The sequence below is a fragment of the Argentina silus genome, assembly GCF_951799395.1.
Source record: "Argentina silus genome assembly, chromosome: 1".
In the NCBI taxonomy this organism is placed as follows: Eukaryota; Metazoa; Chordata; class Actinopteri; order Argentiniformes; family Argentinidae; genus Argentina; species Argentina silus.
Window position 1 is genome coordinate 36,838,460 of NC_139655.1, and position 121,192 is coordinate 36,959,651.

Here is a 121,192-nt window from a genome sequence, read left to right on the forward strand (position 1 = left end):
AGTTTAATTTTTAACTCCTTGTAAAACCAGTGGGACACTTTTTGTAAAACTTTTTGCAGTTACAAAAAGCTTAATAGTAAACGATAATAGGTATCAGAAAGCTTTTTACAAGGTTGATAATTTTTTGGCACATATTTTTATTTTTATTTTTTGGCACAGTTTTCAGCACATTTTACATTTGGATTGGTGTAAGAGCTTGAAAGGTGTCAGAGCAGTGGTGGTTAAAAAAATTGCGGCTTTGGGTTTCCATAGACCTCCATGTTAAAATGTGCACTTTCAAGTCAGAATAGTTGTGTAAAAGATGTTTGGAGTCTGTCGCTTAAAAGGTGTATGAACAGCAGTGTTCCAAACATTTCATATTTTAGTCACCATAGACCTCTTTGTAAAAGGTATACTTCTCTGTACATTATAAAGTTGAAATGGTATGTTTTGCAGAAGTAAACCCACTAATAAAAGAAAAAAGATAATTTTCTGAATTTTCTTTGGCCATCCTCCAGTTTAAAGATGGAGGTATAATTAGTGGGCTTGCTTCAGCTTGCTTTGTTCTTGCTCATACTTCTTCTTATTCTCTTTCTTCAGATTTTTTTACACCACTACTCTTCCTACAGCTTTTAAACAATTCACACCAATCCAACCTTAAAACGTGCAGAGACTTCTAACTTGTGTTGTTTGTATTCGACTTTTTGAAACTCATGATACTTTTTCAACTATTCAAACTATGCACATTTTAACATGGAGGTCTATGGAAACTGAAAGATGCAATTTTTGGACCACCACTGCCCTTTCACCTTTCAGGCTCTTAAAACAATTCAAGTGTAAAATGTGCCAACAACTCCAAATTATCAACCCTGATAAAAGCTCTCTGATATCTATTAAACGTTTTAAACTATTAAGCTTTTTGTAACTCCAAAACTCTCATCTGGTTAATGTGGTGCAATGTTGATTCAGGCCAACAATCTGTGAACTCCTTTGTTACTGCAACTGCCATGGAATATTAAGGACCCTTAAATAAAAACAGCATGAGACCTGCAGAACTCATTCTTAGAATGATTACACAACAATGCACTCTCTTGGCAACCAGTCCTACCCCAGTAAAACCACTTTACACTCTCTCTCTCTAACCTAAATGATCACCTAACCTTCTCTCATCTCTCTGGCTATCCTGACTTTCCTACTCTCACTTTCTTTCAACTACCCAGCTCATCCTTTCTTCAATCAATCAATCAATCAATCAATCAATCAATCAATCAATCTTCCATCCTTCTCTCATATATCTGTCTATATGCTACCCTCTGACCATATTTTATTCATTGGTCCATCCTACTATCTCACTTTCTTTAAACTACCCAGCTCATCTATCTATCTGTTGTCCACAGTTAAACATCTTTAAACTTTTCCCACTCCCTAAATAAGCAAGCCCACAATGTTTGTTCAGGAACTTATTTTTCTAGTTGCTAATTGTTTACCTCGCTTGAGTGTTGAGTGTATGATTGTAATACTCCTTAGTTACTAATGTAATATCAATCAATGTATTGCCTCATTAAACCACACAATCCTTAGTTTCAAGCTTACAAATTTTTGCAAAATAAGCTTATGCTCAAGGGCAGTGGGAGATTTGCCCCTTTTGGACAATGAGATATTTCTGTACATTATTTTTTACTGTAAAGGGGACCCAATTTGGCTGAAGAAAATCCTCCATAATGTAGCCTAACTTCAAAGTAACTGGAGGCTAATGGTTAATTTGTTTTATTTTTTGTTTATTATTTTCACAGGATGTTTTAAAGATTGGCTGTGGAGGAGAGATGCAACTGAGAGTAAAGTCCAAGTGACGGTGGACAATGGAAAATGGACATACATAGCAGACAAAATAATGGGTATTATAAACAATAACAATCATCAACAATCATTTAGATTTACTAAAATACTATACTGTCATATCATTTTATTAATTGTCTTTACCCTTAATGTATGGAATATTCAAATAAAATATGTTTTGAAACATTTAATGTTAGAATTGAATTGATTTAGTAAGATGTTCATTTGATCAAGTTATTAAATAAGGCTATTTATAAGGATACCCACTAAATTAAATTATGTTAGCTGAGAATCATACACATTGCATGTCTTATCAAGCTAGTGTGTTTAAGTTTCTAGTCTGGTAGGAATTTGTAAACATAGTTTCAATGATTCTATATTATGGGATGTTATGTGTGTGTGTGTGTGTGTGTGTGTGTGTGTGTGTGTGTGTGTGTGTGTGTGTGTGTGTGTGTGTGTGTGTGTGTGTGTGTGTGTGTGTTTGGTTGAAATAGTGGTTTAAACAGCTTGGTAAAAGACCAGGTTGTATGGGGGGATCATAGATGGGGGGGTACAATAGGTTCTAGTCAAACCACCAAGACCACCAGTTTAAGATGGTAAGCAGCAAGACCAGCATGCTTCTTGCTAATGACCAGCTTACGTTGTGTAATGTACCGTCATTATTGCACTGCATCCTAATGCCTTCTGCGTATACGTAGCAATTTGTCATAATGTAATCTAAAAAGTTAGATATTCAAGTTTATAGTTTAATTGTTGGGGGGAACTAATTTTGGCACAAACATTTAGGCTACTTCCTCGTTTGATTGACAACATGGACACGAGCAAAAGTGACATGACTAACTCTTTGAATACCGATAAAATAACCTCTTGTTCACATGTAAACAGGGACAAGTAGCGAGAGCAACTTTGTACTTCCGTGTTGTCCCTCAATGTACAGTAAAGCAGCCCTAACAGGAAGCCGTAATCTTTAGGGGTTAATCCAGTTTACAGGTATTTAACATTAAAGCCTTCGTATGTTATATTGTATCTGTGTTGTACAACATACGCTAGAATGTATACATGTTGGTCACACGCCAACGTAGCGAATCAGTTATTTGACAGTGTTAGGTTCTTACGAATGTGCCAGATTTGAGATCATATGGTTAACACGGTTTGGAGTATTTCGAGTAGCCTACACATTGCATTGACCCAACCTGAATTATGTTGTTTAAGCGATCGGTTTAACTCTTATTTGTATTCATCATTTAATGTTACAGTGTCCTTGGTCGACCTTTTTCAATGTCATATGATGAAGTGAAGGAGCGGCGATTTCGGAGAATACGGACGCTAAAAGCCAGCAAACTACAGTAAATAATCAATCGCAGCTCACGTCAGAGGAACTGCGGTACATTAGCCGAAGAATGCCAGCGGGTAAGCGATGTGATTGTTTCTGAAGAATGTAAATTCAAAGGTTGTGATACCAAAGATACAACAAAGATAGATCGAAGAGGGGCTTGGTCAACAGTTGAATTCACAACCAGTCAGTACGATTAAAAGGTCTCAAACAGCATATCTTCGAGAGAAACATATGGCACCACCAGCAATTTTATAACCAATTGAAAAGACATGCATAGTGGCTGCACGACGAAATCGCTCTGTTGATGTACGTCGTGTGAATGCGACATTGTCACAATACAAAAACTGCACACGCTGTTACCACTTCGATTATGACAGGTAGCATTCTACAATTGGTATTGCATTTACTTGAAATAATCTTTGTTTCAAAATGATGGTATTAGAATGACCTGGCAGCAGGTGCAGGTTTTGGACTATGGGCAAACCGAACACCATAACAAAACTGGTAGGCTTATTGACAGGCGCACACACAAAGTTCTTGCGGTTCTTGGCAGTAGAGATTAAACTGTGGTTGCTCTTTGAATTGTCCTCAGTGAAAACAGAGGTTAAGCTATGATGGCGTTACTTTAATGCCACACATCACACGAACAACGATGATTAAATTCGTGAATTTTCTAACTAACTGTAGACGTTTATCATTCGTAAGAGAAAAACAATGTATGCATGTCTGTAGACATTCACCTGCACAAGCACAACATGCATGCACAAATAATAGGCTACATATTTGGAAACGCGAATAGCCTGCTTTGTGTGTGTGCATCTTTGATTTCGTCAAAGTAACCAAAAGCAAACCATCTTTTGAACAATTGTGACAACCAGAATTGATTATAATTGCACAAAGGTAATTGATATCATACTAGTATTGAATAATTTGAAAGGTACATCTTTTTTTCCCCCCAACTTTTAAATTAGTGATATATATGGATATAACTTGCCTTATGAGATTAGTTAAACTGTCTCACCACAGAATCCAAAATTGTTTTAGATATTTCTTTACCTGTTGTAAACAAGCAATGTATCGCTTTATCATTTTTATCTCAAGGATCTGGTTAATCCTTGTATCCATAGCTCCGTCGATGAATTTGAGAATCGTAACATTGCTTCAGCCCCATCCCTGGCCGCTTTGTTTCTCTTTGAATGCCAGATTGCCCCTTTAATCGCTATAGACATTTAGAATGGATTAAAACCTGGCCCATTTATGATGTATGTCTGATGATGATTTATGGTCGCACATGACATTTCTCAGTGTAGCAAGTAGGCAGTACCTCTCATTAACTAGCACAGGCATGTCAGTCTGTCTGTCTGCCTGCCTTTCTGTAAACTTGTGCAGACCTATTGTAACCTCATTCTTATTTGCCACAGGCAGTTCCTTGTCACAGGGATGCCCAAATTACCATTGCTAGGTCAATGCAATAGAGGAAGATAGTAGGTTACAGTAGTCTGTACTTACCCAGTACTATGAAACTATGTTGTAACAAGTGGTATTCTGATATTTACCTAGATATATTCAACACAGTTAGTAATAACTACCTGGTATTAAATGTCACATAGTGATGCGTGTTTCAGTGAATCTGACAGAAAGATTAATATGCAATTAAGTAATAACAGTTTTACCCAATATGTTTAAGTAAATACCTGCTTAATACCAGGGTGTAAGATAAAGGGTTACCCACTTGTCATGCTCTGTTTAGGCCTGGTTCCCTATGGTGTGGTCTGGAGGCTCTCATTAATGCTTGAAGTGTTAACCACCATCAATTAAGTAATTATGTAGGACAACACCGTCCGCCAAGGCTTGACTGGAGCAGGAGGCGATTCTTTCTAAAGCCTCAGCAGATGTTTGGCAATTTGTGCAGTGCTGTCTCTGTTGTTTGTGCTTTTTTATTGCTTCCCCCATGTATCGTTCAGTTAAGGGCTCTACATGTTCCTCAGCTTCCAAACAGTAATTGATTTCCAGGCAAATGCTATGTTTACACTAAAGATTCATAGACTTGACATTTGATTGTTTTCTAACATCTGTTTTTATCCGTCATAAAGTTTATTTGAATTGTGTGCCAAGATAGCAAATGTGTTCTGCAAGCAAAGCAAAATTCACAAATTAATTGAGGTCCAGTTCCAATGCCTTTGAGGTACATTTTTGAACATTCATCCAAATGGATGTCTTAGGCAGAGCAAACAGTGCCCCAAACATGTTGGGAAATAAGCCAGATGTGCTGGTGCTCTCCTGAAGAGTGGTGCGTATCCCTATGCAGTAAAATAGAGGCAGATGCTGTTGCTGCTTGTAATAATGCTGCAATAATGCTGCGTTCACTGGCAACACAATCTCTAGAGACACATTGTTCTTGGTCATTCTACACACAGGGACAAGTGTTTATGAAACCAGTGCAAACAGGGTTACCTTTTGTGTCAGTAGTAACTTTTGTGTTTGTGTGTACACCTACCGTAAACAGAATACAGAATGCAAATTCAAAGGAGCTGTGGAGGGATGAGAGAGGCAGACCGATGTGATCCTGCCATAGAAAGCATCTGACGCTGCGTCCTCTCTTATCTCATTTGACCCTGCCTTACTTTGAGATGGTAATTGTGTCAAACTCAATCAAACACATTAAACAGGCAACGTTGGTATTGGGCTGCAGCATTGTTTTGATCTTCTATTGAGTAATTGCATGTTTGTGGTGGCACATGTGCTTTCAGGATGGTGCAAGCTGTAATTTGTATGCATCGTGGAAGACGCTGTGTGTTCCGCAAAGGAGGATTTGGCCTAAATATAACTTCAAAGAAAACGTGCTGTTCCATCTCCTCCTTGCATCTTTTCGGAATAGCCTTTTATCTGTGTTGGTTTTCATTCTCTCCCCTTGGTGAAATTGTCTGTTTATAGGGATTTGGCACTTTTAGTAGGCCTAGTTTTCAATATGTTTTTGTATGAGGCTGAGTACTTCAAATTAGTATTTCAAAAGTGTTGAAGTGTTAAGCTGCAGCAAAAGCATAATATAACAAGCTGCTGCAAATACTGCATTTCCCTTATACTTGACAGATTGCACTGATGAGGGATGGTAGTTGATGTCCAGGGGTACAGGGATGATGTGGTGACAGTATAGCACTGTTTATGTGTCTTCAGTCCATCATCAGAAAGCTGGATCACGAGATTAGCCAGCTAACATGGAAAATCAGATAGTGTAGCTTATATCGCTTGATTTTCTAGTGGAACTTGAATATGAACTTCAGCATCAGATGTTTGTGAGTATTACGATGCACAGCTTTTGTATTTAACACATGATGCTAAACGGATGGTTCATAATTTTGACACTTACATTTGTTTTGAGATATATCTTCCATGTTGACAATTGACCCAAATAAGTGCTTACAGTTATTATTTAGTTAATATTCCATGGCAAAAACCGCCCACTAATACTTTAAAACTGGTTATGCTTATTGGGTAAATGACTAATTTTGTTGGAATTACATTAGCTAAATTTGTATTTTCGTGGTTAGACGTGGGTTTGATGAAAGACTTGACATCCTGTAAGTGCATTTTGTATGTTTAGTTCTAATTTCTACATAGTTTTTAACATCTTTAGCAACAGTTTTCTTACTCCTTGCCGACCTCTTTTTGACTTGTAAGCAAGCTACATCAACCCCTCCATGCTCTGTCATAATGCACATCCAACTTTCTCTGTCTCACTCCTCTTGCGTGTAAATCTATCTGTCTGAGAAATTTATAGTAAATTGTAGTTATTGGGGTACACATAATAGTGCATTTTTCAGCAGCCTCTGCATGGTCCTAAAGCCAGCTGACATCCAACACTGATTAAAAACTGTGTATCTACAGTTGCAGTACCAGTTTGGTGTGTGTTCTGTTGCCATGGGGGTTCACTCCTCCTCGTCTACTTAGCATTACTAGACTGAACCAGACAGAGAAACTTGCTGATCATGTGGACACAGCTGTGACTCATTGGCTCTCTAAGGGTGTGGTTGCTGCTTGATTAGTCACCATACTGTTGGCTTCCATAATACCAGAGATGTCCATTTGGCATCCTTTTCCGTCTGTGGAAAAATAAGGACTATTCTCAATGCTGGGAAAAAATAGTATTTTTTTTTTTTACTAATATCAACACATTGTCCAAAACGTGTGCTAAACTTATGTAATGTACAGGGGCTTATGGTATTTTCGCCGCAAGAGCGGAGCTTGTTAGGACAATCAAAAAAAAAAAGGTGCAGTTTGACCTCTGCCCTTGTGAATAATTGCTGAATAAATAAATGAATTAATGAATAAAAACATTTGTGACACATTTAAAATATCTTTCCCATTTACTTGCACTTTGTTGTGCAGCTACTTTCACAAATGTATATTAGGAGGGAGGGAGTCAGATTTTACACAGAAAACGTACCAAATGAAAATATGATCCTATGTAATTCTTATTTTGGCTCCATACTCCAAAGATTTGGATTTGAAATAAAACAATTACTATGAGGTTACAGTATAGCTGTGGTATTGGTTTCTGTAAATCTTACCAGCCACTTTGGCAGGTAGCCAACAAAGCTATGTGAATATTATGCTTCAATTTAAAAACGAAACTAGTGCGATCTGCAATTATGGTCACCATTGATTGATCATTTGTGACAACACTCTTGCTGCTCCTGCTTCCTCCAGCTGACTGTAACGTAAATGTAATCTCATTCACGCTTCTCCTGACTTTCAAACAAACCTCTGAGTCCATGAGCTTACTTAGTTACAACAACGTCTTTGGTTACAACCTAAAATAAAGCATTACTGTAAAATTCAAGTATATGCGACAGCACGAGATAGCAACCATAAAAAACATGCAAGAGAAAATATTTAGCAGTATTTTGACAGGGATAGACACAAAACCTAAAGCCTACTACAGGACGTTCGTTCTGTGCAGGGAGTAATTTTCAATTATTATTCAGTGTTTTTTGAGATTTGTGCCTTAATGTTGGTTTAAAAAAATGTGGCTGGTAAAAAAATCTTGAGCGGCTGTTGAATTTTCTCATCCACTAGAAACCTTGGCTGGTCGACCAAAAAGTAAATGTTATGCCCTGAAAACACTGCAATCAGTCAATCACACAATCAGCATCCTCACCAAGCACCGCATCAACACCCTCATCTCATGCTCCAATAAATGGAGACTTCATTGTTGTTGAGTACAGTGGGGAAAGCAAAGCCAGGAAATCACACAAATATGTCGAGCAAGTAACTCCCATTGAGAATAATGACATACATGTTGCACACTTCTACAAAAAGGACATTCACATTTGTATTAAGAGTGCACTGACACATGGTGGGGTTTCCCTAAGACAGATTTTTAGGCACATCCTTCCCACACATGTTAGGGTCATTCTGTTACAGAGCTTTGAAACTGCACAATTCTTTAAGTAAATCTTCCACAGTATATCCTTCAGTGTATCATTGTCGTGCCTCTAGAGGAGAGATGTTGAAAAAGAGTATCGAATGATCCCAAGGACTCTCCAATTAGTCAGGCTGCTGAAATAGGCTAAGGACAGTATCCCACACACACCACCTCCTGCATCACAAATGGGGCATAGCTGATGGAAATAAACCTGGAAACCACATTTTCCACGACCCCAATCCTGGTCCCACTCAGTCTGTATATCTGAGTAATTACACTTCAATCAGTATGATTAAAACACCTACAAATCACAGCATTCAGGTGCACTCAGGTTACAAAACCTGCCACAGAATTTGCTCATTATTAAAATGCATTCACTGTAATGAGTCAGCCCAACAGCTTGTGTGTGTGTGTGTGTGTGTGTGTGTGTGTGTGTGTGTGTGTGTGTGTGTGTGTGCGCGCGCACACATGTGCGCGTGTGTTAAACATTGCACATTTCCACTGTTGTCCATGAGGGAATCAGGAGTATCATAGCCATCCAGGCTAGGCTTAACTTGCCCGGGTTTATTGCTGCAGTGTTGCTACCTGCACTGTTCAGTTCTGCTGTGTGTGAGGAGAACAGAAGCACTGCAAGGTCATAGACGAGACTCAGGGAGTGAGAGGGAGAGAAAGAGCCGGAGGCGTAGGTACACCTGCCAGGGCCCTCTGTAAAACATTCCCAGCCTCAAGCCTCTCGCACCAGCCAACCAGATGGATTCAGAGAACAACGACTCTGGTAGGGTGACTTTTTGAATTTGTGCCTGTGCCTGCGGGGGTGCGTGTCTGTGTGACGCTGTGTGCGTGCGTGTATGTGCGTGCATGCGCCTGTGAGAGAGAGAGGGAGTATGATGAAGTGGAAGTGAGTGGGGTGAGCTCTGGTTTGTGTGGGTCTTTGTATAGAAGGTAGTGCAGTGTCTGTGAAAAAACGACCTGTGTTGATCTACGGTTGAATTTGTAAGCCCACCTTATCTCCCCATACCTAACCCCTAGTTGTCCCCTATCAATTGCCCCCCCACCCCCACCTCTGTGATTTTGTTTGACACCAGGTGTGCCTTTCCTTTTGATTGCATCTGTGTGATTGGCTGCTGTGTTGCTGCATTAAAACTGCACTAAAGCAGGAGGTCATCTGCTGTCTTTCATACTCCATTAATCCCTCCACCTCCTTTCTGTGCCACACGCAAGCGCGCACACACACACACACACACACACACACACACACACACCACATCAGCAGCCAGACACAAACTTAATTTCTCACCTTGATAAAGAATATTCTCGTTTCCCACTCCCCAATGGCTCTCGAAGTCAACCAAGTGACCCCTGGCTTATTTGACATATGATGAGCACAATGCAGAGGTTCCACAATCCTTTTCTTTTTTTCTTTTTATGAGGTAGCATAAATGAGCAGTCTTTTAATCACTGCTTTTTAATCATGAATATTTGAAATCATAGTTTAGGGGGAGATGGCTGCTGGTCAGGAATCAATAAGGCCTGCACTGTAGGGGAGCCAACGCAGCACTTTGTTATGAAGGGCAGTTTATGACTGTGGACATACTGAGTGATCGGTTTGCATAATTCACAGCGTTGGGTAATGAAGGACCTGCCATATCTTTGATTGTGGAGGCTCTTTGAATGATTATGAAAAGTTAGCATGGTGAAGGAATTCAGTTGTGAACCTTTCAGCAGTTCTTAATCATGATTGGCTAAGCCACAGTCACACACAGTGGTTGTTTGGTTAGGTTTTTTTTTAATATTGTGTTTTTACTATTAGATAGACAACATAAAAGGATGGACAGGACAGAGAGGTGGAGGATGTTTTAGCAGTGGTTTAACTTGGATTCGATCCATCTCTAACACTCAGTTTTACGCTAAACCAATCCCGCAAACCACATGTCAGCTGAGTTTGTTGCAAAGATGGCCACTAGACTGGATGCAGGCTCTACCCATAACAATAAACCTTCTAACCTCCCTTAAACATAGCCATGCCCACACCCTCACTGACTGGATGTCCTGCGCACAGATCCAACCAGATAAGGACCCCAATATGATAAGCTTGTTCATACAGTATACACTCACCGAGCACTTTATTAAGAACACTATACTGATACTATACGGAACGTGTAAGCAAGTCCACACCCTTCAACTTTTTGCACGATGACCCTACGTCTTCGCCCATGCTATTGTTTACAAACTGATGTGCACACATTGCAAGTAATGAAAACATGGAATTAGCTGAAGAAGTTCAAAACAACAATACAGTGCCAGCATTTCACCGGTGAGCGGTGTGCATTCAATAATCTATTGAAAAAAACCTGGTTGAAATCTCCACCTCCATTTGAAGCACTCGTCTTTATTTGTCGGTAGAATCTCTGTGCCGCTGGTGAAATTCAGCGGATGCACCGTGTTCCATTAGCACTTTTTGATGGGCGCGATGTGCCATCAGACTTTTTTTTAAATGACTAGCTGACTAAACAAAGTCAGCCTTAATGTGTCAGCACTACAGTAAGTATGCCTTCTGTATAGACCTCTGACTATAGAATGGATTTGCGAATTAATGTTGATTAGAAATGTAAGCCTGTAGAAGTAGGCTAACCCCAGGTACTGGCCCTAGCGGCAGCCCAGAGTCGTGGTCTATGTCTGTGACAGTACTGTTGTTGAATCAGTGAATAAGGACATCTGTTTCTCTTGAAATCAGGGTTGCCTCCCATGGAAAGGCTGATAGTCAAGTGAGGCCAGCTGACACTTCTAAAGTTAGTGGAAAGGAGAGAAACACAAGGATCTGCCTGACCATAAATTGACTTTAAAACCAACTGATTTGTTTTTGTGCATGTGTGTGAAAAAACCTAGAAACCATTAAGGAACCTTAATGATACTGCTCAGATGCATTACATTTTATTCTGCATCCATTTCACCTCCATAATGCTGTTGTCATTTATTTTTCTTTAGCTGACAACCATGTTTGTTGTTGTGAATGCTTGACCCCAAGTTGAGATGTGCTGTTTGTCTGAGGGGTCATGCACAGTACTCTCTATCAGATTATTTCAGAGAGCAAACATGAAACAATTCTTTAAAATCCAAAATGCTGTCTATTATTTATTTTTCAGGGAAAACCAAAAAGGTTTCAAGCAAAAGTGTTGGGCATTAGTTGGGATTTACTGATGCATTGAAGTTGTCATTCTGATCTTTTATGGATTCCATGTCATGTAAAGACCCGTTGCAGTCAAAATCAAACATTTTAAGCTAAAAATAGATGTTGTGGTCCAATTGTGGTATTTTATTAAAAAAAAAACTTATACTTAGCCAAAAAGTGGAAAGTTCTTGACTGGTCAAGTCAATCTTCAGATTTAAATCGAAATGAACATACATTTAATTTCCTATGATAAGATTTTAGGCAAAAAGACATCAAAACAACAACTGAAGATGGCTGCAGTACAGGCCTGGCAGAGCCTGGTGTCTAGTGGGGTCAATGGGTCACAGACTTCAGGCAGTTATTGCATGCAACGCATTGTCCACCAAATACTAAACGTGAGTACTTAATTTGGACATTATATGAATCTGTCTCATTACTTTTGGAGCCCTGACATAGGGGGACTATACCCTTAAATAAAAGCTGACAATCTCTACTACTTCATAGTAATTGTTTCAAATCCAAACTTTTGGAGTATAGAGCCAAAAGAAAAGAAATGCTTCACTGTTCCATTATTTATGCAGGACACTGTATTAGCATGATTGATGTGCAATTACATGTGAATAGAAGCCAGCGCGTACCCATCCTCTGAAAAAAGTGAGACATACCGTACCTTACAGTACCCTTCATCACATCGTATGTAGAAACACAGATTTATTGTTTTACTCTGTCTATTTAGACCTTGTTTTTAATGAGCATCCTATGATATCTTTTCCTGTGTGTGTATGTAGGCTACGGTATGTGTATCTGTGCATTAATGCCAGTGATGTTGTTAACAGTACTGAAAGTGGGCAGTCAATGTGTAATGATGGATGAGGCAAACAATTTGCTCTCCCGTGTGTGTGTCTGTCTGGCGGGTTTATTAAAAAACAGTTACTGCGCTCAGCATTGTCCATGAAACCATACAGTTATACTACGGCTGCAAAGGCAGAAATGGACAACTTCTTCACATCAATTTCCCTGGCAAACAAGTTGACTGCAAAAACAGAACCGGGAGCTTTCTGACCTCGGTCAAGAATTCGCAGCACAGGGGTGTGGGTAGTGAAGAATGAAGCAACCCTCAACCTGTAATGTGCTCCACATTTGACCGTGAGTTGAAATACGTTGGTTAATATGTTTTATTCAATATGTAGCTCTTTTAAAATACAAAATGTGTTATTCTAATGAAGTCCTAACTAGTCAATCAATGATTGCACTGTTTCAACAAATGGACGTCTCCGGACCTCATTCTGGGTACTTTAGTTAGTAATGACGGCCCTGGACTTCTAGTGTTAAAAGGTACCATCCCTTTGCTGGTAATGGGGTTTGACAGATAAGTGTGTCTTGTTTTGTTGCACAGCACTTCCCCTGCTTTGCACAGTACAGTAGTTTGTTAGTCTCTCCTTTTTTACCAAGACTCCCAAGGGATTCAGGGATCCTGTTGATTAAACTGAGAGTGCATGTGCCTATGTGATCGATGCCTTTTTTGGGCTCTTTAGGAATTCATATTTGGAGATGGAACGTGAGGGATTGAGAGAGGCTATAATGCGTTCATTTGTCACCAGACTGTCTTCCACACCTCCCTCCATCCCTCTTTCTGCTCCCTGATCTCTCCCTTGAGGTGCCTGTAATTCTGTCCGAGATGGATGGGGCCACGCTGCAATCATTCCCTGCCACGTTGATGGATATTCCCGGGTCGGCCTTTAGAGTTGTTTTGCGTGCTGTTCTGCTCTAGCTAACTGTCTGTGCTAAAGTGATAAAACAGGCTGAGAAAAGGTTTTGTGTTTAGCATACGTCAAATGGTACTCATTTAAAACCATATATAGATAATGAACTAACTATTAACAATTTATTAATCCAACAATTAATGTTTATTAATTAAACAGTATTAAATGCTAAGTTACTGTATTTACAAACATTAATATATGATTTACAGATGACTAACATTTATAAATAATTCCTAATTCGTAACATTGTTATCACACCTTTACTCAAGTGTTTCTCATGTGTTACAAATTATTTGTATAATAATAATGTTATTAATCATGTGTAAAGCAGTACCTAATCTAAAGTGGCAACAACTCATCCTTAACAAACGTTTATAAAGTATTATAAGCCATGCAGACCTTGATACATGATATTTTACTCTCAGCATGACTTCAATGAAGTTCATTATTTATAAATAGTTAAAAAATGGCTTAAAATAACCTTCTTATAAGTGGTACTTACATACTAAAGCAGAGGGCTATACTGCAGATCAAGCTTTACAAATTCAAGATTCTCCAAAGTTAGTGGGCTTGAGTTATCATGAAGTTCAGGTTTAGGCTTCCTCAATGTCACAAACATTCAGCACCTGCGATTCGCGCAGTTTGGTGTTGTTTGTGCCGACATGAATGACAACTGTGTGTGCATCAGACAGCTGTTTCAGAACTATAGGGATCTGATGATCAATGTCCCAAACACAAGCTCCAGGGAAGCAGGTGGTTCTGGCTCCAGTGACTGCCCCATCTCTAACCATGGAACTTCCAATTACGACCACCTCCGGGGATCGGGAAGGAGATATCCTCCCGAGACCAGGCCTCTCTGCGGGGCCCAAGCCCAAGGTTGGCTGAGACCCATTGGAGCATGATGGACCATCAGCGATTATTGAAGCTGCTGCTGGAGCTGGAACATCATTCACCAGGGGAGGGAGCTGTGAGGTCCCTCTGGGGCAGGAACGTCCTGTTTGACAACCTGACTGACAGCCTGACTGGATCCTCCCGAACTGGCACTGGGAACTTCGACCATGTGACCATTTGGATGTCGAGCAAGTAGACTTTCCTAGTGCATGGAAAGCACCCACAGCGCTTTGCTCTGGATCAGCCATGGAGGTAGAGTACAGGGTTGTTAGCTGTCTCTCTCGGTTATTTCTTCATGGAGGTGTAAAATGTTGGCTTGGAGCTGTGAGATCTGTTCACATTTACCGCACACAAACGTTTGCCCATTAGGGATCTTGTCTTCCTCGAATTTCACTACCATGAGCATTTTACGGTGACTTTTAACTTTCATTTGACACCCACTTTTATAGGCTCTGATGAATTTCACATTTTGGTCCTCATGGGTCATTTTACAAGGAACTGCCTTTAATTATCCATCTTCTGAAAAAAACAAAGGTTGTTCTCTGTTGTGTTTGCCACAGTTTTTATTCTTCTAAAGTCAATATTAAAGGTGCAATATGTAGCTTTTTCCCCTTGGAAATGTCACTAAATAACCATGCTGAATCATTACTTATGATGCATTGGCAGTCTGTGATAGTCTGTGCACCTGCCAAGACCCAGCCCTTCTGTTTAAATTAGCTTTTCCAAAATGTCGGGACATTTCTGGGCATCTACCACTTGCTGTGGATGTGTAACCTGTGACTTGTAAGTGTGTGGCTAATATGTCTACCTACTCTACTGCCTGGGAGCCGCAAGCATGTGTTAGTGCCGGAAGCCTTTGTGTGCAAATAACTTTGTAACATGGATTCTGATGATTTTTCCTAGTAAACGTCCTGTTTGACATTACAGCCTTGTCTAAGTTTTGTTTGGGGAATGAGGGGATTTGTTTGAAACTTCAGGTATAGCAAATGTGAGTGTATCTGCTCTTCTATGTTCATGTTTCTGCAAACGTTTCCAAACTAAATAACAACTGCATTTAAACCACACATAGTTTGCTAGTTTCAAGGTCATGTAAGTAAGACATTTGCTGGATAAAAACGTGAAAATTATTGACAGATTCATTGTTTCAGTTAGAAGTAGTTTGCATTGAGCAAGGGAAAAGAGAGAGGAGGATCCTTTTTACAGCTTTCCACAAACATTTCCAAACTAAATAACGACTGCATTTCAACCATGCATTTCACAGATCCTTTGCTAGTTTCAAGGTTGTGTAACTAAGACATTAGCTGTGTCAAGTCATTGTTTCAGTTAGAAGTAGTTTACATTGAGCAAGGGGAGGGAGAGAGCAGGAGGCACTATTCTGAATTGTCATTGCAATTCCCATTGCAGTGAATCGAGGGCGCAATCCTACATATGGTGCCTTTAATGTCAACAAGTGTTATGACTGTTATGATTGTTATGATTCCTGTTGGTGTTTAGTATCTGCCTATGTGAATTCTGTCATCGAGCTGCAGTTTCTCTTTGCGCTTCTGTTCTGCTCTTTTTCCATCTGGGAAATGTGACCCCGGGGATTTCAGCAGAATCGGTTTACATGCCCACATTGTCCGCCTACCATGAATATTTAAATGAGAGAACAGCAAGCTCCCCCACCTACGTAACTTAACCATGGACTACTGTATTATGCCAGAGCATCTCAACTCCGTTTGGAAAATAACACATTAATCACAATGTTCTTGAAGATTGCCTCAGGTTAACTTATTATAAAACAATGCCACACGGAAAAGATGTGCTTCAAAAGAAATCTCTCCAGACTCCAATATCCTGTCATATCTCAAATACAGATTAGATGAAAAATTATAATGTGTGGAAATGTTGATGAAAAATGGTCTGCTTCTGCTCAATGTAATACATTAGCACTGTGTCAGATGGCTGTATTGTATTGCTGGCTAGAGGATTGAGTAATGTAATGATGATCTCAGGACAGGACGGAGACAGACAAGATGAAGACAGAGATGAGTTGTGCTCCGTAATAATATTATTATAATAATAAAAAATACAGAATACGCCTTCGCCCTAGAAACCAACACACACACACACACACACACACACACACACACACACACCATGCAGTGAACCAATCACAAGAGGGCAGGCATGGAGCCTAGGGTGTAAGACCAGGATTAGACTATCTGATGGAAGCGGACATTTCAAGGAGCTTTCGGATCCATATTCAAGCAGACTGTGATCTTCTCTTTTCCTAAAATGTTCCTCAGAGATTAACCCTCCAATTTAGAGCTAAACTTGGCTAAAATTACACCAGAGAAAAAAGCAAGTCTTTGGCAATATACATTTCGATATTTATATATTTTTGGTTCTACCGGGACGCGAATGTATGGGTTATCATCTATTTTTGTGTGTGGCCTTCAAGGTTCACAAACAGGGTGGCCGTAAAGCAGTCATCTGGAAGATGAGGAATGTGTTGTGTTATGCAGTCAGACTGTCCTGTCCCTTATCTGAATGATAAATCATGTAGTTTTAGCCTGCTAGACTGCACTGGCATTTAGCACAAGAAACAAGTCATTGCATCAGTCTAGGTGTTTTAATCAGTTAAATTTAATGTCCAGTGCCCTGCATAATTAGGACAGTGAAGCATTTTTTTTGGTTCTTTTGGCTCTATATTCCATTGCATTTGAAATCAAACAATTACTATGAGGTTAAAGTATAGATTGTGAGCTTTTTTAAGGTATTTGTGTAAATATTGGTTTCACCATTTAGAAACAGCAACGCTTCTTATACATAGCCCCCCTATTTCATGGCACCAAAAGTATTGGGACAATTGGCTTGACAGGTGTTTCTGGTTAGTCAGGTGTATTCCGTCACATCATTTGTTCATGCAGCAAGACAATGACCTCAAACATACTGCCATAGCAACTAGGAAGTTTTCAGGGCCAAAAAGTGAAAAGTTCTCAACTTTTCTTAACTAGTCAATCTCCAGATTTAAATCTAATTTAACATGCATTTAATTTGCTGAAGATGAGACTTGAGGCAAAATGACCTCCAAAACAAACAATTGAAAATATCTGCAGTAGAGGCCTGGTAGAGCATCACCAGAGAAGATACCCAGCGCCTGGTGGGGTCAATGGTTCACAGACTTCAGGCAGTTATTGCATGCAAAGGATTTTCATTATATGGATCTGTCCAAATACCTTTGGTGCCATGAAATAGCTGACAATCTATACTTTAAAGTAGCAGTCCAGCCAACTCCAATTGCTCTGATTTCAGCTACACACTATCCCTAGATAACAACAAACTGCTATGTGATATTATTTATTGTAAAAGTTGTGACAATACAATACAAAACTGCTTTATCTTATGCCTATATTTATCCAGAAAACAGAGCATGCCGACTGGCTGGGCGGGCATTTTAAATGTATCTCACATGTAGTTTACAAGTAGTTAGTGTACCAAAATCATGTTGATCCAACTGGAGTAAATCCTAGTTCTTCTGTAGAAAACCGAAATCAACAATGTTAATGTTAATGAGTGAAGACGATGTGACGTCAGGTTGCAAAAAAAAACAGACACACATATATCAGTGACGGATGTGAGGTGTGGGTTGGTGGTCTCAACGTAGAATCATCAAGGGCAATGTCTTCTGTCCAGAAAACAGCCCTCGCAGTGTGCAAAAAGGCCATATTATTCTTAGTACTTGTGTCTGAATGATCTCCAAAGTTACGGTACAAATACTGTACATTTCACAAGGATGGCATTGGAACTCAATAACCATCTGTCACAGTTTAGAAAACAGAAATCTCTGCCTATTTTTTACTCAAAGGGAAACCTTGCTCATAGCAGAAATTAGATGAAAGTATGTTTTATATTTTCTTGTTTAAAAGTAAGGTCTAGCGGTGGAATGATGTTTTTTTTGCACAATGTTGACACAAAATAATATTACATTGCAATGGCACCATAATGATAATGCGAATAAACATGGTGTTGCTTATTGAACAGATTGTCGTTATCAAACTGTAAAAACATACATGCAACAGTGAGCTGGGATTCTAGAACTCCACAGTGCATGTACAATACTCATCCCCTTTGGGCTTTCCAGGTCTCTCTCTAGGTTGTATCACCTTATCCTCTCGATTGCCATCCAATGAGGCAGAGTAACCTGACCCGGGCAGACAGGCACAGATAACGGCCCAATGGCATCTCCCCTTCTCTCCGTCAGACTGGCTGATAATCACAGGTGTTGACAGACAGGCAACTCAGCAGTCAGCCCAATTGGCCAAGCTCCCCCTTTGTCAGAGCTAGAAGGTTCCTCTTATAAACCGATGTTGGGAAGAGCAGGTAGAGACCTGCTTGTTTTGGAGTGTGTGAGGTGATAAGTAGCTCGCTCGTCAGACACATTGGACCAGATTGAAGTTCTTATGTCTAGGATGAGAGAAACAGTCATTTAAATTGTAGGGGTCTTCCAGATTCTACTTGGACTATTGACCTGAGAAGATTAGCTCTGATGAGGTGGAATAGTAACTAAGTTCGATGAACTCTGAAGATGTGTTGAAAGGAACTAACTTCATATAGCCAGCAGATTTTTTTTTTTAAGTGATAGAAAATGCACCTCTTTGAGTTTGTTGGACTCTAAAGTTCTTGGTGGGGCCATACCTTGTGAGGACCAGTGTCTTGTGAGGACCAATGAACTCTCCTTGTGGGTCCTTTAGAAGGGGCACCATGAGGAGATACATGCAGGTACCTCGCACCGAAGCTGATGGAGCGTTCAACTACAGCAGAGCCTGGGATAGACGATCCTTCCTGAGTCTTGGTAGGTTTGACGTCCAGATAAAAAAAGAATAAGAGCATATCCACATCCAATAGGCAGCTTCAGGCAGATGCTGGAGTTCTGGAGTCATAGAAAAAGAGGATTGTGCACACTGTAGTTTAAGTGTGTTTATTGACAAGACAACGTCTCTCAACCCTTTTGGTTTAACGTGCAGGTCATGGTCTATCTGAGGTCTTAGGTTTAATGCATTAAATTAGATAATTGTGGACCAGTATAGGTGTAATGTGTAAATTATGTACAACAGAATGTTGAAAGCAGTGTACGTCCTTCATGATCAGTCATGTACTACATATTGGGCTCTATTTTATCACCCCAAACACAATTGTTGATCTAAATGCTACAACATGTAGCTATCGCTCAGGGGACATTTCAGAAATAATTGAGCAAGTTTGGTGGTGTTATCAGTCTGTGAATATGCCAGTGGCTTTAGATTAATATATGAATGAGAAGTGTGTCAAGGGCTTGACCCCTCACTAACCAATCAAAACTTCCATTTCTTGTGGTTTTTCTTCAATTTGCATTAACGGCGGTAAGACACAAAGGGTTGAGTGATTGCACATCACATTTCCTGCCCTGTAATAACATCAGACAAGCTGCTTAGTTGATAAACTGCTTCAAATATTCTCCAAGCTGCCTTGTAGGTACAGCATTTTTATATTCACAGAATGTTTCCCTTCCTTGGCGAATAATGCAGACAAGCAAAAATGAGCTGGGCACGCAAGTTATTAGGAAAATGTCTGAATGCAGCACAATTAGCAACAACTTGACTATGAGGTGAAATGTCGCCTAAAATGGGCTTGAGTTTACTAAGTGAAACTGTGGGTAAATGCCGACCAGCTCCGATGACGGCTCTCAGCTCTGCCTGGCTCTCATTTTGACCCACAGTGCGCTGGCTCCGGCCCAACCCCTGCCTGTAACATTGAAGGGATAGTCGGTTAATTGTGCTTTATCTTCTCCCACCATTGCACCCTGATGGTTGTTTTTAATGTGGTACATACGGCTGTTGAATTTTATCACCGCATCTCAAAGCTTGCAACGAGACTCGTCTTTTTGGCCAAAATGGTCCCATACCGAGCTACATTTTGCACATTTAATTTTCTCTAAGATGAAAGCCGATTAAGCAAATGTCTGGCCCAGATGTGGTGGTGTAAATCAATAACATGGCACCCTTATGTGTCAAAAGTCCCGGGTTCAAAATTAAACGTTTTCTATAACCACAAAAACACATATCAGCCAATGTCAATAATTTATTTTCATAATTTACAGTGCCTGGAGATGTATCCTTTTATGTATCCTCACATTTAATTAGCAAGAATCTCCCTTTCAGGACCTGCACAAAAACCGAACAGATTGATTGAGTGACTGTTTTGCAAGGGTGCTACCACATTGAGATTCAGTGGCGCTAAATACTGTAGTTTTACTCCAGCTTTCATAAGAATGTGGTGGTGTGCTGTATTACAATGACCCAGCAAACAACACAAAGATCTTTATTTATCATGTTGTAATGGTATGTGGATTTTACTGTTTAAATTAATCAGTTGCAAGGAATCTTTGTTATTGCACTTATCAGGATTTATTGAAAATAGTTTCCCTGCTCAACATTAATTCATTTTTATCCCTCATTGGTTTTTAAGTGGGTTGTTTGTGTATGAATATAATGAGGTTGAAAATTAACTCTGTTGTCATAGGATTGATCTTTACAACTTTGTACTGCACACTGATTTATTTGTTGTCCTCTCATGCCCTCCTGAAGAATATATATTTACTGTCACAAGGTCTAGGTTGTGTTGGCAATTGAACTTGTAAGATACCATCCACAGGGGCATTTCACTTGAGTTAAATTGGTGGTGGTGTTTGTAGTACTGCACTACATCATGTCTATATTTGTCTACTTATGACTTTTGTGTCCTGCGTAAGTAATGGGACAATGAAACATGTTTTCTCTATTTGCTCTACACTCAAACATGAGATTGAAGTAGATTCTCAGCTTTTATTTGATGGTATTTGTGTACATATTGGTTTCACAATTTAGAAATTACAGCACTTTCTATGCATAGGGGGACTATTTCCTGAAGTCTGCGACACATTGACCCCACAGGATGCTGGGTATCTTCTCTGGTGATGCTCTGCAGCCATCTCCAGTTGTTTGTTTGGAGGATGTTTTGCCTTAAGTCTCCAAATAAAATGCATGTTCAATAGGAAATCTGGAGATTGACTTGGCCAGTCAACAACTTTCCACTTTTTGGCCCTGAAAAACTCTCTAGTTGCTATGGCAATATATTTTGGGTCCTTGTCTTGCACTATGATGAAGAGCTGTCCAATTAGTTTGGAGGCATTTACTTGGGCTGAGATGTTTCTGTACACTTCAGAATATATCCTGTCCAAGTCCTTTTTCCAGAACTCTGCTGCCTCTTTTAAGTAACATGGCCATTCTGATTTTGTTGCCAACTAGTGATTTGCACCTTGCTGTGTCGCCTCTGTAGATGAAGTCTTCTGCGGATGGTAGTCTCTCTCTCTGACACAATCACACTTACCTCCTGTGGAGTGTTCCTGATCTGTGTGACAGTTGTTTTGGGGCTTTTCTTAATCATAGTTATTCTTCGGTCATCCACTGTAGAAGTCTTCCTTAGCCAACCAGGCAGTTGACAATTTCTGCTCACCAGTGCTTTCTTTTTTTTTCTCTTTTTGGAGTGTAGAGCCAAATAAGAAACAATGATTTACTGTCACATTACTTACGCATGCCACTGTATTCAAGGAATGTACATACCTCATCCTTTTTACATGTAACAAATTATACTCCCCTGGAGTAAGCTGCATTGTTCGAGACTTGGGCTATGCATTTGGCATTATGATCTTAAATGCATTCTAATGTAATGAAATCACATTCACTGTTTGATGATGTTACTCTGATGTCAATTTTAAGTCTTGTCAACCATGTTGTCAGATCACAACATGACGAATAAATAAATCCTGCACCTCTTTCTTGCTTTGTGTAAAGGTACACCATGTTGTGGAATGGATAGGTAGTGGCATTCTTGCTGCTTACATTTCAGTCATTTCCTGTCCTTGTGCTAGTTAACTATGCAGACCTAATGTTGGCACAGTCCATTCCAGGGTTGTTAATGTTGCCTAGTTAACTATGCAGAACTATTGACCAGATGCAGCACAGTCCATAGCTGGGTTTGTACTATTACCTACTGGTGTCCTTTACCCGATCCTGGTTCAGTGCTTTTTTGCAATCAGTAGGCTATCCATTTGGACAATTAAAAGAGCACTGAACACTCATTCACAGTTTTATATTAAAATGTGTATTTTTCAAGTCCCAAGAGAGTCCCAAGAAGAATACTTTCCCCCAACTTTGTCTCTTTCAGAAGTAAAAGTTCCCTTGAACATTGAATAATATATCTAAGGGGAAAACTAAAATGTTTGGATGGTTAGTGGTGTTCTGATTAGACAAATTGGTCATTCATCAGGACAGGCTCAATAACAATAGCCACACACTGTAACACTGTACAGCCAAACTCAGCATAGGGCAAACATTTTATGAAAAAATAAATATTCAAAATAAAGTCACCCCTGTCCAGTTCTCTATGAAGTTTTCCAAATTACCCAAACCCTTTTTACGGGTCTCTATCCCTGATGTACTTCCAACGCACCAGGGGATACAGTAAATCACTCCCGCCTAATCCTGCAGGACTGGACCATTTGGCAATGGCACGGAAATTAGTTTTGCAGATCAGAGTCCCCTTAATCCATTTTAATTTACACACACACACGCTGTTTTGACTGGCCAAACCTTTGCTCTGTTGTCAGTGTGCATTAGGCATCAAGCGCTCTGTCCATGAGTCTTGCGAGTGTGTAATATAAATAGGCAAGATGAAGCATGACGTCCATCTAATGATTCCACCCCTGCCCCAGTCATACCCCCCATGATGCTTTTCAGTTTTTTCTCCACTATTAATTTGAATTGGCTCCAGCGCTGACTTTGACTGATTGGTTTAATAGAATCATGAAAATGGGAATGGCTGTTTCAGAAATGTATTTACTGAAGACTATTACTCTAGTATACTGTATATAGTATAGTATACACTTGTTTATGTCTGTATACAATGACAATTGGTTGGCAAGCAACACCTTTATTTTATCGTTACACCTTAATTATTATATTAGTTATAAAGATGTTGTTGTGCAAACTACACATTCTGTCTTGCTCAAAGGTCCTAGGCCAATTGACTTCAGTGATAATTTTCTAGGAGGATCTCATTCTTTCTGTGTATCATGCCTATTTTTGGTTGTCTGGTATTGCATACACATTGAGAGCCCCATCCCCCGGGAGGACAAATGCTCTGTGGAATGTCTTGAGGAGTGTCAGAGCTGTGATGTCATCAATAGGAGTGATGCAATGAATGGTGGTTGAGTCTCCTTGACAACGGCTCCTAATTTAAATACTGTGGTTGTAAAGTTATATAAAAAGCAGAGGTCAGGGAATAGCTTGTTCTCTTTTTGTCCTGTTGTGAGGTTCTCATCATTTTGTGACTAGCATTGTTTTGAATGACCTGTGGTCTCTCTCTCTTTCTCTACTCTCTCTCTATTAGAATGTACAATTTTTCTATGAAAATGTAATAGTTGTATTACGGTATTATTAAAGCCTCATTTGATTAATTCTATTTGACCTTTCTTACACTAAATCAGCACAAACTCAACAATTCTTTGCACATAGTGATAATCTCATCCAATGTAATTATCAATATTAGATTTGCTTTGCTATGAACAAAATATAGCCAAACGTGTCTTTGTGTGTAAACTGATATTATTATAAAATTCTCTACAGAGGTGTCAATGAAATCAAGGAAGCCATTATTAGGCTGAAAAAATGAATACACAGCCAAAGCCTTAGGGTTGCCAAAATCAATAGTTTGGAACATCATTAAAAAGAGCTATTGGGATCGTAGGCCAAGGAAGATTTCTACAGTGGATGACCTAAGAATGCTCACCATAAATTAGAAAAAAAAGATCAGCAATACTCCATAGGTAGGTGTGAATGTGTCAGAGACTACCATCCGCAGAATTCGTCACCAGCCAAACAGAGACTTCACTGCAAGGTGCAAACCACTAGTTATCCTCACAAAGGATGGTCAGGTTAGTTTGCTAAAAAGTACCTAAAAAGCCTGTAGAGGTCTGGAAAAGGGGCTTGTGGACAGATACAATGAATATTATCATGTACCAGAGTTATTGCAAAAGGAAAGTTTGGAGAAAAGATTTCCAGCATACAGCATTGACATGCATAGCTGCCACTAGAGCTGGCTAACTAACTTAGTCTTAATTGATGATGGAACTGCTGACAGCAGCAGCAGAATGTATTTTGAAGTGTACTGAAACATCTTGTCTGCTCGAATACAAGCAAATGCCTCCAAATTCATTGGATGGCACTTCATCATACAGTAAGACAATGACCTAAAACATACTGCCATAGTAAGTATGGAGTTTTTCAGGGCCTAATAGTGGAAATTTCTTCACTGGCCAAGTAAATCTTCAGATTTAAATCCAGTTGAAAGTGCATTTCATTTTCTGATGATAAGATCATAGGTAAAAAAAACTAACAACTGAAGATGGCTGCAGTACAGTCCTGGCAGAGCATCACCAGAGAAGATACCCAGCGTCTGGTGGGGTCAATGGGTCGCAGACTTCAGGCAGTTATTGCATGCAAAGGATTGTCGACCAAATGCTAAAGATCAGTGCTTAATTTGGACATTATATGAATCTGTCCCATTACTTTTGTTCTGAAATAGGGGGACTATGTATAAAACGTGTGCCCTTAAATAACCTTGATTAAAAGCTGACAATCTATACTTTAACCTCATAGTAATTGTTTGATTTAAAATGCAAAAGTTTTGAGTATAGAGCCAAAAGAATAAAACATGCTTTAATGTCCCATTACTTACACAGGACACTGCAACTCCCAACAGCCATCTCACAACACTCCAATGTGCAAATAACATTTAATTAAATGTGATGTTCTACACACTACGTAGTTACGTTTCCATCTACATATAAACTATGTATAAACTGTTTTAATTGCTGTTAATTACATCTGTTATGAAAGGGTGTGGCAGCAATTCATATAACTTTGTTTCTACCAATTTCCACTTGACCAGGTTCTATTATAAAAAGAAATGTCTCCTTGAGAATCTAAACTTATTCTAATCCCAAAACAAATCTATTTAGTCCTTCATTTTTTTTTACTCCAAGCTGGCACAGTAAAACATACTATATGCCCCCAAAACGTTGTGTATGAAATGAACTCCATTAAGCCGTGCTAATTACACTAACACATATTCACAGGCTCCCCGGCTTCCTCTGTGGCAGGTAATTGCTGGTTCCATAATGAAAGCCTTAAAGCCAGGGCCTAGAAAAGTTTCCCGCTGACAGGCTTTTGATATGAGTGTTAGTGAAGTTTATTAATCTTCTATCAAGCTGTGTGTGTGTAGAGAAAATAACTTTGGACCTTACTTTACCTGTACTGTATCTGTTCTCACTCTAGTATACCAGGAATGCCCCCTCAGGTGTCTGAGAAGGGGCATCTGGGAAATGGAGTTCTTGCCCTTTCTCAAGTTCATTTATAAGTTTGAAGAATGGCCATTTGTCAAATGTCCTGTTTGAAATAATATGATGGATTGTGTTTAATATTGCACCTTTCAACAGATTTTAAAGTGCTGTATTTGGAGATGGTTGTTTTCAAACTAGCTTTGCATTTGTCTTACTTTTCCCTCTTTTTTTATATGCTGATATTGGTCTAATTATGACCCATCTTGGAGTAGCAGAGCCCTTTTACCTCTCAGTATGAGGGTTAGCTCAGTTTTGAATTCATGTTGCTAACTTGTGTGGCCTCAGTACTGACATCATGTGCTTACTCTCTAGTTCTGTTATGAGCTTGCATGTTCTGGCATTTATGCATTATGAAAGGCATTTATGCATGTTGGTTATTGAACCAAACATTCTTTTATAATTTATGCATATTGCAATTATCACAATGCAGTTTGGGTGAAATAGCCAGCACTATGACTGTATTGTACACGTGGTTTATAGAAAGTGTGTGATTCTTAGTCACTATTTGTTGAAGACCATTATTATTGAACTTGGGCTGCAGAATGGAGTTTTTTTTAGCTAATGCTAAAGATTTTTTCCAAATGTATGTATTGTTGGAGGACTGACTTCCTCTGACCTTTGCTCTGGTCCGCTGACCCGTAAAACAGCCTGACTGGCATTTCACTGAGGAGGGACTCATGGCTCCAGATATGGCCATGAATGTGAATTTAACACATGTAGACCTGCACACACGCACATGCACACCCACACACACACACACACACACACACACACGCACACGCACACACGCACACGCACACGCACACGCACACACACACACACACACTGAGACATACCACTCATACCAGTCACTGTGCTTTACTGTTTTCAGTTTTTCTACATCATCTAAGCATGTATATTTAAACCAAAAGGAGGGCAATACTTTTTAGGGTCTCATCCCTAAAAATTCATACGTTGACCTTTATGCCCCCTGATGAGTCTCCAGTCATCAGATGAGTCACCAGTTCATGTTGATTGATGAACTGCTGTTGATAAAACAAATGCATGTTGAAGGAGCCATGTAGTCAAAACCCTATTTTCCTGTGTTTTTTATGGTATTTGCACACTATGAGGTTGAAGTAACACTGTGAAATTGTGAAAAGTATGATGACCGTTCCAGTTTGAAACGTTTTTATAGCTTGTTCTCCTTGGGTGTGGTATTGGCTCCTCACTCTCCCTCACTTGAGGATGTTATTTTAATACACCAATGAAAATGCACTAACACACCCACACCAGCAGACCATGAATTTCAATGACAGGTGGAGGTGAGGGGAAAACAATAATTACAAATATGTATTGACGACTTTTCTCACAATCCTACTCTAAACTTGTTCTGTTCTACTTTTGAGCTTTAATTGGATCAAGGTCCAATTCAAGCGCTTTGATGGGAAATTGCTCAAAACTCTTGCTTAAACAATCAAGGCAAAATATAATAAGGATATTAGTAATGTGTGGGAATTCATTTGAAAAATAATGGGGCAATCTGGAATCCAAAGCAGTAACCCTGCCAATTTTGGGGCGTAAACAGCTGAGGGTTGGGGCTGGAGAAATGTAACCACTCTCAAATTCATAGACAGAGCTATGGAGGCAAGGACTCTATCATAATGATAGTTTTAACCATGTTTTGAAGCTATACAGTCTTTTGTTTATAATTATATTGATAACAAACAATGGTTTAAAACAAGCTTATGTTTTGTGTACTGATGGGGTAAGACAATTGAGCTAAGCTCAAGAGGCATTTATAGGTTATATTCTTCAAGAATCAATGGCTATACAGTATATCAATAATTTAAAAGTAAATAAAAAAAAGTAAAAAGAAATGTACAGTTAGGTCCGGAAATATTTGGACAGTGACACAATTTTCATAATTTTGGCTCTGTACGCCACCATAATGGATCGATCAATCGAGATGCAATTGAAGTACACAGTCCCCCATTTTCAGGGGCTCAAATGTAATTGGATAAATTAACATAATCACAAATAAAATGTTCATTTTTAATACTTTGTCGATAATCCTTTGCAGGCAATGACTGCCGGAAGTCTGGAACCCATAGACAACACCAAATGCTGGGTTTCCTCCTTTGTGATGCTTTGCCAGGCCTTTACTGCAGCTGTCTTCAGTTGTTGTTTGTTGTGGGTCTCTCTGCCTTTAGTTTTGTCTTCAGCAAGTGAAATGCATGCTCGATCGGGTTGGGATCAGGTGATTGATTGGCCATTGCAGAATATTCCACTTCTTTGTCTTAAAAAACTCCTGGGTTGCTTTCACAGTATGTTTTGGGTCATTGTCCAACTGTACTCTGAAGCGCTGTCCAATCAACTTTGCTGAATTTGGCTGAATCTGAGCAGACAGTGTATCCCTAAACACTTCAGAATTCAGCCGGCTGCTTCTGTCTTCTGTCATCATCAATAAACACTAGTGACCCAGTGCCATTGGAAGCCATCACACATGCTCATGCCATCACACTGCCTCCACCGTGTTTTATAGATGATGTGGTATGCTTCGGATCATGAGCAGTTCCAAGCCTTCTCCGTACTTTTTTCTTCCCTTCATTCTGGTACAGGTTGATCTTAGTTTCATCTGTCCAAAGTATGCTGTTCCAGAACAGGGCTGGCTTTTTTTAGATGTATTTTGACAAAGTCTAATCTGGCCTTTCTATTCTTGAGGCTTATGAATGGTTTGCACCTTGTGGTGAACCCTCTGTATTTGCTCTTGTGAAGTCTTCTCTTTATGGTAGACTTGGATAATGATATGCCTACCTCCTGGAGAGTGTTCTTCACTTGGCTGGATGTTGTGAAGGGGTTTTTCTTTACCATGTGAAGGATCCTGTGATCATCCACCCCACCACTGTTGTCTTCTGTCGACGTCCAGGCCTTTTTGTGTTGCTGAGCTCACCAGTGCGTTATTTTTTCCTCAGAATGTACCAAACTGTTGATTTGGCCACTCCTAATGTTGCCGCTATGTCTCTGATGGATTTTTGTTTGTTTTTGCAGCCTAAGGATGGCCTGTTTCACTTGCATTGAGAGCTCCTTTGACCGCATGTTGTGCGTTCACAGCAACAGCTTCCAAATGAAAATGCCACACTTGGAATCAACTCAGACCTTTTACCTGCTTAATTGATAAAGAAATGACAAAGGAATAGCCCACACCTGTCCATGAAACAGCTTTTGAGTCAATTGTCCAATTACTTTTGGTCCCTTGAAAGAGAGGGGGCTACATATAAAAGAGCACAAACTAAAATAATAAAAAATAATAACAAAAATTGTGTCAGAGTCCAAATATATATGGACCTAACTGTATGTACCAATCCCAAATTGCCCCTTTTGAAGATTGTTTCTCGATCTGATCCTCTGGTTTTGTAATCATGGTCTTCTGATGTGTTTTTATCACCTGTATGAGCACAGCCTTATCAGCTTCTTGATGTTTTGTTTACCAGGTGTGTGTGGATGCTGTGGGCCACTCAGGCCCAGGTACAAGCGCTTGGTGGACAATATCTTCCCAGAGGACCCCAAAGTGAGTATGGCCACTGTTACAGAATACATTTGCCAAGATAGGGACATCTTCTTTTTCTTAGCTTATGTATATATTTGTCTATTGTTATGGTCACTTATTCAACATTTCATTCCCACTATAACTATAATTTGTTTCATGTCCTCAAAGTAAAAATCTAAGGCTGCCAAATATAATTTTCGCTCTAAATGTGTTGAAGCCATAATGTTGTAGTTCGGGGATGACACGGGGATACATTTTACTCACTCTAATTTATTCAGCATTATTTGGTTCATCTTTTGAATCCCTCGCACTAGATTTGTCCTCTTAACAGTCTCAAAGACCGTTAAAGACCGCCTAACAACATTTTCACTGCACACATATTGAAGCTGTCATTTTGTAATCCGTGAACAGCAGATAGGAGCCTCCAATGTTTACATTTAACTCACCCTAGTTATTCAGAATGGTATGGTACATGGTTTCAGATTGCGTAGTACCAACAATACAAGGTGACCGTCACAGACCCTTGTTTGATTACCATCAGTTACCAGCCGTCTTGGGTCGGTCGACGCTAAAACAATGTCATTATTCCCATCAAATCTATTCATCTCAAAACTGACCTACAGCCCGAAACAATGTGGTGATGTATGATGATGATCATTATCACTATCATGAGTTGACAGACCATTATCAACAGCTACAGAGCCATTGCCCTAACAGCAACAGTTTCCATACAGATACAGTAACAAGGTGTTTATGAAGCAGCTGTCACTTGCAGTAATAGCACAAAGATGATTGCATGCATCCAGGCCTATTGTCATCCCGGCAACACCATTATGATAAAAGACCTGCCTCACATTCAGATACTATAATTGGACATCCGTAGCCACATAAAGCACTCTGGTTTGACAAACCTATTGTATTAAATGTGATAATCTTTGATAACCTGGACATGACAACTCATTAACTCCAATTTGGATTTTTGACCCCCATTAATTAAAAAGCAGTGGGTCTCATTCATCAACATGTTCTTAAATAATGCCCAAATTTGTTCTTTGTTCTCATAAGCAAAACTGAAGTGTGGTTCATGAAACGTGCGGAGACCCAATTTTGTTCTTGCCCGTGTGTATGATGATACATGCCAAGTCTATTTAAATTTAAAATGTGTATGTGCATGCAGGTAGTTGTCACTTAGCATAAGTAAACGCCCCTAATATCTCATATAAGGACATTTCCAAGTTTAATCAGTCCCACACTGTCTGCCTTGGCAGGCAAAAATGGCTCGAGCCACTCGCCACTCTCAGCAAACGTATCACTGCCGTGTCTGAAGATGCGCTCTCTAGCCATGGAGCACATGGCCACAACCTCTAACAACACCAGAAATGTCTACATCTACATTACTACATCTTCAATTTTGTGGATTGTCGTTGGCATACGTACAGTGCCCTGCATAAGCAATGGGACAGTGAAGCATTTTTTCATCTTTTGGCTCTACACCAAAGAGGAGTCAATGAAAGTCAAGGAAGCCATTATTAGGCTGAAAAATCCCCGCAGAGAAACATAGCCAATACCTTAGGCTTGCCAAAAGCAACAATTTGGAACATCGTTAAAAAGCAAAAAAAAAAGCACTGGTGAGCTCAGCAATTGCAAACAGGCTTTTGGGGTGTAGAGCTAAAAGAATACAAAATGTTTCACTGTCTCATTACTTACTCATTACACAGGGCACTGCAACTCCCAACAGCCATCTCACAACATTGGACTGTATATATAGGCTATTATATGATGATTTGCTCCAATCAATTAAGTAAGGATGTTTACAGTTAAATTCTGACATGTTATTGCAATTGTTCATCAGTATTGATACATCCTATGTTGTGAACTCAAATAAATCAATGCATGAATCAAAGTTGTTGAAATTACAAATTACTTATTATTTATTAGCCTATAACCTTTGACTGTACATTCTGCTAAGGATGCCCATCAACAGATATTTATGTGTTAATGTGATGTAATGTGACTCAACGAAGAAGAAATTGATGAATGCTGAAAAGTTCTTGAATTCGTCTAAGGCACGACTTAAGAGCAAATCCTTGCAAGGTTGATGAATGAAGCCCGGTATACTCTGGAATTGTATACACACAGCAGTCTTTTTTCTTCTTCTCTCTCAAGATCATCTCAAGGGCCTTTATTGTAAGGTGCAGAGGGAAATTGAAATGCTCATGGTCGAGACCTTTTCAAATTAATTTTTATCACTTCAAGAGCATTAGGTGCTGAAAATACTCCACTCTATGTACTTAATTCATTAAAGTCAGGAGAGGAATTGAAGTCATTGTCCATGATTAACAAAAACAATCTAAGTTGAAAATTGGGCACCAATTTGACTTATTATTGGTCCCACTGCTGCTACTCCTACAGCTTTTATGAGAAAACATACCATTTCAACGTTGTAACATGCAGAGAGGTGTAAGCACGGAGAGCGCTTACATTTTTATTTGTGATAAAACACTATAAGCATTCCATTGGGTTTAAATGGTCACTGTAACCTTAGTTTTGTTGTTCTTATTTGAAGATCTATCAATGGTTTCTTACTATGCAAATGTACTCTCACCAAACACTTTATTAGAAACACTATACTAATACTGGGTAGGGCCTCCCTTTGCTCTCAAAACAGCCTCAATTCTTTATAGCATTGATTCCACAAGATGTTGGAAACATTCCTTTGAGATTCTGGTCCTTGATGACATGATTGCATCACGCAATTTCTGCAGATTTTTCAGGTGCACTTTCAAGTCTCCTGTTCTACCACATCCCAAAGGTGTTCTATTGGATTCAGATCCGGTGACTGGGAAGGCCACTGAAGAACACTGAACTCATTGTCATGTTCATGAAACCAGTTTGAGACAACTTTTGCTTTATGACATGGTGCATTATCATGCTGGAAGTAGCCATTAGAAGATGGGTAAATTGTGGCCATGAAGGGATGCACATGGTCAGCAATAATACTCAAATAGGCTGTGGCATTCAAACGATGATTGATTGATATTAACAGGCCCAAAGTGTGCCAAGAAAACATTCCCCACACCATTACACCGCCTCCACCATGAGAAGGTGTACAGGTGTTCCTAATAAAGTATTAGGTGATTGTATCTTGTGCAGCAGCTGCAAAAGGAGAAACAGCATCATTTCACCCATAGTGGCCATAATGGTCCCCCACAATTATCTATCCCCCAGAGGCCCATCTGTGGCAAAATGTATCGTACCTTTTTACTGTTTTGCCCCATCTCTCACTTTCTCTTTCTTCAGCAACTTAAGTACAGAAATTACATTTAATGGAGGGGTTAGTTAGGTATACCTTAAGGTTACTTAGTAGTTATTTATAGTAGATTGAAGACTCTAACTTCATAACGTTCACAAAGCTCTCAATTAAAAAAGCTGAAGAAATCATTTTGATACTGTTCATATTGTACAACTCAACATTTCAATGGTCAAACACTCAACCCTGGCAAAATAATAGTGTAGTATTTGATTATATTTTAGCAGTAAATGTCACAGTAATAATCTGTGAGAGAATGCCATGAGAACCAAGAGACAAACCCTTATCCCTAATTATGGGCATTTTGAATTCAGTGTCCAATTTAGATTCTAGTATTCTTGAATTGCTTTGCTGGTGACCCTGAATTCAGATTTCAGCACTGACTCTTGCATTATTATAAAACACATGTCCATGTATTATGTTTATCTTTACGTTAACCCTTTTACCAATTTCCTGTCCATGAAAATGTTGTACTATGTGAAAACACTACCCTGAAATGTCTAACCTTGTCTTACTGTCTTGTGTAACTCCTTGTGCCCTCTTCCCCAGGATGGCCTGGTCAAGTCGGACATGGAGAAGCTGACCTTCTATGCGGTTTCAGCTCCAGAGAAGCTGGACAGGATCGGTGCCTACCTGGCTGAGAGGCTGAGCCGAGACGTAGTCCGACACCGCTATGGGTGAGTGCAGCCAATAGATTTTTCTTTTCGTTGTCAATATGGCAAGGGTATACCTGGCAGGATATATATATATATATATATATATATGTGTATATGTGTGTGTGTGTGTGTGTGTGTGTGTGTATATATATTGGTTAAGGCATGCAAAGGATTGTCGACCACATACTAAACATGAGTGCTTAATTTGGACATTTCATAAGTCTGTCCCATTATTTTTAGGTATCCTAAATAGGGGCACTATGGATAAAAAGTGTTGTCATTGCTGAATGGTGAAACCAATATGTACATAAATACTGTCAAATAAATGCTTTAACCTCATAACAATTGATTGATGTAAAATCCAAACTTTTGGAGTGTCACAGCTCAGAAACTATGTTTGTGTATAAATCCTGTAGAGGCTGAGAGATTTGCATGATTTTTGTTAGACAGGAAGAGAACGCAACTGAGCATGTGCAGAATGGAATGAGTGTCATCACTCTAGCTTGTTTCTGATTGGATAAAAGCAGGTTCTTACAATTGACCCCTGTTACATTTGTCCCCGGTTCTCCGACCAAAGTGTCTTTGAAAATCATTATTCCATCAAAGATTCTCTATGTTTGAACAAAAGAAATGTGTGTGGATAAGATTAAACACACATTCATCATATTATGTCAAGTCATAGAAGCAGATCCCTATGTTGATACCATAAAAGAGAAAATTCTGACTTGCAGATTGAGTGAGTTTCTATTTTTAACACTGTTATCTACAAGGGCATGTTTGAAACCTGTGCGCCCTTTGCTGGCGAAGGCTCAGTCACAGGTTACAGAATGTGGCTTCTGGATTTCATCTACACAATATACCTAAAGTATTATTATTGTATTATCTAGCAACCAATAACTGCGTACTAATTGAGGCATTTAAGCTTAATAGCTATGCCAATTAAGGTTTTGAACCTACTGATCCATCCTGTCTAATCCTTTCGCCATATGTCTAGCTACCTTGAACTCTTTTATGTTATGTAACATTACACTCCTGGTTTTGAAACAAAAGCTTAATTTATCCTCTCTTTATGACTTTAGGATGCATCCATTTTGATAACAAGTGTTATGTTAGATAATTTAATCATGAAACAAATCTTTCTGTAACCTACACTAGATGAGTCATCTATGCCATTTGTATGTCCTATGATTTAATGTGTGGGGAAAATGGCTTCTATAAAGTAATTCAAATTGATTGAGGGCTCAAAATAGAGTGGTCCCATGGGTATTTGTAAAAGAAGAGTGGCTGTGTTTAATCAGCACAGCGATTATAATGACAGAAATTGCATTTCATTTGGTGCTATTTTCTCCGAGAGCCAAAGAGTAAGACAAACACGCAGAGAGAAGTCTTCTGATGCCACTCTCTTTTGATCTTGTTGTCTGTACCAAACCGTTTGGCATAGCCGACAATACGAATTGCCACTAACCAAGGGGGTGCAAACTTCATGTTGTGGGCACTGCATCAGAACATGAGATATCCTTCAAACTAGAAGGATGTTTGAGCTAAGTGCCATGCTGTGTCACTCACATACTGTAGAAATAACTCATCCAAAAGACCAAGGCACTCTTACCAGAATGGCAGAACATCTACAGTATATCAGACTGTCCTGCTGTTTATAACTTTTCCTCTTGGATATCACAATAAATGCTTCATCGTTGCATCAGCAACATTCTGCATGAGTGCGTTGGTCTTTTGGATTAAGTATGTCCACACAAGTATAGCCTTCCACCTTTGCCCTTTCATGTCCTCCTATTACTCACACCTGGCCAGTCACTTATAGGATATGTGTGGGGGGAAGCACTGGGGGAAGTGCTGTGGGAGAGGGTGCAATGTAAAGCCAATGGCTATGCGACTGGCAATTTCAACCGGTAAACGAAGGCCAAGTTTGACACCAGACCTTCCAAGCATTTGGACGGAAGTGTCTGGTAACAACATTGCTCTGCTACAAGCAATTGTGCGTTCTTCATGCACATTTTGTTAGTAGACTGTGTTACACTGCACTTTTGTCCTTTATTTTTGTTTATATATATTTTGTCCTTTTATTTTTGTTTATATATATATATATATATATATATATATATATATATATATATGTATATGTATATATATATATATATATATATATATATATCTAGCCTCTACATTGCATGTTTCCTAAGGGAAATGTATATATTGGATTTTTCCTATAGGATCTGTAGGCCTCTTTCCTCATGAATGACTTTAATATTGACTATTGACCCATGTGCAGGTATGTGGTGATTGCCATGGAGGCTCTGGACCAGCTCCTGATGGCCTGCCACTCTCAGAGCATCAAGCCCTTCGTTGAGAGCTTCCTCCACATGGTGGCTAAGCTACTGGAGTCCCGTGAGCCAGACCTGCAGGTCCTGGGTACCAACTCGGTAAGCACAGCTCTAACATCAGTAAAGAGGGATCATCATTCTCCTGACCTTTCCATGGGGGACCCCCGTGCATGCAGGTTTTGGGTTGACACGGTTGCACCTATATACATTTTCCCAACTGATTTTAGAATGTTCTTATGATGTTTTCTTATGGGACTTCAGTAGTTCTACTAATATATGCCATTTAGCTGACGTTTTTATCCAAAGCGACTTACATTGCAGTGAGTGCATACATTTTTCAGTATATCTGGTCCCAGCGGGAATCAAACCCACAACCTAAGCGTTGTTAGCACCATGCTCTACCAACTGAGCCACAGAGGACCACTAAAATGAGCAGTTGCACCGATGTCCTCAGGAATAGGCTAACAAGACAATGCCCACATGTAACGTACCCCACTCCTGTTATGCACCACATTCCTGCAGTGTGTGTGTGTATGTCTGCCAAAAGTGTCATGTAGAAACAGACCACCAATGCCATGGCTAGATAATCCCATTTCATTTGTTTTAGCTATGTCCTTTTCTGTCAAAAATGATCAAGTCAAGATAAATGATGAATGCGTTAAGTTAGTCTACTTGCTGCAATAGCTTGTAGAGACAATCCTTTGCATGCAATAACTGCCTGAAGTCTGTGACCCATTCACCTCACCAGACGCTGGATATCTTCTCTGGTGATGCTCTGCCAGGCTTGTACTACAGCAATCTTCGGTTGTTTGTTTTGAGGTCTTTTTGCCTAAAGTATTATCGGGAAATGAAATGCATGTTCAATTGGATTTATCTGATGATTGACTCGGCAAGTCAAGACCTTTCCACTTTTTGGCGCTGAAAAACTCCCTAGTTGCTATGGCAGTATGTTTTGGGTCATTGTCTTACTGTATGGTGAAGCGCCAGCCAATGTATTTGGAGGCATTTGCTTGCACTTGAGCAGCCAAGATGTTTCTGTACAATTCAGAATACATTCTGGTGCTGCCGTCAGCAGTTACATCATCAATTAAGACAAGTTTGCCAGTTCCAGTGGCAGCTATACAAGCCCATACCATAACACCCCTCCACCGTGTTTCACAGGTGAGGTGGTATGCTGAAAATATTTGGCATTTCTCCAAACTTTCCACTTGCAATCTCTCTGGTACATAATAATCATCTTATCTGTCCACAAGACCCTTTTCCAGACCTCTGCAGGCTTTTTAATGTACTTTTTAGCAAACTGTAACCTGATCATCCTGTAGTTTGGCTGGTGACATATTCTGCGAATGGTAGTCTCTGACACACTCTACCTCATGGAGTGTGTTCCTGATCTGTGGGAGAGTTGTTTTGTGTTTTTTATTAATTATGGTGAGCATTCTTTGGTCATCCACTGTAGAAGCCTTTCTTGGACTACCAGCCCGTTTGCAATTGCTGAGCTCACCAGTACTTTTTTTTTTCTTTTTAGTGATTTTCCAAACTGTTGATTTTGGCAAGCCTAAGATGTTGACTATGTTTCAGTTTTTCTGATTGCTTAATAATGGCTTCCTTGACTTGTAAACACCCACAAATACAAGCTGATTATCTCTACTTTAACCTCATAGTAATTATTTGATTTAAGATCGGAGTATAGAACGAAAAGAATAACAAATGCTTCACTGTCCCATTACTTACGCAGGGCACTGTAACTTGAAGGAGAAATCCTCTTTCTGCAAGGTCACTCTGATCCCAAGCAAGGACATTTTCAATGTTCATTTTATTTAATTCACATGTCAGAGGACCTCTGAATTGTGTGATGAATGCATAGATTAATGGCTTAATGGATTAATTATACACATATTTAGAGTTGGCATTCAAAAGTTGTCATGTAGGGGACAGCAGATCTTCTGTGATGTTCAGTTGTCATTCTGACAGGCCTAAGTTTGTGTGAGTGGCGTGATCCCTTGCCTGAGGTAGAGTTTGTAGGTTGTCATAGCAGGTGTCTGTTGTCAGATTGGAGGAGGTGTTGGGCAAATGGAGGTGTTCTGTTCTTCTTTCAGCCAGTGGGCAGAGATTGAAGGATGGTGGTGAGGATGTGTAGCTGTTATACATTCATCCCAGGATTGGTCCCAGGATACATTGGTCTACTTGCCTCTGTTAACACATTTTACATTGATTTGCCTGCCGTTTTCATCAAAGATGTCAGAAATGTCCACTGAAATTCCTGCACATTTGCAACAAAATGTTACTGGTACATTTTTCATGAGGCATGTTAGCATTAGCCTCTGTGCTTTAAGAGTGCTCGTCCTCTAAGTATTCTGAAGGTTAATGAGAAGTGTTCTTCCCACTTCCTTATTCTGAGTTTGTTTTTGTTGTCAATGCTGCCTGTTCACTTGAGCAGGAAACAGAGCCGGTGGTTTAGATGTGAAAGCCTATGCATTATTTATATGTGGTATTTAGTGGCTGACAGAAGAGAGGGGAAGGAAAACGTGTGTGTGAGAGAGAGGGAGAGAGAGATATGGGTGAGGGTAGAGCCTTAAAGGGATGGTTCACTATTTTTCATATCTTTGTTATTTAAGTACAGCTGCCTCCGGCCATGCTCAGCTCACTGTAATGGATCCTGTCTAGCTGCATTACCTCCTGGTATGGCAATTGCACCACTCAGGACCGTAAGGCTCTACAGAGGGTAGTGAAAACGGCTCAGTCCATCACTGGAGCTGTGCTCCCTGCCCTCAAGGACATCTACGCCAACAGGTGTCTGAGGAAGGCCAATCATTAAAGACCCCAGCCACGGACTGTTCACCCTGCGACTGTCTAGCAGATGATACTGGAGCACCAGACTGGGACCTGACTGGATTCTGTGGCAACTTCTACCCCATGGCCATTAGACTGATGAATGATCTGCTGACTCTCACACAAAAACGCTCACCAACATGCTGACTTTCATATGGACCTTACAGTACCTCTGGGCTGGGGTGGGGTCAGCCATGCAAAGCGCTCCCGGCGCATATCCTATAGTGAGATGTCTCCCTCATCGCCAAAAGTTTTTTGTTTTTTATTGTGATTTTTCAGCCTAATAATTAAATGATGTACGGAACACACCTCAATTGTCTTGTCATGGATACAACAAAGTTAAGGTGGAAGGACCCAGGGTGCCTGTGTTTGCCATTCTTTTGATGGTCATCCTTTCCTCTCAGACTGTTTAGTTTGCCACTGATACTTCTATTTTTGTAGTGGCTTTCATAGTAGGCTAGTAGCCGTATTTTCAAAATGAAGGAATGGAGGTTTGGAACAAAAGAGTGGTAGGAAAACTGAACCCCCCACCCCCCTTTTTAAATAAATGTACACTCACGAAGCACTTTATTAGGAACACTATACTAATACTGGGTAGGGCCCCCCTTTGCTCTCAAAACAGCCTCAATTCTTCATGGCATTGATTCCACAAGATGTTCCTTTGAGATTCTGGTCCATGGTGACATGATTGCATCATGCAATTCCTGCAGATTTTTCAGGTGCACTTTCAAGCTGTGAATCTCCCGTTCTACCACATCCCAAAGGTGTTCTATTGGATTCAGATCCGGTGACTGGGAAGGCCACTGAAGAACACTGAACTCATGGTCATGTTCATTAAACCAGTTTGAAATGACTTTTGCTTTGTGACATAGTGCATTATCATGCTGGAAGTAGCCATTAGAAGATGGGTAAATGCACATGGTCAGAAACAATACTTAAATAGGCTATGGCATTCAAGCGATGATTGATTGGTATTAACGGGCTCAAAGTGTGCCAAGAAAACATTCCCCACACCATTACATCACTGCATGAATGAGAAGATGTACAGGTGTTCCTAATAAAGTGTTCGGTGAGTGTACATACTCTATATAGTGCCCCTCATCAACTTAGTGGACGTTAATATCATAAAATGAAATAAAAAAGATTCACAAAGCAATCCTCCTCAATTCCTCTCAATGTTTGCTTATGTAGTCCCACTTCCAGGGGCAGCCATTGAAGTGCCGATGTGTTTCAGACTGAGAGCGATCAACAGAGGCCACTTTATATGAAGGACAGGGCAGTCTTTGTTTTCAACAAAGTGGTGAGAGAGCCATGTTTGAAAGCAATGAAGTGGAAAGTTCTGACTGAATACTTGGACTAAGCATTAAGTCCATTCCTATGGCCCAGATACTCATCCTTCCTTATCTAGGTAGGATAAACTGGATGACAGCCATGTCGACTGGAAACTTGCCCTAGCCTATACTTTGGCCTCGGCCCATATCGCTTCTCATTTCCCTATTCCTTGCAGATAAAGGAAATAGGATATTATAAAGATAGGAAACTGTTCAGTTTTGGAATCAGGTCAAATTTAGAGATTTGAGGATGATGAGGAGGACCTGGACTTATGGGGATCTATTCTCATTTCCTTGCACACCACCTTCGCATGCGAATCTGTGCTTTACGTACCAAATGTGCTTGCAGAGCTCCAGCGGTATTCTAATGTCAGCCCAGGGCCAGAGAAACTCACATTTGAGGGGTGGGCCTTATGAATATCATAGATATGCACATTCTCACCTAATATTTTATGTGCAAAATCTCCATGTTCCTTGCATGCTGCATTAAGTCCAGCAACACCTTTGGCAAGGTTCGAAATTGCATCTTTTGCTATCAGTATTTTATGGACGACGATTCAACAGTAGGCTTATCAGGTAATGTAGCATTGCTCATGTCATGGCCAATTGTTGAAGCGACACTGAAAATAATTGGAAAAACATGTAGCACTATTGAAATAGCAAATAGCATTGCAAACCTCATCTGTGCTTGATGTTTCACTTTTTAGTGGTCTCGGTCATTTAGCCTACCTTGGTCAGTTGCTATTAAATGGCCTAAATGTATAATGTATCATCATTATTGATTTACAATTAGAAAGAATGGCCGTGCTGTACCTGTGTCTGTACCTGTGGTTTAGATAATTTCATTGAAATCAATGTGATCCTATGGTTTATTGAAGTGATAGAAAAGACACAAACATGCCCAGTTTAGTAATTATTTTGGAAAGACACGCCGGTTTCACAGTGAGACCTTTCTTTAAAGGGGTTCTCAATCTATTCATTATTGTTGCTAGGTTCACACAGGAACCTCTCCACCCTGAAATGGTGTCAGCTAGCATCACAAGTTATTGGTTTAATGCAGAATAAAACTTTTTTTTTTTTGCAGAAATACCATTATTTTGTGCTACAGAGCCCTCAGATATGCTAATAGCAAGCTGAGATTTACTTCCTAGAATAGTCTCATCGCTATGATAGTTTTGAATTAATTTCCCATTGATGGTTTTAAATTACCGACAACAATGTACAGTCAAATACAATTAATTATCAGTGCCAATTTTCTGATATATACAGTGCCCTCAGTAATTATTCATCATCGTGGACGTTTCCTATTTGTTCCATTTGCAAATTAATTAAAAATGGAAAGCTGAAATGTCTTGAGTCAATAACTATTCACCCCAACAAGTTCAGTTGAGTCCATCTCAGTGTAAGGATAAGACATACAAGAGGGTTGCAGTGGCGCATGCCAGGAGGGCTGAAGGCTGGTTGAGAGTGTGACAGATTAATCCCTGGTACTTGAGGGAGGGGTGGCACTCGATGGGCAGGAGGGGGGACATTTCGTGGGGATGGGGGCACTCCAGCACTCTGATCTGATGGAAGCTGGGATCAGCGAGTGACTTGAGTCTGTTTGTCTGAAACGGTTCAGTGATGATTAATGTCATTACTGCCTTTTGGACATCCATTGAAAAGGGCCAAGGTCACCACTAAGATGATGTTCAAAGATATTATTGTTATCATGAATGTAATGAATCACCATTGTTGCAGGTATTCATATATATACTGTATCCCCTTGGAATTGTTGGAAAGTTTAATTATTATCTTATTTTGCTTAACCATGAATAAGGGACATTTATTTAGGCGTAATTCGTGGTGGGTCTCCAGAATAACAATTTACACACATTTCTCCTCCTATCCACCAGTTTGTCAAGTTTGCCAACATAGAGGAGGACACGCCATCCTACCACCGCCGCTACGACTTCTTTGTGTCCCAGTTCAGTGCCATGTGCCACTCCACACACGACGACGCCGAGATCAGGACTAGGTGAGCAAGCACTGTGGAACAATCTCTGTTTCTTGTGTTAAAATAAGAAAACCACGAAATTCAAACTAAATATCATTTCATCTCTCTGCACTACGATTGAATGAACACTGTTCTTTATGAAAATGTTCAGGATTCAAACCCATAACCTTTTGCTTTGTAGTACATTGTTCTGTCCACAATGCCACTCGTCCACTGCTGCAACACAAGAGTAATGATGGGGTTCATTTGGGATTGTGCATCAGAGAAATTAAGAAACTTTGGGAAAACCTTTCCTTCTGGTTGCAAAGACATTCTTTAACAGAGAATATGAATGAATTTGTAAGAATAAAAGGTTTTCTTGTTATAATAGCCTTATAAAGAGTCTGAACATTGTCCTCTTTTACTACTTTAACTACTGTCCCTTTTTAAATACATATTCATTATTTGTAAATGTTTTCATTATAGTTCCTTTTAAACTTATGTGCATGGAGTGTCTAGTATTGTTACATCATCCCATTATTGATATAGGCTATGTATCATGTTCATTTTTTAACTTCTTAACATTTGTGAGCCTAGTGGAGGTGTATAATCCTATGTTTCTGGATTAATTTATTGTATAGTAAAATATCAAACAAAAATATATATACTATATATATATATATATATATATATATATATATATATATATATATATATATATATATAGTATATCTATTTTTGTTTGATATTTTACTATACTACTATACTGAAGAAACTTCCTGGGCTTGCAAAATCTTATTTTAGTAGTTGATAAAGTAAAAAAAAAAAAAATGGTTTGGACTATAAATAGTCTGATAGATGGATAGATGATGGATAGATTAATAGATAGATGGATAGAGAGAGAGTGTAAATGTGCTTGATGTTTAAAATGTATGGAAGTCTGTCAAGTAGGTCCAGCTGGTACACATTTTTTAGTTTAGTTAGGTGTCAAAATATGAAAAAGTGGATACATTTTTAAATGTCCTCATTCAGAGTGAATGGCTATAGGAATTAATATGATTTCAGGCTAATTTAAGTACAGCTCAAAAAATATAAATGGTATGTAAAGATTTTTTTTCAAGCAAATTAAGTTACACAAGTCTGATTTGAAGTTAATAGGTTAAGTGGTTTATGCTGTGCACACAGTGGTATTTGCATGAATAGGACTTCATGCAAATTCAAGTAAAGCTCTAAAAGTGAAACTCAAACATCTGAATGGAAGTTCAGTAAAACGATGTTTGCATCTCAATCTTCTTTGCAAGTCAATCTTCTATGAACTAACATAATTTGTTAAATGAAGAATGTTCTAGGGGAGGAGTGGGCCTGGATTGTACTCAGTATTCAAATTGTATCTCTAAAAGAATGTCTAGTGGCTAGATCAATTGTCATGCTGTTTGTTAATGAGAAACATTTTGAGCTTCTTGTAAGCGGAGCTCAAGCAAACACACACAGGAGCTTCAGCGACATGTGTAGACTACAGATGATGAATGTTACACATTAAGAATTGTCCAAGGCTACAGCAATGATATGATACCTCTATGAAAGTTATTCATTTGTAGCCAACTATGATGCATGATATGACAGACGGGCGAAAAAGAACAGTAAAATACTGACAGGTAACTACAAATTACTTGTTGGATACGTAAAACAGTGAAAATATAACAATTTGTTTACAGATTAACAGTTGTGACTTGTATGTATTAGGCTATAGCCTATAGATCAATATGAATAAAAGCATGTCAGCATGACAGCTTACTTTCACTGATCACAGTATATGAGAAGGGCTGATCTGCTATACTCTCCCTCACTGTCCCTCATTCTAGCCCCACCTGCCTGCTCCCATTATCCCTTGATACCCTTGTCAGATGTATTATTGTCAATGCACATGGCATGTAAACTTGTTTTGATTGATTCATGAAAGCTCTCATTTCAATCATGTGAAATATGTTCAATGTGAACTTGCATTGCCAGAGCGGAAAATTAATGACACGAACTGTGCTCTGCGTTGTAAGCATGCTATGTCCATATCTCATCAGAAACATATCGCTATAAGTTAATTAATATGCAATTTCACAGACACACTGCCACAAAGATTCCATGTCTGACATAATTTTATGAAGTGTCCATGAAGACATGATTTGTTCTAAATTAAGGTTCATCCAAGGACATCATTTTGAATTTCTCCGACCAGACAATAATTTGTCCTTTTCCAAATTGAAACAACAACTCATAAGCTACTCTTCACATAATTCTCCTTTCATATAAAGTGTTAACCATATTTTTCCAATCATCGTCATGTATCTCAGTCTTCAATTCTTCTTCCCATTGTTTCCTTGCCCTGATCTCATCATATTTACAGTAATTTTCTAAGATAGCATACTTTACTGAAGTCTGATGTTTTACTTTAATACAATCATGTTTAATACAATGTTTTTTTAATATGTTTTTAGGGCATTTCTGCTTTACTGGAGAGAGACAGTAGAGATTGACAGGAAGGATGGATGAGAGAAAAGGGGGATGACATGCAGGATATGCCGATGGCCGGAATCAAATCAGGGACCTTGCAATAGTATGCGCCTTAGTGTGCTACGCCACTTAATTGCCCACAACATAATGTGTAATGAAAAATGAGACAAGGATGTAGTTCCTTTGATGTTCTTTTTCCTTTAAGTCACTGTTCTTAATATAATTTCTCACTTGAAGATATCTATAGAAATTGGAATGTGGTAAGCTATACGTTTCCTGCAAATGCTCAAAAGATCAAAAAAACCTTTTTCATTCACAAACTGTCCAAATATAGTCAAACCCCTCTGAGCCCATTCTTTAAAGGTTGCATCATTTTTGTTTGGGATAAAGTAAGGATCAACAGCTATTTCCTGCAGTACCACCAAGTCAACAGCTATTTCTCTCAGTACCACCAAGTCTTTTTAAACATGTTTTTATCCATGTACTTTGTATTCTGGAAAAATCTTGTTTCTTTCCTCCAAGAGCGTTCTAATTGGACCATTTTATGCCATCACCTTTATAACCTCCATCTAGCTGGTTTTTATTCAACCAGGATCATATAGGTTGTATTTGGACTGGGTAAAAATAGTTCTGTAGGTTGGGATAAGCTAGTCCCCCTCGATCTTTTGCAAGTTTGAGTGTTTTCATTTTGACCCTCGCCTTTTCCCATCCCACAGAAAACTATTTAACAATCTGTCCCAATTCCTAAAGGTGCTTGTTTTAATAAAAAGAGGCAATGTCTGAAAAAGAAACAGAAACCTGGGAAGTATGTTCATTCTTATGGTGTCAATCCTGCCAATCAAAAGTGAGGGATCTTTTCCAGACACCCATAATTTAACTCACATAATAAGTTCTTTGGGTTCTTTGGTATATGTCAAAATATTTAACTCTGTCTTGATCCCATTTCCATCCATAATGACCTTTTAACTGTGAGTGTATAGGGTCTCCCAAGGTCATAGCCTCACATTTCTGCATATTCAGTTCATGTCCTCATAATAAGCTATATTCCTTGATAGTATCCATAAGTGCTGGCAATGATTTTTCCAAGTTTGTGATGTACAATACCAAGTCGGCTTGTGCCTTTCACCTGTTATTTCCACTCCTTCTATTTCCTTCTCTAATATAACCTCTCTGCCAGAGGCGCAATACAAAGCGCAAACATCAATGGAGAGAGAGGATCTCCCTGTCTAGTTCCCCTTAACAGCTCAAACCTATCTGAGCGAGTTCCATTCACTTTAACTTGGGCTCTGGATACATTATACATTGCCGTAACCAATTAATAAATGTGTTATGAAAACCAAAACCTTGACAAGATGTGGCCACATCACCCTGGCAAAGGCCTTCTCTGCATCCAAAGTAAGTTTTGATGTCTGGGCCCTGCCTTTACTTGAGTGATCTATCATGTTTAATGTGTGTTGAACTTTATCTGATAGCTGCCTATTTGTTATGAAGCCTGTCTGGTCTGTATCTACGATATCTGGAATAATCTTTGCTAGTCTTTCAACTATTATTCCACGAAGCAGACGTTGGTCCAAATTCAATAAAGTAATAGGTCTATATGACCTACAGTCTGTGGAGTCTTTCCCTTTTTTGTGTATTGCAGTTATCAATGATGTAGTCCATGCATCTGCCCAGAATCCCTGTTATAATGCCCAATTAACAGCCCTTTCTAGAGAAGGAATTAAAGGCTGTTTAAACTCTATTTCTTCTATAGTAACTGGTTGAGTAATATCTCTGTTCTGGTCATCTGTGACCTGGGGTAGATCTAGATTATACAAAATATTTGTTAAGTACATCCTCAGAAGCCAATCTTTCGTCCAGACTAAAGATGTTGATAATACTTTGCAAATTATTGTGCTCTCTCCTGTTTAACGGTTGCAGTACTGCCTTGAGCCTTTTTAAAAAAATGTTTTATAGCTATCAATATTAGACTTTTAAGGTTGTATTTGCATAAATGGGCAACATTTAAACTTTTAAACGTATATTATTTTCAACTGTGGGATGGTCTGATATTGACCGTCAACTGCCAGTGTTAAGAACAAAAATATTTTCAACCCATGTTTAATTATTCAGCATGATGACCTTAAGTCAACATTGAAAAATAACTATCACATAACAACATCTAATAAACTGTTAATTCCAACCAACATGTTACTAAACAACAACCATCAAAAAACAATGTCAATCCAACACTGCAAAAGCTACAGAGCTGCAGCGGTTTGCATTTTGACATTTAAAAAATGTTCAAAAACAATACTCTCACAAATATTGTACAACATCTGTTTGGTTAGATTTTGACTTGCACAACTGTGACACAATATAAAATGCTCATGGTGTTCTCTCATCGATTGAAATTGTCTGCGTTTGTCAAAATCACAGTGTCCGCTTGCCTTCAGACACATGAATTCTCTCCCCTCTCTCTCTCCCTGTGAAGATGGCAACCCCCCACTATTTTAACTGTAATTATAAGCGGAAATATCACTCCAGCGACTGAGTTCTCATTCCAGTCGCTGGTGTGGGTGGTCTAGCAGGAGCCAAGGGACATGGGGTGGAATGTGATAAACAATATGACTTATTGCTTGGTTTTTATTTCATTTTTCACCGTCCATATGACCATACAGTAGGTGGAGAGATTCCAAATAAGATTGTACAGCTGTTACTGAATAAGACCTCAGACAAGGTCATACAATGGCTTGAGAAGAGAACACTATGCTCTTTGAGTAGGTACAGAGGTTGATGAAATTCTCAGGCGATGCAGATTGTAGGTTTCCTGTTGTAGTCGGGCATTCCTCAGTATCTAGGGGTCATTTGGATGCATTGGTAATATACTCCCCATGTGTACAGTGTAGCATTGATGTATTATAGTGCTTAGTGATTACCATTTTTTTAATTGGATTCTATTTCGATTCAATTTCTGAAATAACCATGATTATCTATTGTGATGATCAAATATGTTTTCAATCACTGGCATTTAACCAATTCGTTTCGTCAGTTGAGTGAGTTGTGTTCTCTTGTCTCTGTAGGATCCGTGTGGCTGGGATCAAAGGCCTGCAGGGTGTGGTGAGGAAGACTGTGAACGATGAGCTGCAGGCCATTATCTGGGAGCCCCAGCACATGGACAAACTCATCCCCTCCATGCTGTTCAACATGCAGGACGCTGAGGATCTGGACAGGTACTTTGTGAACCAATACATCCCAAACTTGCCTGCATTCATTTGTATGTATCTTTTTTTTAAGAAGAGGAGAATGACACTCCTCCTTTGGTATTTAGTGTATTTGGAAAGAGGGATGAGATAGACGAGGTGATGACAGGAGGGGTTGGTAGCCTGGGGATTCTGAACAGGAAATGTGTGGAGTGCCAACCGCTGGGCTGAGCGTGAGCCCTCACCCACATTCATGTTTTTAAAGGTTATTTTTGGGAGTGTGGTAGTCCCACTCTCATATTTTTCTGTTTTTTTATTGGATAGAGATATTAGAGATAGACAGGGAAAGTAAGGAGGAGAGGGTATGTCAGCAGGGCATGTGCCAGATTCAAATCCATGCCGACATGGGCATACTGTATGTGTGCACTGTAGGTCATGGTACTAGACCCCTGGACCCCAGGCCACCATGTTTTTAAAACCTACAGGATAGTTAGGGCCTGGGCAGGAACTTTCTCCCAATATAAACATAAAGTACTGAAGTGCTCCTGAATCTTAGGTATAGGTGTCGTCTTTTTGTCATGCGAACCCTGTACATTATGTCTGCGGTTGTATTTTCTCCCTGGTAGGTGAACATTTCTCAGTTCTCAGTTGACCTAAGAGTCCAAAACCTGGGTCTAAATGATTTGTTGAATTAAAGCCAATGGTGAAAACTATAAGACCTGGCCTTGCTTATTTTTAATTTATCCCTTCTGAATGAACACAGCCAACCTCTAATCAAATACAGTGCCCTGCCTAAGTAATGGGACAGTGAAGCATTGTTTCTTCTTTTGCCTCTGTACTCCAAAAGTTGTATTAGAAATCACAACACTTTGTATATATATAGTCCCCCTATTTCAGGCCACCAAAAGTAATCAGACAGGTTCATATAATGTCCAAATTAAGCACTCATGTTTAGTATTTGGTCGGCGATCCTTTGCATGCAATAACTGCCTGAAGTCTGCCACCCATTGACCCCACCAGACGCTGGGTATCTTCTTTGGTTATTCTCTGCCAAGCCTGTGCTGCAGCCATCTTCAGTTGTTGTTTGTTCAGAGGTCTTTTTGCCTCAAATTTATCATCAGGAAATTAAATGCATGTTCAATTGGATTTAAATATGAAGACTGACTTGGCCAGTCAAGAACTTTCTGCTTTTTGGCCCTGAAAAACTCTAGTTGCTACGGCAGTGTTTTTTGGGTCATTGTCTACCTGTATGATGAAGCGCCATCCAATGAATTTGGAGGCATTTGCTTGTACTTGAGCATGCAAGATGTTTTTGAACACTTCAGAATACATTCTGCTGCTGCCATCAGCAGTTACATCATCAATTAAGACAAGTTAGTCTATTCTAGTGGCAGCTATATATGCCCAAACCCTAACACCCCCTCCACCATGTTATACAGATGAGGTGGTATGCTGTAAATCTTGGGCAGATGCTTTTTCTCCTTTCTTCTTGCAATCATTTTGGTACATGATCTAATTAACCTGATCTGTCCACAATACCTTTTTCCAGACCTCTGCAGGCTTTTTATGTACTTTTTAGCAAACTGTATCCTGACCATATTTTTGAGGATAACTAGTGGCTTGCACCTTGCAGTGAAGACTGTAGTTTGGCTGGTGACATATTCTGCGGATGGTAGTCTCTGATCTGTGGGACAATTATTTATTTTTTTCTTAATTATCCACTGTAGAAGTCTTCCTACCAGCCTGTTTGCCATAGTTGTGTTCACAAGTATTTTATTTTATTTTTAATGATGTTCCAAACTGTTGATTTTGGCAAGCCTAAGATTTTGGCTTCTGATAGTTTCTTCCTGATCTTTCAGCCTAATAATTGCTTCTTTGACATTCATTGGCACCTCTTTGGTCCTCATGTTGATAGACATCAATAGCAGACTTTAAAGACAAACGCAAAGCCCAGAATCAATACTTGACCTACTTGACTTGAGCTCTATTATGCATGCACAAACGATACACATCTGACGAGAAACACCTGTCACGTCTATTCTCCCATTACTTTTGGTGCCCTGAAACAGGTGGAGTATGTATTCAAAGTGTGGTCATTTCTAAATGGTGAAACCAATATGTACACAAATACCCCCCCAAAAAATGAGAATCTCTACTTTAACCTCATTGTTTGATTTACAATACAAACTTTTGGAGTATAGAACCAAAAGAAGATGTCCACATAATTGTATCTCTCTCAGTCTCTCTGTTTCTCCATAACTGCCTGTCTCCCTCCCTTACAGTCTTCTCCCTTTGTCTGTCTCTCAAAGCCTAAAGCGGAGGGTAATCCAGCCCTGCTTTTATTACTAAATGGTAACAGAACACAACATCTGCAGAGTCTGTGTGCTGTAGGATCCCTCCACTGTATTAAAGACCATAGCATCCAGTTTTAGCATCGGTAATATCATGTACAACAAACTCCATGATAGCAACCAAGTCCTCCCCAAGATATCCTATTAGCTCAGAGGAGATGAGTGGTGCACAGGAACTCGAGCTAGGGAATTACTGTACTGCAGTACCCCCCTCCCCCTCTGCTTGCAATCAGTCATCACCCTCCTAAGCTTTCAGAGAATGGAACGCTCGATGATATTTAATACAGGAACTATAGGAATAAGAGAGGGCCGGAGGAGGATCCTTCCTCCACCTTGCTGTTTCAGCTGGGATTCGCCCACGCCAGAGACTTACCCCATGGGAGATTTAGACACCTTGCCACACAACAGCTTGATGAGACAGGACAGGTTTGTGGAGATAGAGCGTAACTCCTCCACCTCCCCTCCCCATCGCACACTACCCACGCTCACCGTGGCATTCTCTCTCTTCTCCTTCCCTCTGGATGGTTTCCATGTGAACAAAGCTATTTTTGGAGACAGACTTTTACCCTCCATTCTTACCTAGAGCTTTGCAAGCACAGATGAGCACTATTGCATGCTGAGGAATTATGGGTTTTGATGTATGTATGCTAGCAGTGTCTCCCATTATTTGGACATTTATTTGACAACCAAACCAGGTGACAATGCCCAGGGTTAGAAAGGAGGGGTATATTCCCCTTATCCTTAGTCACACGCTAATATTCATTTCATTAGAGGGATACAATTCATGAAGTACATTGCTGCATTGTGACAGTAAGCCCCCTACCTCTGCCCAAATCACACATGCATAGGTGCACACATTTTTTTATGTGCATGTTGGCTTTTTAATGCCAAGACTGATTACTGATCCTAAACAGTGTCATATGAAAGGGCCTCAGCCTTGACAGGCATGGTGCAGTTTATCTGCAAAGAAGATGGTCTCACTGAGGGGTCTTCTTTCATCACCTCCAACCTGCTTCGGGGATGTTCTTCACCATAGGGAACCACTATGAGGCCCTGTTCCAATATTTGGAATACTCCCCAGTGACTCTCCCTCACTGGCCCCATAAGGAGAAGCTAATCTCCCCACTTTTAAAGTCTGCGCTCAGAAAGATAAGCGGCCGCTGGTTCAGTCATGCAGGAATATTGGCCTCCCCCCCTAGGTTCAGACACACCCGGGAAGATGATAGAGGAAGAAGATGTGTTGCCCCCATCGGGTGGGATTGGGGTTGGGGCAGGAATGGGGTGGTGTGGGGGGACTCGCACATCAGAGGACAAGTGTACAGTGACAGTGGATGGCAATGTTGGTGTCAAGTTTTATACTGTGTCCTCCGAAATTCATTTTGTATTGTTAGATACGAATGCCTTCCTTCAACTACTTCTCTATTTGTCTTTCTGTTGCAAATTCTGTCTTGTGTCACATTTAGAGTTATAGGGCAAACAAAGACTGATCAAATAATTAATTGTCATAAGCTTTCTTAGTACACAACTTACTCTCCAAACTTGGCTTGACTCATCTCGACTCGGGGAGTAAGGACAAAGAATGGAGCCATTTTTGAATGTTGGCCCAAGCCCCCTGCTATCACCCAGCCAAGGATATCTGATTCCTTTAATGATCTATGTGGTGAAAGAGTGTGACCTGAATGCCAAATGGCTAGTGTCCTCGTTTCTCACAGCCTCAGAGGTGTGGAATAGGAAACCTGACCGAATGATGGTCTATAAGGAGACATTGATCGAATCCCAGCTGTGCATCTGTGCCCCAGCCATCAGCCAATCACTCCCATTGATCCACCGGCAGGGGTCAGGTTACTTCACGTAGCTGTACTGTATAATCATTTGTCCAGGGGCTCCAAGACCTTTTCTGAAAATAATATTGACAATTCAGTCTCATTTTTGTCACCATAATGATTGTGGATGTGTAAACAGGGATTGTTTCAATTAGGGACAGCAGAGGCAACATATGAGTATCGGGACAGTTAATAATTCAGTTACTAAAGAGTTCCTAAAGATGGTGATGCCCTTATTATCTGGGGTCACTAAAATATCCTATGATGACAAATATATGTGGGCTCTAATAGTGTAAACAAAGGTCTTGCATGAAGATTGCACACAAAGAAACACATTAAATATGCTTCATATTACATTGCCTTATAATATATTGTGCTGAGCCCCTACACGACAACATCATCTCATGTTGGTCTAGCTGAAGACCTGGTGGAAAGCATCGGTCAAGGGCATTTGATTCCGTTAATTGCTTCTCAGAAAAGGCTTTACGTGACCTGAATAGGAGAATGAGGTGCAGCTTAAATGGCTGGGTACAAGGGAACAGCTTCTTTGTCTCCAATTAATAGCTGTTGTTGTTGTGCCGTTGGCCCCCCCTCGTAAATGGTGTCACACTGAGGATTAAATAAGCTACCTTGAAGACAACCTTGATTGCCATATGGCCACCACACGGATATTAGCACCAAAAAAAATTAATTTTCTCACAGCAGCATAGAGGTGCAGTCTCTCTGAGGTATCGCTGTTTAGCCTGTTGGAGACATTTATCGGCTAGCTGATAAAAAAAAAAAAATAGGCCGGGCTCACATTTATTTATTTCAAAAGAAATGTTCCTGACTTGAAAACAATCAATAAGCATTTAATTTTCCATGAACTGCGTGTGGGCTGGGAATAATTGAATTGTTTTCTCTCCCGAGGGATTGGCTGCCTACGGACCATCTGTGGCTGGCTTATTGCGGGGAAATGATTTAGCATGTCATTATTTTATCAATATCACACACATTGGGATGCTCAGTTTACTCCTATATGGACTGATTGTAATTTTCTCTCCCAGCTTTAGAGAACTCCCTGTTATATGCACTGGCTCACATCATCAATAAGACTCTGGTTTCACTTGTGATTGACTGATTTCTTCCCAACCCTTTTCTCTCTTGCTCCCACATGATGTGGACTGATTATTAACTGATTCAGCTTTTTTTTCCTGATTGACCTATATTAGATATATTCTATTAGACCTACACACTTTTGTTGATTTCTCCTCTTCTTTTATGTTGGACTGAGTTGTGTATTTTTATCTCTCTCTCTCTTTCACACACTCTTTGTCTCCCTCTCTCTCTCTCTCTCTCTCTCTCTCTCTCTCTCACACACTCTTTGTCTCCCTCTCTCTCTCTCTCTCTCTCAGGGTTGGCCAACCTAGCACTCCTTCTGGGACGGAGCAGGATGGAGATGAGCACCCGGCTGCCCTGGCGGAAAGCTGTTTCAGAGAACTGCTGGGAAGAGCAGCCTATGGCAACATGAACAACGCAGTTCGACCTGTTCTAGTGTGAGTACTTACATTCTGTAAACACACATACTGTATTATTGTCAATATGTGCGCACACAATGTTAGGTTTAGCAGTTTCTAATATCTCTTTTGTACCTCAGTACCAGTTTGTATGTAACTTTATTTTACCAGTTGTGTTGACCATGATCACATTCTCATTTAGAGCAATGACCTTTGAGAGGGACGAGTAGTCTCATAGTGTAGGACAAGTAGTCTCATAGTGTAGGATGAGTAGTCTCATAGTGTGGGGCCTAGAGACAATGGGAAGACTTGGATATGGCTTGATCACTCAAATGCACTTTTTATTGCATTTCTTTCACATCATGACAGCATACTGTAGGTCAGGTGAAAAAAGGGTGTAAAATGCCTACTGAGGTGATTCTTCAACAAGCCAAGGGAACAAACTGAGCCAATCGCATTCAACTCTACAGTGTAAATTCCCTCGTCTGTTGCATCTCCGTTTTTTAAAGTCTCAGGCAGCGTCGCCCCGCTCATTTTGCTATGAAGTCGTATCCTAGAGTCTACCTGTAATTTGGACATAATATTACTCTTTCCAAATACTTTTGGTGCCTTGACATAACCCTAACCATAAAAGTGTTTTTTCTATATGTTGTTGTTGTTTCTATATGGTGAAACCAATATTTATACAAATAACCTCAAATGCAATCTGTACTTTAACCTCATATCAATTGTTTGATTTAAAATCCCATTTTTTATAGAGGTATAGAGCCAAAAGAAGAAAACATGATTCACTGTCCAAATACTTCCAGGATACTGTAGTTTACTCCACACATTGGGAAAGGGATTATGTAAGTCATGAAACCGCCCCCCAAATGATATTTAGATTTCTACACTTGAAAAATGACCAGACCCAAATCTGATGTGATACATTCCAACAACACTCATCACCGATAACATGCTATTTCAACCAATTCCATTCTAATCTGAATGCTTGACATATAAGCTACTCAAAAAGTGGCATTTAATCATCCCCTTTTACGCGATTCCACTGTGGGTAATTCCATTTAAGATTTTTTCCCCTCCTATCCAACCTTTCTGAACCCTGTTCATATTGCTAGGCCATTACTGCTTCTCTTTTTAATGCGCAAGTGCCAGCTAACGCTAATTAGCCTGCAAGCCTCCATGTGGAGGTCCTTTTTTAATTAGACGTCTTCATCACATTTCAGAGCCGTCGCTTGCCAATTAAGGTAATCTTCTTATCTCTTCTCCCTCATGGGAGGGAATATCTCACAAAACGACAGTTTTTTTTACGCTAAACAGTGGTGCGCAGCGCTCAAACCATGTACAATAACCGTTTTGGAAAATATGCATCCCTACTTCATCGAAAATACTTTTGGATATCCTTTATGCAGAAACTAAAATGATGATTGTTAGAATGTCAAATTCTACATTCTTATGTTCTCAAATTCCACTTCTTCAAACCATGGTAATATTGGGAGGGGGAGAATAATATAAACAAGCATACTATAGGCCAATGTAAGTCTTCCCCCCATACTGCATGATCGCCCCCACTGAACATTGGAACTGTGCGTATCGCTGTCTTAACAGGTTCAAACTTCCCGCAATTTTTCCCGCAATATTCAAAAGTTGAATATTATCCACTATTGCCTAAATAGGCCTTCGGTAGGCTACTGTAACAATACCCATACATTTGTGACAGCGTTTACAGAGAGGAGTAAGTAAATAGGTATTGTCAATTTATTTGTAAAAAAATAAATACAAAAATTCTGATTGGCAATGGCATTTGTGTTGCATAGAGCACTTTTAGTGGAAGCAAATTTGAGCCCCTTATGTCTTCAACATTCAGCATTCTTAATTTTTCCTTTTGGATTTATGTTGAGGAGAGGCCAATAGGGATGCACATTTGTGTGATTTTGTTTTAATGACTTATAAAAAAGAATGAACCTGGTTGTTTTTGGTGAAGGATGTCAGTCAGTTGTCTCTCTGACAGATTAGTGACTCTAAGCTTATCGTCTACGCATCATTGTGAGCCCCTCTGCTCCATCATTTCTATCTTTGCTCCTGTGGTGTCAAATCTGATTTCAGGTCAAAATATGCTTGACACAGGCTGTGCGCCAAGAAGCATCAGCTGTAAAAATGTAGCCAACACACACACACACACACACACACACACACACACACACACACACACACACACTGTGTCCCAAAGTAACATGTTCATGCTGAGACGGGGCTGGTGCTAAGAGAGAGAGTGGCACACACACACACACACACACACACACACTATTCCCAGCATGCCCTTTGACGCTAGTGTCACACCAGGAGTCAGCTGTAGTCTCTTACTCTTCAGTTTCCCCACTGTGCTCACCATGTGAAGAGAGTTAAAAGGAACACACCTAGACTACTAACTCACTGATTTAGTCCCTATGGACAAGACACTCTACCTATGTTCCTTGGAGGCACTGTTGAATGGGCGTGTGGGTGGAGAGAGGTGATATTCTGTGGGTGGGTGGATGACTCTTACACACACACACACACACACACAGACAGACTCTGGAGCCTGCTGCGTCTCCATAGTGGCCACATGTCCAGCCCCATTAACTTCCCCTGCTCCGATTGTTGGTTATATATCAGAATGCGCCATCTGTTGGCCAATATACCACACAGCATGAAAGTGTTACACAAACAAACAGTTGGTTTTCCGTTGCAATGTGTGTGAGTGGGTGTATGTGTGCACGCTTTCATATTCTACCTGTGGTTAAAATGTATTGCATTAAGTAGCTTAATCTATCAATTAAGTTGATTGCTTTACTAATTTGGTGAGTAAAAGTCAACAGAAAAGTGATTTACAGTTGTAGTGTTATTTTTTATTAATGCTTGCTGGAGGTGGAAAAAGCAGAATAATGCCATCTATAGCTTATGAAAGATTAATTATATCATTATTGTCTGCAGCGGATATCGGTACTTTCCGATGGTGGTGCCCACCATTATTCACGTTATTAGAGGTCGTAATCTCTGATTCATGAAACATGTAGAGTTCATACTATAGATACATAGATGCATGTTTAACAGTTTTCAGTGAATGTAGAAAAAAGATTTGATTGCAAAGATGCTGATGAAATACAAGGTTATGGTTTAATGACCCCACCCATCTGGTACCCAGAAATGTGTTCCACGGCAGCCTGTGTAGAAAAGCAGTTACTGCTTTAGAATGTTTTCCAATTCAATTGAAATATGTGTATGAGTGGTATTAAACTACTTTCTGTGGGGTTAGTTAACCAGACAATTTATAACAATTATTACTATCCACCAGTGGAGGTAGAAATTGGAGGACAAGCACATTGTAATGCATGCAATATAATGATGAATGGTATCAAACGTGGAAAAAAAGGGACCTTCAGAAAGAATAATTAAGGCTTGTATCTTGAATTTTGGATTTGTAACCGTAGCCAAAAAAAGACCTTTTTTCGTCATGAAATCATAAAGTCTTTATTGGTCTTGCTTACTGTACCACCATCATGCTTTTATCAGGGTGATCAGGTTACATCTGGTTACGTGGCATTGTTTCTAGTGTCAGTGTGAAGGATCAACTGCCCAGCCACTGCCATGTTGTCTCTCAAGGCTAAGGCGATTTAGGCCACAACATAACCCAATTGTCTGGTGCCAACCAACACCATCATTTACCAACTCCCAGGTTCCAGGAAAGGAAAAAAGGAGAGAAAGGTGTCTTCAAGGCAGTTATAAAAATAGCAGAGATTGGGGTTAAGAGGGGGATGGGGAGGGGGGAAGAAAGGGGTGGGGAGGGGGACTGGCTGGGGTTGGGTTGATGTGGTGACTGTAGACACCATTCTTATTCAACAAGCCTCTCGCCTCTCTCATCTGGAGATGAGAAAACAAAATCTGGTTTATTTGACAGACGTGGAGGTTGATATAACCAGGTCCAGCCAAAACGGTTTCATTGGGTCTGTTTCAGCGTAGCTTGGTTTACCCACGTTTCCAAGCTCTGTCTAAAGCTTTGCCAACATCACATTTCATGAAGAGACAGTAACTCCCAGTAAAGCTTTGATTTTTCACTCAAAAGAACAACGTGTGGATTCACCAGTGGTTCATTGTTTGTGTTACCATTTACTGTAGGTTACAACTGCATTTCCCCGTCTGCTTGCCCAATTATCAGATGATGTGTTTATCCTGTAACCAGTAAAAGGAAAGACCTCTGCAACACCTGTATGCCTGTTATGGTTAACCTACAAACGTTTTGGTCATTACAATGTGCCATAAATATTACACCATTCATTAATAACAGTTCTGCAGCTTTTGTTTCAACCCCATCTTAAACATATCTGGTAAAACTATCTGTGGTCTAGTTTGACCACTCAATCGTTTTAATCAGATGCGTTAGAGGGTTGAATCAAAACCTACCGTACTCACACGATGGCCTATCAGAATTAGCCTCTCAGAATTAGCCATACTTATCCAGGTCTGTCCGCCTTTGGCTGTATGGAGATCCCTGTAGTTTCCCCAGCACCAGCTCACAGTGACTCATTTGGATGTAGTCAGTTAGAATTTAACGCTGACTCGATGGCTTCCACGGCGCCTTTGACAGGTCACACAGCTTTATTATATACCATGAAGGCCAGTGGTCCCATGTCGGGTTGATTGATTTGTGTGTGTGTGTGTGTGTGTGTGTGTGTGTGTGTGTGTGTGTGTGTGTGTGTGTGTGTGTGTGTACGCACGCACGCACGCTTGTTTTCATGTGCGCGTCTGAGGCAGCCATAGATCATTTTTATGAATCTGTTGACTGTCCAAGCTGCCTGCTGTGCATGGCCATAACTTGTGTGGGAGTGTCTGGGACTGAACACTGTGTGGGAGTCAAATGCGGGCCATGCCACTGTGAGGGATCACTCCAGTGTCTTTATAATGAATCGCTGCTGTTGTCTCAGGGCTAAGAGTAAAAGGAACAACTGTAAGTATAAAAAAAAACATCCAAATGCAAGCGCTTGAGGTCTGTGTCTTTTGCAATGTTGGATTGACATTGTTTTTTGATGGTTGTTGGTTAGTCACATATTGGTTGGAATTAACAGTTTATTACATGTTTTTATGTGATGCTTATTTTTCAACATTGATTCAAATTGTCATTTCATGCTCATCATCTAACGTTGCTACCTGATTACACATGAGTTGAAAATGAAAGTTTTCTTAACATTGGCAGTTGACAGTCAGCATCAGACCATCTCACAGTTGAAAAGAGTTGTTTTAAAAATATTGCCTATTTATGTAAATACAACATTAAAAGTAGCATTTTACAATCAGGATTACATGTTAATTCACTGTACTCACTTGGGATTCAAATGACCTTTTACAAGACCTCTTGTAAGACATTGCATTGACTTAATTTTTGCGCCACCACGTCAGTGCAGATTTTAAACACCCATGATGACAACATTTTGTGAAGACCACACATCTGCACTTTGCTTGTATAAATTGGCCTGAGCACTATGTTCTAGTGTTTCACTTAATTGACACTCTAACCGTTGATTTAATTGACTTCTACAGATATATTTCAGCAGTTTCAGTGTTTATTGCATAGTTGTCTAATGTTGGTGGGATATAATTCTGTTCTATTACTTATTGAGGATTTATACGTCCTCGAAGTGTGATAAAAATGTATGAGTATACATTATTTAACCTTGTTAATGTTACTCGCCCATTGCTAAAATGTATATTTATAGATATTGTATAGATATTTTTGTTTGATATTTTAAGTTTTATAATAAACACATTACTGTACAATAAATCAGATTTACATATATTGTACACAGACACACCTCCATTAAGCTCACATCATGCTGAAAAAGCTATTACAACAAGAAAACCTTTTCTTACAAATGTTCAACATGTCCAAATATTCTCTGTGTTACAGAATTTCTAACCCTAACCCTTTTCTCTGATGCACAACCTGAACCACATTATTACTGTTGCAGCAGTGGACTAGTGGCATTGTGGATAGAACAAAAATCAAATCAAATGTACTACAAACCAAAGGTTGTGGGTTCAAATCCCAAATGGTGTCATAAAGAACAGTGTTTATTCAGTCTTAGTGCATGGAGACAGTACTCGTATAGCTGATGTCATTGTTAATAATAAATCTTTCAAGTTATATTAATGTAATGAAATAGTATTGTTTACTTCCCTTTGGTTAGGAATCAATGGGCAACCTTGTTACAATGTTGTGTGATAACCGTCAAATGCTAATTTTCTGAAAACCTGTATTGTCAACCCATGATAAACGTTAATAACGTTGGATTATGACCATCACATGACAACCATAAACCAACATGATATGATGGTGTTACTACTGTCCTACTGTCCAAAGTTTGGTTTTAACGTTGTCCCACAGTTATTTTCCATCGTCTCTCTGTGGTTGGCACAAGACAATGAATCAACATCCTTTTACATACGTGTATACAATGTTTGGATTTAGACATCGTTGCACCATACCATTTTCTGTCCTGACCGATATACAATGATATAACAAAAAAACGATGTTAATACAAAGTAGTTTTTTTATAAAATGCCCATGGGGTAGGTGTGCAGAAAGTATTACAGAAAGTAGCATATTCTTAGATGGTTTGTTGAGACGCTCAGGTGGGTTGTGGTTTGGTTGCCTTTGCGTGACGGTTATAGATCTGGTTTTGAGTTTGAAACATCGGTTATGTTTATTCATTTGGTTATGTAGCAGACGTGAATAATCAATTGAAAGCACACTTGTTACCACACCAGTGTAACCACAAACATCTACACATGTGCCTGCCTGACTGCCTAACCCTAACCCTAACCCTAACCCTCTATCACTGCTAAATGGGATTGTGTCTTTTCTGTAGTGGAGTGGGTTCCCGGCGCATCACATGTAAACTGGAATAAAGGTGCTGGCTTTAATTAAAGGGAAGGGGCTCGACTGAAATGTTGGATTGGCTGAAAAACCCCATTGAGGCTGGCCTTGTTTTTGCTCAGGGGGCGCTCTAGGTGGGCTACAATGGATGGAAGGGATTCTGGAGACAGTGTTAAGTGGGATGGGCTTATTTGGTGGATTACTGGGTGGCAGTGGGGTGAATATGTATGAGTGGATGTGCACTGACACACCATGTGTGTTCGACGCACCACATGTATGGTGTTCTTTCATTTAAAAGACGCTTCTGAACACTGCTGGGTGGCATAATATCACATTTGTATTGAAAATGCTAACTTTTTTGCATACTCTACATACTGTATTCGAAGGCAAAGCACAACAGTTTGTTACTGGATGTGTATGGGCATCCCTTTGTATAATACAGTATGTGTGATGTATTGTGCTAAATATCTTTCTCACCACCCTAACAGTGTTTAGCCCACAGTATCACTTGTATTTATACATCCTTTTAGTATGAAATATAAGTATTCCTTTCCTTTCATTGAATGCCTTCATGGTAATGCACTTCCTTGTTTTCTCCTCCTCCCAGGCATCTAGATAACCACCGCTTGTGGGATCCCAATGAGTTTGCGGTCTCCTGTTTCAGGATCATCATGTACTCCATACAGGTGGGTTCTTAAATTACTATAGGCTGCAGTAACAAATCAAAGTGCCCCATTTTCCTTGTGAAAAACAGTGAGCAGTGTGTTGCCGAAAAATAATCCAGACCATCATTAGTGGAAGCATGTGTGTTAGAGTGGGGCTGGAACAAAAGGCCTACAGACAGTGCTGCAATGCAGGACCTGGTTTTGCCCCTTGGCTAGAGTGTTGGGATAGCAAGTCAAGGTCAGTGGTGAATTATATTAGTTACCTTCAAGATACATTGTCCTGTGTAAGTAATGGGACAGTGAAGCATGTTTTCTTCTTTTGGCTCTGTACTCCATAAGTTTGAATTTGAAATCAAACAATTACTATGAGGTTAAAGTGTAGATTGACAGCTTTTATTTAAGGGCATTTTTGTGCATGTTAGGGTTAGGGTTACACTTTTTATACATAGTCCCCCCTATTTCAGGGCACCAAAAGTAATGGGACAGATTCATATTATGTTCAAATCAAGCACTAATGTTTAGTATTGGGTCAACAGTCTTTTGCATGCCACAACTGCAATGTGACCCATTGACCCCACCAGATGCTGGGTATGTTCTCTGGTGATGCTCTGCCAGGCCTGTACTGCAGCCATATTAATTTGTTGAGAGATTTTTCTCAACAAATCTTATCAAGAAATGTAATGCATGTTCAATTGAATTTAAATATGAAGATTGACTTAGCCAGTCAATAATGTTCCACTTGTTGGCCTTGAAAAAATCCCTAGTTGCCAGTACATGATAATATTAATCGTATCTGTCCATAATACCTAATACCTAATACCTTTTTGAGGATAACTAGTGGTTTGAACTTTGCAGTGAAGCCTCTGTAGCTTGGCTGGTGACACATTCTGCGGATGGTAGTCTCTGACACATTCACGCCTACCTCCTGGAGAGTGTTCTTGATCTGTGGGTGTTTTCATTTTTTTCTTAATTCTGGTGTCATCCACTGTAGTCTTCCTTGGCTTACCAGCCGATTACGCATGGTGCTCACCAGTGCTGATGTTCCAAACTATTGATTTTGGAAAGCCGAAGGTTTTGGCTGTGTTTCTGATTTTTCAGCCGAACAATGGCTTTCTTTTTTTTCATTGACACCAAAACCCCTGTCAAGCCAATTGTCCCATTACTTTTGGTGCCCTGAAATAGGGGGATTATGTGTGAAAAGAAGACAGGGACAGGGAGAGAGTGGCAGTGTGGGAGCTCCTGTAACACATCCTCCTTTGAACTCAACTCTGGGCCCTTGGGATGTTATTCACTCCGTAGCATAATACACACACACACACACACACACACACACACACACACACATATACATACACACACACACACACACACACACACACAAGCACACACACACACAGGCTGCAAGAGGTATGCACTGCACTACTCGCACTGTAAGCTCACCAATACACACATAAAAGAGTGGACGTACGCACCCATGCATGCACACACACCGTACAGTCACAGTACCCAAATGTCTCATACACCATGTCATATACTGTATTAGCCCCACATTAAATACACACACACACACACATAAACCTTTTTATATAAACCTGCTACAGTATTCAAACAAACAAACACACATACTCTTTCCTCAACCTCCCTCTAAGGGAGACACATTTTCTAGACCTTTTCATACAGCACTTAGCCAAGGGCTAAGAGAGCTTTTCGCCTGGGGCTAAGCAACTGTTCACTTGCACTTTCCTAAGTGGGCTAGCACTGACTTTAGCCCAGGGCCAGCTGCTGTGGAGCAGAGTTAGCACCGACTTCTTGAGGTTAGCCCCAGAAATCTCTGCAGTGTGAAACTGCAGTGTGAAAAGCCCTTCTCTTTCTCTCACTCTCTCTGTCCCTCTCTTGCTCCTTGTCTCACCTGAGGGACATCCATCCCCAGTTCTCTCTCTCCCATCTCCTCCATGCTCTGCTCTTCTCCCCCCACCCCCTCAGACATCTTCTCATTCTCTCAATTTCCCTCGTCTCTCCTCCTTTTCTTCTCTATCCGTTGTTCTTTTAATTTCCCGGCTACTCTTGAGTTCCCAGGTGGCCGGAGGTGCCTTGAAGAGATAAGAGGCAATCGATGGGGCTCGGGCTGAGGTGTGTTTGGCACGGTGTGTGTGTGTGCTATGTGTTTTAAGAGCTTTGTTTGAGGCCCAGGTCGAGGTGTCTGTGCGTGTTCTGTGTGTGTGCCATGTGTTTTAAGAGATTCGTTTGAGGGGTCGGCCTTAATCCTTCTGGGTTTTGTGTCTGCAAAGAGAAAGGCGTCAGTCTTGATGGGAGGAGAGAACATCTCTCTGGCTTTGGCGTCCTCTGATGTAGTAGTGAGAGGGCTATTGTCAGCTAAAAAGCCCTGTGTAATATGCGTTTGATCAACTGTGAGTAGAAATTTGGGTTGTTTTGGTTGTGTGTTTTGATTATGTTGGGTGACTTGTTTTGGATAACCATTTGAATAGCTGGCAATGTGATATGTTGGCAGGTGACTTTTTCTACGACTACTTATGAGGATGAAAATACTCTTTATTGCCAGCATAGATAAGAGGTCATGACTATAGAGACAACTGATATAACAAGTGTAATGGTACACTTTACCTCGTCATGCATCATGATGGGGTAATATCAATAGGCATAAAGAACTCATTATCATAGTCCCAAAATATTGGTACTGTAAAGTTGGGAAGGGGTTTGAAAATGGAATAAGAAAAAAGTTGCTACCTTTTGTGCCCATTTGCTCCTTTACCCTTTGTAATCTAGTCAAGCATGAGTAAAAACAGTATGTTGTAGTTTTCGTCTACATGTTGAGTGTGAGAACTTTCAAACTCAAACACTGAAATAAGAAATGTGTTTCCAGTGGCCAAATGCTAGCTTGTCAGCTCAGACTAACAGTCCCCTCCCTCCATCCCTTCTTCTCTTCAGGCCCAACACTCTCACCATGTCATCCAACAAGTCCTGGGCCACCTGGACACCCACAACAAGAACACGCCACGGGTGCGGGCTGGCATTGTGCAGGTTCTCCTAGAGACAGTCGCCATAGCAGCCAAAGGCTCCGTTGGTGAGTCCCACATCCTCAATGTGTCCGTCTGTGCAGCTTTGTCCTTCCACTACAGCCTGTTGCTGTAGAATTTTTCATTCAGGGGAATCAATGGCATATTTACCTTTGCTTGTTTATTTTACGAAAAAAAGAAAAAGCGTTGATGACGTTTTTGACTCAAACAATGGTCCTGATTGTTTCTGACTACCTGTGTGTGCTATTGTCCTCATGATATGTCACATTTGTTGTTGCCACATGTGTTAAAGAAACTGTATGATGCCCTCACATAATTAGCATCATTAATTGCAGTAGGACAACAATTTCCAGGACAGAAATTTGTATATTTTGAATGCATTCAAATGAAGCTGAGATTTCTCACCCGTATTGATTGAAATCAAATCTCATCCTCTCAACCCCTCCTTCTCGTCCCCTTTGCCCTCTGGATGAAACCCTCTCTCAACAGGGTTAACCCCGCTCAAAAAAAATAATGCATACACCTACATTAACCCATCCTCATCCCCACCAAACCTCTGGTTAGGTATGTTTACGTAATAGCCTCCCTATCAAATTAAAACTGAACCCATCTGAGGCAAATCAACCAGTTTCGAGTTCTGTTCCGACAACATGCAGTATGAGTCGACCTATCTCATGGAAATGTTTTGCTTTGTTGTGTCTTTGTCTCTACTGCATGGGCGAAGGTTTTGATTTGCTCTCTGTTGTTGTGGTGCTGTAGCTTCTGTTTATGACGGTATTGTTGTTTGTGTTGGTAGAGCAGATTAGGCTACTCTGAATTCCCACACCCCCTCTATAATGTGTTGTGTAAACATATAGCGCATGTGTGACTACATGTGTAATTATGTATTCGGTTACCCGAAATTCTAGTAATATTAGAGTATGCTGCGTTCCTCCGATAAAATTCATCATACTGTGGTATTGATGGGGTATGCTGCAGTACAGGAGTACAATCTCAACATGTGGTGATGCTGTCTGTGGTGATACTGTGGTAGTTATGGTGAATAATGAAGTAGACATACTCTGGTAAATTTCTAGCTTCAGCCTCTAAGTGTGTGTATGTGTGTGTCTGTGTGTGTGTGTGTGTGTGCTTGTGCGTGTGTGTGTACATGTCTGTGTACATTTTCCTTTTTGTCTGTGTGTGTGTGTGTGTGTGTGTGTGTGTGTACATGTCTGTGTACGTTTTCCTTTTTGTGTGTGTGTGTGTGTGTGTGCTGGCAGGCCCCACAGTACTGGAGGTGTTCAACACCCTGCTGAAGCACCTGAGGATGAGTGTGGACTTTGAGCTGGGAGAAAGCTCCAGAAGAAACTCTAGCTCCAGCGTATCCTCTTCTGGCCGGCCTAAGGAGAGTGAGGAGCGCATCGTCCAGAATGCCATCATTCAGACCATCGGTCAGTCTCTCTAAACTCACTAAACACAGTCCCCTGTGGCTCAGTTGGTAGAGCATGGCGCTAACAACGCTTGGGTTGTGGGTTCGATTTCCACTGGGACCATATATACTGAAAAATGTATGTACTCACTGCAATGTAGGTCACTTTGGATAAAAACGTATAAAAAAAAAAGAAATACTAAATGGCTAAATGGCATTTATATATAATGTGTAGGGTTCCTTGCGATGCTCAGTTCTCATGGCTAGGAATTGTACCAAATGCTTCTAACACGATGGTGTTGTCGATCCGATATTGATTGTAAAAGGGTTTCATTGTATTATTGTGGCAACATGTTCCCATTTTCTACCGTAATCTTCATGGTGAATGTACTTTATAGCCCGTGTTAAACATAAGATGGCTCCAGTAAAAAGCGTCTGTATTGGTATATCCCTTCCAACATTATCATACATTTTTTATATCATATCCAATTTCATATGGGTCTGTACCGTTACTGAGTCATGTGTCTGCATTAGTATCCTCTTTTATATAAGACTGCAAATAGCTTTTATTAATGTTTGCCTCTCTTCCCAGGGTTCTTTGGTGGCAACTTGCCAGACTACCAGCGCGCAGAGGTGATGATGTTTATTATGGGCAAGGTGCCCGTCTATGGAACCCCCTGCCACACCCTGGACACTGAGAAGATCGGGTGAGTCAGTCTAATTAGAGACGCTGCAGGGTTTCCCAGGGGCATTAGGTTTGTTCCAGGGATTGTCCCTTACAGTGAAGTGAAGTATAACTGGTGCTAAGCCCAGACGCAGATGTTGTCCTCTTCATACACATTTTAAGTTTAGGATTCAGGTTGAGATACTATTACACTCAAAGATCTATCTAATTTAATACCGATGGATTTGTCAGATCAAATAATTGGGCCTAACATTTTATTCAGCCATCACTAGATCTAAGCTTATAGTGTACATAGCCAACACATGAGTCTTGAACATAGCATAGTCACAAACAAAATGTCGGAGCCTACAGTACTTTAGTTTCTTGGCTATTTATAGCACCATGTTGTTTCCCTAAACAGAATTCCCCTCAGAAAGCCCTGGTACCTCTCTTCCTCTTTTCTAGAATGTAAATTGTGAGAAATGCCAAGAGGAAGTATACTCTGAACGGCAAGAGACAACTTACACTTTTCCAGTAATTACGTTTCTATGCTCAGGAGAACCCCCCCCCCCCCCCCCCCTTACATGCCCTCGACGAAAAATTGCTGCCAAACTGTGTCCCCGTCTTCTACCCATCAAGAATTTGTTTCCTAGCTTCACTTGCCTCAGAGGCAAGGTCCCAGCTTCTCCTCCAAAGTGAATTGTCTCTTAAGCTCTGTAAAACACTGTGTCCTCTCATTTTCCATTCCCCCCTAAAGTGAATTTTGTTCCCGGGTCAGTAAAAGGACTGTGTTTTTCAAAGAGCTAATCCCCAAGGCCTCCCAAGTGCAAGCACAGATAATCCCAAATCAAACGATCTTGTTTGCAGTGCCGAATAGGCCCTCTTCTCCCCTCTCCCTTTCTTTTTGTTTAATTGCTGCAGAAGAGAAATTAGATTCAGTGGTTCATCTGCTCCTGCTGCTGAGTCGAGGAGGAGCTGATATGGAAGCACTTTCAACCACTTCAAACCGCTCAGCCCGCAAGAGCTGTGTATGACAGGGCGTGTCATGAAATGCTGAGAATTTAATATTGTGATTATAGTGTTGAGGCACATCCAGTTACACTTCCATCTGGTACTGCGATCCAGAGATGCTATAGGAGAAGACATTTGTATACATTCACTTCGATAGCAATGCTTCTTCGAATTTGACTTGTTGTTTTCAACTCTAGTGTTCTGTGGAACAAGACCGGATACACATTCACTACATCTACATCTATATGTTTTTTGTTTTTTTATGTTGAGAGATGCCCTTGATTTCTTCCTTCTCTGGCTGTGTCTCAATCCAAAAGCAGCTGCCTGCTGCCTGCTGCCTCTCTGTCTCCAAAGTCACTATCCTTCCAAGGTATAATTTTTGTCTGATGGAAAAGGAATTTGATTTGAGACAGATTGAAAGGTAGCAGGCTACATCATACGTTTTCGCGCTTCACGGAGGAAAAAGACGTGATTCTTGTTGCTAGGCTACCAGATACAGCTAGCAACAGCTAGCAACAATGAGCAACAGGAACTTCGTAGGCACACTATGCTATTAACAGAGTAGCTTGCTAGCATCAGGGGGCAAAATACATTAACAGATGTTTATGTATTTTAGAATTATTTTAAGAACATTTGCATTTCGCACTTAGTTATGTGATATCCTACCTGGCAAAGGATGCATGGTATGGTGCCTACAAAATTGGCCCAATGAAGGCACCTTTGCAGGCATTATTCTATGGTACCTTCTGAATGGGAAATGCATAAGAGTGCAGATTGTAACTTCCTGCCTTCAAACACTGCCCTAAAATACAGTATCCTTCCTGATTGAGACACAGCCTGTGTCCTTCCACCACTATTCCCATTCCAGTAACTAATGACTGGCTCAACTCTTGTTTATATTCCACTCAGGCACCAGGGCACTAAGCGTATCCAGGCCATGCTGCTGAGCTCTCTCATCATGGTGAGTCCTTCTGCATTTATCCATTAGTACTGCCTGCCAATAACAGAGTCCACCTTTTGGGATTGCAACAGATTTATTAATTATAGTGTCAACAAAGAAGAATTACAACAGATGCATCCAATAATTGAGTCTGTCTAAAGGGACCACCAGATATCTCTGTTGATAGTTCCAGTGTACCGAGACTAATGCTACCTGCCCATACTGTTTTTTTCCTGCACATTTATCGCAACAATATGTATTTATCCTCGTTATTTTGAAAAAACACCCAGTTTTCCAATTAACTCTAATGTTAATGAAGTATCCTTCTGGACAGTGTTGCTCGCACCGTGTCAGGTTAGTTTAGTCTACTCCCAAACCTCTTTATCTCTTTGTCTTCATCGAGTGCATAGAGATACTTGTCTCATTTAGACGAGGAAACGCCGGTGGCTAAAAAACAACCGTGGCTGCATGACAGCAGTCACACAATGAAGACTACGCACACACGCACACACACACACACACACACACACACACACACACACACAAACACACACACACACATACTCCTTCGTTTCCCAGAGCTGCGCGCACTGCGATTAACCGGCTCGCTCGGAGGGCAATTTATTACGGAGTCAATCTCCCCCCCTTGCCCGCTTTGCTTTCCCGTGCAGCTGGAGGATGGGGGAAAGGTTAAAGTATTTATAACACCATGCAGCTGCTGATGGGGCCAGGGCGGTCTGGGCCTGTTGTGTTGAAGGAGGCAGCGGTGGGATCTGCACTGGCATGTGTCTGATTATCGTTTGGGGGTGGGGGTCAGAGTTCACAGCTTAGACTAGGTTGAATCAGTCATTGCATTATGTTATACAACTGTCAAAGCTATCACTGACTGCCCAGCTCGCCATTACACCAAAATAGGAGATACACTAGCAAAGCAAGCTTCAGTTAGTTAGCTAGCTAGCAAACCAACCCCATGGGCATTTTATATTGTGTCACAGTTGTGCAACAGTCAAAAACTAACCAAACAGATGTTGTACAGTACAACGGTTGTGAGAGTATTGTTTTTTAAAGTGTTTTAAACATCAAAATGCAAACACTGCAGCTCTGTAGCTTTTGCAGTGTTGGATTGACATTGTTATTTGATGGTTGTTGGTTAGTCACATGTTGGTTGGAATTAAAAGTTTATTAGACGTTATGTGATGGTTATTTTTTCAACATTGTTGTTTTCAACAGTTTTGTCATTTGATGCTCATCTAATGTTGCTATATGATTGCACACAATGTTCTTAACATTGGCAGTTGACAGTCAGCATCAGACCATCTCACAGTTGAAAATCTTAGTTTTTAAAATGGTGCCTATTTGCGTTAAAGTGTAATATTGATGTAATGTGAACTTCCTAACCAAAGTAAGCAAATGGATACTAACAGTAGGCACAAAAAAACAGTTTGATCTGTTCTAGTCCCCTCAGTTAAATACACTCCATTGATTGATAGTTGTCTAATGTTGGTGGGGTATACTTGTGTTCTATTACATACTGAGGATTTCTTAATCCTCAAAGTGTGATATAAATGTATACATTATTTAACGTTGTTAATGTTACTAAAATGAATATGTGTGTGTATATATATATATATATATTTGCATACATACTACAAATCAAGAAACAGATCATACACATCCATTAGGCTCACAAATGTTAAGAAGTTTAAAAAATGGTACCAGACACTCCATGCACTAAATGTCACGGTACCAGACACTCCATGCACTAAAATAAAAATAAATATATATAAGGCTATTACAACAAGAAAACCTTTTCTTCGTACAAATGTTCAACATCTATTTTAGTGTTACAGAATGTCTTTACAACCTCAATGGAAGTATCTAACCCTCTGATGCATAATCTGAAGCCCATTATTACACTTGTGTTGCAGCAATGTACTACGAACCAAAAGGTTGTGGGTTCAAATCCCAAATGGTGTCATAAAGAACTGTGTTTATTCAATCATAGTACATGGAGACAGTACTTATATAGCTGATGTCAGTGTTAAGTAAAACATTTAAGTGGTATTAATGAAATGTTTTTTAGTTTTTTTTTTTACTTCCCTTTGGTTTGGAATCATTGGGTAACCTTGTTACAATGTTGGATCATGACATGTAGAAAACCTTTACAGTCCACCTTTATTTACGTAAATAGTCATTTTAACAACTGTGAGATGGTCTGATGCTGACTGTCAACTGCCAATGTTAATAAAACCTCAAATTTCAACCCATGATAAACAATGTAGCAATGTTTGATGATGGCCATCAAATGATAAACCAACATGGTATGATGGTGTTACCACATTCTACTGTGCAACGTTTCTGTACGCGATCAATTCACAAAAGGATCCTAGTGAGGACACTAGGATACTGAGATGATACTGAGACTTTTATTTAATACTTTTTTCCAAAATGTTGGAAATCACAAATCTGTAATTACAGAAATTCTGCTCCTTTGAAAGAGTCTCGTACATGGTCAAAAGAGGGAGTTTATGAAATGCAATGGATGCAAAATGCTCAGGAGATGTCCAGTGATGCCAGAGTAAATATTCTAAGAAAAATATACATTTTTGGCAAAGGTATAGTCACTTGAAATGTAAAGATGGTAATCACTGTAAATACTTTCATGCTTTGCATAGGCTTTTTTGTAAAATAATATTATTGTGGCTCAAAAGCTTAATAAAAACATACATTCAGAGTGTGGTTCTCTTTATCACACATATATGAGAGTGTTAACTGCCTATATTTGTAAAAAAAGAAAATTATATATATATATTATATTTTGAGATCTTTCTAAATCTTTTTTGCATTAAAAAAAGCCATAGAGACATGACTAATGCAAAATTGCATAATTATTGATATGAGTATTTACTTTTTTTTCTTTTTTTTCTGAAATGTGTTATTTGGGGTCTCCTTGGGCAGTCATAATCAGTGCTTAATTTTCATTCAAGGAAAACTGGGTCCCGGTATCTAAAGGTTAATACAATAGTAATGTTTTCTAAAATGCCATTGAGGAACTGTCTGAGCTGTACAAATTATGTAAATCATAGGAAGTGCCCGTCAACGAATTTCAATTCAGCTCGTAGCCAGCCAGAAAGCTACTGTAGTTGCTAGTCAGCCAGACATAGTGAACACAGTATTGTGTCCATCACTGCCAAGCACAAGCCAAATGTACGGTGCAGACTGTATCGTTCACCCAGCAACAATATAAGACTACCAGCTAGCTGTGATCTTCTCCCCCTGGTATACAATGTATCAAATGTAGGTTTGTGTGGTTGCCACAGTTTGCTCTGTAACTTTGTTGTCAGTCATATGTGGATGTAAACTCAGCTGAGATCCACTTCAATGTTGGGCACATTCGTTTGGAACGGTGATGAAGTTAACTGGGACTGTGTGCATTTGTGTATAGCTAGTATGACATCCATCTGTGCGTCATGCCAAACAACTCCCTCTACCTGTGACAATAAATGGCCTCTCTGGCATATTGCTTAATACTCCCACTTCATCAGTAAATCATGATACAAACTGCTTTAGAAATGCTTCTACTGGTACATACATACACACTCTCCAGAGTACATGTCTGTCAGTCAGTCCTCAACCAAACACACACCTCTCCTTTCGTCATCTAATCATCAGTAGCAGAGGGATCACTAGGCCGTGACAGGAAGCTTGCTCTGGAATCAGTGTGTATCTGCCTTAGGTGAAAGATAGACATTTAATAATCATATCTCGTTTTACCTGTCACCGCTGGGGCACAGATGAACACCCACTCACCGTGCCTCTCATTGAATGAGAGATGCATCGGTGGAGCAAAATCTGTTTACTGTGAACTTGCCACTATGATTGTCTGATGCATTTATGGCGCCTGCCAACTGTCAATTTCAGTCGGAGTGAAAAGCAATAATATGTGGCTGTTGTCTTGGTTCTGAAGTGCTACAGTATGTGCAGTTTTTGGTCCGAGCACAGCCCTTTTTTGTGGCAATTGTGTGGCACTGTATAGAGCTAAGTTAGGGCAAGAAAGTAAGGAATAACCGGCTTTTTGCCTTGTCGACAATCATTTCAGAGTTTATAATATGTTCTACATTATATATTTGTTCTAACCTTGAAGTTTGAATGGAGGTCTTTATACTGTCGCGATTGGAAAGCCCTTGGTTCCATATAGTGTATATTTAAACTTGCGAAAAAGTAATGATGATTATTATAATAATGATAACAAATGAATGATTATACAGTGGCTTCGGAAAGTATTTGGACCCCTTCACTTTTTCCACATTTTGTTGTGTTATAGACTCAATTTAAAATGGATAAAAAAATAATAATAATAATACATCAATCCACACACAATACCCCATAATGACAAAGCGAAAAACATTTTTTGGAAATGTCTGCAAATGTATTAAAATTGAAATACAGAAATACTAATTTACATAAGTATTCACACCACCCTTTGCTATGACACTCGTCATCAAGAAGTCACTCAATAAGTTCAGTTGAGTTTATCTTAATGCAAGGATAATAGTTCGTGATTTTGGAATGAATATCTTTGTTTTCATAGGGTCTCTGATTTGCATAGGAATCAATTGCGCACTGTGTGGATCAGGTTGTCATTACAAACTGAGCAAATGGAGAGGAACGAAACTGCTCAGAAATGCTATCCTGAGGCCTGGGGAGACTTACATAAATCTACAAAGTTGAATGGCTGAGAGGAAAAAGCACATTCGATGGGACAACATCATCTCAGCCAATCTACAAAATTGGTCGATAACCAATTAGACAAAAGTAATCCCTTAATGGAAAATAATCTATCTCACATGCATAATTTGCAACAATGAATTCAAGTGATACAGCAAAGAAAGTGGCTGGAAATCATTTCATTCATCATTTTACTACAAAGCAGTTTCTTTAGTGAAAATCCAGGACATGCAATGCAGTATCCACACCATCCATTGTGTGAAGAATAGTGTTAGCTACATCATGGGTATGTTTGTGACTGGCAGGGACTGGGGAGTTTGTCAGGATTAAGAGAAAATTATGTAATTTGCTGATTTGGTAGCGACAACCTAATCTACATTGTGTGTAATTGATTCCTATGCAAATCAGAGACCCTATAAAAACAAAGATATTCATTCTGAAATCACATTAACTATTATTCTTGAATTCAGATGGACTCAATTCAACTTTCTGAAGACATTTAGCAAATTTTAAGAGTGTCAAAGGGTCTGAGTACTTATGTAAATTAGGTATTTCTCTATTTCAATTTGAATAAATGTCCAAACATTTCTAAAAACGTGTTTTCGTTGTGTCATGTATGAGGTATTGTGTGTGGATTGATGGCAAAAAAATACATGTAATCCATTTTAAATTGTCTTTAACACAACAAAATGTGGGAAAAGTGAAGGTGTTCCAATACTTTCCAAAGCCACTGTATATCTATATATAATGCATGATATGATTTGCATGATATGTTGAAATAGAGAACTTCTAAAGCTTGACCCCTATGTGCTTTACCAAAGGTGACCTCTGGCTTCAAGTCCAAGACCATGGCCGCCGCGCTGCCCTCGCCCTTCCTGGACCCCCTCTTCTCCATCTCCCTCATGGAGGACAGCGAGCTCCGCCAGCTGGTGCTCGAGATCCTGCACAACATCATCGATCGTCACGACAACCGGGCCAAGCTGCGGGGGATTAGGTAACAGCTGGGTGTCTACCCTGTGTCAGACAAGCTAGGGGGGTCAGGGGTCCCCACAGATATTGTCTAATGTTTGTTTTGGTTGCAGATGTTAATCTTTATGTGTTTAGTGGTCAGTTTTTTTTTTTTTAGATTTATACTATTATACTATTTTATTGATAATGATTTATACAGTGCCCTGCGTAAGTAATGGGAAAGCATTTTTTCTTCATTTGACTCTACACTTCAAAAGTTTAGATATTAAATCCAACAATTACTGTGAGGTTAAGGTAGAGGACATTCTTAGCTTTTATTTGATGGTATTTGTGTACATATTGGTTTCACCATTCACTTACACTTTTTATCCATAGTCACCCTATTTTAGGGTACCCAAAAGTAATGGGACAATTGGCTTGACAGGTGTTTATTGTATGTCAGGTGTGTTCCGTCACATCATCTGTGCAGGCATAAGAGAGCTGTCAATGTGGATTTAGATTTGCTTTGGAGTTTGCTATTGGTGTCTGTCAACATGAGGACCAAAGTGGTGAATGGCAAGGATTTTATTAGTCATTATTGAGGCTGACTATTATTATAACCAAAATTAACAGTTTGGAACATCATTAAAAATAAACAAAAGCACTGGTAGCCCAGCAATCACAAACGGGCTGATAGGCCAAGGACGACTTCCATAGTGGATGACCAAAGATTGCTCACCATGATTAAGAAAAAACTCCAAAACAACTGTCCCACAGATAAGGAGCACTGTCCATGAGGTAGGTGTGAATGTGTCAGAGACTACCATCCGAATACGTCACCAGCCAAACTACAGATGCTTCACTACCAGGTCCAAACCACTAGTTATCTTCAAAAAGATGGTCAGGTAACAGTTTGTTAAAAAGTACCTAAAAAGTCTAATAAGGTCTGTATTGTGGACAGATAAGATTAAAATGATCATGGACCAGAGTGATTGCAAAAGGAAAGTTTGGAGAAAAAAGGATCTGCCCAAGATTTACAGCATCTCATACATACTGTGTGTGAAACATGGTGCAGGGAGTGTTATGGTTTGGGCATGTATAGCTGCCACTAGAACTGGCTAACTTGTCTTAATCGATGATTGTAGCTGCTGATGTCAGCAGCAGAATGTATTCTGAAGTGTATAGAAACATGTTGTCTACTCGAGTGCAAGCAAATGCCTCCAAATTCATTGGATGGCACTTTGTCATATAGTAAAACAATGATACAAACCATTGCCATAGCAACAGGAGTTTTTCAGGGCCAAGAAGCAGAAAGTTCTTTACTAGCCAAGTCAATCTTCAGATTTAAATCCAATTGAACATGCATTTAATTTCCTGATAATAAGGTGTTAGGCAAAAGAAAACTCAAAACAAACAACAACTGAAGATGGCTGCAGGACAGGCCTGGCAGAGCATCACCAGAGAAGATACATCTCATAATTTTTTCCCATTACATTTGGGTAATAAAAAATACAAAAAATAGGGGGACTATGCATAAAAAGTGTTGTTATTTCTGAATGGTGAAACCAATATGTACTGTACACATACATGGTACAAATACCATCAAATAAAAGAATATCTACTTTAACTTCATAGTAATTGTTTGAATCCAAATCCAAACTTTTGGAGTGTAGAACCGAAAGAAGAATAATTGCTTCACTGTCCCATTACTTACGCTGGGCACTGTATTTCTATTTTCATTGGTTCCTTACTCAGGATCATTCCCAATGTGGCAGCTTTGAAGATCAAAAGGGAGAAGATATCCAAGCAAGACGTTGGATTCATGAAAAAGGTAGAACATTTTGGAATCACTTGACTTTACACTTGTAGTAAAGTTTAGTTTGCAGAAGCACATGATGAACTGTAATATGCAAAGATGCTGTCTCTACCAGAGATAATTCCAGCGACACTGGCAAGCGTTTCACATTGTAATTACACACACCATTTCATTTTGCTCATGAAACTTGTAGTAATTGTTGTTATTGTTGGTGGTGTTAAAAGCTGGTTAATGGAGAAACTGGAATGACTAGAAGAATGTGTGAGCAGATGTGTATGATGTGAGTTTTTAATCATGCCTCTGTATAATTAGAGTTATATATGTGTTTGTCTATGATTATATCTAATGATGTGTGCAAATTCATGCAAATTGGTGTAAATATTAATTTGCGTTGCGCAGTATTTGCATATATACTGAACATGCTTGCTTACAATGCCTCAAGAAGGTCTCTGTGTCTTCTTACAGACTGTCACATTATCAGGACTAAAGAGTCTATGAATGTGTTCCTTTAATGTGACCACATTTTTATGAAACATTTTTTCATTTTCAAGGCAATGGACTGTCAAAAGACATTCACAATGAAAAGATTCTTAGAAAACGTTAGGGTATTTAACCCAGGTTTTCTGAAGGATATGAGGGAGACATCTCACTATGGGATATACACACTTCCATACCCTATTTGCTGAAATTCTATTCAATCACACCTGGAACAGGCCACAAGCGCTTTCCTCATTTCGGCGCGCTCTCTTCACAAAATTATGGACATGGAGGTGTGCCCCTTCAGTCGTTTCACCAGGACCAACATGGCGTGCCAGATGGCGGCCAGGTAGCCTTTAATGGCAGGTCCTGTACGAAGAAGAGGGCTGTGGGAGTGGAGCACTGAAAAGGCACTACACCACTAGAGGTGATGTAGACTCGCTGTGTAGGGGGCTCCAGCACCCTGAATCATGGCTGAATCACGTTCGGGGCCAAGCACCTCTCACAGGCTAATCCATAGATCCATCAACTCGGGTTGTGGGTGGAATATTTAGCCCTGCGATTGGAATATCAAGACCCTGCGCAATGGGAGGTGCCAAGCTCTTGCGTAAAGAAGCTGTGCTATCTCCACCTGCCAAGGTATCGCTGACCAATGTGGGGCAAGCAGGAGAAAAAATAGACTTTGCGACCTCAGTGTGGGAGAAATGAGGCTGATGGGAGGCAATGCGTAAAGGAACGTGTCTGGTTAGTAGTGAGCTAACACGTCCACGCCCAGAGAAGGCTTTGTCCCTCGCCACTGTAAGGACCGCTCCCATGTCCAACAGGGACTCCACCAGCGCAGGGCACCCCCCTCCCACAGACAATGACTGCCACCAGACCCGGATAATGCCCATGGCAACCACCTCCGCACCCAATCTGTGTAGTCCTTGCCACGCCTGCATGGGGATGGATTCAGCAGCAGCCCCGGCCGGCCCAAAGCCCCCACCCACCAGCGCCTGCTCACCCCAAGGGATGAGGAGAGCATGGAATCGCCCCCAACCACTAACAACAGCCACTAGACCAATCTCAACCCAGTGGCATTCCTGGGTGGGGAGGTGCAGCTGCCCAGACCAGCCCAGCCTCCACACCACCAGAAGGCACTCCCAGTAACCACCCAGCAAGCCAGTTCCCAGGCAGAGACAGCAAGGATGGTTTATCGCTGGGCTAAGACCAGTCGTAACACTGCCTAAACAGATGAGTCTTGAGCCTAGATTTGAAAATTGAGACTGAACTCCCTAACATGAATCGGAAGATTATTCCAGAGATGGGGTGCCCTGTAGCAAAAAGCTCAATAAAAAGCTCACCCACCAGCTAGCAACAAATCTCGTGTGGTACCCGAAGGGCACAGGAGAAAGTCGCTCAGCCTAGTGACTAATTCAATCTCTTGTTGGTGAAACAAACTACATTTACATTTGTGACATTTTGATATTTTATCCAAAGCGACTTACAACGAAGTACATTTGTCTAAAGTAAGTGAATCATCTATACATCAGCCATTGTAAGCAACAATCAATGCTAGGACCAGGAGGGAGAAGAAGGAAGGATTTTTTATTTGTTTATTTATTTTTTTAAATATAGTAGAGGAACTGTACAGAGGGGTAGTGTGGGGTGAAGAGGTCTTTCGGAGGGACAGTCAAGATGTAGCCTGTAGAGATGGGTCTTCAGTCTATGGCAGAAGATAGGTAGTGACTCTGCAGTCCTGACAGCAGTGGAAGCCAAGACAGTGAAAAGCTGTGACTGAACAGCACGACCGCTGGATCCTCGTCGAGGCAGGTGGCCAGCTGAGGTGGAAGAACAGAGTGATCGGGCAGGGGTTTGGGGGCTGAAAATTGCTTGCAAGTAGGGAGGGGCTGTTCCCTTTACCATCCAGTAGGCGAGCATCAGGATCTTGAATCTGATGCGAGCTGCTACCGGGAGATTGAACACTAGACAGGCAGCAGCATTCTGGATTAACTGCAGAGGTCTGATGGCGGAGGCGGGGAGCCCGGCCAAGACTGAAGCAAGCCCACTAATTAACCGTTAATAATAGGGTGGTTACTTGTCTCATGGTCTAAGCGGATCACAACTTTGTGACATTTCCCACTCAGGCGCCCTAGCTGAACCCTCAAAGACACAGAAACCATTGCCATCTAATACACCTCGGCATTTATCATTTACACTAAGATTTGCCCTCACTGTCAAATCTCCCGTAAAGAAAACATAGTGCAGAAACCCATCCTTGCCACAATACACCTAGCCACTTAGGTTGAATTCTATCTCAGAAGCAGTAAAGGATAATTAATGGAATCTAATTGCATTCATTATCAGTGAATGGTTCTCATCAGCATGTGAAACACCTTCACTTTCCATTAGGAGCCCCATCAAGTGTATGAATACATGACAATGCTGCTGCCAGGCTACCTCCAACCCCCTTTGTCAAAAGGAAGGTGCTCGCTGGGTCGGCGTAGTCTCTATTGAGAGCTAAAGGGTAACTGTGTCAGAGGGATGGTTATTTTTAGCTGATTTAAAGCTAATAAGTTTGACCCAGTCCGTGGCTAGCATAATCAAATGTGTTCCATTTGTCACCAAATATTATCTGGCCTAGTAAATGAGACTACCACCTCCTCCACAGTGAAAGAAGATGATTTTCTCTGGGCCAGAAGCCAGGATTTTGTTGGTGTAATTGTTTATCAGTGGTTATTGTGGCCTCTTGTTTGATGATGATGATGTTTTGCCTGGACATTTGTTTTGTTACTGTTAGGCAGGTTTAAGAAGTGTAATGTATTCATTTATTTTTTTGTTTTGCAAAATATGATGTAGTCTTGTCTTGCAATTGCTCTGGGTCGGGTAATTCCATGTTTAAAATTCTGTTATAAAAACTGGATAAGTGTACTGTATTCATGCTCATTCCCAGAAATTGAGTTGCGATGGAGTTCACTGGATATTGAGTTGAAATGGAATGTTGACCCCACCCCTACAGTCATTTCCAATGCATGTTTGTTGACGGAAGATTATCAGTTTGGTAGTGTCTCCATAACACAGGTGTCTGTTTATACCTGTAGAGGAAAGTCTATGATTACAACTCTGAAGTATGCATGCAGATCCGTTCTCTGTTCATAGAAGTGATGGGACAATTGCACTTGGTGTGCAGTCATAAGAGAGCTACCTTGTGCAGTCATAAGACAGCTAGTATTGATTCTAGGTTTTGTGTTTGTCTTTGGAGTCTGCTATTGGTGTCAATGAAAGTCAGGGAAGCCATTATGAGGCTGAAATATCAGAAAATATCAATCAAAAACATAGCCAAAACCTTAAACCTACCAAAACCAACAGTCGCAAACAACAGTCGCAACAATCACAAACAGCCTGGTAGGCCAAGGAAGACTTCTATAGTGGATGATGAATGCTCATTAAGAATTCTCACCATGATTAAGACAATCCCTAAAACAACTGTCCCACAGATCAGGAACACTCTCTAGGTGTGAATGTGTCAGACTACCATCATCAGAAGACTTCACCAGCAGAACTACAGAGGCTACACTGCTAGGTGCAAACCACTATCCACAAAAACAGGATAGCCTGTTTAACAATATTTGAACTGAAATGATCATCATTGCTTCTTGTATGATCCAGAATCGTCTTTCTCTGTATGTCTGTTTATTCGTTTCTATACTGGATTGCTGTTTATGTATTTCTCCTTCCATTTCTCTCTGCCTCTCCGTCCACTCTCAGCATGGCCAGCAGCTGTACCGCCACATCTACCTGGGCTGCAAGGAGGAGGACAATGGTCACAAGAACTTTGAGCTGCTCTTCACGGCCCTCGCCCTGCTCACCATCGAGCTGGCGAATGAGGAGGTGGTTGTGGACCTCATCCGGCTAGCCATTGCCCTGCAGGTAACCAACCCTTTCCCCATGGACACACATCCTACGGCTGATCTATAGTCTCAAAATTGCAAACTGCAAGTAATGGAAGCCCCTGGTGACTCCTAGTGATTAACAGTACACAAACCTAAAGAAATCAAATAGTAATTCTGTCCCAGCTGTTACCATGTAATGTGTACAGTATCTAAGTACCAGGTAAACAATATTTTAAACTAAATGCCATCCATGCTATCATACCATGAGGTAAAGCAAATTGAGTTCAGGTCTGTCATTTACGGTGTTTGTTGTCACTGTTGAGGGGGTTTAGTTGTCCTTGAGAACACCACTCTCTTATGTCATTAGACATTGCCAACCACACGCAGGTACAACAACACCCCTTCCCTGACAAAAGGCGGAAGGAACAGTAGCAATGTGTGACACACACACACACACACGCGCACACACACGCACACAATAAACACACTCACAACAGCTGTTTGTTTTGTCTACCATGCTGAGATCTTATCAACTGTAAATGTCAGAGCACTGGAGACCGGAGAGGTGAACACACACATACATACATACATACATACATACACACACACACACACACACACACACACACACACACTCTCCAGCTGCCCTGCTCCACCCTGCAGGGATTACTAAACACACATCCTAATCCGGGTAAAGGGCTTTGCGGACTGTGAGAAGATTGGTTTTGGCCATGTGAAAGGTCATGGGGAGGAGAGGTTATGATTTGATTGCTTTTCATACGGTGAGAAAGATCATTGTCTGGGCAGTGACCCATAGATGACACAGGAAGTGAAACAGGGTGAAGATGCTGTGACATTTATTACATTTATTCATCTTTATGTACAGTATCAATAATTAATATAAACTCATGCCAGCAAGAGTATGTCAGAGTATTCAAGGATGTGTGTTTAGTAAACTCTGCAGGGTGGAGCAGTGCAACTGGGATGTGTGTGTGTGTGTGTGTGTGTGTGTGTGTGTGTGTGTGTGTGTGTGTGTGTGTGTGTGTGTGTGTGTGTGTGTGTGTGTGTGTGTGTGCATGCGTTCACCTCTCCTGACTGCAGTGTTCTGACATTTATAGTTGATAAGATCTCAGCATGGTAGACAAAACAAACAGCTGTTGTGAGTGTGCGTACTGCATGTGTGTAACACATCGCTAGCCAGCTGCCATACCACCTTGCATCCCTCTGCTTGCTTGTCTGGGAAGCTAAGCAGGGTATGCCTCGGTCAATCCTGAGATGGGGGAACAGGTTGCTGGAGGTGGTGTTGGAGGAGCAGTAGGTGGCACTCTTCCCTCTGGTCAAGGGACCTCAATGCCTTGCAGACCTTTCTGTCCTTCAGGCGTTGAGGCGTTAAAGATCCCATGGCATTTATCAAGAAGCAAGAGTAACTGTGTTAACGGCGGTGTCCTGGTTAAATTCCCAATCTGGCCCTCATATTATCATGGCCACCTAATCATCCCCTGCTTTCAGTTGGCTCATTCATCCCCTCTCTTCAACCACTGCAACTATTCCCAGATCGTTGCTGCAAATGAGAATATGTTCTCAGTCAATTTGCCTGGTAAAATAAGGGTTGAATTATGTTGACAGACATATTATGCAGCGGAGGTCAGACATGCATTTCCATTGCTGATGTACAGATGTTACTGTATTTAATTATTTATCAGGGTTACTCCACACACTTAAAGGTGCAATATGTAACATTCAAGCTTCCTAATGGTTGTAATGACTGTTTAATCATTAGCGGTCAGGGAATGCGATCCCTTGAAAGATGTATTTCATTTACGAATGCTGTTTTGGTCCCGAAAAGCTTATTCTATAATCCAGTGCCGAGGGGCGAGAGAGGTTTGTTTCATATTGGCCAGGTGTGTTCTAGGGGAGTGGACTCACCAATTTTCACCTTTCTGTCTTTGGTAGCTGCCTCTTTAAATCGTGCACGCATGCAGAAACATCACAGCTAATGTCTCACACTGCAAGTCCATTTTGGGGGGTTATATTATTACTAGGGATGATTAATTGAATTCACCTCAGTGGTCAGAGGTGGCATATTTCCAACAGACTTACGCACAGCTCCTTTAAATGTGATGGTAACACTTTATAATAACTTTTACATTTTATATTTAGAATAATAAATAATGAACACACTATTAAAAAAATATTTATAAATGTTATTAAATTATATTAAAGAATTATCAATATGACTGTATGTATGAATATGAATTGAATGGATTGAAATTCTGTTGTGTAATACACAAATAGGTACTAAGCGCATGCAGAGCAACCTGTGCTGGATCACTGCTCCCAGGCTAATCAGAAAATGAATAGCCAGTTACAAATTCAGAGTTAACTCAGCCTGTGATGGTTCCAGGACATGGCCCTGTCCAATGAGGAGAATATGCCCATGTTCATCCGCTGTGGCATCATGGCCCTGGTGACAGCCTACCTAAACTTCCTCAGTCAGATGATTGCCAACCCGGCCTTCTGTCAACACATCAGCAAGGTAATGGCCCATTTTGTCTGGCATTTTCAGTATTAAAGTAAATCTCTACCGATAAATTTCTACCTGTCATTTTCACAATCTTGCTCTCTCTCTCTCTCACTCACTCTCTCTTTATCCCTTGATCTTCCTCTATCTATCCCTTTATCCCTTCTCTATCTCCCTCTGCCTCTCGCTCTCGCTCTCTTTGTCTCTGTTTCATACTACCATTTCTGGTATCTTCTAGGTGATTGAGCTGAGGAACCTTGAGGCCCCTTACCTCCTCCCTGAGCACATCTTCAGAGAGAAGTGTCCGTAAGTGTCCTTCCCCACTGACTCCAGGGGCCATATTCATAAAGGCTGGTTTATACTCGGTCGTTTGACCACCTTAACAACCATTAGAACGTGACAGTTGTTTGAGCTGAACATTCGGTTTTATACTCAGCATGATTCTCTAGGTGACAGTACAGGGCACAATACACCGATCTGTCATGTTTATACTTTTCACAAACGACAACGACCAAAATGGATGTGGCCCGACAACGGAATGTTCATGATGTTGTTGCAACTTGTGTCGAGGGACAGTCGCCGAACTGAGTATAAACCAATCTTAAAGTGCCTCAGACTAGAATTGCTGATATAGAATCAGGTCCTGTCTGTCCATGTAATCTTATTCATTATCATTCCAAAGGCAAGACATATTCTAGATCAGCACTCTACTCTGAGACACTTTATGAATATGGCCCCAGATCTGTTATGAGCCTCAGTTAAAGTACTGACCCCCTTTACTCTTGCATTCAAGTGTGTTCAGTGATCAGATTTCTGATCACATTTAGTGAAATCTGATGAGATCGGATGCTTTCTCACAGGTTTATTTAGTATTATATATTATTATGGATTATTATTACATTTGTCCAGATGGTGCTAAATCACTAGCATCACTCGAGAGTGTTAGATGAACAATATTAGCAGTGGGGGCTAGTTTTTATCTGTCCTTCAAAACATGACTCACCAGTGTGATCTCAGTAGAGGAGTGGAGAACTCCATTAACATGTTAGCTAACCTTATGCCACCATGTAAGAAATGCTTTGAAGAGTTTAGCGTAGTGTCTGAGCCAGACAAATGCTTTTCTCCTTCACACAGTGAAGAAGTACAGAAGAGGATGGCTACGGCATAGCTGATGCCATTGGCTTTGTAACATTGGTAGTTGTTTTTAGGGCAACTTTGCAACCCCCTAGTTCCTACACTGGTGATCTCTGATCCAAATGTGTACTGTACTGTCATTTTCCCCCCGGAACAACTCTCTATCTTTATCAACATCTTTATGATCGAAAAAAGAAATGATTCACCAAATAAATACACTGAAGCACCTTCAGGGCAAGGTTTTGAGATGAGCTTTTCATCTTAAAACATCCAAGTGTGATGCACGATAGGCAATATCAGGATGGATGTGATAATCTGACTCTTAATCTATAAAACTCTTTAAACCCCCTTGTTGTCTCTCCCTTGCTTGTGCTTAACCACTGAAACTGGGGTTGTCAGACGATGAAAGTTGATACGTTATCTGATGACATTAGACGTACTGCATTCTCAGATCACGCTGGGAGAGAAGTGGATTTGGATTGCTAAACTTGGACTCTTTTTTGTTTCATTAAACTTTAAATAAACTTCTAATTTAACCATTGAAATGTAATGTATAATGTTCAAATATTCAATGCAGTAAAATCCCAAAGACCAAGTCCCTCAGTACAATAACCAAAGCTTTGATTTAACAAGAACATGTTTTACATAGGTTTAATTTAACATGGTAATTACCGAATGGGCACACACAAAGAGATCATTTTCTGTTAGGTTTGTGGGTTATTTGTGTTACCACATGAAGCTTGATCTTACAAATGGTATACTAAAAGAACACCTTCAAAGAAAGCAATCAAAATGCATATTCAAAGCTATCTAATTTGTACTGAAGGTATAAATGTTAAGCATTGCCACAAGGATTACCACACTACACCATCATCACTGGCAAATGGTGGATTACTGTGTGTGATTGGACATAGGAAGAGAGCAGAGCTACTCCCTGCTATGAGGGAGGCCAGGGCACAGGGCAAATATGCTGTGAATGATCGCCTTGTTGTGAGGCCCAGGAATGATGAGGAATCACTGAGAGTGGAGAGACCATGAGCCCATCGCAACAGTGATCCTAAATCATGACTCTGTATTCTCATTCTCAGTGATTGTATCAGTCACTTCATCTCATCATGACTGATATTCACAGTATGAACTCTTTATCATGTCTGAAAAAAACGCTGTTCATCTCTTTCCAATAAAGATATGATTGATAAATTATGTTTTTGCAGTGTGTATTGAGCAGTTTTGAAATGAAAAACTTGGTATAGCATTGTTTGAAACACCTAACTGGAATATAATAGCTAATGCTACTAACTTCATTGACCAATTTGAGATTGATTTGTCAAGACAAACTGACTCCCATAGTAATGCTTTTCTATCAGGAAGCAAATTATTGTATCGAACTGTAATTATAGTGGTAATACAGAGCTCTACCATATTGAAAACATAAACATATAATCATGTCTACAGGTGCAGAGAAGGCCGAACTGGCAGAGGAGTCTCTTTGTACATTAATGAGAACATTGAATGCTCTCAAAATAATATTGAAGATTATTTTTTTGTTGTCGGGATAATCTATGTTTGTAGAAACCATTGGTAACATAATCCTTGGGTGTATTTACAGACCTCCTAACTCTAACAGAAAATAATTTATCCTCTGCTTGGCAGATGCACTTGCAAAAGTAACCAGGGAAGGAAAGAACTGTAATAACATGGGAGACTTCAACATTAATATCATAATTAATTAGTCAAGATCTTACTAAAGTGTTTTGGACACCTGTGTATTCACATTGTTTTCAAACCAACTAGAATTACAGAAAACCCAGCAACTTTGATTGATTCCTCTCTAGTATACTTTGCATAGATATTTCTGATCATATTCCGAATGACATCGATACCAGTAAGGATACAGGTTAATGACACCAATCATCAAAGTTATAGGATAGTCAACCAGCATACAATCAACCATTTTAAGAATTTGATACGGCAAGTTTCTTTGAATGATGGATGCTGGTGATCCTCAGCACGCCTAAACCCAGTTTAGTTTTTTTGTATGAAATATCCAGATCTTACAATATTGCCTTCCCTGAAAAAAGAAAATCTACTGAAGTACAGACTAAACAAAGTAAACCCTGGCTGACCAAGGGTATTATCAAATCCCTTTCTTTCAAGAATTAGTTATACGAAAACAATTACTATGGGGTCAAAGTAGAGATTTATAGCTTTAACTTACTATTTTTTCCTTCAGATTGGTTTCACCATTTAGAAAGTACAACATTTTTTAAACATACTCCCCCTATTTCAGGGCTCCAAAAGTATAAAAATAAATATAATAACCAAATACAGCACTTTAGTGTTTGGTTGACAATCCTTTGCATGCAATAACTGCCTGAAGTCTGTGACCCATAACCCCGCCAGATGCTTGGTATATTGTGTGATGATGCTCTGCCAGGCCTGTACTGCAGCCATATTCAGTCGTTGTTGTTTTTAGGTATTTCTGCTTTAAGTCTTCTCTTCAGAAAATTAAATGCATGTTCAATTGGATTTAAATCTGAAGATTGACTTGACCAGTCAAGAATTTTCCACTTTTTGGCTGTAAAAAACTCCCTAGTTGCTATGGCAGTATGTTTGTTGTCATTGTCTTACTGTGTAATGAAGCACCATCCAATGAATTGAAACGTTTTTGCTTGCTTGGCTTATGGCAAAAGCTTAATATACCAGGCATGGCCAATACTGTACTCCATGTTGAGACCACCACCATCAATGACCAGCCAATCAGATTGTACTAGTGTTATGTCTTTTGCTGTCGATCAAAGGATCAAGATGTTGCAAAATAAAGGGATACGTGCTGCCATCGCTGTCAGAGGCAAACAACACGATAATACAATTGCAAACAGAGACTTCAGGATAGAGTTTGGCAACGATCAATGGATCGTTCTTCTTCTCTACCAGTTATTGCAGCAAGTAGGCTGACTTAATGCATTTATCTTGACTTGATCATTCTTGACAGCAAAGGACATAGCGAAACCAAATGAAATGGGATTATTTGGCCATGGCATTGTTGGTCTGTTTATACATGACTATTCCTACAGATTAGACACACTGGCTGAGTCTGGGTTAGGGGACAGAACTGGATGTACTTGTACTTGCTATTGTGGTAGTTTTCCCCACAAACGTGAAACATCGACCACAGATTTTGAGAGTGTATCAGGCTTCTTTCGGTGAAGCCAGTTAGCTTGCTACAGTATAAGAACAGGGGGAATGTTTTTGCATTTGGTCTAGTGGTTAGCGCTGATCATATCCCTATTCTGTCTCCTCCTGTCATCCTCTCACCTATCATCTTCCTCTTTTACATCCTAAATAAATAAACAAAAAATACGATTGGAGAGTGGGATTTCACCCTACATTTTTAGTAAAAAGAGTGATCTTGTGCTTATCTTGTTATACTCGTGTCAGTAATTGTATCCATTAATTTGGACTTCATACTCATGATCAGAAAACCAGCTGTGATTTGTGTGATTAGAATGATGGAATGGGTGATTTAGAATGCCAGTGAGCTGCGCATGGCGGTCCGACCTTTGCATGGTGGTCAGGCGCTCACATATTATCAAGCACACCCCTAACGCTTACCCATCGTTGGCAATAATGACTCTTCTTTCTCCATCCCCTCCAGGCTTCCCAGCTCCCTGGAGAAGGAGGACAGGAGGCTGTATTTCCAGACTGCTGACTTGGCAGAGTGCCTGGCCGGCCCAGGATACAGTGCAGAGCGTCTCTCCATTCCCTATGTCCCCCAAGTGACAGGTCAGCACAGCTAGCACAAGACAGTTAGCTTTCATTTGTCTTCATTTAGGATGCTCTTTGTTCATCGCCCGGTCGGGTTTGCATCAAATATTCTTGATATCTTTGTTGAGCAGTACGAGTTTCCTTATTTAACCTTGAAAATATGTGATCATTAGTGTAATATTGTTGTTGTTGTACCCACTCTTTATCCTGTCAATCAGTCCTATACACTGTAGGGAAGATCCTACACAGGTGTAAACAGAGGTCGAAAGGTAATCAGCCCAAAAAGAGGAAGCTAAATGCCTAGACGTTTGTAGCCACATACAGTCACAGTTACCTCTGTCACTGCTCTCCAACCATGGTATTATGCGTGCAACTGGCATGGCTGGTGTCCATTGTGGCTCAGCCCTTCATAACTGCAGTGATTTGGTTTAAAAAAGTGTCTCAAGTGAGAACTCCTTTATGACCTTTAAAACCCAAATAAGTTAATAAACCAAAGTCAAACAAAACACTGACGAAGTCCCCATAACCATAGGTGGAGATCACTGACCTGTAGATGAACCCTATTACCTGGATCCTATAGGACCAGAGTGCTGAAGCTCACAGTACCACCCATGACCCCTTTAAGTTGAGGGGAAGAGTCCCCATATCCTGCTGCCTCACCCCCCAAACATCCCGATCCTTAGAAACCAAGCAGTAGCCTTGTAGATACTGGTTTATTTTCAATTGCTATGGTAGCTGGATAGATATCTTTAATTTCATACCTTAAGTGCACTGTATGATATTTTTTTGTAATCATCTTGCCGGATGGTGTAAACATGGTGCATTTGGATTTATATCATGGTGAGTACAAATGTGCTAGTACAGGTGTATTAGTAAAGGGTTTGTGAGTAGCCTACTGTGGTTGATGTGGATGTAGCATACATACTGTATGTCAAATTAGGATACTTCTTACACTTATCTGTCAATTGCAGGCACACACACTGCTTCTGGTTTACGGACCATTTGAGCTCTTAGCTAGCTTTGACAAAGCACTTTTTTTGCTTCGTGCAGTAAATATTAGCACCCTGTTCGAAGGAAGATTGTCTAGTTAGTGTTCGTAGCTATCTGGCTGCGCCTCCGATGGGAATGGAGATGACGGCTCTGAACTGGACCCCCTTCCTTCTGCCCAACCCGCTACAGAGACATTGGAGACGAAGGATGAGGTGCCCTTTAGGATGGACATGTCCTTCCTGGAGGCTGTCCACAGAGCCTCCTCCATGCTCAATCTCAAGCTCTGAGGAAGAGGCTAGATGGCCCAAGAGAATGAGGCTTGATGGGATCACACTGCAGGTTGACCTTCCATCTGCGTGTCATGGTGTGCCCATCTGCAATGATCCCTCAAGGCTGTTCGTGGAAGCAGCCTTTCTCAAACAATTTCCTCTCTTCCATCCCTTCTCGCTGTTCATGAGCTGATCTGCTATAGCACTACTCTCCCTCACTCTCCCTCACTCTAGCCTTATCACTTGACACCCTTTTCAGATTGTCATTGCACATGGAATGGCAACTTTTTTTAAATTTATTCATGAAGGCTCTCATTTCAAGCACTGCTCTTTTGTGTGTGAGTGCACTTTGTCAATATAGCCTACAGCTGAAATGTGCAGAATAACATTGAAACATTATATCATATGCAATTTCAGATTTTCTGCCTGCCCCGCGAATTCAGTGGTAGGGGAAACACTGCCACATATATTTCATGTCTGACATAATTGTATCAAATGTCGATGAAAAAATGATTTGTTAATTCATAATTTAAAAAAAAAGAATTACGATAATTTAAATTAAAATATACAATTAATTTCAGCTCACAAATTCAGAAAATGAAGAAGCAGATATGAGCTACTGTTTCACAACAAGCCCACAAATTAGACCCTGGTGGTTGTACTGCCAAGGTGAAATACCACAAATAAAATGTGTGGAAACGTGAGGATGTCTTGCTACTGCTGTGGCAGTACCACAGTACTACCGTCGCTCGACCATGAACCTTTTAAACTCTACTACTGTAGAGTACCTTTTAAACTCTACCTTTTAAACTCTACTAACCTACTGTATACCGAAAGGCTTGTATATGAAAGGCTCGTATGCACGGACAGGCAGCAGATCACACAGCAATCTTGCTGTCACATCTGCTCGACCTAGGCTTCCAGATGAATCGTGCCAAAAGCGTATTTATTCCCAGCCAAACAGTAGCCTTTTTAGGTGTGACCATGGACATGGTCTTGAGACATCACATGATCTTGGACGGGTGTCTGCAGGGGTTTCACCTAGCCGCCTGGGTTTCGTACCACATGTGTCTGCGGCTCTTGGGTTTAATGGCTTCATCAATTGTGGTCGTCCAGCTCTGGGAGTGGTGGAGAGAGAGTCTCCGGGGCTCCCCCATGGGGAGGGTTGTGAAGACAAATGCGTCACCTGTAGCGGTGTGGGTTCATTTGCACAGCCCACATAAACGTCCTCGAGCTTTCTCCCCTTCCTACAGGGACATCACGTCCTGGCCAGAATGGACAATACGTCCACAGTGGTGAACATCAATAGCCAAGGACGAATGCGACCTCGCCAACTCCTGTCTGTGGCACGGAGATTGTTCACATAGAGTAGCGAACATTTGTTGTCCCTCAGAATAAACACAGGAGGTCCCCTTCAAGGAGTGGCTATTACACCCACAAGTCATCCAAGAGGTTTGGAGATGTTACAGTCTGGCAACCATAGATCTATTAGCATTGTGAGGAGTTGAACCGAGTGAACTGAAAGAGACCGAGGGGTTACGAATGTAACCCAGGTTCTCTGAAGTAGATGAGGGAGACCCCTCACCTTGTTGACCCCTCACCAGTAGTGGTGGTTGGATTGTTTTTTTACTTAGTGTTTCTCAAAATGGTAGCCTCTCCATGCTGTTTCAGTCTTTTATGTTGTCTTATGTGTATGAATGTAGACATAATTTGGCTCTCCACATGCACTACAGTATATGATTACGATTATGCAAGTTATTGCACACGCACACGCACACACACACACACACACACACACACACCAGGCATCACCGTCTTTCATCTCTCATGTTTATTAATGTGTGGTCTCCCATTAGCGCCTTTTCACTAGCTGATTAGTCATACCTGTTCAAAGTGTGTTTGGGTTAGGGTTAGGGTCTTTCAGAGTCTTGTCACTGCCAAATGTATAATATGAATGGTTGATACTCGCCAAAGGGATGCTCTTCAAGTGGGTTTGTTGTAATCTCCCAAATAGGTAACAAAGATATGATCTTTCTCTAACCTGTTAGCATTATATATTTCTAAAATTCTGAAATTATTTTGATTGTTTCTCAGATGAAGACCGCCTAACCAGAAGAAAGAGTTTTGTCGACACCATCTCTCTCCAAATGGACATCCTCCCCAACAGCCTACCAGATAATGTATGTCTGAATAGGAAGTCATATAAGTTTGTCCTGTGAATTGAATTTCTTAGATGTTTCTGAGGGGTAAGGATAGGCTTTCCGATATACAGTGCCCGGCATAAGTAATGGCACAGTGAAGCATTTTTTCTTCTCTCGGCTCTACACTCCAAAAGTGTAGAGCCGAAACTACTATGACTATGAGGTTAAAGTAGAGTAGATTCTAAGTGTTTATTTGATTGTATTTCAGAAATTACACCACTTTTTCAGGGTACCCAAAAGTAATGGGACAGGTTCATCAAATGTCCAAATTAAGCACTCATGTCGACATTCCTTTGCATGCAATAACTACATGGAGTCTGTGACCCATTGACCCCACCAGACACTGGGTATCTTCTCCGGTGATGCTCTGCCAGGCCTGTACTGCAGCCATCTGCAGTTGTTGTTAGTTTTGAGGTCTTTTTGCCTAAAATCTTCTCATCAGGAAATGAAATGCATGTTCAATTGGATTTGGCCAGTCAAGACCTTTCCACTTTTTGGCCCTGAAAAACTCCCTAGTTGCTTTGGTAGTATGTTTTGGGTCATTGTTTTACTGTAGCACCATCCAATGAATTTGGAGGCATTTGCTTGCACTCGAGTAGACAAGATGTTTCTGTACACTTCAGTATACATTCTACATTTAGCCATCAGCAGTTATCATCAAATCAGACAAGTTAGCAAGTTCTAGTGGCAGCTATAAATGCCCAAACCTAACACCATGATTCACAGATGATGTGGTATGCTGTAAGTTTTGGCAGATCCATTTTTCTCCAAACTTTCCTCTTGCAATCACTCTGGTCCATGATAATATTTATCTTATCTATCCACAATACCTTTTTGGAGAGGGTTCCTGATCTGTGGGACAGTTGTTTTGGGGTTTTTATTAATTATGGTGAGCAATCTTCAGTCATCCACTGTGGAAGTCTTCTTTGGCCTACCTGCCCGTTTGCAATTGCTGAGCTCACCAGTGCTTTTGTTTCTTTTTAATGATCTTCCAAACGGTTGATTTTGGCATGCCTAAGGTTTTGGCTATGTTTCAGATTTTTCAGCATAATAATGGCTTCCTTGACTTTCATTGACACCTCTTTGGTCCTCATCCAATAGCAAACTCCAAAGGCAAATCCAAAGCCTAGAATCAATACCACACATTGACTTAGCTCTCTTATGCCTGCACATATGATGTGACGGAACACACCTGACCGTACCAGAAACACCTGTCAATCCTGTCAAAGTCCAATTACCTTCAGGTACCCTAAAAAAAGGTCCCCCTGACTATGCATAAAAAGTGTTGTAATTTCTCAATGGTACACAAATACCATCAAATAAAAGGAATCTCTTCTTTACCCTTATAGTAATTGTTTGATTTAAAATCCACACTTTTGGAGTGTAGAGCCAAAAGAAGAAAAAATACTTCACTTTCCCATTACTTACACAGGGCACTGTATGTCAGAAAATACAGGTATATGGTGCATCACCCTGCCATAGAGTTTGTCACATTACATTTACCCACCTCAAGGAATGACAAAAATATGCATAGTATTAAATGTGATCCTTTTGGGTGATCCTTTCCTCTTGGTTCTTTTGTAGTCTCAGCTGGCTGAAGAAATCACATTTGAGACCTTGAAGAAGGCCATTGGTAAGATGTTGGAAACTTTAATGATGTAAAATTTGGTGACACTTAGTTTTTTGTAGGGGGTGGTATGTTCTATTTGGTGCCAGTTAGTTACTAATTGATCTGCATTCAAAGTATGAGAGAGTACCCTGTTGTTACCACATAGTCCTTCAATAGGATAGCTGAGAGAGGCGTAATGTAAGGTGGTTACATTTTTCCTCAGACACCACAGGCTTGGAGGAGCAAGAGAAGGAGAAGAGGCGTCAAGTGATGGAGAAGTTCCAGAAGGCTCCGTTTGAGGAGATAGCCGCCCACTGCGAGTCTAAGGTAAGCAGCAGAGACCATTGTCCACTGTGTTATTTCTCTCTCTCCCTCTCTAACTCTCTCTCTCTCTCTCTCTCTCTCTCACTCACACACACACACACACACACACTTGGACAATGCATGCTTCAACCCAGAGTTTCCTTGTTAACCTTATGATAATAGAGTTTTGAAGTTATTAAGATATTTTGTATTAAAATCGTATCCATCCATTACTTTATGTCCACAGGCCAATATGTTACACGATAGACTGGCTCAAATCTTCGAGCTCACTATTCGGTAAGTGACTCAAGCTGTTCTTTTTTAATATATAATTGTAATAATTGTTGGATAAAGTGTGAGCCAGGCTTAATCATTATTTTCTTCCCTCAGGCCCCCTCCAAGCCCCTCTGGTGTGGTGTCCATCTCTGCAGGCCACGCCCAACACCAGTCTGTCCCAGTCTACGAGATGAAATTCCCAGACCTCTGTGTCTACTAGAGCAGATATCAGCTGCATACTTCTACCACTACCCCTTCACACCCTCAACCCTAACCACTGAAACCTAATACCCTCAAACCTAGCCCTTAGACCTGTGCTTCGAGCAAAAACAGAGGTAGCCCTTATAGAACGTCCTCCCCAACTCTCTTAAAACCCATGCCTCCAGTAGATGATATGCCTACATGACTTCACCACTAACTTCCCGACGCCTCCAACCCTTTATCACAATTGCCATCCGATCCCACCATATTCCCAACCATAACATTGACTCCAAGCCGAGTCCCCTTATCCAACCCCTATAACTGGTAACAACTACAGTACTGCATGCCTCTCACACGTCTTTTGCCTGTAACATATTGTGTCTAATCGTTAAGCTGCAGTGCATTGTCTAATTAGAGGAAATCTAGTTTACCTGCCAGACTGAAAAACTTGTACAGTATTATGTTATTGACGTTAGCAGGGAGGATAGGCTTACTGGACAGGCTTGTACAGATAGTGCTTATTACAACACAGTCTAGTGAACCAGTCAAATCTACTCTTAATGAAAGAAAATGGATTAATCTCAGTTTGAAATGAATGGTATGGCTGCTAAGTGCACTCAAAGATGTTTTTAGTATTCAAGTTTCCAGGCAGCCATTTTAAACACTGCCCACTCTGAATGACAGGAGGTGTATCTCAGTCTCTCTCCTAAAGAGCACTTTCATGGTACAGTACGGAAAGACATTTGAGTTTTTCTTTTATTGCTAGTCAGAAGTGAGTCTTTGCACCCTGCTTCAGACAGACTTTATTGGAATCCTCTCTTATTGAAAGCTAGATTATGCTGCCCTAAGCATGACATAACACCCTATAATAAGACACATACTTACAACAACATCTAGACTTATGAGCCAAGATGGATATCTGGTTAGGAGCTTGCGGTGTCACAATATGACTGTCATATCAGTTTATCAGTTTACTTAGATCATCAGTTGTTAACTGCGTATTACTGTACATCATTGGACAGTGTTAAGTAGGCTTCATGATGGAGGATTCAAGTGAAGTGTGAAGTTTTCAGCATTGTTCCCTGTCAAACCCACACAAAACCAGCAACGACGAATCGTAAAACGCTGAGCACAATACAGTCAACTATTTTGAAAGCAATGGACTAATGGATCTATTTTCTTGTAAGAGATTTTTCAGGAACACAAGATTTAACCACATTTTTCATTATTGATGAATTGTACAAAAGCGGTGCACATATCTTTAATTTCTCTCTCCAGTATTTTGCTGAACTGCACTTTGACATCTTGATTTAAAATCATAATCAATACATTATCATACTTGCTACAGGTGTATTATGTATAGGATTTGAGCTGTTGAGTCATATTGTTCGCGTAGGCTTAATAGCTGCAGCTTCCTGTGGAATTGTCTTGATTTTGTCTTCTTGATTGTTATGTAGAATATGTGAGACTCAGCACAGTATATGTTTGGAATGGAGGAGGGTTCATCAACAATGTCTCCACTTTACCCAGCAGGACTAGATTTCTCATAGCTCTGTTGGTCATCTAGAATACCAAAACACTTCCATCGCCAAAGAATCCATCTCCATGTTTTTCCCCTCCCCCAATGTCTTAATAGTGATGTCACTTAACAAGAATATGTCCCGAGGGAACCAGATGTCTGTGGGTTGTATCAGGTTGTTCTCTCTTTTTTGTTGGTACAATTAACTTAATTTGTTTTTCAAAAATAACTGAGCTGCCACTGAGCTGTCTTTTAACACAACTGATTATCTACCCACTGTCTTTAAATTGGCCTGGTGTAGAATTCCTCTTTAGGCACTGCTTGCTTCCACTGCCTGGTATGAGCAGCCATGATGTGCAGTGCTGTATTGGTCAAGGTAAAGATCAACCATGTCCTGTAGCTGTTGATGGCCTTTGGTCAGTAACGACCCAACTAGTCAAATGGACCAATCAGAGGGCTAGTAGGAAGTTACTGTAGGTATCGAGGTGGGGGTAGAGTAGTTTAAATTTGAGAAGGGGCAACAGAGTTTCATCTTCATGGAATTTGTTTGCTGCGTGTGATGAACTTCCTGTTAACAGGATAATGCAATGGACTGTGGGTGTTTTTTTTATGTTGAAGGTGGCTATGTATAGAATCGGTTGATCAGAATCGGTTGGTATTGTGTGAAAGGACAGTGGTGAGTGTTTGTAGGGGGATTTTACTAAACCCTCTTATAGCTGAGTAAAAAATTATATTGGTATGCATGTTTATTTCCCAAAGGAGGTGATTCGGCCTCCTTTTTAACAGTTACAGTACATCAGGAAAATGACCTTTTTGGAACTGGTGGAGGATTATGGATGAACAATGGAAAAAGGAAAGTTACGTTTAGTGGGAGACCGTAAACCCTATTGATTAATGTGATCTAATGATATTATGTAAACATGTTCTGTTGAAAACACCTTTAATCATATCAAAAGTGTATAATCGTATTCATGAAATAGTGCAATATCATGTATCTCCTTGATATGATTGTAGGGATCTTTTCTTTTGCAACACATAATGTCTTACCGTAAAATATGGTGTGACTTTTAGATGCATATTTTGAATCAATCGAGAAATACATTATGAAATGTCAAGTGTGTGTAATAACTTATGAGAGATGGCACTGTGGTTATAGGCCACACATAACTACATCTCTGAATATTACAGTTGATATATACACTCACTGAACACTTTATTAGGAACACTATACTAATACTGGGTAGGGCCTTCCTTTGCTCTCAAAACAGCCTCAATTCTTCATGGCATTGATTCCACACAATGTTGGAAACATTCCTTTGAGATTCTGGTCCATGATGACATGATTGCACCACGCAATTCCTGCAGATTTTTCAGATGCACTTTCAAGCTGTGAATCTCCGCTGTTTTACCACATCCCAAAGGTGTTCTATTGGATTCTGATCTGGTGGTTGGGAAGGCCACTGAAGAACACTGAACTCATTGTGGTGTTCATGAAACCAGTTTGAGACGACTTTTGCTTTGTGACATGGTGCATTATCATGCTGGAAGTAGCCATTAGAAGATGGGTAAATTGTGGCCATGAAGGGACGCACATGGTCAGCAACAATACTCATATAGGCTGTTGCATTCAAGTGATGATTGAATTGTATTAACGGCCTCAAGGTGTGCCAAGAAAACATTCCCCACACCATTATACCGCCTTCACCATGAGAAGGTGTACAGGTGTTCCTAATAAAGTGTTTGGTGAGTGTGTGTATATATATATATAGATATAGATATTATAGATATTCATTATATCGGTGACATGATAGAGATTGTGAGTTTATTTCATGTGTCTATTGTTGAAAAGGTTATGAGAGGTCAGTGTTTCTGGAGGGATGTGGTGTCTGCTGTTTTTGTCACTGCTTTTCACTTATATATACAATTTCATTAATTTCAGAGAGATATATCTAATTTCCTTTCATCTGGCACAGTTTAAATAGTTTCAAAGTGCATCCTCCCCCTCCTGTCTACTACCTTGAAGTATCACTGATCCTATACTGGTGACGGCTATGTGGCGGATCATTGGCCATTGTCTATTTGATTCTTGTGATAGTAGAAAAATCACATATTGGAAGAGAACCCTCAATGTTCTTGTGTAAATGTTTTTCCATCAGAACAGTGTGAAGACATGCTGACACATTGTCCCTCCAGAACTGGGTCTCTTAAACAAAGATCAAATGCTGTATTGCCACCATCTACACTGTTTGCTGTTAATGATGCAATGGGAGACCAGGGACACCCCGTACGTGCTGGTTTTCCATTCCAACTGATCTCCGTAATCCTTGTCCAAGGATAAAATTCTGACAGAAGTCAGTTGATGGCAGATTCACTTCAGATTAAATTCCAATTTCAATAAGCAGCTCAAGCATATCTAAAGGGGATGATGAGATTGGTTTGCATGTAAACCAGCTGACGCGGGGGGGGGGTCTCGAGACCTGGTTTGATAAAAGCTTTGCTGGGGTTAGGGGGCTGCTGGGATATGAAGTTTATTTTCTTGACTTAAAAATATTACGAGGTAGAGATGTTTAACAGAGTTATTGAAGAGTGATATGAATATTAATATTGATTATTTTTGCACTTTTATGGTTATGTACATGGTACTATGGGACACTTGGTTAAAGATGGGTCTGATATCTACATGATATTTTGTCTTTGCAAAGATGCATTATGGGTACTTCTCCCTGGTTCAATTTCTCGGGTACAATTTGTTTTTGTGAATTGTGTTTCTTAAAGGTAACAACAACTCCATACAATTGGTTTGTGCAACAGATAAAGGGACCACACCGACAGCCATTGATGCTCTCTCATTCATGTCTGTGATGCAGAAATTAGTATTTTGTGCCTGTTTTAGAGATCTGAGATCTGGTGTCAATGTTAAGCCATCACAGTGAAACATGTTATGTTCATTCATGACTTTTTCATCGTAATTCAAAACCACTGAACTGCTAAAACTTTGCTTATTTCAAAACTACGTACTGTTACTTTAACCACTTGCAGTATGACAGAGCTTCTTTTCAAAAGTAAATTGTGCATAGAGATTATTGTAAGAGATTAAACAAAGTTTATATAAAGTCTATAAAGAAGATTGTGTGCTTGTCTTATTCCTATGCATTGAGGTGTGACTACAACAACAAATGAAAAAGTGTAACACTTATTCCAATAGCACTGTATTAAGAGTAGCTTCCCAGAAAAATTTATATCAAGTCTCAAGTCTATTGAAAAAAACTCATGCCATTCAAAAACAAGTATATATGATGATTATATGAGCCCCTGAAAATGACAAACAATCAAACATTTCAAATGTATTACAACTACTTTGATGTGTTATAACATGGATTAAGATACTCTTTTGAAAGCATTATTAAAATAAATGTAATTGTTAACTTGGTCCGAGAAGCCTTTTACTATCTGAAGGAAGAAGATATTTCATAGATCTGCTTTTTAAAGGAAATCTTGTTCAGGTGAAATGTCAACTGTGTACTGTTTGTTATCCGTAGAATGTAAGTTGAGGATTTATAACTGCCATATCTATGGTATGCAGTGTCCCACTTTTAAAGAAAGGTAACTACTTTTAGGGCCTAGTCTAGGCCTTTATTAATCTTTAAGCAAATGCCATGCTGTATAAAGAGTCACTTATACATGATTTGCAAAGCATTCATGTACTGTAAGCCTTATGTTAAGCCTTAAAAGTTATGCCATGTTTAAATATGTTGTTTCAAATCATCTGCGCCAAATTAAGATAAATACTGTACTCATTAGTCTAGTCTTCAGTGGCATTCATTCCTGTTCATGCCTCTCTTTCATCTGCACTGATTTGAAAACACATTATATTGTACTGTAGATGAAGTAAGTAGAACTAAGCCCTGATGAAGAAAATAAGACCAGGAAGCTCTGGAATATGACGCAGTATTCCAAGTGTCTTCCTCTAGTTCCCTTCCTCCTCCCCTCCCTCTTCTTCCTCCCCTCCCTTTTCTCCCCCCCAAACCTCCTTATCCTCCTCTTCCTCTTCCTCTCTAACCCCAACCCCTGCTGGTCCCCCAGGTGAAAATCCCACACCATGCACACTGGGCAGATGACCATGCGTATGGACACCGTCCTGGTTGTTAGGCTTGTGGTTGTGCGGTTGAGCCGAACTCTGTGTAGGGGGTCTGTGGCTCTCCACGAACCCCTGCTGAGGCCCTTCTCTCTTCTGCTCCTCACTCTCTTCCTCACTGGTGGTAGGTGGAAGAGGCGGTTGTGGTGGTGTATGGGTATTGGTGGTTACACTCTGTGAATTTGGCCTTGGGTGTTCATCTTTGTCTTTCCCCTGCTCAACACTTGCTTCTTCACTGGAGGAAATAAAAAGTACCGGACGCGCTGGTGTGTGTATATTGGTATCTGGCCTCTGGTCCTTGTCTTTGTCGGACCCCCCTCTCTCCTGCTCCCCACTCTCCTCACTAGATCCAGACTGGGGGGGGCGTGATTTGGGAGGCTTTCCCCCCCCTCTGCATGGGGGCCGGGGGCCGTGGCAGTGGTGGAGAGGGATGCTGTGGTTGAAGTGGGCAGCTGCCATACACTCTGCGCTGGTCTTGTCACATACACACTGGAGCTTGTCACACACGCTGATGCCTTGGCCTGGGAGACAGAAGTGATTAATCATGCATTAATGCCAATGGGAGATTTGACAAAAGGTCAAGTTAAAGGTCAAGTCATACACATCATGTGCCTCAGGTTAGGATTTAGCCTTTTGCTTCTACATGCACAACTGTGTCTTCTTTAGAAAAATGAATAATGAAAGCAGACCAGTTTTACTTACAGTAATCCTCATATTTTTTTGAGTATCAGACAGAAGCAATGAAGACTTTTACGATTTCATGACAATAGTTGCCTCACCTTCTTACAGAAGATGTTGTATAGTCAAATCTCAACATTTATATCTATGGGGCCAAACTAGAATCTCAGTGATCTTTACAGTATATTTGATTAGTCTATGAAGTGTCATGATTCTTTTATTTTAATTTAATGTAGTATTGTCTTTGTTACTCATGTCTATAACGTGTCTACAACTGTTCTGTAATAAACTAAACTATAATCAGAGCATGACAGTGTGACAGCAGCTTCTTCATTACAAAGAGCACTGCCTTCAAACATTGAAATGTGAAAGAATTGTGTATCTACAGTATAGCCATTGCGATCTGAACCACCTTGTTGTGTTTTACTTACAGTGGGGGAAATAATTATTTGATCCCCTGCTGATTTTGTTAGTTTGCCCGATTACAAAGAAATGAGCAGTCTATAATTTTTATGGTACTTTTATTTTAACAAATAGAGACAGAATATCAACAAAGAAGTCCAGAAAAAACACATTATATAAAGTTATAAATTCATTTGCATTTGATCGAAGGAAATAAGTATTTGATCCCCTACAAACCAGCAAGAATTCTGGCTCATACAGACCATGAGGCACACAGATTACTCCTGTCACTTTAAGAAAGTACTCCTAATCTCTGCTTGTTATGGGTATAAAAGACACCTGTCAATAGAATCAATCTCTTCCATTCCAACCTCTCCACCACCATGGGCAAGACCAAAGAACATTCAAAGGACATCAGGGTAAGAGTTGTAGACCTGCACAAGGCTGGAATGGGCTACAAGACCATCAGCAAGAAGCTTGGTGAGAAGGAGACAACTGTTGGTGCAATTATTAGAAAATGGAAGAAATACAAAATAACCATCAATCGCCCTCGGCCTGGAGCTCCATGCAAGATCTCGCCTCGTGGGGTAAGGATGATCATGAGAAGGGTGAGGGATCAGCCCAGAACTACACGGGAGGAGCTTGGTAATGATCTCAAGGCAGCAGGGACCACAGTCACCAAGAAAACCATTGGTAACACACTACACCGTAACAGATTGAAATCCTGCAGTGCCCGCAAGGTCCCCCTGCTCAAGAAGGCACATGTACAGGCCCATCTGAAGTTTGCCAATGAACACTTAAATGATTCAGAGAAGGCTTGGGAGAAGGTGATGTGGTCAGATGAGACCAAAATTGAACTCTTTGGCATACATTCGACTCGTCGTGTTTGGAGGGAGAGAAATGCTGAATGCTACAATCCCAAGAACACCATCCCCACCGTCAAACACGGAGGTGGAAACATTATGCTTTGGGGTTGTTTCTCTGCTAAGGGTACAGGACGACTTCACTGCATTGAGGGGCCAATGGACGGGTCCATGTACCGTAAGATCTTGGACGAGAACCTCCTTCCCTCAGCCAGAGCACTGAGGATGGGTCGTGGATGGGTCTTCCAGCATGACAATGACCCAAAACATACGGCCAAGGCAACAAAGGAGTGGCTCAAGAAGAAGCACACTGAGGTCATGGAGTGGCCTAGCTAGTCTCCAGACCTTAATCCTATAGAAAATTTGTGGAGGGAGCTGAAGCTTCGAGTTGCCAAGCAAAAGCCTTGAAACCTTCAGGATTTGGAGAGGATCTGTAAAGAGGAGTGGACCAAAATCCCTCCTGAGATGTGTGCAAACCTGGTGACCAACTACAAGAAACATCTGCCTTCTGTGCTTGCCAACAAGGGTTTCTCCACCAAGTACTAAGTCATGTTTTGCTTGGGGATCCAATACTTATTTCATTCGATCAAATGCAAATTAATTTATAACTTTATATAATATGTTTTTCTGGACTTTTTTTGTTGATATTCTGTGTCTATTTGTTAAAATAAAAGTACCATAAAAATGATAGACCGCTCATTTCTTTGTAATTGGGCAAACTAACAAAATCAGCAGGGGTTCAAATAATTATTTCCCCCACTGTATTTGAACGGCTACAATATGAGATGTGAAACACCCAGTGAGACAGTCCTGAAGAAACACTGTTCTTGAATGATCTCTTTCACATGAGAATGTTGCCATAATTCCACATTGGAATTTTGAATCCAAACCTGACAGACAGTCCTAATATGTTTACACACTCACATTGTGGTTTCCTGTTCTCACAGGAGATGTGGGCGTTCAGTGTCCTCTCTCGTCTGCAGCCCATGGTCTGGATCTGCTCCAGACAGCACTGGTGGAAGAAGCAGCACCTGGGGTGAAAAAGGGAGGGAGCCTCATAATGGCTTCCATAACTTCCAATGACTTCTCTTTGGTCCTCATGTTGACGGACAGCAATAGCAGACTCCAAAGGCAAACGCAAACAGAACACACCTGACGTACCAGAAACACCTGTCACTTTTGGGTACCCTGACATAAAGGGACTGCATAAAAAGTGTTGTAATTTCTGAATGGTGAAACCAATATGTACACAAATACCATCAAATAAAAGCTGAGAATATCTACTTTAACCTCATAGTAATTGTTTGATTTCAATTGTTTGATTCATTTTTAGAGCCAAAAGAAGAACAAATGCTTCTAATTACTTACACAGGGCACTGTATAATTTTATTTTATCTACAGTACTATTTCTGACCTACAGTACAGGGGAGAGTGGTGGAGGTAGAAATTGGAGGACGGGCTCATTGTAATGTATGGAATGGAATGGAATGAGAAAAACATTACCATTTCTCATTCCGTTCCACGTTACAATGAACCCATCTTCAGATTTATCCACCAGCCTCCACTGGTACAGTATGACCTTGTGTTGGGGCTGACCTGTCAAGCTGGTCCAGTGGTTGACCTTTGCCCTCCTGGCCACAGTAGCAGCCATACATCTCATACTCGTGAGGGCAACGCCCTGTAAGACAGTGCAGCATCTCCCCAAAAGCGGGCATCTGCTGCTTGGCACGCCCATCACTGCCATATTGAGTAAAGGAATGACTACACTCTGCAGAGGGAGCCAGAAAGAAAGAGAATATCAAATTGTACAGAGTAAAAAGCATGACTGCACTGTTCAAAGAAATGTTATATACAGTACTGTACAGTATATGCATAGTGAAAGCAGGACTGCACTCCAGAGAGAGCAAGGAAACAGTTGGATACACAGAGACTATACTGAGTAACCGTGTCTGCATGCTACAAAAGAGAGAAAGAGAGAGGGAGAGGCTGTACTGGCTCTGTACTGTACTGGGCTCTGTACTGGGAAAACAAGTCACTGCTCTGAGAGAGAGAGAGAGAGAGAGAGAGTGAGGATATCCAACTCTGGGCGCTGGTCATAAATTAAAGCATGCACACACTGGCTCTGCAGGACTAGGATTAGCCCCTCATGGCCTATAACTCTAAATGCATGTTTCCCTACAGTACCTTTGCTGTCAGGTTGGAGCTGTAGATCAGTGAGCCCCACTGACTCCAGAAGAGACCAGGCAAAGAAAGGCACAGCCCTCCTCTGGACCAGACCCTGATCTGGGACACAATGAGAAGTGAGAGGAATTTGGACACTTACCTAAACGCTACTAAAAATATATTTAAAAAATGTTTTCATAGGTGCTATACCATCTATGTTTTTCTCTTGAGAGCTGTCAAGCAAATCTTTCTCTTTGCAGGGAGGTTTGTCCTTTGCCTCCTCTTGCTCTTCTCTTTCCTCCTCATCCTCAGAAGCATCATCTGGGGCATCAGATGTTTCTGACAATGTTGTGGTTCTCATTGACGTGTTGATCTCAGATCTTGATTTTGTTGGATTGGTCAGTCTCACTGGTTGAGTGGTCTGGTACAATGGTTTGGCTGAAGTTGCAGATCTTGATTGGGTAGTTACCAAGATCATGTTTCCCTGCTCTGTAAAACATAACATGTTTCTGCATTGTTTTTCATGTTTCAGCATGAATTCATAATGTATATAATTACTTTGCATAAATAGCCATAGAAACCTGACCTAATGAGTGTCCTTATCTACAGTATACTTTACCAGAACCCTGTCTTATTCCCTTTAACACGCTTTATTTAACCATTTTGTTCTAGCCTCTCTCTTTATTTCCCTCGTACAAATCAGCTGCAAACCTTTGTAAATGTTCTGGCATTATGTGTTAATTAAATGCAAATTCAAGAGGTGATGGATTTCTCTGTGTAGCACACCTGCTATATATATTGTTTGCTTTCTAACCATTGCTAGTGGAATTCCAAGGTATGTTGGTTGGTGCGGTGTACTGTTCCTCATATGAATCGTCAGAGGTCATCGGTGGTGACATTGGTGAAGCAGTGACTCTGATTGTTTCAGTAGTTTGAAATGAATGATGTGTCAAGGTCCCGGGTCCTGTCGTTACCAGAGCAACAGCCTCCTGGCCTGTCACACATGACAGATATTACAAGTCGTACAAAACAATTCAATCCAACTTTGTAAAGGGCAATCAGTATAAGGCCGACAGAGTGACATCAGGCATGGACAACAGACATACAGACACTTAAGCAAAACATGACACAAGACATGGGCAATGGGAATCAGGTAATTAATCATGCATGTCAAATGTCTTGTGTTGTCCATTGTAAACAAATGTATTTCATGAGAATGCAAACATTTGGCTGTACTGTGGCATTAACAAGAGACTCACTGGTCCCCCTCTCTGTTCTACAGAGGAATGGGTCGTTGGAGTTGATTTTGAGATACCAGGGTGCTGGTCTCCAGCTGTTACAAAAAACATAACATAAATCAGGCCTACAGTTGTAAGGCTTTATTTAAGCCTTCATAAACCCTTTATAAGGCCTACATAGATGCCTCATATAACATAAGCTAAATGTCATGCTAGCAGGTTCTTTTTCAGTTGACTCGGTTTGACATCTCACTATGGGATATGCACCCATGCGCGGAAACCCTATTCAATCACGCCTGGAACAAGCCGGGAGCGATTTGCATGGCTGACCCCGCCCAAGCCACCTTATAAAGGCTACTGCAATGCACCTCCATTTCATTCTTTTCAGTCACTCATTCACAAGCCCGTCTGCAGTGTTTCGATAGAACCTAGCTACCTAGCTTAACTGGGGCATTAGGTTGCTTATTCTTCCTCACAGGAATCTTTTGATTCAGGCTTCACTCTTACCGAGCGATGTTCTCTCTAGTTTGGTTCGCCAACAAGAGATTGAATTAGTCACTAGCCTAGCTAGCTTTCTCTCATGCCCTTCGTGTGCCACGCGAGTTTAGTTGCTAGGTGGTGGGTGAGCTTTTGTTCGTGTACACCATCGAAGTGCTTCCCTCTTTTACTACACTAAGTGAAAGACTTATTTTACAATACTAAGTAAAAGAACAAGTCTAGTTTGCTCCCTTGTGTTTTCTACACTAGCTAACACATTGCTTGGCTAGCTAGTACACAACTGTTAGCCTGCTCCCCACACTTTACTGTTTTTAGCCTGGCTACTCTAGCTGGCTAACAACAGAGTGGTTGGCTAGTAATAAACCCCCACTAGGTCATTACTATAAACCACGACCTGGCTACTTTCTCTCGTAGGTCCTTTCAGGTTCAACTTGAGTTCATCTTGAGTGTCGTCCTCCGGGTCGATAGAAATTGCCGCCCGGTAATCTGATCAGCGACAGAGAAAGAGATTGAAGAAGGCATCTGCTCTCGTAATTGCGGAGGCTCCGTGGGATTTTCATGTTTTACACATGCGAGGTGAGCTTCTATATGCTTTATTTGGTGAGCTTGCTTTCGATTGTTCGGTCGGGATCTGTGACGAGAGCCAGCTTTGGAGTGTAGAGCTGCCGAATAACACAGGTCACAGGTCTTTTCCCCTCACCTTTCACAGGACAAGACGGGGGAGTGGAAGCCCCTCCCCTCAACCTGTGTTTAAAGAACACATGTGAGTAAAGGTTATGAGGAGTCCATTGCTAAATTGCTTTCTTGAAAAGCAATCAGACAGGCCGCAGTGAAACTCAAGTGTCAAGCTTCCCAGAGCCGTTGTTTCGTTGCGGGGGTCTCGGAGGACAGAGCGACATGCCAGGGGTTGTTGGGGCCTGGGAAGTCATTTGGCTCACCAGACCTAGACACTGTTCGCCGGCCAAGGGACTGCCTGTCACAAAAGCACACTGTTTTATTCCAGGAGTAGATCACAAGCCCCCAAGCCCTTTTAGCCCATTAGTGGGCGGGCGCACACCAAAGGCGCATGGGCCATTGGTGAGAGGAGCTTCTGTAAAACAAGTGTTTCTGCAAAACAAGAAATTGTTGCAGAACCTTCGGGCCGGGCAGACACCCTGACCCCTCTGCAGGGCAGGGTGCCAAGGGGGCTGCCACTGTAGGTACCCCCGATTCCCCCGGGGGATGGGTTAGGACCTTGATGCTCCATAAGGAGTAATGGACAGTCGACCAGGGGTACTGTTTGTGGGCCCCCACCAGGTTTCGTGCAGCCCACTGCTCTATTTGACCCAACGCAAGGACTTACATCAATGATTGGTTTATATGTGCAGTCACCTCGGGTTAAGGCATCAGAGCACATAGGACTTCTGGTGTCGCATCTGCCCATCCTAGGCTTCTGGATAAATAAATTGTGCCAAAAGCACAACACAAGTTCTTACAGGGACTTCATGTCCTGGTCAGGTCGAACAACGCGTCCTCAATGACGTATGTCAACTGCCAAGGAAGGATGCCCTCCCAGCAGCTCCTGGCTGTAGCACGGGAACTGCTGCTTTGTCTCTCAGAGCAACACATGTACCTGGTAGACTAAATTCGGGAGCGGATTTACTGTCACGTGGAGGCCCCATAGCAGTGGAGTGACGACTCCACCCGGATGGAGACATCACAGCAAGTGGTGCTAGACCACTGGACCACACCAGGCCACTAGATAGCACAGTTTCTTAACAGACGACCTTGGTGCCTCCCATTGCACAGGGACTTGCTATCCCAATCGCAGGGCCAAATATTCCACCTACACACAGAGTTGATGGATCTATGGCTTAGCCTGTGAGAGGTCCAACTTACACTTGGAGTGCTTGGCCCTGAAATTGAATCAACCATTGATTCAGGGTGCTAGAGCTCCCTCCACAGTGAGTCTACATGACCTCAAGTGGAGGGCATTTGAGGGTTGGTTTGAGAGGCGAGGTGTGGTCCCTTTTCAGTGCTCCACACCCACAGCCCTTTCCTTCTTACAGGACCTGCCATTAAAGGCAACCTGGCCACCATCCGGCATGCCATGTTGGTCCTGGTGAAACGACTATAGGGGCACACCCCCTTGTCCATCATTTTGTGAAGGGAGCGCTGCATCCGTCCTTTCTCCAGGTCACTGTTTTGGGACTTATCGCTGGTTACAGAAGTTGTGGATGTTGTTGTTCCTGTAGTCACGGTTATATGGGCTAATAATTACAAAGGTTTCAACAACAACATTCAACAGTACAGCTACCATTATAAACATTGATGATGGGTTTAAACTTAACATGCTGTAGCTACTCTGTTTAAGCAAGGAAATCCTTTTAAATTCCATGTTTACCTTCAGAAACATAACCCAGTGGAGAACTTGTAAATGTTTCCTGCTTTACAACCTTCTCCATCTCCTCTTCCTCAGAAGAGTGCTCAGTGCTGGTTGGTGCCGATTCTATCAAGACTGTACTTCTCAACGGTGTTGTATCCAGAGATGCTAGGTTTGTCAGAGTTGTCGATCTTGTTGATGTTGTTACCATGGTAGTTGTCTCCACTAGTTTAACTGTAGATGCCAGTGGATTGTGGGTTGTCTGTTCAGTGTGTTCTCTCTCTGTGACACTCTGTGCTTCAGTCTCATACTTATCCACAACAGCTGAAAAGACAGATTATAACCTTATTCCCTGTCTCTTCTTCATGTACATCTATTTGCCCTTATGTGACACAACATGAAGACTTGTCAGGTTAAAACATAAATTAGAATTATTGGTAAGCCTCATCTGGTTTGCTGTGAAACAAACAGACAGATATGGAGAACAAACGAATGATGGTTTATTTAATTGTCACTCCTCATTGTACCAAATGTTGTGTATGTTCTCCTCAAGGTGTTAGTTTGCTGTCAATAAGAATGCTCACCTGGGTCATTCACCATGGAGTCATGGGTCTGTGTTGCGTACTCTTTCGTCTCCTCCATTATCTCCTCTATAGTGACTGCTTCTGTCTCGGTCCAATTCTGATCTGAAAAGAAAAATACAGTACAGTAAAGTACACCAATTAAAACATTTAAATCATACATACATTGTTTAGTATTGCCTATGTGTTATGCTTATACTGCACTACTAGTTATGTTCATACTGCATTTTGTTCTTTATTTTTCTGCTTATAATGTCACTGCTAATACATATAGTGGTTACACTGCACTACTTATACTTATACTGCACTACTATACTGCTCATATACTGCACTACCTGTATATACTGTTCACACTGCACTTCTGGTTAGACGCTAACTGCATTTCATTCTTGAAAAGCGATCAGACAGGCCACAGTGAAACTCAAGTGTCAAGCTTCCCAGAGCCGTTGTTCCGTTGCGGGGGTCTCGGAGGACAGAGCGACATGCAAGGGGTTGTTGGGGCCCGGGAAGTCATTTGGCTCACCAGACCTAGACACTGTTCGCCGGCCAAGGGACTGCCTGTCACACAAGCACACTGTTTATTCCAGGAGTAGATCACAAGCCCCCAAGCCCTTTTAGCCCATTAGTGGGCGGGCGCACACCAAAGGCGCATGGGCCATTGGTGAGAGGAGCTTCTGCAAAACAAGTGTTTCTGCAAAACAAGAAATTGTTGCCGAACTATCACAGGCAGGTCAGCAGAACCTTCGGGCCGGGCAGACACCCTGACCCCTCTGCAGGGCAGGGTGCCAAGGGGGCTGCCACTGTAGGTACCCCCGATCCCCCCGGGGGATGGGTTAGGACCTTGATGCTCCATAAGGAGTAATGGACAGTCGACCAGGGGTACTGACTACAGTTTGTGGGCCCCCACCAGGTTTCGTGCAGCCCACTGCTCTATTTGACCCAACGCAAGGACTTACATCAACGATTGGTTTATATGTGCAGTCACCTCGGGTTAAGGCATCAGAGCACATAGCACTTCTGGTGTCGCATCTGCCCATCCTAGGCTTCTGGATAAATAAATTGTGTCAAAAGCTCGCTCGCACCAACCCAAATTCTTACAGGGATTTCATGTCCTGGTCAGGTCGAACAACGCGTCCTCAATGACGGATGTCAACTGCCAAGGACGGATGCCCTCCCAGCAGCTCCTGGCTGTAGCACGGGAACTGCTGCTTTGTCTCTCAGAGCAACACATGGTAGACTAAATTCGGGAGCGGATTTACTGTCACGTGGAGGCCCCTTAGCAGTGGAGTGACGACTCCACCCGGATGTCATCAGGAGATGTGGAGACGTCACAGCAAGTGGTGCTAGACCACTGGACCACACCAGGCCACTAGATAGCACAGTTTCTTAACAGACGACCTTGGTGCCTCCCATTGCACAGGGACTTGCTATCCCAATCGCAGGGCCAAATATTCCACCTACACACAGAGTTGATGGATCTATGGCTTAGCCTGTGAGAGGTCCAACTTACACTTGGAGTGCTTGGCCCTGAAATTGAATCAACCATTGATTCAGGGTGCTAGAGCTCCCTCCACAGTGAGTCTACATGACCTCAAGTGGAGGGCATTTGAGGGTTGGTTTGAGAGGCGAGGTGTGGTCCCTTTTCAGTGCTCCACACCCACAGCCCTTTCCTTCTTACAGGACCTGCCATTAAAGGCAACCTGGCCACCATCCGGCATGCCATGTTGGTCCTGGTGAAACGACTATAGGGGCACACCCCCTTGTCCATCATTTTGTGAAGGGAGCGCTGCATCCGTCCTTTCTCCAGGCCACTGTTTTGGGACTTATCGCTGGTTACAGAAGTTGTGGATGTTGTTGTTCCTGTAGTCACGGTTATATGGGCTAATAATTACAAAGGTTTCAACAACAATATTCAACAGTACAGCTACCATTATAAACATTGATGATGGGTTTAAACTTAACATGCTGTAGCTACTCTGTTTAAGCAAGGAAATCCTTTAAAATTCCATGTTTACCTTCAGAAACATAACCTAGTGGAGAAGTTGTAAATGTTTCCTGCTTTACAACCTCCTCCACCTCCTCTTCCTCAGAAGAGTGCTCAGTGCTGGTTGGTGCCGATTCTATCAAGACTGTACTTCTCAACGGTGTTGTATCCAGAGATGCTAGGTTTGTCAGAGTTGTCGATCTTGTTGATGTTGTTACCATGGTAGTTGTCTCCACTAGTTTAACTGTAGATGCCAGTGGATTGTGGGTTGTCTGTTCAGTGTGTTCTCTCTCTGTGACACTCTGTGCTTCAGTCTCATACTTATCCACAACAGCTGAAAAGACAGATTATAACCTTATTCCCTGTCTCTTCTTCATGTACATCTATTTGCCTTTATGTGACACAACATGAAGACTTGTCAGGTTAAAACATAAATGAGAATTATTGGTAAGCCTCATCTGGTTTGCTGTGAAACAAACAGACAGATACGGAGAATAAACGAATGATGGTTTATTTAATTGTCACTCCTCATTGTACCAAATGTTGTGTATGTTCTCCTCAAGGTGTTGGTTTGCTCTCAATAAGAATGCTCACCTGGGTCATTCACCATGGAGTCATGGGTCTGTGTTGCGTACTCTTTCGTCTCCTCCGTTATCTCCTCCATAGTGACTGTTTCTGTCTCGGTCCAATTCTGATCTGAAAAGAAAAATACAGTACAGTAAAGTACCAATTAAAACATTTAAATCATACATACATTGTTTAGTATTGCCTATGTGTTATGCTTATGTTATTGTTACTGTTTTAATAGTTATAATCCAAACATATTGATAATTGTTTGCATAAAGATTAGTTATAACAGTAATTGTTCCAATTGTGAAGCAAGGGGAATAAAGATTTTTTACCAGGTGAATCATCTTACCTTGCGGAGTGAGACCTAGAAAATTATGACTCGTCTGGATTGTGTATTGTTTCTCCCTCTCTTCTGCGTCCTTCACAAGACCTTCTCGCTGCATCTCAAGCTCCTCTTGAACTGAGGAATACACACAAAAATAGAACTAGCTCAAAGATCTCACAAAGGTAAAGCTACTATATCACCATATTGATCACAATCACTCCAATACACCAGTAAGGATTACTTACATCCTTTTTTATAAGGTACAACATTAACCCTTTTTCCACTTTGGCCAGTTAATTCAGTTACTTGGAGCCAATTTGGTTATACCTTCTTGGAGCAATCCGGCAGAAGGATCAGGAGGTCTGGTCAGGTCACTATACAGCTCTGTGGTGTCTGTGTCATTACTGAGTGTGATGTTGTTTAGGAGTGTGTCCACATCTGCTGGTCAGAGGGAAGCAATGAGTAACATGTAATGGTTACATTTAGTAGATGAGCACTGGACACATGTGACCAGTGCTCATCCACTGAAGAGTTGCTCATGCTTTGGAATTTGTAACAGAAGTGGTGAAAAATGGTTCAGATACACACATTGCAAGGCAATTATAATCAATAGAAACAGCACCACCTATGCTAAATAAATAAAACAACATTTGAAATAAAAAAAGCGCTGATGTACAATGCTATACCATACAGAACACTTCAACAACTTAGGAGAGTTGAATAGAATTAGATGAAATGGCTCAGAAAAGTGTCAGCATTAAACATTATTGAATAGAATCAAGTGGCCATCCTGAACCTGTTTTCATCACTTATTTAATAATGACACCAATGATGTGTTTGATGGCAAAAAAAAAAAGAAATGAAATTGAGTCTATAACACAACAAAATGTGGAAGAAGTGAAGAGGTCTGAATACTTTACAAAGCCACTGTACAGTATATGCTACATAATATTACTTCTGAAGTTTGAATCTCTCTTTTCAATGGTTTATTCTGGCAAGGCTATCACCAGTTATTTTAGACACAAATACAACAGCTTGGACAGGATAGAACACATCGTCTGTATTTGGAACTGGTGGATCAGTCACAGACACATTTATTGTGTGTGTGTGTGTGTGTGTGTGTGTGTGTGTGTGTGTGTGTGTCTTTGAAGAGGATGCCATCATGTTTCTTTAGATATTCTTTGACATAGTCATTACAAGTGAATTGACGTCACACTGTCTTACCTGATCCATTGAAGACTTCACCAGCCTCTGTGACATTACTGAGCAACACTTTAAAAGACAAAGAGAAATAAATAACTGAAGAGAACCTTATCCAATCCATAAACTTAAGCATCAAGTGGAAGTCGGAAAAAGGAGGTTAAGGCATGAGACAAATTTCACATGAACCTCTGGATTTTTCCCTAACCACTGACATGATTTTATCTCTTGTACGCTATGACATTCCAGCGCAATTGAGACATGAGACATAGCAATCAAATGAGCTATAAGCAGAAGAAAATGAAGTGTATATTGGTAAGTACTGTACCTGTTTGGCCTCCGATTGAACAGTATGGTTTATCTTGGCCTGTCATGGTGGAGTTGTACAAGCTCTGAGCCATGCACTCAATGGCTGTCTGGTCACATTCGCAAAATCTCTGCTGGCATGGGTCAGAGGAATCTGTGAGAACCAAAGAACACTAGTTTAATTTGACTACTTTTGAGACCTCATGTAATATAGAATGACAACATAGAATACCCATTGAAAGTCTAAAGTTAAATTAAGTAATTAAGTTTGTTTTTTTTCTGTTTTTTTTACCACAGCTGAAGTTTCCTTCTGAGCAGGTGAAGTTAGCTGAGATGGTCGCAAGTGCCTGTCTGCAGTTATTTTCTGTAATGGTCTGATAGCATATCCTGTGTATATAACAACATCTGGAGAAAGACAACATTCTAAAGGTTTTACAACAATACAGAGGGAGAAGGATCATTACATACGAAGATCAGTACATATGCAACACATATGCAATGCAACATAGTTAGGCTTGACAAGGTCTTAGGGGATTCTCTGACCTGTTTTCCCCAAACCTTGTTGAGACAAGGCTTTCCTGGTTTGGAAAGCCTGGAAAAATCCTTTGCAGAAAGTAGCTACAAAGGGGTGGAAACCCATTTGAAATGAGTGACTTTGCGACACATTAAGCTAATCAAATATCTTTCTTTTGGTGGAGCTCCAAAAAAACAGAATTCAGTTTGTTTTGTTTTTTTCAGGTTTTCTTTAATTTTCTTCAATGTTGCAAGTTAGCATAGGCAACAACTATGAAAAAAAGCCCTACCCAGTCAGAAATACATAACAAGCCATGTTGTGGGGTCAGGGTATTCAAGCTTGTATCCCCCAAAAATAAGCACCATAAGCATTTTACCACTTTCTGGGAGGAATTTCTGATATGCATTCTGTTTTATGGCATTTCAAATATAGCCTAGTTGACATGACATGGATCTTGTTTGTTTAGAATATTTATATTGATCGCAGATTATGATAAGGGTCGAGGTGAAGTTGCTAGCTTGACAGCTTTGCAGAGCTAGCATCCCACTGTACTTACCAGCAATTGTACTTACTTTACCAGCTACTGTGCTTATTGTAGCTCCTGTACTACGCTATATGGTTACAGGTTGATGTACTGTATGTAATAGTATGTAAGAGTCCGGGCTTGTATCCACCAGAACACAAAGTGCTTTTTAGAGAGCAATAACTAGTACAAAGGTTACACAAGCTGCTAAGAAACTGACAGCATCTGACGGCACACGTGAAGAAGATGCTAGTGGATGATGGCGCAGCTACATCAGGTGCTAAAGACAATAATAATTAGGTTCAACTGGCAAGTTCGCTTATTAAACTGTTAACAGAGGAAAACCCCTGTTTTACTCCCTCTCTCTTCTTTCAGTTCAATTAGATTAATTGGCAAGATGTTTAATACCATTCCTTATTCCATTCCATGCATTACAATGAGCCTGTCCTCCGATTTCTACCTCCACCAGCCTCCCCTGGTAAATAAGTGATGACAGAGCATACTGTACGTAAATTATAATAAATACAAAAAAATAAGACATTACAGTAATGACAGGAGTAGCAAATTACGAATAACTCTCTCTCCTCATCTCTCTCCCTTAATATATGCAATATATATGCAAATATGCAATTTGTGCTGGTGTGTTTCTGTGATGAATTGTGCCAATGTGTTACCAGTCTACACTTAATCATGGTGACAGCTAACAGCTAAGTTAACAAGTGACAGTGGAAATAAACAATATACACGACACACACTGTGATAGCTGTCAGCCTTTCGGGCAGGCAAAGTAAAACTTGTTGCTAAATGGGGCATGGTCGGTCTCGAGGAGGTGTGGTCGGTCTCGAGGAGGTGTGGTCGGTCGCGAAGAGGAGTGGTCGGTCGCGAGGAGGCGTGGTCGGTCTCAAGGAGGTGTGGTCGGTCGCGAGGAGGCGTGGTCGGCCGTGAGGGGCGTACAGTCTAGTTCAATCCACGCCAGAACTGTTAATCTAAAATTCTCCAGACCTCCAAAAGAGGCATGAGAACAACGTGATTTGAAGTTATGGCTACGTGAGACTAGTTTTCCCCAAACCTTTTTAACAGCCTTTGACCTGCCATGTTAATTTGATGTGGAATCTGTTCTTAATTTGTAATAATAATAATAATAATAATAATAATAATAACAAAGCTTAATTGTAATGTTTATCTGGTTAGAATACGACCTACTGGACAGCAGACTAGTGGTTATGACTGTTACAACAGTTTTTGGTGTGACAATGAATCATTACCCAAAATGTCCTGATCGTCACAGCCCTACCAGTAGGCCTCTCCCCAGTCCCACGATGTACACTACCTGTCAAGAGCATCCACAGGGTCTCCAACTGCCGTGTATCTGCAGGAGCATCCATAATCTTCCAAATCACGTGGGCACAACCTTGTGGCGCAGCGAAGTTTGAGTGCAAAATTCAGCAGTGCAGGGAAATTATCGAACACTGTGTGAAGCCATGAGAAGCGCAGTCCAAGGCAGTCTACATGAGACAGACACAAACAAAATCCACCAAAATGAACAGATGGATGAACATGTACTGTACATGTGGGAGGAGGTAAAGGGGGTGTTAATGAAGTTGTTCTCAATTATATTTGGTTTGTAGCAAGGTGGTGAGTGAAGAGATGTAATCTTAGATAGGAAGGGCCTGCTCCGTCACCACAGCGTGGGAGTGAGGCATGTGGTGCAAAACATGATGTAGTTCTCAGCTTTCCATGGGAGCCAACATGCACTCAGCTAGGATTGTGTCTTGTATCAAACCACCAGAGCAATAAACCAGTCGACCTTGACTGTCAACAATCATCACTCCCTCTGTGCATGAGCTACAGGGGGACATTCTAAACATAAAGGCATAAACTCCAAGTTGAAATTCAGGGTTACTCTCCTAGTGTACTAATAGGGTCTGAAATTATGGGAGCACAATCAAATGTTTAAAGTGCTTCATTTACATTAAGTAAAAATGCCTTTTTTGTGTGATATTTTTTTTACTTGAATAAAACCTAGTTAACCCTTGATTTTGCTGTCATGCTTTTCAGACCCTGTTAGTGCACTGGGAGAGAAACCCTGAGTATCATTTTGGAGTATAATTTGTATATCTATATGTTAGTATGATTAAACCATGTTAAGCCATTCAAATAAAGACTTTTGCTCTAAAAGAGGCAACAATGTATAAATTATCTTTTTCAGTACCTCTCTTTTTTGGCACTCTATTTGTGCTTCCCATTTGCTACCATTTTACTCTTAAGTGATTAAGCCACCATAAAATAAAACATATTTTGCTCTCATGCTTTCAGATCTTGTGCTACGGGAGAAGTACCCTGTTTATACTTTTGGAGTTTCTATCTGCACGTTAAAGATAGTTCTGATTTCTTCTGTTGATGAGTAGTGATACCATCTGCAAGGCGCCTGTCATTCCATTTGCCATTTTAAATCTAGCCCAGCAGCACTGTCTTCATTACAAGCCTAAATCTACTCATATTGTTGTAAAATAGAATATTGCAGCAAAGTTACCCGTTCCTTAGTGTGTATATTTTCAAATGTAGGTAGCTGAGCTGACAGTTTATTGCACATGTATCCACATTTTGCTGTCATGCTTACGAAAAAGTTATGCATAGCTTTGAAATGGATAACATCACTGCATTGTTATATTTTACAACATTTTAGTATTTTTAGGCTTGTAATGCAGACAATGCTGTCGGACTTGATTGAGAATCCATGTAAAACTGTTAACTGAAGCTATCCTAACACGAGGCTGCTGTGGCAAATGGAATTACAAGCGTTTCGCAAATAGTGTCACAGGTCAACAGAAAACATATTAGGTATGTGATAGTTTAATAAATTATGATTTAGGGGTGAACTATCACTTTAAGGGAGACAAAACTGTGTTAAGACATTAACACATTAAACCTTTTGGAACGTCATAGCAATCTCACCTATAAGGAGATCATCTGTGTTTAGTCCGCTGGTCTCTGGGCAGAATACAGGGTTTCCGGAGATGACTGAGGACAGCATGCAAATCGACATTTGTGACTAAGCTGTATACTACAGGTAAGGTTTCATCTTACAATTTGTCTTACACAAAACCAATGTGCTATAGTGTTTTAATTAGATAGGCTACACATGCATTATATGTTTGCTTTTTACTATTTAAATGTAAACTTAAACAATTAATGTTTGAACACCATTACTAGCCTACTTACTCCAATACAATGTATGCAACTATAGTTGTGTGACCACCATCAAATAAGATACGTAATTCTAGCTCTATTTGAATCAATATGATACTCACTGTTTGGAAAAGTAGATAGACTTAAAATCCATATCAGAAACATGATTTGCACCTAGAATAATGAAGGACAACATTATAAATCTATGAATTTGATACTCACAGGTCTTGAAGGTCCAGTATGTCGATTTTTGCTTTAAAATAGTGATAAATGGCCATGATAAGTCAGTAATGATCAAGGAATTAGATCACATGGTAAAGAAGCTGCAACAAAGAACACTGTTTTGGTCCAAACAAAACGGTTTCTGATATCTGGTGTCAAGGTCGAGCACTGGCCCTGTACCTATTTGACATTGTGTTTGTTTACAAGGATATGCACATATTTGCTGCTATTAGGAAACCCATAAGCGCATAACTATTTGCTTCACCATTAAACCTGTGTGGGACTATATTTGGTATAGTAATGTAAATTCACATCACAAAGTTATATTAAAAACTATTATCAATTGTAAAATATAACTCCAAATAGGTCCATCCCAAATACCTCAATGCCTTTGGGTTATTTTTTACCCTTATACCAAAGCATATATTGTCAATGAGGTGAATTTTTTCAAAAGGAATTGAAGGCATCAGAAATATTTCCATCTTTGAATTACGCACTGATAAACTAGAAACTGAACTTACTTATAATATCCAGCTCAAAAAGTTGTTTTTATTTTTTTTAAATTAATGATATATAGCCATTGAATTTTGAATAATATAATTTATAAATGCCTTGTAAGCTTAGTTCAACTGTTTTACTCAATTGTTTGTAAACAATGTAATTGTAAACAAACACTGTATAGCTTCAAAACATGGTTCAGTCTATCATTATGATCTCATGGATGGTCAGTCCCTGTAGCTCTGTATATGAATCTGAGAGTGGTTACATTTCTCCAGCCGCATCCCTCAGCTGTTTACCCAAACAGATTGGAGAGTGACTGCTTTGTTGTTGTTTGAATCCCAGATTTCCCCTTTAAGTCCTGATTATGGTGCAACAAAATGAGACTGACGACCTTCTCTCTCTGCCTTTTACAACTTCAAACGGATCTGCCCACCTGTTGCTCTACACAGCTTGGCTAGGTACAGAAAAGATTGAATGTGTCAACGTTATTCATGCCCCGAGCACATTTCTCCCCTGGAAAGAAAAGACAGCACTTGTGATCTACAGCAGTGCGTGGGAGATCACAGCCTTTGATTTGAGCCAAATCAGTTCCATCTCTGGTACTGCAGCTCTAATGTTAGTGCCTGAATGGGAGAGCAGCTTATTTTACTGTAGTAAGGGCACCTCTCAAATTGGCCCATGTCAATGAACTTCCCAGAGTGGCAGTTAGTTTCTTATTCCAGGCAATATGCGCACTCTTGCCCTCAGACTTTGCTCTTAAAAGTGTGATTATCCAGTTTATCCTCCTATTTAACATAGCACATCCATATAAAATAAGACAGAGTTATTATTCCACAAATTGTAATCAAGAAGAACAACTCCAATAAAGCTCCAATATGTCAGTAAACATTCCCATGAAAATATATAGTACATATAATATACTTTGTCACAGGTTTTTCAATATCAACATGCACTGTAACATTAGAGTATACATTTGTATTGCTCTTTAAGAACTGATAAAGAATATTGATTGTTAGCACTGCCTTAATAGATGTTCTGTGAAATGTGATATCAGTCTTTGTATATGTCCTCTTGAGTTTCATTACCCCAAAAACCATTCTAGTTCACAAAAGCATCCAACAATAAAATATTACAGAGAACATTTTTACCTTGCTGTTGCTGGATAAAGAATCGGTGTACTGTAGCTGATGAGTCACCTCAAATGTGCTTCATTGAACAAGGAGCATTTATAAAATAGTTGGGCTTGTTGGCCATGTGACAGGGTTTTGAATACTTTATCATCAAAGGCTCTTCCAATGGCTCCCTATGCACAAAGAGGGTGTTCTATGGTAGGAACAGAGCTATCATGGTCACACAAGCTCCTGTGTTCAATGGCTCCTTGCTATGGGTCTGTCCAGAGTCCTTAAGTGCATGTGTTGTCAGATATCAGGTATCAATTGAACAAGAGCTTCAAAATTGTGCAGTTCCTGACCTGGTCTATGGTTCATCTTCACTCAGGTCACCTCCAAGCCACAAGGCATGACCAAGGGGAGGGGACGCCACACAAGCAGCCCATAGACCTGCCTTTGTCCCCCAGGGCCTCAGCTGCCCTAAAGCTTGACCTGGTCTTATCTGTTCCTCCTATGACTCCAGATCAATGAGTTCTCAAGACAGTAGTCAGTCAATGAGGCACAGTGGCCATGTGTTTATCAAGAGCAGGCCAGATAGTGGGGCATTGTGTTGGACAGGTGCACAACTGAATCCATTCAAGAGATGCTGGAGGATTATTAACTGAACACAAGGAATGTATTTGTCAAATTACAAATTACTTCAGTAGTGGTTACCGGTATTTCTAAACATTCTAACAATAAATGTACCTCCTTTTTTTCCTAGATAGAAAAAAACCCTCAACAATGTTCATGTCACATTGAGCAGGAGGCGTGCATGCATCCAGTTCAATTCACAGTTTGGCTTAGCCAGCTGGCAAATTGTGGTTATAAAATATGCATAAATCCCTGTGCAACATGATGAAGTTATGAGATCTAACACCAGTAAATGCTATTCAGACTAACTTTTGAGTTGTGACTGACCACAGATTAGATTGTGACTGACCACTTTGACTCTGGAGCTGTAGATGGAATCCCTTCTGCTTATTTGATGTGATAACAGATTTTAAAGCAATAGTAGTAAATAGCTGTTGACATGACACTGAAAAGTAATTGTTTTTTTTATGGAAAGCCACCATATTGGCAAACTAATTTACTCTGAAACTGGATAATCACGACATCTACTAGCCCGTCGTAGTTCGTCGTCCTTGTGATTGCTTTGTGATCTGTTGGACCTAGCTAAAGCCCTGGTTACACCTGGTATTTAGTAAATAATACGGTCAGCACTCTCAAATAAATACAAAAAAATACTATAATTGAATACATAGCAGTCACTGTGGACACGTTTTGCCCACATTTTCAAACAGGTGCAGTCAATCAAAAGACGCATTATGAACTAATTGTAATCAGATCTTCCTGACCATCTTTGGATTGTCTTCGGGTTACTGCTCAATGTGGACCCAATCTGGCCAACAAAAAAATAAGATTCAGAGGAAAGCCAATTTCCAGACAAAGGTGTTTGGGATTACAAAACATGAATTTATTGGACTCTTATTGGACATTGTGCTCCTAAAGTAATGCTCCACTATATTTACATTGTATAGTTGTTTTGCATTAGGATTTGATGTTGTCAATAAGCTCGAGTAGTTTTTAGGTGCATATCTCCCTTTTTAGTGCAGCCTTTAGTCAGCTCTTTTTGCAATTGAAGCCCATTTGTTCGGTAACAACAATTAGAACAGATTCCAAACACTCAAATCAAGAATATATTTCAACAATGTTGCTTCTGAATAGTTTGTCTGTATTACTTTTTCCATAAGGAATGTATAAACACACATTTGAACATTATTGAAAGAAGTTCCAATCCAACAGGCAAATATTCTTGTTTCTCTGTTGCACTTCCATGGTCCTTTGACTATCTATCAATGGGAAGGGACGTCTGATGTTCAGTAGACCCGCCTCCCATCAATCACAACTTCTGTTGACAGCGAGAGGCAGCTACTTGCGTAATTGTCAGGAATGTATTTAGTGAGTACAGTGGCATCGGAAAGTATTCAGACCCCTTCACTTTTCCCATATTTTGTTGTGTTATAGACTCAATTTAAAATTTAAACACCTCAATTTAAAATGTATTTTAAAAAATGTTGGCCATCAATCCACACACACTACCCCATAATGACAAAGCGAAAACACGTTTTTAGAAATTTCTGCACATTCATTAAAATTGGAATACAGAAATACCTCATTTACATAAGTATTCAGACCCTTTGCTATGACACTCTTAAAATTAGCTCAAATGCAAAAATGTCATCAACAAGTCACTCAATAAGTTGAATTGAGTCCATCTTAATGCAAGGATAATAGTGCATTTACATGTGATTTGCATTGGACTCAATTACACACTGTGTGGATCAGGTTGTCATTACAAACTGAGCAAATGGAGAGGAACAAAACTGCTCTGAAATGCTACCCTGAGGCCTAGGGAGAGTTACGAAAATCTACAAAGTTGAGTGGCGGAGAGCAAAAAGCACAGCTGATGGGACATCATCATCTCAGTCACTCACAAAATTGGTCTATAACCAAATGGCAAAAATAATCCCTTAATGGAAAATAATCTATCTCACATCCATAATTGTGTTTGCAATAATGAATTCAAGTGATACAGCAAAGAAAGTGGCTGGAAATGTGTTTATTTGGTTTTACTGTAAAGCATTAAGTTTAGTGCAAATCCAGCACATGCAATACAGTTTCCGCACCATCCCTCTTGTGAAGAAGAGTGGTAGGTGCATCATGTTATGGGTATGTTTGTCACCGGCAGGGACTGGGGAGTTTGTCAAGATCAAGAGAAAATTAGGACATTTGCTGAGTTGGTAGCGATAGCTTAATCCAGACAGTGTGTAATTGATTCCTATGCAAACCAGAGACTATAAAAACAAAATATATTAATTCTGAAATTACATAACTATTATCCTTGCACTCAGATGGACTCAATTCAACTTGTTGAGTGACTTGTTGAAGACATTTTTGCATTTGAGCAATTTTTAAGAGTATCATAACAAAGGGTCTGAATACTTAGGTATTTCTGTATTTCAATTCTAATAAATTTGCAACATTTCTAAAAACATGTTTTCACTTCATTATTATGGGGTATTGTGTGTGGATTGATGGCACAACAAATAAATGTAATACATTTTAAATTGAGTCGATAACACAACAAAATGTGGAAAAAGTGAATGGGTCTGAATACTTTCCAAAGCCACTGTATGTTTAAAACAGAACAGAGCTTTTTATTTGGAACCTACAGTATAAGTGACAATTTTAGTTCAATTTGAGTGTTGTTATGGACTTTTTTGAAATATGGTGATAATGACAGAAATGTGGAAAAACTAAATATATGTACAAACT

At 40.5% G+C, this 121,192-nt stretch overlaps 1 protein-coding gene across 1 annotated transcript; it reads left to right on the forward strand.

Moving 5' to 3' along the window:
• The first annotated feature begins 2,753 nt into the window (after window positions 1-2,753).
• efr3a (EFR3 homolog A) lies at window positions 2,754-97,604 on the forward strand. Its single transcript, XM_083683191.1, has 24 exons — window positions 2,754-2,805; window positions 3,072-3,225; window positions 29,334-29,410; window positions 33,249-33,376; window positions 35,643-35,793; window positions 41,750-41,871; window positions 47,397-47,546; window positions 53,085-53,225; window positions 60,704-60,782; window positions 63,708-63,843; window positions 65,056-65,226; window positions 65,797-65,911; window positions 67,789-67,840; window positions 73,369-73,541; window positions 75,251-75,326; window positions 79,536-79,697; window positions 82,065-82,196; window positions 82,420-82,487; window positions 86,974-87,101; window positions 90,437-90,522; window positions 92,128-92,176; window positions 92,376-92,479; window positions 92,703-92,752; window positions 92,846-97,604. Exons 2-24 carry the CDS (start codon window positions 3,216-3,218, stop codon window positions 92,949-92,951), a joined length of 2,466 nt encoding a protein of 821 aa, XP_083539317.1. The 5' UTR covers window positions 2,754-2,805; window positions 3,072-3,215; the 3' UTR covers window positions 92,952-97,604.
• Window positions 97,605-121,192: the final 23,588 nt, after the last annotated feature.

What these genes read in the sequence shown, in the direction of transcription:
- efr3a (XM_083683191.1), top strand. An exon ending in AGCAGCCAAAGGCTCCGTTG is followed by an intron (nt 63,844 to 65,055) that starts GTGAGTCCCACA and finishes GTGTGCTGGCAG; the next exon opens with GCCCCACAGTACTGGAGGTG. An exon ending in GACCTTGAAGAAGGCCATTG is followed by an intron (nt 92,177 to 92,375) that starts GTAAGATGTTGG and finishes ATTTTTCCTCAG; the next exon opens with ACACCACAGGCTTGGAGGAG.